This window comes from Leptodactylus fuscus, chromosome 5, assembly GCF_031893055.1.
Source record: "Leptodactylus fuscus isolate aLepFus1 chromosome 5, aLepFus1.hap2, whole genome shotgun sequence".
In the NCBI taxonomy this organism is placed as follows: Eukaryota; Metazoa; Chordata; class Amphibia; order Anura; family Leptodactylidae; genus Leptodactylus; species Leptodactylus fuscus.
In genome coordinates this window covers 182,702,813-182,824,708 of record NC_134269.1, presented here as the reverse complement: position 1 = coordinate 182,824,708, position 121,896 = coordinate 182,702,813, and the positions used below count along the sequence as shown (strand labels likewise).

The 121,896-nt window shown below is 41.1% G+C and overlaps 1 protein-coding gene across 3 annotated transcripts; it reads left to right on the top strand.

Annotated features, from left to right (window-relative positions):
- Window positions 1–972: 972 nt before the first annotated feature.
- On the top strand, window positions 973–91,456 carry SEC24A (SEC24 homolog A, COPII component). 3 transcript variants are annotated; one of them, XM_075274824.1, is made up of 23 exons: window positions 973–1,246; window positions 10,356–10,883; window positions 13,023–13,160; window positions 30,013–30,090; window positions 35,076–35,239; window positions 37,736–37,920; window positions 38,813–38,915; window positions 43,469–43,595; window positions 43,676–43,785; window positions 44,211–44,323; window positions 45,011–45,129; window positions 46,601–46,656; window positions 48,805–49,011; window positions 49,634–49,757; window positions 49,862–50,020; window positions 52,755–52,928; window positions 54,055–54,165; window positions 61,944–62,119; window positions 65,786–65,923; window positions 73,339–73,443; window positions 76,490–76,582; window positions 78,603–78,706; window positions 90,559–91,456. In XM_075274824.1, exons 1-23 carry the CDS (start codon window positions 1,189–1,191, stop codon window positions 90,671–90,673), a joined length of 3,285 nt encoding a protein of 1,094 aa, XP_075130925.1. In that variant the 5' UTR covers window positions 973–1,188; the 3' UTR covers window positions 90,674–91,456. The 3 variants fall into 3 exon arrangements, with proteins under 3 accessions (XP_075130925.1, XP_075130924.1, XP_075130926.1); XM_075274823.1 differs by having other exon boundaries at window positions 10,356–10,905; window positions 13,036–13,160; XM_075274825.1 differs by lacking the exon at window positions 13,023–13,160.
- The last annotated feature ends 30,440 nt before the right edge of the window (window positions 91,457–121,896 follow it).

Genomic DNA, 121,896 nt, shown 5'->3' with positions numbered 1-121,896 from the left:
ACACAGGCTGGCTCCCGTGCACTTACCACCTCCCTCAGAGCAGCCCTTGACTTTCGAGCAGATAAGTCAAGGGCTGTGTCAACAATGAATTGAATAAAGTAAGATAGTGGACAAACAAAGCAGTTTTGCTGAAGCAATGTATTTAGGAAAAGTCTTACATCCACATTAACCAGCAGTATAGATAGGATCCTTGTGATGGGACAACCCCTTTAAGAGCAAATGACTTTAAGTCGATGCCAAAACAGATGCTAACTCTAGTACCTAATGCTGCAGTCAATAATAATAATAAAAAAAAAGGCCTGACATAGGTAGAGGGTTCAGAGACTAGAGATCCTGTTTTAGTGACTTATGTGAATGACTAAGCAAACTACTCAACCTTCATCTGCCATGATGGTGTAAATAAAATGAAACTGCCGTACCTGACATGGGAGAGGTCACTGACAGAACTGCGTCAATCGTGAAAAAAATAGCTGAGGCTTGTGGGTAGTGAATACATGAAAAGTTCACCTGTGCCGTTAGGAATGGCTGAGTCCTAATGTGTCGCACAACTCAGTCCACACAGTAGACCCGCACACTTGTATTGCCCTACTAACCTACTGTACATGAGCATTTTCCTATACATTGTAGACACGGCCAGACGCTGAGGACACTGCTATGGGAAAGACCATTCAGTACCATGTACGCCAACCTCGTGTCCTGGCGCCATTTGGAGCACAGTGCTACATATGTCAGTCTACCGCCACAGCTGTCAGTGGCTGTTTGTACACGGGCACAGCACTGTCCCATAGACAGAGGTTTGTCACCGTCAGCATGACATACAGCAACCAGTGCTGTGATATCAGACGCCTAGGCACCCTCCCGCACAAACAGTGCCACACATTCATCGGAACAGCGCCAGCACCAAACAGTATAGTGAACTGCGAAGGGAACACGTACAGGAAGTGCCACGTGTACTAAGCGCGCATGCGTCAGGTCACCCCGGGGCTGGGACTCTGCACTTCCTGCTACCTAATACCCAGCGCTATATTCTTGCGTTATCGCCAAGAACTTAGGCCTGCTTCGTCCGGACACCGGTCCCGAAGAGCCACGATGATCGGCTAAATTCTCCATTTGCAGCTGTCTCCTATCCAGTATCTCCGAGCTGGTATATCCTCTCTAACCCTCCCTTCTTCTTAGGGCTCAACCACCATGTCCAACGCTGGGTGCAACTCCCAAAATGGGGGATCAGGGCCGCCCTACTCTAATGGTAAGCACAGGGACTGATGTTTTGGGGTCACTAACCCGGTGTGTTGCTCCTTGGGGGGGGGTCACAGTAACTGTTCCCGTAATACCGTGTGTTGCGTAAGAGGTGACTCTTGAAATTAAAGTAGGTTCAGGGGGGAGGGGGCTTCGATTGGTCTTCTAGACATATATGGCATGTATAGAGCTGGTAGCGTATCTGTGGCTGTAGCTGGACTTACTTTAGGTTGTGCTGACCAAAGGTCACAGTGTTTCTTGTGCAGCTTGTTGCTCAAGCTGTCACCTTTGGACACTGACTGTTGCATATGACAAACCAGTCACTTCATTTCCAGTAGAATAGGTATGAATGAATCCAAATGTTCTAACAAGTGAATGTGGGCCCTGTAAGAACTTGTCATCTTGGGACTATACTGTAGTTATTGCTTTGTACATAATGAACTTATTTTTGGGGGTCTAGTGCTTTACACTTTGTTCATATTTTGCTTAGAATTCTTGGTTATATAACTATGGGTAGTATTAGTCGCATGATCCAATCCATGGATTATAATTGTTGTTTTGTTTTTTTGTCTTTCTTTTTGTGCTGTCTTATTTTATTATGCCATGTTCACACAAGGGGTTGTTTTTGGTTATGGAGTGACTGTCATAGGTTCATGACACTTGTTTTATTTCTCATAAATGTGTCCCAGTAGTTGTGTGTTGATTGTGAATGGGACTGTACCTCTAATACACTGCTTTCAGGTGCTGTTCTACATAAATATATATGTGCGTATATGAGATGTTATATAGATAAGTACATATTATATACAGTGAATCCTTACCAGAAGACTAACCCTTTGAGAAGATCTTCCCCTTAGAGACAGATTTTTTTTTTTTTTTTTAGGAATCTATATTCCTCCCATTATACTCTAAGGAAACTTCCATTCTATTAGCAGTTCATTCCTTTATCCAACCAAAGACCACTTTTTCAAGCAAATTCTTCACTGGGTACCACTTTGAAATGATCTCGCAGTGGTCTTACATATACTGTACCCACCAACCCATTCTTTAACTAGAAAACACGACCTGGGCAACCCCTTTAAAGCAAACATGTCCACTACACATGTAACCTGTTACATGTTCCATTGGATAAATCCACTGAAAGCCCATCTTCGTGAAGAGAGAGAAGAAATTCTGTTGTCAATCCTCTTACCTCAGGTTACAGGTTTAGGTCCCTTGCACCCGACCGTAGGCTAGGTCAGTGTGCTATCCAGATTTGACTGGCTCTGTGAACAGAAAACTAAAAAAGTTAGGGGTTTGGAAGGCGTGGAGTCAAACACTAAAAAATGCCTATGGATGAAAGGTGTTAAAATGTTATTACAATGTTCTTCTGGCAGAGTTGAAAAGAACAGAATCACAAATCCTTAGAGATTCAGCCAAAGCATGACCATGATAGAACAGCACAGTCGGTTCAAGTGCGGCACACGGATATTATCTGTGTGAAGCCCGAGCATTGGAGTGCTTTCGCAGTCCACGGCTGCAAAACCGAACAAGGATAGGACCTGTCCCTGGTTTTGTGGCTCAAATTGTTGGCCCACACAAATGAATGGGTCAGTGTGCTATCCTGGAAAAATCTGGATAGCACACTGACCCATTAATTTGTGTTGGCTCACGCTTATGACATTATGTATTACACAGATTAGTGTGTGGGCCAACAATTTGAGCCACAAAAATCGGGACAGGTCCTATTCTTGTCCGGTTTTGCAGCCGTGGACAGCGAAAGCACTCCAATGCTCGGAAAGCACTCCACTCTGTTCAGAGCCAGTCATATGAGGGCTTAATGTTTGTGGGACAAATTGTACTTTGATACCATTTAGTATTTTGTGTGATATGCTGAGGAAAAAAAATTCAGGTTGGGTTGTAATTGGAGAAAAACTGTGTCTGTGCAATTTTCTCACAAGCTTTGTTTCTACGGAATTCACTGTGCAGCCAAAAAGATATGTCGAATGCATTCTATGGATTGGTATGATTCCATGGATGACAAACGTATTTATTTATTTTGATGTTGTTGTTTTACATTTTAACCCCTTAAAAAAAAAATCCCAAACTTTGCAAAAAAAAAAAAAAAAAAAATTGTTCCCATTTGGAGCCATATGGTGAACGCCCTAGCGGAAAAAAGTTTAAAATGGCCCTTTTGCCTCCTAAAAAGATTGAATAAAAAGTGCTTGAAATGTTGGAAATTCCCTAAAATGATATGGATAAAACTAAAAAGTTAGAGGTGTCAAATTATGGCGAATAAAATAATTTTTGAATTTTTCAAAGTTATGGATTTTTGTAAAGGTATTAAAACATTACAAAAAAGGAAATAAGTTTGGTATTCCTATGATTATGCTGACGCTAGGTTCACACTAGCGTTCTCCTGTCAGTTCTGAGCTTTCCGTCTTCTGCGTGCCAGAAGTCGGAAAGCTCAGACCGGGTGCGGCGGTGAGCGTTTTATGCTCTCCGCCGCGAAATCGGATTTTTTTTATCCGGACACAGAGTACTGCATGTCCGACTCTGTGTCCGGATTATAAAACCCGGTTTCGCGGCGGAGAGCCTAAAACGCTCACCGACGCTCACGGCCGTACATCTCTCTCACCCATTCAAATGAATGGGTGAGAGAGACTCCTGCAGGTTTCCGTCTTCTGCCTCTGTTTTAGGCAGGAAACGGAAACCTGAACTACGGAGACCCGAACGCTGATGTGAACGAGCCCTAACTCAAATATAAGGAACATGTATTTTTTTTTACCATGCCATGATTGTTGTAAAACATGAAATTCACTCTTTATACATGAAAGACAGTTATAATAATGGTTTCTGTGCTTAAATAGTGACCTCTAGCATTATTACAATAGTAACTTTCTGAACGCAAATTCAATGATCTATATCACAAGGTTAGGAGGCATATGGTAGTGAATGGTGCTATAGATAAAAACAATCACTACTGTGTATGTGGGAATGATGTTGATTGTCCCACCTCTCTCATCGCAGTCATTCATCGGTCTGTACAGCTGTACCAGTAGTGGCTGCTGTGACCAATCTAGAATAGCAGCTCGTGTCACTTCTCGTGGGATGAGCAGAATAAGTTACAGAGCTGGTCTGTGCGCTAATCCTGACAAATGTCTGCCGTTTTAGTTGTGTCTTCCTCTTTCCCTGTGTTGTCATCCTTCTCCCTGTGCCGTTTTCATTTCATATTATGTAATATGGTAGAAAGTTGGTTAAAGGGGCTCTCTCGACAAAATTATGCTGATAGAGCCCCACATATGCACGAATAGCCTTTAAAAAGGCTATTCAGGCACCGCAAATGTTATTTTAAACCCCCTGTTTTAAAATAAAACCATAAAAATATATTTGTAACTCATGCCTATTGTGCATGGTGGGCAGTCCTCCACAGTCCGACGTCATCTTGCTGTCACACCTTCCTCTTCTTTCTTCTTCCAGCGATGCCCTCCTGTCCTCACTCTTCCCCGCCTTCATCTTCTTTTCTTCCGGAATGAAGAAGTTCGCGAGCGTACTGCGCCTGAGATACCTGCCATTTTGGGGAGGATCGCCGGCGCCCGTAAGGCTGAGTTCACAACAGGGTATTTTGGACAGGATTTTGAGGCTGTATCCGCCTCAAATCCCTGACCAAAAAGACGGCTCCCATTGAAATCAATGGGAGCCGGTCAGTTCTTTTTTCCAGGAGCCGTTTGTTCCGGTTCCTGTAAAAAAGAACGGACATGCTCATTCTTCAGGCAGAGCTCCTGCCGGCGGCCGGTTGCAGTTCCTCTTTGGGTCCGGCCAGCTGAGGTTCTCATTCGGGTCCGGCCCTCAGCACTCCTGCCGGGAATTCCCTTCAGTGTTTCTGTAAAGGCTCCTTGGCCTGCAGTGCTTTTCTTTTGCAGGCTGCTCTAGAGCCTGCCTGCAAAAGAAATGACGATTTTTGCAATGTATTGCAATGCATTAGCATTGCAATGCATTGCATTAGTGATCAGATCCCCTGGGGCTCAAGACCCCTAGAGAGTCTAATAAATGAAAAAAAAAATAAAAAAAATAAAGTATTAAAAATTCAAATCCTCCCCCTTTCCCTAGAACACATATAATTAATAACCAATACTGTGAAACACATACACGTTAGGTATCCCTGTGTCCGAAAATGCCCGCTCTACAAATCTATAAAAATATTTTTCCTGTACAGTAAACGCCGTAGCTGGGAAAAAAAAAAAAAAAAAAGTTGTCTAACTGCCCCTTCCCTGAGACTGTTCCCCCCCCCCCCCCACTCGGAATTCAGCCTGACTACAGCCAGGCTGAATTCCATCAGGCTGAATTCCAAGTGGGGGGGAAAAAAACCCAGTCCTCAAGCTCGGCGTAGTGGCAGACAGACAACTAAAACACCCCCTCCCAGCACCCAGCAACTACTGCACCCAAAAACTCCGGCCATTTTAATTTTTTAAATTTTCCAGTAGCTGCTGCATTCCCCCCCCCCCCGGCTTATACACGAGTCAATAAGTTTTCCCAGTTTTTTTAGGTAAAATTAGGGGCCTCTGCTTATATTCGGGTTGGCTTATGCTCGAGTATATACGGTATGTTGTCGCATTTAGGTAGACGTTTCCTGAAAAGAGTCCATGCTTCAATAGTGATGGGTACTTTATTCACCAATAGTGCAATTTCTGAGCCGAAACCTTGCTCAAGCAACATACCAGATCGAACATAGGATGTATAGGGCTAAAAGCAATTCCAATTACTTACTCTTATCAGCTATAATTAAAGTGCACAGAGCGTACATGAATGTAATCGTCATATTAGCGCTGTAATACAGTGAGCTATATAAAAAAAAAAATATTGCAAAGTGGAAGTGTCATACTATATCTCTTGATACTGCGTAACTCTGTACATATATAAACAACCAATTACTTACATCTGTGTATGGGTGCATTCACACAGAGGAAAATGATGCTGAATTTGTAGAGGAATCCGGGTCAGATTCAGCGTTGAAAAATTAGCCTCACATTGACTTCAATGGGTTTCTTTTTCTTCTGGAAACCATTGAAACCATTGAAATCAATGGGAGGCCTTTTTTTTTCAGGGCTGAATCTGACGCGGATTCCACACCAAATTTGGCGCCATTTTCCTCAGTGTGAATGCACCCTAACAGTGCATAACTCACTCATAACTCACTCTGTTCCTGCCTATCGGCGCAATCACATGAGCTGAGGTCCACTTGGTTGTGCACTTTTATACATTATCAAACCTTTTACTATTTTACTATACTATGACACTTGCACTGCTACTGTATTTTCTATAGCTTATTACAGTGTTGATATGACCACTTTTGTACCCACTTTACTTCAGTTCTGTGCAATTGTTATTTTCTGTGATAGATAATTTTTTCAGGTTGTTTTAGTGCAGACTTCTTTTAGGGTATGTTCACCCGGAGTTTTTGATGCGGATTCCGCCTCAAATTCCGCCTGCAAAAGAGGCTCCCATTCACTTAAATGGGAGCCGCTCGCTTTTTTTCCCCGCTAGCTAGCTAGTGTAAAAAAGAAGCGACATGCCCTATCTTGCCGTGTGTTCCACGGCTGAGACACGCTCCTGTTAAGGCCCATTCATTCGGGCCTAATCAGGAGCAGGATGCTGCAACGGAATGTCGCGGCTAGCCACGGCGGAAAACTTTTCTACCTAAGGGTATGTTCACAAAGAGTTTTTTGCAGGCGGATTTTGACGTGGAATCCGCCTGCAAAAATGGCTCCCATTGACTTCACTTGGAGCCGCTTGCTTTTTTTTTTTATCCGCTAGCTCAGACTTGGGCAATGTATGGCCCGCGGGTCATATCCGGCCCTCTGACTGATTCTGTCCGGCCTGCATAGCTTGTGGGAAAAAAAGTATAGCTCCCTGCGTGTCCCACTTTTATACTCTGGTCCCGCGCAGCTCCCTGCATGTCCCGCTATGTCTCTTTAGTGTTTTACTTAAGAAACTTTGCCCCGATCACCCCCTGCTCTTATAACTGCAGTAACTGCAGGGAGTGACCGGGGAAAGCTTGTACTACTGTAGAGAGGACCTGTGTGTGATGTCAGACGTCACGTGACTAGGGAGGCGTGTCTTAGTGCCGGCAGTACAGTGCAAGAAGATGGAGACGTGGTGTGTGTTTCCTGAGATACTGAGAGGGGAGGGGAATGTGAGATGCAGTGTGGAGAGAGTGTGTGTGTCTGTCTCTCAGTAACCTAGGGGCAGAGATGGAAGGGGAATGTTATACTGGGGCAGAGATGGAGGGGGGACATGAAACTGGGGCAGCAGGAGAGGGACGTAATACTGGGGGGCAGTTGGAGGGGAACGTTATAATGTGGGGATATATAATATATGGGTGACTGTAGGAGGATTATACTGTGTGGGGGAACATGGAAAGATGATTGGGATGGGCGGAGTCAACATAGAAGTGGGTGGAGCTAAATTTTCCATAGCGCGGCCCTCTAGACTAGTTTTAATTTCTTATGTGGCCCCATGGGAAAATTAATTGCCCACCCCTGCTCTAGCTAGTAGGTAGTCTTTTGCTGTATCCTTAATGCCCGATATCAGAGAAGGCTTTCATTGAGGGCGTTACTGAATCTTCACTGTGTAAAACAAAAGCCATATTGAAATACTAAACATCTGTCGTACTATAATGAAGGATGTTAGACGTGTATTAAACTGTGCAAGCAGTTGACAAAAGAGATTTACATAGAAAATATTTCTAAAAATGCATAGAAATTAGTTTATGGGGGCCACACGGTGGCTCAGTGGTTAGCACTGCAGCCTTGCAGTGCTGGAGTCCTGGTGTTCAAATCCCGCCATGGGCAAAAAACCATCTGCAAGGAGTTTGTATGTTCTCCCCGTGTTTGCATGGATTTCCATCCCATATTCCAAAAAAAGACATACTGATAGGGAAAAATGTACATTGTGAGCTCTATGTGGGGCTCACAATCTACATTTAAAAAAAAAAAAAAAAAAGAAATTAGTTTATGATCCTTTTGATTTTATTGATGGGGAAAAGTGCCATTATATTCATTCAAATTCAGACCTACTATCAAGGAAAAAAATTGACCAGGATATATATCACCTGGCCCAAATACTGGTACTTCTAAATTCAGTTTTGTTGATTCTGCTTTTTGTACCAAATGTATCAAATATTGCACTTTGATAAATTTATTGCACCGTTCTCTCTCACAATTCTGTCTTGATATGTTACCCCACCCCTTTGCTAGAGTGGAAAAGTAGCAACTTTTTTTTTTTTTTTTTTTTTTTTTTGTCACATTAAAAAAAACCCCAAAAAACACCTTGGTGATATTGGTGGACAGAAAATGTAATTGTATCAATCAGCTCCAGACAGCTGCCGCCAAGACAAATAAAATAATGGGATTCATCAAGACTGGAATAGATGCTCATGACAAGGACATTTGCCTCTATACAAATCGCTGGTCAGACCACATATGCGATAGCTGAGCAAGAGCAGGTGCAGAGGAGGGCAACCAAGGTAATTAAGGGGAGGGATGGATTAGAGTACAAACACCTGTCATGAAACTTGGTGCTATTCCATCCTATAAAGATAGCTTGGGGCAGTGATGATGAACCTTTTAGCGTCCATTTACACGGAGGAAAATGGCGCTTTATTTGGTGCTGAATTTTTCACGCTGAAAAAAAGCCTCCCATTGATTTCAATGGGCTCAACTAGCTTTATTTTCCACGTAGAATATTTCACGCTGAAATGAAGCCTTCCATAGACTTCAATGGGTGCCGCTAGCTTTTTTTTTTTTTTTTTTTCCACTAGCAGAAAAAGTTAATTGTCTGTCTGATATTTTATTTTCCATCCATTACTCTGGACTGATAAATGACAGCAGCTAATACATGGTGAGAGGAATCTATTAAAATTTCCACCTCAATTTTCCAGCACAAAAATAGTGCATTTTTTGTGCGAGACTGTTTGCGGTAAAAATGCTCCAAAATCATTTTTTGTCTGTCCTACTTTTTTTCCTGTCCTTTCTCACATGCTTGCTGTTTTTGATTGTTTCCCTATTTACATCCTGGTATAAAGAAGAAAATGTTTGTTTTTGTACTGTGTTAGCCAGTGGGTATGAAAAATAAAAAACAAAAAACTTGAGTATTCAGTAGATGATACTTTTTTTAATGGCTAACTCATAATGATGACAGAATATAACGTTTTGAAGCTCTTTGGCTTCTTCTTCAGATAAGAAGAAGAATTTCTGAAGGCTGCATATTTATGTACAACAGGACACATAGAGATAGGATTTCAGGAGGGAGAGGGATGAGGAGAAGAGGCTTATTAGTATATACGTGTAAACAATTCACAGTGTTCAGGTTCTTATCTTTATGGCTTAGTTCAGTGATTTCTATAACATGACATGTACCGATGTGAGACATTCATTCCATTCTCCAGAGTGTTAGATAGGGTCATGCTCTTGTATTCATGAATCCGTCTCTGTTTCCTTGATTTAAAATTTCCCTCTTAAAATCAAAATTTTCATGTCATTGGTGATATTATGATCTTCATTGCAGAAATGTTTTGGAATGGGAAGGTCCATTCTCTGTTCTCTAATTGTATGGCAATGTGCGTTCATTCTCATTCTGAGCTTCTGACCGGTCTCTCCGACATACAGATTTTCAGTGGAACATTTGGTGCACATTATTAAATACACTACATTAGATGTGTTACAGGTGAACGTACCTCAGATTCCCTATTAGAGTTTGGTGTCTCTATCCTGTCAGTGGTCAGTATGTGAGGGCAGGTTTTGCACCTTTTCTGTCCACGTGGAAATGTTCCTGTGTTGGTTGGAGTTTTTATGTAGACATTAGGGGCAAAAAAAACACATCTATGATAGATGCGAGCATTTGGATCAGTTGAATAAGCAAGAAAAAAAAAACTGCCATACACCGTTTTTTTTTCCACAGCACTTAAGTAAAAGGGTCTTATTTGATAGCTGTGTGTAGGCTTCTCATAAGGAGGAGCATCTGGCTGACCCACTATCTTGTTATTTGATTCTGTTACTAGTGTAGTAAGTTGATTTATTATGATTTGCCTCTGTGTATATTATTGTCAATGACATCTTAAAAATGTGTTTTCTCTTCCCAAGGTCCTCTTCAAAACCCCATGATGTACTTACCACAGCAGCCATTGGGACAGGGCTATGGTTCTATACCTCCAGGCTCTTACTCGCAACAAATGTCATCCAAAGTTCCTCTGCAAGCAGGGTCTGGACTGTATAACTATGGTGGATCTCAGACTGTTCCACAACAAAGAACTCTTCAAGGATCTAGCCAGGGTTTGAATAGAACAACACTGGGAACATCACCAGCGCAAACATTTGCAAATACGGAATCTTTATCAAGGAATTCCTCTTCCCCTCAGAAATTGGTTGGACCACCAGCATCAGTAGGCAGCAGTCATCCTCATGGAGGCCAGCTAACCCAGTCAAGCTGGCAGTATTTTCCAACACCCTTAAGTCTTGCACAGGGTCACCTTATGACAAATCACACATCATCCACAGCAGGTGTAGCTCCTGCCCCACCATCAACACTTGGAAATTCACAGCCTCCCAATACTCAGCAGCATGGGGCTTCTTTTGGGGTTCCACCTCATCAAGACAGTGTTATTAGTCCAGGTAGTGTGTTAAGTACATCCAAGTACAGTTGCATGTTTGTTTTTTTTGTTTGTTTACAGTAGTGGAGAAAAAGTAATATTACTGATTCCCTTCTACTTCATTGCTGATTTGGGATTCTCTGACTCATCACTGGAGTTGGATGGATAGATGTGTGTAAGCAGGGGTACTACGTCTCTAGAAGTAGAGGCTGCTTCTATGATAAAAACAAGGAACAAAAGCTGACGCGTTTCGGGAATAAAATATGCTTCCCTTAGTCATAGCTATGACTAAGGGAAGCATACTTTATTCCCGAAACGCGATAAGCTTTTGTTCCTTGTTTTTATAATGACTGGATTCCATGTACATGTCATTTTTTAACTTCACTTTGGATTAAAAGTTATATTTTAAAACGGCATGCTGGAGGGAACATCTTTCCGGTTTCAGTACCCTTTGATGCCCACTGATGATGATGATACCCAGTGCCCACTGATGAGAGGCAATAACCTCGAAACATCTGTCTACTAATTGGTCTTTCTTTCTTTTGGTGAAGATATTCTGGCTTGGCTATATTCCCAGATTATGCCACTAGGTTTCAGGAAAACCTGGGAAAACCTGGGATCCCCAGTTCAGTTTACTACAATACTTCTGTGCCTTAACCCCTCAGATGTCATGATCAATAGCATCCACCTAAATGCTGTGATCGCTATTGGCCATGGCATCTGAGGGATTAAGCCACCAGAGTTGGAGTACAAAAGGCTGTACCTGAAAGTCCAGCTTCCTGTGTCTGCAACATGACAGTGCACTACTATTACAGAAATGAACGTTAACCTTACACTTGGAGTTAAAGAAGTAACAGAAGAAACTAAGCACATCAGTATCACCACATGTGTATGAGAGAACAGAAAGCTCAGGTTATCTTCCACTTGGATAGAAACAGCCAATCTAAATGCTACTAGTAAAATAGCAACATTAGTCTTGAAGTGATCATAGCACAGGATCAAATTTACTTAAAACTTAAATTAAATGTTAAGTTTTAAATATATTTGATCCTGTGCTATTGTAACTTCTTTGATTTATAATGGATCAGTGGTTAAGCTATCCTGGCTATATATCACATGGGCTATATATTACATCACCAAGAGCACCAATGCAATATTAATCGAGTGGGATGATTGTAGCTGTGACCGGTTTTAGGGGCAAAAGAGCCAGTTAATACAATATAGAGTCTAAAACTTGAAGTATGTATTAGAGAGACATTCTAAGTAATTATATAATCTCAGACAGTGAGAAGATTATGAAAAAATGTTCATGACCTGAACACAATATAATGGATAGAACATTTAAACAATTAAATATAAGAACACATACTTCAACATCCTTTTTCAAGGTGAAAACCCCTACATGTCGGGTTTTTCTGTCGGCTTGAAAAGTCGGACATCTTTACAAGCGGACAGTGAAGGAAGGGCACGGAGTGCAAAAGAACGCACCCGATCGCCATTTAAATGAATGACAAGTGTCACGGACACAGCTAGTGTCCACTCCTAATATCCGTGCGAGATTTTGAACGGACACTAGGAGCGGACACTACCTGTCGGACACTGACGGTAGTGTGAACGCCCCCTTACACTGTATCAGTGTATGTGTGTGTGTGTATAATATATATAATTTTACACATACACACAGTTTTTGTGGGATCTGTAATCAACCTGTCTGGCTGCTGAAGGTTTATTCCCATCTGATAAATATTGTGAATGGTGACTTAGGGTCTAACCTCTGGTGTCCGCTTCACAGTTTGCATGAGTTATGCTCATATTCACACAGCACCACTGTTCAGGAAAAGTAGTGAATTGATTGAAGTGGTATATCATTGCTCTATGGCCACTTAATTTGTCAGATTGGAATAACCCTTTCACTAAATATGTAGGCCGATTTTTTAAAAATATATACATTTACAAATACATCATGTTAGTGTTCAAACGTTTTTTTTTCTTTTTCCCCTTTTTTGTTGTATCTGTCTTCTCTTTCCTCCTAGGTTTCACATTTCACGACACAATCCCTGTTTCCATGTTATTTCTAGTTATATCTTGAGGACAACAGTGGTTTGCATTGTCCTATTTTGCATTGTAAATTCTCAATTTATCTCATTTGTGATATTTTTAGGTCCTCCAGTGAGCCAGCAACCTTTGGGGCCTTCTCTAATATCATCTTCGTTAACCAGGACCCCAGTACCTCCATCTGGTCCACCAGTCAGCACGGTACCTGTGCCACCTTTCGTTGGTGCTCCTCCTCGGCAAGTTGGTGAGGAAGGCTATTCTTAATAAACCTCTATATTATAACTTGCTGAAATTGCCTTAAAGGGAACATATCATATATTTAATTTTAGTTCAAGTCATTTCTCTTTGTAAAGGAAAAATAATATTTTTATAATGTAGCTGTTTTCAGTTCTGAAACCTTGATTGGGACCTGTCATGTTGGAAACCCCTGCTTCATTTCTGTATTTGTATAGGCAGCACTCTTTCAAATACATCAATGGAGTCTCTGAATGTTCAGGCATACCATTCATCCATACAATTTTAAACAACTTTACATACATGAATAGTGCAGGTGAACGTAAGACATTTTGTAAAATATCTTATTAAGGAAATCTTTTTTCCTCCACCATTTATTAAGCTGCTTTCTTGCTCTTTATCTTCAGTCAGACTGTTTCATAAAGGTCTGTCTCCATATCAAGACTCACACTTAAAATCTTATGGAAGCGGGAGGAGGCTGCTGATGGCTAGTTAATTGATTTCTTGCCTCATTCTGTCGTGTCTTATTTGGTAGACATATCAGTATCAAAAGTACTGTCCGTCATACAAAATAGCAGAGTGTAATAGCAATTATTTGACTGTCACTTTGAGTAGTCCGATTGTTCACTCTCCCCTCTTCTTAACTACACCTGAAAATGGAGGTGGAGACTTATTTGTTTAATAAGATATATTACAGAGTTTATTATATTGCAAAGATATATTACAAATTGTACCATTCATTTATACGAAATTGTTTAGAACTGACTGTACTTGTTAGATAATACACAGAACAGGACTCCAAATGGGTGTTAAGCTGAGGGAAAAACCTATATTAAAATATAAAACTTATATATTATTAAAATGCTCTTATGCGTTGCAGTTGTAGAAATATCTAACATGTGAAATAAGTAATAAGAGGACAGAATTTCTTACCCATAAAGACTAACAAATACAAGCAGTGTTTTGGTCTAAATCCCTTCTCAGAATAAGTTTGCTGAAAAATGTAACCAAAACTGAGCCATGTGTTCGGATATTTATTGCAGGAATGCATTGTAGTTTGAAGTCTATTAAACTATGGGTTGGTTTGTAGCAAAAGTATACTGTGAAGTTTGTAACATTGACACTGTGGAATTGTGTTGTCAGACAAACAGGTTTGAATAAACTGCAGTTTGGGTACACAGCAGGAGGTAGAAGGGAAGGAGCACTGTTTGGCTTTTGAAGAACAGATTTATATGTGTGAGGAGAATCAACCCCTCTCATCTGCATTCACTGCTTGAAGGCAGAACAGAAAACTCTCCTCTGCTCACTGTGAAGCCATCTTGCCTATCTAATATATCTATGGATGGACCTTGGCTAGAAAATTGAAATGAACTGCAGGAACTTTAAGGCTAAGGCCCCACAATTTTGTTGAAGATTTTGTTGCGTTTTTTTGAGTCCTAGCCAAGAGTAGATTGAGCAGAAGGGAGAAGTAAAAGTACCTAAATACTCGAGTATAAGCCGACATTTTCAGCACAGTTTTTATGCTGAGAAAGCTCCCCTCGGGTTATACTCAAGTCAGGGTCCACGGAGCACAGAGACCTGCAAGGACCTGCATAAATTATACGAAGGGGGAGGTTCTTTAGTGCTACTGCTCTGTGATTGGCTTATCATGTAGGTCCTATAGCCACTAGAATGTAACATCTGCAGATAAGTCAGTGGCCATTATGGCCAGGATTCATTGTGTCTTATAGAAAATGTCTGTTCTATCAAGGAGGGGAAGCTACAGTAAAGTAAAAGTAAAACACAGGTACTTGCTGGTGTTACTATTCCTAGTAATGTCAGGCATTTGAGATTATTAATTTAGTTTCAATAACTCCATGTGCCTCACATTAATAGCAGTTAACCCCATCATGTCCCTCATATTAACCCCTGTGTGTCCTATATAAGGATTACTAATATGTGAGACACATGGGGTTACTAATAAAGGACCTTAATTATGAAGATACCTAATTAGTACTTCCATATGTCCCACATATCAGTAATTCTTATGTGAGGCACATGGGGTTAATGTTACGGACATGAAGGGGTTAACTGCTATTACTATGAGGCACATGGAGTTACTGAGCTGTAATGCACATGACCAGACTTTTTATCTGCAATGGTGGATTTCCCCCCCTAGGCTCACAATCGGGTCAATAAGTTTTTCTAGTTTTTATGTGGTAAAATTAGGGGCCTTGGCTTATATTCAGGTCGGCTTATACTCGAGTACATATATATATATATATATAGATATATATATATATATATATATATATATATATATATATATATATATACACACAGTGTTGGCCAAAAGTATTTGAACCCCTGCAATTCTGTCAGATAATACTAATTTTCTTCCAGAAAATGATTGCAATCACAAATTCTTTGGTATTACTATCTTCATTTAATTTGTCTTCAATGAAAAACCACAAAAAGACTTGTCAAAAAGCCAAATTGAATATTATTCCACACCAAACATAAAAAAGGGGGTGGACAAAGTATTGACACTGTTTGAAAAATCATGTGATGCTTCTCTAATTCGTGTAATTAACAGCACCTGTTACTTACCTGAGGCACCTAACAGGTGGTGACAATAATTAAATCCCACTTGCAGCCAGTTGAAATGGATTAAAGTTGACTCAACCTCTGTCCTGTGTCCTTGTGTGTACCACATTGAGCATGGAGAAAAGAAAGAAGACCAAAGAACTGTCTGAGGACTTCAGAAGCAAAATTGTGAGGAAGCATGAGCAATCTCAAGGCTACAAGTGCATCTCCAAAGCCCTGAATGTTCCTGTGTCTACCGTGCGCAGTGTCATCAAGAAGTTTAAAGCCCATGGCACCGAGGCTAACCTCCCTCGATGTGGACGGAAAAGAAAAATTGACGAGAGATTTCAACGCAAGATTGTGCGGATGGTGGATAAAGAACCTCGACTAACATCCAAACAAGTTCAAGCTGCCCTGCAGTCCGAGGGTACAACAGTGTCAACCCGTACTATCCGTCGGCGTCTGAATGAAAAGGGACTGTATGGTAGGATACCCTCACTTCTTACCCAGAGACATAAAAAAGCCAGGCTGGAGTTTGCCAAAACTTACCTGAGAAAGCCAAAAATGTTTTGGAAGAATGTTCTCTGGTCAGATGAGACAAAAGTAGAGCTTTTTGGGAAAAGGCATCAACATAGAGTTTACAGGAAAAAAAAAGAGGCCTTCAAAGAAAAGAACACGGTCCCTACAGTGTTCAATGGCAGAGGTTCCCTGATGTTTTGGGGTTGCTTTGCTTCGTCTGGCCCTGGACTGCTTGACCGTGTGCATGGCATTATGAAGTCTGAAGACTACCAACAAATTTTGCAGCATAATGTAGGGCCCAGTGTGAGAAAGCTGGGTCTCCCTCAGAGGTCATGGGTCTTCTAGCAGGGCAATGACCCAAAATACACTTCAAATTGCACTAGAGAATGGTTTGAGAGAAAGCACTGGAGACTTCTAAAGTGGCCAGCAATGAGTCCAGACCTGAATCCCATAGATCACCTGTGGAGAGATCTCAAAATGGCAGTTTGGAGAAGGCCCCCTTCACATCTCAGGGACCTGGAGCAGTTTGCCAAAGAAGAATGGTCTAAAATTCCAGCAGAGCATTGTAAGAAACTCATTGCTGGTTACCGGAAGCGGTTGTTCGCAGTTATTTTGTCTAAAGGTTGTGCTACCAAGTATTAGGCGAGGGGGCCAATACTTTTGTCCGCCCATTTTTGGAGTTTTGTGTAAAATGATCAATGATTTTTTTTTTTTTCACTCTCTTTTGTGTTTTTTCATTGCAAGCAAAATAAATGAAGATATTAATACCAAAGAGTTTGTGCTTGGAATCATTTTCTGGAAGAAAATGAGTACTATCTGACAGAATTGCAGGGGTGCTAATACTATTGGCCAACACTGTGTGTGTGTGTGTATATATATATATATATATATATGTCCTCTCAAAATCTGCAACAAAAAAAATTGTGTTTCTGTAACGCGGCCTAAAGAGGTTTTTCAGGCAGAATGCAGCCACATTTTAAATAACATTACATATTAGCACAGTTACTTGCTCTTTGAAATGTAGCTAAGTTGTCTTAAAAGTTGGGAACTATTTAAATGTAATCTTAAAGGGGTTTTCCAGGAAAATTTTATTTACTTTTTTTTAAAAAAGGTCTGTCAGTGCTTGTAATGGATTAATAAGTACACCCATATACCTTAAGAGCTAGTTCACACGGGGCAAAATGGTCAGGATTTTGACGCGGAATCCAAGGAAGGTACAGAAGTATGATGGGGTTGGGGGATAGGGGGAGAGTAATAGTGAGGTTCCGTTCCGGAAAACATCACCGGATTATTAGAAAGTGTTCCTTGGTCGGTCACATGACCGGGTAATTATAGATTTTTATTTAAAAAAAAAATAAAAAAAAAATAAAATATATATATATATATATATATATATATATATATATATATATATATATGAAGTTAGATTGGAGGAGGTGGTTTAATTTAAGGGTTATTTTTTGTTTCATCCTGAAAAACCCTCTTAACTATTATTGATGACCATCTAAAATTTGTCAGGTTGCTTATACAATATCCTGCAGTACTAATGTATTGCAGTATATGGTAAAATCTATTATCTTCTGGCAGTGTGCATTTGTACTAATGACAGGCCTGGGAATTTGTCATAGTAAGTGATTTGCTTCCCTCAGGTCAGTCTCTGTGACTGTGATCTCAAGCATTGTGGCAGTGCCAGTGTACCACCACTCTTCAGATATCTCAGTTGCAATTGTGTGAAGCATATGAAGAGTAAAATGCCCACAGTCATACTTGCATTGCCACCAGGGTTCTGCTGTGTGAAACAGTGGTGGCCTAGTGGCTATGTCATCCGCTCAACTTTTTAGTGGGTGCCATATGCTGCTGTATATACCACTGCATTGAATTCAGGTTTGCCATTATCTGCCACAGATGCAGAGATATGGTTGCTGTTAGTTTCAATACCAATTTTACTGCATTGTCACAGGGGCCAGCCTTATACCTCAGCGACATCGCTGGGCAATGAGGAATGCCGCCCCTTCCCCCTTACAGTACAAGTCTATAGAAGTGAACTATCGGGGAGAAGGTTCCTCACTGCCCTGCGATAACGCTCAGCCAAAAGGCTGGCCCCTCTGACACAATATCTGTACCGAAATAATGGCATTGATATATCAGTAACTGGAGCAGATACCAGTAAAGCTGACTTATAATATGATCGATGTAAAAGGACATGAAATATCCTCTTTAAGTGATATAAATTAAGGCTAGGTTCACGTCTGCGCCGAAGTCTCCATTTCGAGACTCAGAAATCAGCAGAGAAACCCTCCTGCACAGAGGACTTTTCTCTCCCTTGGTTTCCATATAAAAATGCCAGAAACTTGACAGACACCTTCTGGACCAGTGCACATATGTAAACTTTGCCTTAGAGAGGATATAAAAATGGAAACATTTGGCAATGTTCATTTGGAGACCCAAGATTGTATAAACAATCATAGTTGGGGTTTTATCATGAAAGACACTGAGCATTATCAACACAATTCAGGAATCTTAAAATGATTTCAAATCTTGTTCTGGTCAGCGCCACGCTACATTGAAAAAAAATATAGAAAAAAAAACCATGCTCAAATAATCACAAATGTATAGCTTCTTGACCAGGCCATGACAAATAGTGTCCCAAAACAACGGCTACAGTGGCAGCTATCATTACAGTTTTAAGGTGACGTTTCAAAGCCATGCTGTAATTCTACCGCATGGTGTATGAAAACAGCTAATAGCCATGCTATACATTTATGGCCTGGTACAAAAAGACATTGAAGGGGTTGTCCAAGGTTTAGGGGGCGTTCACACTACCGTTGGTGACAGTCAGCAATGTTCGTATTTAACTTGTGTCCGTTTACACCCAATCCGTTTGAAGTGGTTTTTTTTTTCCAGCGGACAAAAAATCCTAACGTATTTTCCGGACTATAAGGCGCACATAAACTCCTAAGATTTCCTCAGAAATCGAAAGTGCGCCTTATAGTCCGGTGCGCCTTATATATGGATGGAAACGGCAGCACGCGAGGAGTTAAGCGGCGGCCGCCGGCAAAGTCTGCGTTCCGCTTCCATACATTGCAATGGGAGCGTGCTATTCGAATAGTATTCGCTCATCTTTAACTTCAATTGTAACTTCTTACAATTGAAGTTAGAGATGAGCGAATACTTTTCGAATAGCACGCTCCCATTGCAATGTATGGAAGCGGCACGCAGACTTTGCCGTCGGCCGCTGCTTATCTCCTCGCGTGCCGAGCGCTTCCATTCATTTCAATGGAAGCGTGCCATTGAAATGAATAGAAGCGGGGGGTTAAGCGGCTGCCGGCAAAGTCTGCGTGCCGCCGCTTTCAATCATATATAAGGCGCACCAGACAGCGCTGCGCCTTATATATGAACCTAGACAGGACTATAAGGCGCTCACGGGTAATGCTCCTTATAGTCCAGTGCGCCTTATAGTTCGCAAAATACGGTACATATAGGACTTTGTTGCCCATAGACTTCAATGTTTTTCTTAATGGACAGAAGACTTATAATGGACAGTAACTGATAGCCATCGTTCTTTTGTGTCCGTTTCTTTTTGCGCATGCTCAGAAAGCAGAAACAAACAAACAAAAAACGGACAGTATTAAAAAAACAAAACAAAAAAAAAAACACTGATAGTAACTGACACTAATGATGATAGTGTGTCTGTTTTTCTTTTCTTTTTTTTTTTCTATCTGGATCAGTTAAAAAAACAGACACATTAACATCAGTTAGTGTTTGTTAAAGGGATCCTATCATTGGACACCTTTTTTTTCTTGATAACACGTCGAAATAGCCTTAAGAAAGGCTATTCGTCGCCTACCTTTAGATGTCTTCTCGGCGCTGCCGTTTGGTAGAAATCTCGGGGTTTCGTCGGTAGGCAAATTAGTTCTCTTGCAGCACTGGGGGCGGGCCCCAGCGCTCAAACAGCACTGGGGGCGTCCCCAATGCTGCGAGAGAACTCTCCAGCACCGCCTCCATCTTCTTCAGGAACGGCCTCTTCACGCGTCTTCTTCCGGCGCTGGTGATCAAACTTCTAGGCCTCGAGCAGAGCCGACTGCACAAGCCACAAGAAAATGGATACTTACTTACTGTGTAATGGAGGTGGCGCTGGAGAGTTCTTTTGCAGCATTGGGGATGCCCCCAGTACTGTTTGAGCACTCGGGCCCGCCCCCAATGCAGCGAGAGAACTAATTTGCATACTGACGAAAACTGGGATTTCTACCGAATGGCAGCACAAGGAAGACATCTAAAGGTAGGAGAAGTAAAGCCTTTCTTAAGGCTATTCCTTCGTCTTCGTTACAAAAAATTGAGTTTTAATGATAGGATCCCTTTAAAAATACTACTGGTCATGCGCATCAGCATCACAACGCCTAATGGGAATATGTGCATATATCAATAACGCTATAAAGACCATATATATTAACAGAATTATGCCTAAAATGAGGAATGGGAATGGAAGGAAGAATAAAATAAAATGTGTACATAAAAATATATAAATTTAGACATTAACAATTTATCACACAAAAAACATAAAGCCAAAAAAGGTGAGAATGTGATGAACGTGTTGAAAGTAGTGAGAGAATAGTGAAATGAGTGAATCAAGCAACACAAGAGTGTGTGTGCGTGTCCGCGCACGCAAAAAAGGGTACACCTATAAAAAATGAAAAACATAAATGTAAAAAAAATACTTTGTATGTCTTATAGTATAGGAGATCACTGGAATTTTGTAGGATTACTATATTAAATAAGGAAAAGGCTAGATATAAAAAATATTTAGTTTATTTGTACATTTATTGTACTTGAATATGTTCCAGGTTACACTGACTTGATGTATCGTGAATTAATTGTAACTGACAGCTGATTTGCTGCACGTTAGCCATACACTGGCTGACATGTAAAATCCCTAGGTCCCCTCCTTAGAAGTTTGCCCTTGAGTGTTCCCTGTAGATTTGTTAAACCTCTAGAGCTGCACAATACTATTTATCTCCAGTTTAAAGCTTTCCCTCTCACAATGCTTATAGCAGTGTGTCTGCTGGCTGTCAAACATATATAGGTTTTAACCATTAATCTGGACTGCAAATTTGGACCTGCTGCACGATAATAGGTAAGATGTAACCACATTTTAGAATCTGGTTTTCTTATTTAGTAAACGTGGAAGTCTGGAGCCTGTTTAGTGTACTGTTACTGAATTGTTTTTTGGTCTTTCAATTGTCTACAGTCTTAGGCTGGGTTCACATCAGAGTTTGGCACTCAAATTGCTCAAGATAATTTTGAACGGTTTGTTTTAAAACCAATTGATTTGAATAGGTTTGCGTTTGGAGCACTTCTGTCTAGTATTTGTTCTTTTCGGTGGAGAAAAAAGTCAGACTCCGCTTCAAAATCCACCTGCCAAAATGCCTCTCATTAATTTCAATGGGAGTCACTCAGTTTTGTTTCCACTAGCAGTTTATTTTTTTCAGCTAGGGGGAAAAAAAAAAAAAAAGCAATATGCCCTATCTTCATGTGGATTCCGCAGCTCGAGACACCCACCTGATTAGGCCCATTCATCTGGAGCGGGATACCGATGAGGCATTTGCTCATATAGATTTAGGCTGGCTTACAAATGTACACCTAGCTTACATTTGACATCTCGATTTTGGTCCATTTTTCAGACCAGCCATTCCTATTATAGTCCGTGAGTTCATGCCGATCACTGACAGCACCTGAGTGAATTCCATTTTTTACGGATCCTAGACTTTGCAAATTTTAACATTGGTTAAAACAAAAAAATATGCTTACAGGTGAAATAAGAACTGCATAAACCTGCAGATCTCCCTTCCTGACAGTATATTTTACTGCATTGCGAGATTATCATCTTTGAAAGAACAGCCTGGAGAAGGGATCAGAGGGGGATGAATATGTTCTCCCCTACATATACTTCTAAGGGTCAGTTCACATCTGTGTTCAGGCCATTCCGTTCCCGTCTCCGCATGAAAAATGCGGAGAGACAAGTCCTGTAAGCATCACTTTTCTCTCTGCATTTATTGTGCTGAAACCCCACAGACCCCATTTACAGTCTATGGGGTCCGCGGGTTTTCTGAGGTAACCGCTTTTTTATGCAGATTTAGTTTTCCGTTCAGGGGTCTCCAAGCGGACTCCCCAAATGGAAACCCATGCACACATGTGAATGGGCCTAGCCTAATCCCTCTGAACCTAATCAAGCAGTAAATGGACTCCTGTGTTTAACAGTGACTTGATTGCAGAGCCAAAAGCATTGCTGATTTTTGTTTTATTAGAGGAAATTATGCTGACTGCTTCTTACAAACTACAATAATAACAATAACGATGATTGCTAGAGATGATGATTACTTTAGTTGGCAAAACTTTATTTTTACCATTATCACCTGAGTGGTCACGTCACTGCCCCAGACAAAACTTCTTAGTATCCTGTGACGCTCTATTTTGCCGCTTTTGGAGTCGAGGATCCCATCATATATCCCCCCTCCCCCTTTCTCCTCCCATCCCTTCCCCTCTAGGCCCCTCACTACATCCCTCTCTGTCATACTTGCCTTCCTTCCTGCCTCCTCCTGTCAGGTGGCGCGCACAATAATTCCTAAACTCGGGCATGTGCAATAGACTTCCCGAGCGATTTGCCGATGTCACGAAGATGGCTGGTGGTGGGCAGGCTAGCTAGGGAAAAAGGGAGGGGGAGTGTTTTGAAAGGGAGGAGGGGCAGTGAGTGTGAGAGGGAGGTGTGGCGATTGATATCTAGTATAGATGAGGTTTCTCTGTAAGCGGCCGAACACCAAGGGGTTAAGTACGTCGAATATTTGATGCGCTTAACCCTTTGGGGTTCGGCCACTTACACAGAAACCTATGACGGGGAGGTATTTGATCGAATACTACTCGCTGATCTCTAATATCCAGGATTCTAATGTTGGCTTCTGAAGGTGTAGTGGGCTGAGAACCCTAGAAATCGCTCAAAACACTTCCAGTGTTATTTGCTGGCATTTATTAACCCATTATTAGCAGACTTTTTCGAAAAATTATTTTTTTTTTTTTGCCTGGAAAACCCTTTTAATGAAAACTATCACAAATCAAACTAGGAAAGAAATCATAACCCTGTAATCACCTTGATGTAACAATATCAATTATAGAACTATCACTAGGTTCAAACCTGTGCTTGGGTTTCTGTTTTTCAGGTTAGCTTAAAAAGCAGTTTCCTGCGGACCTCATAGACTATAATGGGGTCTATTGGGTATATGCCTAAAAAAACGCAGAGAGAAAAGTCTTGCTTTCAGAACTTTTCTCTTCTGCATTTTTCAAGCAGATTCGAAAATGTAAATCCCGAACATGTAGCAGGCGCATGTGTGAACCTAGCCTACCTTATTAACATGCAAGGATGAAAATAATTTGCTTCCCTTAACCATCTTAAAGGGTTTGGCCACGTTCAGGGTCCATTCACACGGAGGAAAATGGTGTGGAATTTCAGCACTGAAAAAAAGCCTCCCATTGACTTCAATGGGTTCCAGCATAAAAAGAACCCATTGAAGTCAATGGGGGGCCTTTTTTCAGCGCTGAAATTCCACACCAAATTTCTCACCATTTTCCTCCGTGTGAATGGACCCTCAGGCCAATATTGAGAGACAAATGTTATTGTTTGTATAACAAAAAGTTGTACAATTTTTCTAATCTACTTTCTGTATCAATCTCTCTTGGTTTTCTATATCTCTGCTTGCTGGATAAAAATGTCAGCGGTCTCATTGTCATTGTCAGGTGTCATTAAAACGAGCTATTCACCTGTATGTCCATCACATGACCAAGGACTGATTTTTATCCATTGGAAGTAAGCAAAATAAATGACAGCAAGCAGAGATATCGAAAACCATGAGGAATTGATACAGAAAGTACCGTATTTTTCTTAAGACAATGGTTTTTATTAAGATTTACAAAATACAAGACAAAGAGTCAACACAGGAAACATTAAAGGCTTACAATGGCAAAGCAATACACACATCAAGGAAAATTATACGGTTCAATTAAAATAATACATATAGATGACATACAGTAAAGTATATAACATAATGTGTGGATCTAGACAGATAGACATAATGAGAAGAATGTCATGAAGAGATAATATGCAAATTGTGGCCATGAGCTAAAACACTAAGGGCCCGTTTACACGGAGTACACGAGCGTGTATTTTAGCAAAATACACGCGCTTTTACTCCGTGTGAATGGGCCCTAACACTAATAACAGGCCTAAAAAACAGAAGCAAGGGGAGGATCACTCAAAACCTGCCGAAGAGACAAAACTGTCCCAAGGAAATAGCAGACCTACTCACTGCCAGATCCAGATGCCAAATACCATGAATTAGAAATTGTTAATATGTGTTGCAGGGGCGTTAGAAATTGCTCAACATGAGGTCCCCTCAGTGAGCCATGGGCAGGGGGAAAGAAGCTGACCATATCTCCCAGTTCTTCCTAAACTTGTCTAAGATTCGGTACCATATTTTTCTGATTAAATAGAAAAATGGAGGTGGTGTCCAACGTCCAAGTCCGCTCATTATCCTACCTTTCCCATGAGTCCCTAACCCTGATGTACCATTATATATTATAGCGGAGACCCGAACCTAATTCCAGTGGACTCTGATGGCGGGCATTACTACGTGTAAGCTCCCCTCCTCCAAACTGCCCCTGGGTCGGTGGGTACCTCGATTGTTGCTGGCCGACTCCTACATGGCAAGATCTTAGGAACCGTCCTGCTGCTGTGTCAGCCGGGAGTCTTATGAAGGCTCCCAGGCCAGTCATAGGAATATTACTACTGTAGCTGGTTCTTTGACCTACCTCAATTGTAGTATGTAGAATCTCAAATAGACTGTAATACAGTTGTATTGCAGTCTATGAGACTTGCAACCAAATTGATTGCAAGTTCAAGCTCCCTAGGGGGGCGAATAATTTAAAGTAAAAAAAAAAAAAGGTTTAAATCACCCCCTCTCCCTAGAATACATACAAAAATAGAAAATTACTGTGAAACACACATTAGGTATCCCTGTGTCTGAAAATGCCAGTCTGCAAGCTTATAAAACTATTTTTCCTATAGGGCGAACGTCATAGTGGGGGAAAAAACAAATCAAGTCTGACATTAATTTTTCATTCTCCTCTGATTTGAATAAAAAGTGATCAAAGCAATAGACATTCCCCAAAATGTCATAACTAAAAAGTACACCTGGCTCCGCAAAAAAGATGCCCTTTGCTTCCCAGTACAGCTGCAGGACTACCTGTCAATTAAATATTTTAAAACCTTTTTTGCGTAAACATTTTTTTCCCCGTTTTCCTCCTCTAAAACCTAGGTGTGTCTTATATTCCGAAAAATGTGGTATATTGGAAATTTGTACTTTTTATTGTATAAACAATACCATTTGTCTCTCGATATTGGTCTGAAAGCGGCCAACCCCTTTAAGGTGTTCAGGGGCAAAGGTTATTTTCATCCTTGCATTTTGGTAAGTTAGTTCTACAATTTATATTGTTACATCAAGGTAGCTACAGGGTATCATTTCTTTTCCAGTTTGAGTTGCACCAGGTTTCATTAAGCCGTATTTTTGTTGTGCTGATAATTTCTTCAGTTTATCCCTTGGGAAAGACACTTCTCTGGAGAACAGTAATATATTGCAGAATCTCCATGCATGGACTATAATTAGACTTGTACAAACTGGGTACTTGTAATTATGTGTTCTACCTGAGCACCTGAAGACCCTGCTGCTGCAGCTCTGAGACTGGGTTTCTGCGTTCAGGTTTTGTTCCTGTTTGAGCTAAAACCAGAAGTGGATTAAATAAAAGAATAACACCAGACACACAATAACACAAGAAAAATCCTGAATCTGAAAACCCAGCATTTGGTGATAGTGTGGCACGCTTATACTTCACTTTTATTTCAACGACTGTAACAATATTTAATCAGAAACAGAAATGCATCTCATGATGTAAGTATTCTTATAGGCTTGTTTATCTTTAAATATTCATGGCACTGTAATAATGATTATCTGTGACCTTATTGGTAAGTGTGATAAATTTATTATAGAGAATATTGTGCACTGCCCTTTCCACAGGAGTTGTTTGCAAACCAAATTATTGTACATCTACTTCTTTTTGACTTGCGTTTAGAAGTTGTACAGTAAAGTTTTTGTGCATATGGAATGTAATGGACCCATGCCTGTGTATTATCACAAGCCTGTGTATTGGGCCGTAAACCCCATTAAAGCGCAGAGCAGGTTTTGTACCTGTATATTTTGTGGCTTGGTCTCACTGGAGAAATGGATGGATCTGTGGTGGCATGTGGACAGCATACATGTCGTTTTATACCACGGAACCAACTCATGCAGACAGTAAAATGCATTATAGAAATTTCTGCGACCGTCACATTAATTTTTGGTTGGGTTAACGGTGCATTTCTGCTTAAAGAGGACCTTTCAGGTCCTCATGAATACATGTTATATATACTGCTATAAAGCTGACTTATTTGCTTTCCCAGTATGTGACCTGGGGCTGGAGATAACCATACCGTTAATATCAGCACCAGTATCTCCCCACTGTCAGAACGGCGTTCCTCACAGTCTAGCAGCCTTTAGCACACTGTTGGCTTTCTAGCTGTATATAAAACCACATATATTCATGATGGCATGAAAGGTCCTCTTTAAGCAGTTGCAGTAACACATGTTTAATAAGTATTTCTCCTTTAAGCTAACTGTCATTTAAATTGGAAAATCTTTTTACTGGCATAGTAATATATTGGCGATTCGTGAAAATGGTTGCCCCTCGGTTGGAAGATGGCTGTGAAAAATGGATATTTTTCATGGCCGTTTCGCATCACTTTCGTATTTATTTAGTCTTTTCAAATGGAAGGAATCCAGCTGCAGGCAATGAGTAGGGGGGGTTCAGATCCTTTTGGAATTTGATATTAACTTAAAGGGGTATTCCCGTGTACATAATCATATCTATATTTGTAGATAATTAAAAGTTAAACATTTTTGCAAATCTAAGTAATTAATTAAAAATTCTGCAAAGTTTTAAAGATTTTCTTGAACTTTCTTAGTGGTGACATCTGCTGTCTTGATCAGTTGCCAATGGTTACGACCACTAATACAGAAACTTTCTATGGTCTGGGACTTGTCAGGAACCCAGCCATGATTTTCTTATTGTAGTTGGGTTATCAGACAGGGACATTACATGTATAAGAAGATATCTCGGCCACAATAAGGACATCATGGCTGATTTTCTGACCTTAGAAAGTTTCTGCATTAGTGGTCGCATCCATGGCAACCGATCAAGATAACATGTCACCACTAAGAAAGTTAGAGAAAATGTTTAAAACTTTGCAGAATTTTTAATTACTTATATTATATTATTAAAATGTTTAACTTTTAATTATCTACAAATTTAAAAATAATTATGTAGATGGGAATACCCCTTTAACAACAGTTTTTCATGGTATTTTCTATTACCTCCAGGATTTGGTAGAAGTGGAGCTGCACCTTTGTCACTTCCTTCTGCGCTTCCTTTTTGTAACTTACCAACAGGAGAGGGTTCTAAGGCTACGCTCGCATCTGCATGAGAATCTCCACCAAAATCACAGGACTAAAAAGTCTTGCATGCATAACTTTTTTTTTTCATCCGGTGGTTTCAGTTAAAAAGAACAGGCACCCGACAGACCCCATTATAGTCAATGTCGGGCTCTGTATATATCTGCTATTTTAGTGGTCCATTGTTCTGGACCTCCTCTGGAGCAGAACAACAGACAACCCCAATGCAGATGTGAACATAGTGTTTTGAGTTAATTTCTTCCAGAAAATAATTTGACATGTTAGTAAATTTAGTATTTTTCTCCCACATTTATGTAACTGGTTAGGCGCTGCTTTGCTTCATCAAACAGCCAAACATTAACCTAATGTAAAGGCAGATTTTCAATTTGTATTGTTTTAAATATTTATAATGGACCACAAGAGTTCCAGAAGTTATACTGTGTTGAGCCCAAGTCAATTGAAGCAAAATAACACCAGCTTTTGCACATATACGTATTACTTTGGTTTAGGACATGATAGCACTGTACGTTGTGATATTCAGGTATATCATGTGAAAGCAAATATTAGATAAGGGCAGTGGCAAATCAGTATGGATAAAGGTGAACAAGTGACATTTTTATTCGCGACCTTACTTGCCAATCCCCGCTCCTGCTGACGGTCACCTCCACTTCAGAGCCCCATAAAGGGAAAGTGTTGGTGGGCATGAGCACGAACGGGGATCAGTATGTAAATAGGGCCTGTTTAAAAAAAAAAAAAAAAACCATACAAAATAAATCCCCCAAAACAGCAGTGACCCGCCAGGCTCCCTAAAGCCCCGGGCCCTGTGGCAGCCATTAAGGCTGCTACTCCGATACTTACGCCAATGTTGTCACTATTATTGCTCCTAGAAAGAAAAAAACAAAAAACGCTTCAGCTGTTTTCTCAGCACAGACTCCAGTCGTTCTGTGGCTGCAGTTATACTTCTACAACGCAGATATTCTCAGACTTATATTAGCTGCTTCTTGCCCTTCCAATAGAGTGTCCAGTGCCCCTTTCTTGCTTCCCACATTCGTTTCACCATTTACACTGAATTTGTTGCTTCTGTTTTTTCCCAAAATCTCAGACACTTTTGCATTCAGCTTATTCACCTGCCCTTTATTCCAATCACATGTGCTCCATCAGCCCAGCTCCAGTATACCGATTCATACCGAATAAAATATAAACCTGTAAATCATACACAATGCGAATCGAGGTACAAGTTTCAATAAAGAAGCCCTGCAAAGAATAAAGAAATGCAGGCAATTTGTTAATTAGGTATATTACAAAATTTATTAAAGAGGCTCTATCATTGGGAAAAGTCATTTTTAACTAATCGCATATATGCTTTAGAAATGCTATTCCACACCTACCTTTAGTATGTAAATTGCCTCAGTGGTTTCTGAATAAGTCAGTTTTTATTCATATGCTAATTAGCTTCCAACCAGCACAGGAAGTTCCCAGCAGCATTCGTCCCTGTATTATCTATGTGTGTGTGCAAACAGGAAGCTGAGTCATCATCATCATCATCATCAGCGAGTGCACATACTCCCTTAGGAAACAATAGCAAAGAGGGTGCACGATGCATCGTGCACCAGTCTAATTAGCATAGGAATAAAAACTGACTTATTCAGAAACCACTGAGGCAATTTACATACTAAAAGTAGGTGTGAAATAGCCTTTCTAAAGACTATACAAGGATGTGATTAGTTAAAAATGACTTCTCCCAGTGAGCCCCTTTAATGACAGAAATGCTGCCAGAAAATCAAAAGTTGTTCAACACCCTGCACCACCAATCATCTATAGTGGAACTATGCTGTGAATGGAGCCGTAATCACATGGCTTTGTCCAGTTCAAGTGAATGGCAGCTGAGTTGCACTAATCCAGCAGTACCACTACACAGTTTCTATTATATAGTTCTGTCTGTATCAGCTAATCAGTGGGGGTAACTGCTGTCAGACTTACACCAATGTGATAATGATGACCTATCCTGAGGATAGATCATTAGTGTCAAATGTCCAGAAAATCCCTTTAAATATTTTGCTTTCAGAGTTGCTAATACCTGATGGTTTAGTCAAAAACAACATAATTGTTATACAACTGAGTTTATTTACTTGAAGTTTACATTTCTTTTGTGAAAAAAGTGATACATTTTTGTTTCTTAATGTATTTTGTTAGGCGTGGCCCAAGTGTCAACCAGTGAAAGCAGTTCTGTTCAGAATAGCTACGACACAATAGAAGGTGGTGGATTCATGGGTATGTACATGCCAGTTCTATTGATATCTGAAAGCTAATTTAGATTTAATGTTTCTTTCTTTAAAGCACATTTATGTATTTGCATATTTGTATTGTGTCCTTTGCTGGATGTCCAGTAGCTAGCCCAGTTTTCAACTTTTGCATCACAAAGGTTGAAATCCCCAGGCAAATGCTTAGCAATACATTGACATGCTCTTTGCACAAAATCTACAGCGTGCAGGTTTGTTTCTGCAGTGTGTGGATGGGATTTGTTTAACCTCTTAAGGACTGAGACAATTATCACTTTTTACATATGTTTTTTCCTCCCTACATTCCAAGACTAACCAAGAGCCATAAATTTATTTTTTAGATTAAAGAGTCACATAATGGCTTATTTTTTACAGGACAAATTATTTGTAATGGCACCCTTTAATGTTCTGTGCAATTTACTGGAAGCTGGTAAAAATACGGAATTGAGTGAGTTGGGCAAAAAAAAAACCTCGCATTTGCAACTAATTCCTTGTGGGTTTAATTTTTAGAGCATTCGCTATATGGTACCTAAGGACAGAAACCCGAACACTAGTGTGAACCTAATATTAATTGTACTCTGTGGGTCAGTACGATCAAAGTGATTTAAAGGGGTTGGCCACCCTTAAGCTGAAAAAACCACAGTGCCCTAGGCAACTCAGAAAGATGATTATAGGACAAATGTGCTGTAAAAATGAAATTTATCTTACCTGTTCCCCATTAAAATGAGATTTTGCACTGTAAGCTCAGCCAGCTTGTGTGGGCGGGACTTCAACAAACTGATAGTGAAACTCCTGGCCTGCATTCCAGACTGAGGCACATCACAGCACTGCCCACACATAGAATGTGATCACACGGCTACATTCACCTCAGCACCTCCAGCTTGCAGAATGCACCGCTCACAATGGCTGTCACAACACAGGGCTGAATCGCTGAATCCTAGGGGGTCCTGTGCAACTAATAGCCGTGGAGGGCCGCTATGATTCATCCAATTTGAATGGAGTGCCAAAACACCTACTTTAGCACTAAATTCAAAAGGACTAATCAATAAAATGCCGACAGACACCATCGAATACTATTATACTCGGTAAGGACCTGCTCCTTATCAGTTATAGTATTTAGCCAGCTCAGTGTGATCTATTTCCCATTACTGGTCAGGACTAGAGATGAGCAAGTATATTCGATCGAATACCTCCACCGCATAGTGAACAATCCAGGGAAGGAAGGGAGGGACATCACATTTTTACTGCCCCTCCCACCTTCCCTGGTGCTTTTTTACACCAAGAACTATGCGGCGAAGGTATTCGATCGAATATATTCGGTCATCTCTAGTCAGGACTAGAGATGAACGAACACCGTTCGATCGAATTGGTATTCGATCAAATATCAGGCTGTTATAGGTATTCGAATCCAATCGAATACCACACGGCAAACACAGTAAAAATTCGTATCCCCTCCCATCTTCCCTGGCGCGTTTTTTGCACCAATAAATGTGCAGGAACTACGACAATGTAGGCATTGAAAAAAAATTTAAAAAACCCATTGGCTGCCGAAAACATGTGACCTCGAATTTATAAGAATAGCGGCCGCCATCTTTGTTTAACTTTGCGGCTTGGAGACATAGGGACAGACGTGCTTCTGAGGGCTAGATAGGGATTAGCTTCAGCTAGGCAGGGAAAAATTGAAGAACAACAGCTCTTTTCAGAGCTATACTGCAGGGAGAGGAGTCGATACACGCTCAATCCAGCTATCCATGGTGTGTGCCCCCAAATGCCAAAGTGGGATACGCTGCAATTCAGTCAGGCTATATACGCTCAATCCAGCTTTCCACGGGGTGTCCTCCCAAAAAATAACTCTGATACACATTAGTTCAGTCCGGCTATATACGTTCAACCCAGCTTTCCACTGTGTGTACCCTCAAAACCTAACAGGGATACACAGCTATTAAGTCAGGCTATTTACGCTCAACCCAGCTTTCCACGGGGTGTCCCCCAAAAAAATAACTGGGATACACAGCAATTCAGTCCAGCTATATTCGCTCATCCCAGCTTTCCACGGGGTGTCCCCCCAAAAAATAAGTGGGATACACAGCAATTTAGTCTGGCTATATATGCTCAACCCAGCTTTCCACGGGGTATCCCCCCCCAAAAAAAAATAAGTGGGATACACAGCAATTCAGTCCGGCTATATACGCTCAACCCAGTTTTCCACGTGGTGTCTCCCCAAAAAATAACTGGGATACACAGCAATTCAGTCCGGCTATATACGCTCAACCCAGCTTTCCTAGGTGTATAGACCGTAAAAATCTCATTACTATACATCTAAAAATGCGTAAGGCTAGCGCAAAGGGACAGCGACCTAAAACTTATGTTTAATCTCAGATTCAAATGCAAAATACATTTAAAATAATAGCTTAAGATGTAGACAATGTGTATATACACTATATGTACCGCAAACCTCAACTACAACAAGAGCTTGGACTCCCAAAAACACTAATACAGAAGACAGGCAGGATTTTGCTGTTATTCACTAATATGTTAAAAATCTATACTGTGACTATGATACGAAAATATAACTGTTTTTCAGAATGCACAGCACACCGTATATAAAAACACTATTTAATAATTCATATATACAACCATCTTCCTGCAACTTTGCAGCAACCAAAGACTGCAAGCAAAAAATCGCACAAACATTAAAATTTGGCACTAAAGTATGGCTCATGTAAACCCTTTATGCAAACAAAATGTACTTTTCAAAAACTGCTATATGTGAGGAGTTCATACATACCACACATATATATTTACAGGGGCGGGTGTTAAAGAAACGCCAAAATCGCAGAAATGCAGCAACCTATTTTCTGCATGCAAATTAAATAGGACATTACATAAAAATATTATTTTCCACCCCCTATAAAAATTTTAGCAACTTATACGTTCATCTCTAGTGATCATTATTACTATTATTTTAGCGTGTAACTGTTTAACGATATGTTAGAGGCATATTTTACTCTAGAAAGCTCAGGTATGGACAGGGGTTGGGTGAAATGTAAACATTATTTATGACTTTGTGTATATGTTGTGTAAGTGTTTGGTGCAACTTTTTTTGGCACTGTGACCTGGACAATGGTAAATGACTGGGTCACAGTGCCACTAAACTTCCTGATTATGTTTAGAGGGTATTACATAGGTTATGGGGATAACGTCCATCCTTAGGGAGAGACCACCTTAGGGTATTACATAAGAATACTTCTCTAGTAAGGCTCAGAGGGAAATTACATTCTCCCTCTATGTGACAATCAGAGAGCAGAAGTATAGAATGCACTCTGATTGACAGGAGAGGTGGTAACAGGGACAGAAGCCCCTGCTACTCCCCCCCTTCCCTCCTGGGGTCACATACAGGTTAGGCACAGATCATTCATCATCATTGTGCAGGCTGCAGGGCTCCTCTCTCCCCCCCCCCCCCCTTCCTAGATGCTTCCTTAGACAGGAGGGGGAACACTTATCTCAAGACTGGGTGGGGCTATCATGATGGTTTAAGATTCATTTTATAGATGAGAATCTCATCTTTAAAATTATACCAAGGTTTTATAGCGATGGAGCAATTCACTGTTGAAAACTCTGTCAGGAATTGAAATCTGCAAAGATTCTCATCTTTAAATTGAATGTTAAACCATCAAGATAGCCACATCCAGTCCTGAGATATCGGCATTACAAGGGAGGACATTCCAGGTGTATTGTACAGCAAACAAGCACCTTCTAGTTACTTAACCCTTTTTGATGCTGGTAATTTAACTTCTATAGAACTGCAATCAATTGTGACCATTGCCTCCTTTATTTTCATGAATAGCCTAGCAGTTTGGAGTAACATATCCAACTTTGGTGCTCCAGACTGCTTGTACATGTTGTGAAATAAATAAATATCTCTACATGGGAGGCACAAATTTTCATGGAGAACCTGAGTTCTATAAGGGTATATTCACACAGGGTTTTTTGCAGGCAGATTTTGACGCAAAATCTGCCTGCAAAAACATCTCCCGTTCAGTTCAATAGGACTCACTTTATTTATTTTTTTCAGCTAGCGGGAAAAAGAAGCATCATGCCCTATCTTTCCGTGGCTGAGTCAACCACGGCGTCCGAGTCTTGAGACAACTCCTGCTTAGGCCTATTCCTTCAGGCCTAATCAGGAGCAGGTTGCCGCGACGGAATGCCGATGCCGTGCATCGGCATCCCGTTGTGGCTAGCCACGCAGAAAAGTCACACGGCGGAATAAGTTTCCGCTGAGTGAACATACCCTAACTGTGTTGCTGCCCTGTTGACAGACTCCTTTTAAGAATGGCAGCACGGTGGCTCAGTGGTTAGCACTGCAGCCTTGCAGCGCTGGAGTCCTAGGTTCAAATCCTGCCAAGGGCAACATCTGCAAGGAGTTTGTATGTTCTCCCCGTGTTTGCGTGGGTTTCCTCCGGGTACTCCGGTTTCCTCCCACACACCAAAGACATACTGATATGGAATGTAGATTGTGAGCCCTATATGGGACAGTGACTGACAATATCTGTAAAGCGCTCCGGAATATGATGGCGCTATATGAGTAAGCATAATAATGGTCCATCAGTTTTAATGAACTGCGACCCGCCCCCCCCTTTTTCCATTGCAAAATCAGCAATGCAAAAACTCCCCAAAATTGGGATTTCTCTGTAGTACCCTCTGGCTAATATAAAGGTTGAAATCCATAGTTGAAACTGGCAGAAAATAATTGAAATGCAAATAAGCTTAAAACCCACAGTGCAAATAATTTCTTTATGAGAGGAGAAACTGTCTATTAATATATCTTACCTTTTCTTATCTTTAGATACCTACACTATGTTTATATGCTTATTTGTTCTGTAATGGGCGAAAGAAGAATACTTGTTTAGGTAAAAAGATTTGCTATTGTTGTAGTATTTTGATTTTCTAGTAATTTCAAGATTTTGCATACCATAGGGATGGTTCAACCTGTTCAGCCTATTCCACCACAGAATCCTAAAATAACAAGGAATGCTTACCCATCTTTACCACCTGGTTACCAGAATGTTTTTCCAGCAAGTGGCCCAGGATTAACACCCACCAGCCAACAGTATCCGAACAGAGCACCACCTTTTTCACAGGTAGAATGTATTTCTTTTGAATTAATAAACCGTAAAGTCCGTAGAAATCTCATATCAGAAACTAAAGATGTCCCTCTTGGCTGCAAAACTACCATTTTATTAATATATTAATTAACTTTAAAGGGGTATTACCAACTCACCTGTTCAGCAGCCTGTAGGCTGTATGCTCTGTTCACTTCCTGGTTTTCTCGGCACATTGGTGGGTGGGGTTTCATTTGCTCTGCTTAGATCTCTTCATAGCAGTATGTTTGCAGTCAGTAAGCTGATGTAGTAGAGCTGGACTTGATTGCAATAAACTTGTTTTAGGTCTGTGTTTACATACAGAGGAAACATACAGATTCCCTATCTCAGCCCTTATCAGCCAAATTCAATTAAACCGACTGATAACTGGAAGAGCCTAAGATAACCAGCTCAGAAATACTAGCAGGAGCCCAGGAGTCTTAAATCCACATAAGCTAGCAGTATAGATAGGATCCTTGAGATGGGCCAACCCCTTTAAAATTTTTTTTTACAGCATTTGTCATTAATAAATTTGGTAGTATACTATTTAACTGATTTTGGCTCCTTTGTGTGAATTTTTGCAGTCATTTTCTATTCCATCTCTAGTATTTTCCCTGTTTATTAGCAGCAGAAATCCTAACGACCCCTGAATGTGAGTATAGAGGTGTACAGAAATAGTATATAGAAGACTAGGGTGGATGTGCGGTTACTTCAGGCACTATAAAACAGAATCATGGTTATAGTGTGATGTGTGATGCGGTTTTATTATTGCCAGAGATATTTCCAGTTGGAAACACCATTAGCATTCGTTTTAAGCTGCATACAAATATGCAGGTTTGTGGATTGAAAGCCACAGTGTCACAGTGAGTGTGAGCCACCATGTTTGTGCCATATCGTGATTCTGCTCTGTGTTTGCAAATTGCAGTTGCCACAGTGAGAACCAAAGAATTAGTCATAAATGTATGATTTTCATCGACCTGGCTGTGGACAGATAGTCAGTATATGTCTGCAGGCAAGCAGTTGGACGATCATGTGTGACAAAACACTGAGCTTATTTCAAACTCACACAGTGCAGAGCAGAGTTATGCATATGACTCGGAATGGATGCTGAAAGTGAGAGAGGCACAGCTTCACTGCCATTTTGGATGCCATCCCCCATCAATGTAGCTTACAACTTTGCTGTAAGAGTGTGCAGGGATGGGAAGTGGAGAGATGGAGGAGAAAGAGGGAGAGGTGGACTTCTCTGGGTCACTGAAACTGACTGAAAAGCATGACTCGTAAGCAGCCGCTTCAGATCACCACCCACTCCTCCACCTGTAATGTATAAGTTTGGCACAATAGACGAATAGGGAGGCATGGGAAGGGGCTCATTCTGGAGCCTATCAGGTCTTGGAACAGAGAGAGAGGCTGCATTACATTAACAGCAGATGCTACTACAACATGCATTATCTTCCAATGATCTGCAGGTAAATATCTTGTGTGTATGGCCAGCTACATACTTGGGCCTTTTTTTTTCTTGTGGCTCTTCAAGTTCAACTTGATTCTTGAGTTTCTAAAATGGGTTGTCCTGTTTCAGACAAATATTGAGAGACAAATGTTATTGTTTGTATAATGAAAAGCTGGATAATTTTTCAATATACTTTCTGTATCAATTCCTCATTCCTAGATCCCTGTATGCTGTCGTTCATTCAGCTTACTTTCAGCGGATAAATATCAGACTTCTGCCTGGTAATAAGCTGTGCGCCTTTGTGTCCATCACATGACCAAGGACCGATATTTATCCATTGAAAGTAAGCATTGAATGACTGCAAGTGGAGATCTAGGAAACCATGGGACTTGATACAGAAAGTTTATTGGAAAATTGCATAATTTTTCATTATAGAAACAATTGCCTTTGTCTCTCAAAAGTTGTCGGAAACTGGATAATCCATTTAAGTTTAGATAAGAAACTGATGTTAGAGTTCCTGCTGATTGCTTCTGTGGTTCCCCAGTTTAATATATGCCAAGAAGATGTGTTTAAAGGGAGTCAATCATTAGAATGTGACATTTGTTACTAATGGCACGTTTGAATAGCCTTTAAAAGGCCTCTTAGTGCCTCCTGTCCACTTCCCCGCTTCTTCTCCTCTTCAGCTTTGTATAGGCATCTGACACAGCGAGAAGTTGATGATGTTCGTGTGCTCGTAGTGCAGGGGGAACGCCCTCTGTGCTCTCGGAGCATAATTTTTATATCAAAATAAACACTTTTTTTTTTTTTGTTAATAGAAATGTTGGGGACCACAAGAGATTGACAGGTAGGAGTAGACTTTTTAAAGGCTATTCTAACGTGCCATTAGTTAAAAAAAAAAAGTCACTCCTTTTAAATTTAAAAAAAAAAAAAAATGTAAAAAATAATAAATAAATAAATTATAAATATACAGCTGCAGTTTGTCTGCATTGGTGATCTTCTGTTTTATGGAAATATCTATTATAAAGTAGTGTTATCTTTTCTCCTTTCAGCCCAACATTGGAGTAAACAGTTTGGTGTCATCAGTTGGAGGTTTAAGTATTCATCAAGCTCAGCAGCTAGATGAACTTCGAGCTGTCAATCTTCTCCAAGAGAGGAGTATACTACCACCAACTTCCCTCAAGGCTCCTACACCTTGTCTGCAAGAAGATATCCAGAAATTGAATTGTAGCCCAGAGTATGTTGTTGTGTTTTTTTTTTTGTTTGTTTTTTTTCATATTTATGCTTTCATATTTCCTCTGTTAAAGGGATCCTATCATTAAAATCCCTTTTTTCTAACTAACACTTAGGAATAGCCTTAAGAAAGGCTATTCCTACCTTTAGATGTCTTCTCTGCTCCGCCGTTCAGTAGATTTTCCGTTTTCCATCTTTATGCAAATGAGTTCTCTCGCAGCACTGGGGCAGGACCCAGCGCTCAAGCCGGACCCGGCCTCTATGCGTCGTCTTCCGGCCTAGCTTTCAATCTTCCACGCATGCGCAATTGGCTCTGCCAGCGGGCAGAGCCGACTGCACCTGTCAACATCCATTTTTTTGTGGCCGCTTACTACAAGAGCTTGCGTAAGCGGCCACAAAAAAATGGCCGCGCGCAGGTGCAGTCGGCTCTGCCCACTGGTAGAGCCGATTGTGCATGCATAGAAGATTGAAAGCCAGGCTGGAAAACGATGCGGAAGACGTGTTTAAATGATAGGATCCTATTAAGCCATGATTGGGTTCCCTATACTTGTATTTCCCATGAAATAACAATTTTGGAGCACTTTTCCTTAGAATTCCTCGAGGTTGATTTATTAAGGCATCTTAATGCTAGTCTTCATACTGTATTTCCTGCCCCATCAAAGTTTGTGGCTAATCTATGCCAGTTCCTTATGATAAATAAACTCCATTCTTGTCTCTGAATAAATTTATGACTTGGCATTGCAATTGTTAGACTATAAGGGACACAAAGTTAACACTGATTGGATACTCGCAGAGTGTGTAGTAAACTGTCTTGCAGTAATCTGCAAGATGCTTAAGATAATATAATGGTGTTATTTAACCTGCTTATCTTTACTTTGCTTTATTAATTGTTGCAGGCTGTTCCGCTGTACTTTAACCAACATCCCACAAACACAGGCTCTGCTGAATAAAGCCAAACTTCCCCTTGGGCTCCTGTTGCATCCATTTAAAGATCTGTCGGTAAGAGGGAATTAAATACATTAAGGAATTAAGCTCTGATTTATTTTATGCCAAGAAACATGCATTAAATTAAACCTTTCTCTTTATAAAAAGCTTTTTTTGATTTGAAAATTCATTATTAACAACTTTTAATCAGCTGTCATACCCAAACATACAATGTATTATGAATCAGCGCATGATAAATAATAATCGCCACACATAATGTGACACCATGCTACACAGTTTACTATAAAATTCTACTATAGAGTAGAATTTATACATCAATATACATCACACAACATGATACGCTAGCATTTAAAAATAAACATTCCTTCTAATACGCATTACAGAAACTGAATGAGGGAAGGAAAGATGTGAAAAACGAGAGGGGCTAGAATCCGACTGTTGCTTTTTTAAGTCGAGCCCCAGGTAGCATAAACACAGCGGCAAAAAGTGCAGCATTTTACAGTCCCTGAAAAGTAGATGAGATTCTAAGCTAATGTCATCCACACATTGCAGAAAAATGTCCGCAGCAGGTATCCTGCGAATTCAAAAACCATTGCGTTTTTGTAAAGCGCAGTATGTAAATTATACCTATGGAAAAACCGGCGGTTTAGGCATAATTGAAGCCGGAGGTGTGCAGAGGAAAATTCTGTGTACTTTCTTTGTAAAGCGCACTGCAAAAAAAAAAAAAAACAATGCGTTTTTGCTGCAGGTTTTTCAACCCAACTTTTTGGCTGTGGCCTTAGCAAAATTATGCTGATAGATCCTCACATATGCGTTTAACCCCTTCCCGCCGATGGCATTTTTTTATTTTTAGTTTTTTACTCCCCTCCTAAACCCCATAACCCGTACAGCATATGTAAAGCAGATTTTTCTGGAATCATTTTAAAATGCAATGTCTCATTACCTTTAGCCAAAAAATCCACCTCACAGTTCTCCTGAACATGGCAATGAATTTAATCTGCTATAGGAGTAAATGGTGGAGTTATTTGGCTTTTGGAGGGCAGATTTTACTGGAATAGTTTTCAGGTGCTGATAAGGTCAGAGTCGCGTTTATGACTAATTAACCAATAATCCTGGGTAACTGTCATCGTCCCAATTTATTAGACTGAGTGCCAGGCGCTAAAGAACTCGCACCACTCTGTGGTGGTATTCATTCTTCTCTCAACTTAAGAATGTATGCTGACGCACTTTTTATTAAGAACACAGGGTTAAATAGTAGCAGAGAAAGGAAATGATATAACAACAACGTAAGTTTTCATATTCATTCCTGATTAGTATGGTACATCTCAATCAAACAGAAAAGTTTAAGCAGTGCCATAGCCTGCTGCTCCCGGTCCTGCATGGTAACCTTGGGAGCAAGCCAAGCATTTGTTTCTCTTGCACCCATCTTGGATACAGGTGCCATCTTATCATATAACATTATACCAGTTTCAAGCATAAGCAACTATATCTAGCATTCAACTTTTAAGGGTAACAATGTTTTTTCATACATTACATAATTATAAACTTCACAGTGCCATGTCTCATTTGCAGAGCCCTTAGACTACCAATACAGTAGAAACCCCCAAAAAGTGACCACATTTTGGAACATACACCCCTCATTATGGTCTTTTCATTTTGAGCTCAAGACTGCTTCCTAAAAATTAATGTGCAAATTGAAAATTTAAATTTTTAAATAAATATGCTAATATGTTGTGCTCACTTTGTGTCAACAGCGACGCACACTTCTAAAAAAAAAAAAGTTAGTCATGTGGGCATAAACTGTTGTTTGGGCACACAACAGGGCCCAAAAGTGAAGGAGCTGCGCTTTTTAGCCTTTGGAGTAAAGATTTAGAGAGACTGGGTTTTGGATGTCGTATTGTTTTTGCAGAGCCATGGAGATTCCAATAAAGTGCAATTGTCCAGAAAGTGACCCCATTTTGTAAGTGCCAGTTTAGTGGGACATAATACTGTGTGCAGGTGCCACTATTGGGATTAATACTGTGTGCAGGGGGCACTATTGGGGTTAATACTGTGTGTGCAGGGGACAATATTGGGGTTAATACTGTGTGTGCAGCGGACACTATTGGGGATAATACTGTGTGTGCAGAGGACACTATTAGGGTTAATACTGTGTGTGCAGGGGACACTATTGGGGTTAATACTGTGTGTGCAGGGGACACTATTGGGGTTAATACTGTGTGCGCAGGGGACACTATTGGGGATAATACTGTGTGTGCAGGGGACACTGTTGGGGATAATACTGTGTGTGCAGGGGACACTATGGGGGATAATACTGTGTGTGCAGGGGACACTATGGGGGATAATACTGTGTGTGCAGGGGACACTATGGGGGATAATACTGTGTGTGCAGGGGACACTATTGGGGATAATACTGTGTGCAGGGGACACTATTGGGGATAATACTGTGTGCAGGGGACACTATGGGGGATAATACTGTGTGTGCAGGGGACACTATTGGGGATAATACTGTGTGTGCAGGGGACACTATGGGGGATAATACTATGTGCAGGGGCCTCTAAGGGACATAATACTGTGTGCAGGGGCCACTAATGGACATAATACTGATCGCAGGGCTTACTAAGGCAGATAATGGAGTGCGGAGGAAAGGGTCGGTCGAGGTCTTGGGGGGGGGGGGGGCATGTCAAAAGTTCGCCACGGGGCCCCGCCATCCCTAGTTACGCCACTGTTCCCAGTACATTGTTCAGAACAATAAATTATACAATTTTGAAGAACAATTTGTCCCACAAACATTAAGCCCTCATATGGCTCTGTGAACAGAAAAATAAAAATGTTATGGGGTTTGGAAGGCAGGGAGTCAAAAATGAATATCAAAAATTTAAAAATGCTTCCAGCGGGAATGGGTTAAAAATAGAGATGAGTGAGTAGTATTCGATCGAGTAGGTATTCGATCAAATACTACGGTATTCGAAATACTTGTACTCGGTCGAATACCAGGTGGTAAACGCAATAAAAATTCGATTCCCCTTCCACCTTCATTGGTGCTTTATTTTCACACCAATAACTATGCAGGGGAGGTGGGACAGGATCTAGGAAAACGAAGGCATTGAAAAAAAAACGTATGCATTCATTGGCTGGCTAAATCAGGTGACCTCCACTCTATAAGAATAGTGGGTGTCAGTTTCCGTTCAGATGCGACTGAAGTAGAGAATTGTTTAGGCAGTAATCTTATACCAACAGCTCTTTTAAGAGCTAAATTTAGATCTACCACTGCTTGAAGATTGTATATACACCATCTGTATATACAATTTTTTTGCAACTAATTTTCCCAAAAGCCCTTGTCAGGGCTCCAATTCCGTACAACCTTTTCCCCCAATCTACCTTTCTCATCTCCTGTCCTATGCCTGTCCACCCCTGACGACACCATGCAAAATAAAAATTACCGTAACGGAGAGGAAAAAGTCAATTCTACATCTTCATTTTCACAATCTTTGGAGAGTGCAGTAGCCAGCTATCAGCGCCAATCATATTCACAGGTCACAGAACTAGTTATGTCATCCATTGCCCATCTTGTGCTTCCTTCTACCACTTCATGGACTTGACTGTCATTGCTGAATGAAAAAATCCTTGTTTTTATTTCTGTTTCACTACATGGAATGAGTCCCTTTTGATTGGTTCTGCTTCCTGTAACCGATGTTTTAACAAACTCTCCTCCTCTTCGTAGTAAGGACATGAAAGTTCTGAAGCTCTGTCTTACTTCCTGACTCTGCGTTGGGCAGATTCTTCACATGACTGACAGAGTTGCTGTCCTGTTATCTACTCTGCATTCATTGTCTATCCCTGTTCATTCTCAGGTTGAGCCCCAACAAAGCTTTCTCCTCTGTCCTCTCCTGCTTCTAGGGTTCACATTGCCGTTGGTGTCTGTTAAAAAACGGACACCTATCATAATGGACACAAACGGACAATAACTGATGGCTATCAGTTACTGTCCGTTGCCAATAGACCTCAATGGTAAAAAGAAAAAACAAAAAAAAATAAAAATGGACACTTACTGTCCGTTTTTTTGAACGGACAGAAAAGTCCTGCATGTAGGATTTGGACATGGTTGTAAAGGGACACTAAAGGACACAAACGGACACTAAAGGACACAAGATAAAATCCCATTGAAATGAATGGAAATTGCAAATGGCCCAGCTAGTGTCTGTTGCTACAATCTTGTACGAACAATAACCATGGAAACTGCTTTCTAGAATTTTTTTTTCTTCGTATTTGGAATTCTCTGACACACTATTACCAAATAACAAAATCTTAAAAGAATTAAAAATATAGTGGTAAAATTCTTTGGTTCACTTGACATGGAATGACCCAGGTGTTGTGATCACAACTTGGTCAAGTAGTGCACTTGCCAGTCAGCAGCAAATGGCCTAAGCATTATTAAATTGATGAAAAAATTAGATTCTATTCCAGAACTGAACAAATGTAAATATGGTATTACTCACCAGCTTACTGGTGGTTAAAATTCATAGTAAATCTCCCCTCATTCACTTTTAACCTTGTTCTGTTGTACTACATGTAATATAAGTGTTTGTTTTATTTTGCTTTACCAGCAACTACCTGTTGTAACATCCAGTACTATTGTCAGATGTCGCACTTGTCGGACATACATCAATCCCTTTGTCAGTTTTCTGGACCAAAGAAGATGGAAATGCAACTTGTGCTACAGAGTAAATGATGGTAAAAGTAGATTTATACTTCTTTGTAATGTAGTTTTTGATAAATCTAGATAATGGAATTTATTTATTTTTTATTCATAGTCCCAGAAGAATTCATGTACAACCCTGTAACAAGAGTCTATGGTGAACCCCACAAAAGACCAGAAGTCCAGAATGCTACTATAGAATTTATGGCACCTTCTGAATATATGGTAATGTAAAGTTACATGAGTTCTCCTATAGTATTAGCACAGCTTATATCGTATCATATAGTTTTGCTTCTTACCTCTGTTTTTGCTTTGTGAACTAAATTTTGAATCTAACATATTCAAAATACCATTAAAAAGTATTTAATTTAATTTTCTGTTAAATATTAATCCAGCTTCAATGTAGCTTTTTGGAAAGGTGCACTAATATTTGTAAATCCAGGAAATCAGCGTACTAGTGACCACCAATACATGTTCTGTATTTGTATGATGAGAAGTGCATGAATACAGTTTTTTTTTTTTTTTAAATTTATATATTTTTTTTAAATCCTACTGTTAAATACATGATGTCAATTTCTGTTTTACAACTGAATGCAATTGGCAAAATCTAATTTACTCCCCCCCCCCCCCATCCCCTCCTTTTTTTCCAGCTGCGACCTCCTCAGCCTCCTGTGTATTTGTTTATGTTTGATGTGTCCCATAATGCCGTAGAAACAGGTTATCTGAACACGGTTTGCCAGACCTTACTTGACAATCTTGAATGGTAAGTAGGAAAGAGAAATATCTAAAGGTAATCTAAAGATATATAGGTATAAACTGTACAAACTATGAACTGGTCATTTAACCCTTTCCTGACATCCGCTATGTAGCTAATCTCCCGTATATAGTTATATTGCACTGCAGTCTATGGTTCTTGCAATTAAAGTATTGCAGGGGATTAAAAATTTTGATCAACTACAGGTACATTTGACCTTTCAAAAAAGACGCTATATGCCTCCCCCGTACATGGAAATGTAAAAAGGTTACTTGTATATATAGTGACTCCAAAATTTGTTTTTGCTTGCATAGACAGTGGCATGATGTGGATTGTGCCCTCAATTTATTATCATTATTGCCAGTTTCCTGGCCAGAAATCGGCATAGAACGCAGGGAAAAAAAATTAAAAATTCTTTTGAAAACAATGGACCAGATTTATTAACACCTTTGTGTTACAGTTGAGTATTTTCTCTGCACAATCCTTTTGTTACTACTATCACAGACATCAGGTATGGCCTAGGGACACTAGGGAATCTCTGTAATAGCAGTATTTTATTAATGTTTGGCCATGTAGCACTCCAATCTTTGCCTTTTTAGTTTTTGTCTGAAAGGACTCCTTAAGCTTTTGAAGGCAGAAATTGTTGTGGAACAGTCCACCACTGGGCCTTACAGATCCTATTTTTTTTACATGCAGGCTTCCTGGCAACACAAGGACGAAAATAGGTTTTATCACGTTTGACAGGACAATTCATTTCTACAGTTTACAAGAAGGATTGTCACAACCTCAAATGTTAGTGGTGTCAGATATAGATGGTAAGTATTTTAATATTAATTAAATATCAAACATAATGTGTGTTAATGTGTATTTTTTATAATTTAGATTTTATTAAGATTTTTGCAATAAGGGGTGAAACAAACACACTATAACTCAGAACTGGCAAAAATTGTGAATATAAAACTCAACCTTTATTAGAAATATTAAAAACTTTGACATATATATAGTGATGAGATGTCCACTCCCATATTGATGAGACCCCAGTTTATAGTGTTGAAGATGTATTACATCTTGCTGAGGAAATAAGGAGTTAACTAGAAAACACCATTCCAGATACAATTCACCGAATGGGGAAAGATGAGAAAACACTCTGATAAAAATATTGTGTATCAGCGTGATTTGAATGTCAGTGCTTAGGCAGAGTAAGAGGAATAATTCCCTCACACCTGATTCTTTCGTAATGAAATCAGAGTTAGTAGCCCTAAAGATGGAGTATAGGACCACTCCCTAACATAGGAGCCTGAGTATTAATACATGTTTAAAGTGAACAAAGTCACAGTAAATGACTCCCAGTTCTAATTGAGTTGACTCTCAGTGAGTGCTGCTGCCCACCTATTCTCAGTCTAAACACTAGATAGTAGGTAACAGAGACGGTTTTTCACTGTGATATATTTCCTAAAGCACCTATTGTTCATTCATTCACTCATAAAGCTAATACACAGCTCTGGGTTAAATAAGGAAACCTTGATTTCGTATCCCTATTTCAAAATAGCATTCGGCATAGTACCCGATATAACTCTGGCTAGATTAATTAAAGCCTAGTTTAGTCCATGCCCATTACTCACTAAAGCAGCTACAGCGTGGCGTTAGTAGACCAATTGACTACAGATAACAGGGAGCCCCCAGGTCACAGAGCACCACGCTATGCCTAACATCAGTCTCTCTACGCGTTTCCCCCAGTGAGATTCCCTACACTGGGTTCATCAGGAGAGTTTTAAATATTAAGTGAGATGCACCAAGACCCCGATAATCTAAATCGTTGTGGTTAAAACCGCATTTCTCGGCGCCCTGATGGTGGACGCCGATACTTATGTTGAAGCCCAAGCCCACCTTTAAGTGAAATATACAAATAAACTCTTTGGAGCAATGAGGGTGTTAACACTTTAATTCTTTTGAGAAATGGCAATACACTGGGTGCTCCAAGGAGCTAATTTACATACTGAGAAAAACGGTAATATCTCAACAATGGAGACTCCGATTCACAAGGGGAAAGCATCATTTCATTCAAGTGACCCTGTCTGAGGTGCTGGCTGTTATGCTGGATTCTGCTGACAGACTTCCTTTAACATAGTATAATGCTTTTTGAATGAATAAGTGTAATAAAACAATAATTGTGATATACCTGCTGCAACTGTTATCTCTATGTACAATTTCTGCTTGATAAACTGTATAACTATTAAAAAAAAGTATGAACGTAACACTCAACTTGAATATTTTGTCCATTTGCAGATGTGTTTATTCCAATGCCTGAGAACCTGTTGGTTAATTTAAATGAATGCAAAGAGGTATGGAACTTCACACAAATTTTAAGATTGATACATACCGTATTTTTCGGACTATAAGACGCACCCAGGTTTTAGAGGAGAAAAATAGGGAATAAAATATTTAATGTATGGGAGTTGTAGTTTTGGAACAGCTGCAAGGCCACATTGACAGGTGACCCTGCAGCTGTACGGGGATGTATAGGGCGTTTTTTTTGTGGGGCCAGGTGTACTTTTTAGTTATACCATTTTGGGAAATGTTTATTGCTTAGATCACCTTTTATTTAATTCAGAGGCAAAACAGAGAGAAAAACCCGGCGGTTTAGCACTTTTGATTTTGACGTTCACTGTACATAAAACTATTAGTAGACCGGGCATTTTCAGACACAGGGATACCTAATGTGTATGTTTCACAGTAATGTTATACTTTTATATGTATTCTAGAGAAAGGAGGTGAACTTTTATTTATTTTATTTTTTTATTATATTTTTTTTTTAAGTGTTTTTTTTTTTATTTTTTTACTATTTTATTATCCCCCGCCTAGGGGGCTTGAACCTGCAATCATTTGATTGCAAGTCCCATAGACGGCAATACAAGTGTATTGCCGTCTATGGGAGATTCTATACATTACTATCGCGGAGTGTCATAGACCAGCCGCGATAGTAATATATATCTATGACAAGCCTCGGAGCCTTCATTAGGCTCCCAGCTGTCATCGGAACAGGTCGGCTCCTGCGGCCTCGGCGTGCAGGAGCCGGCCTGCATCACTAAAGGTATGGGGCCGGTGGGGACCGGCCCCAGGGCTAACTAACTGCCGGGACCTGCGGAGGAGGAGCGGATTTACAGCATGGCCGCGCTACTGCCACCGCTGGTTTTCTTCAGCGGCAGGAGCGTGGCAATCTGCAGGCCTTGGCAGCTAAGACAGTCCCCGGCATCTGCTGTAATAGACCGGCGGATGCCGGGGAGTGTCTTAGCTGCCGGGGCCTGCAGATTGTCACGCTCCTGCGCTGAAGAAAACCAGCGGTGGTAGTAGCGCGGCCATGCTGTAAATCCGCTCCTCCCCCCACATTCAGACTATAAGACGCACCCTCATTTTCCTCCGAAATTTGGGGGGAAAAAAGTGCGTCTTATAGTCCGAAAAATACGGTACATTAAAAATTTCTCTGAGATTATTAGAAAAAGATTTGCTTCCATTTGTTTCAGGACTGTTTAGGCTATTGTTTCAACTGTACCAATAAAATATCTAAATGTGAACAAAAAAAGCTGGAATTAGTGAAATTGTTGAATATTTTTCTTCAAATAACAATATTTGATGGAAAATCAGAAAATATTCTAAACTTATTTGGAAGTCTATGTATGTAATAAAAAAAACAAACAATGTTAATCGAAGCTTTTTCACACGGAAAAACTGTTTATTGAAATCTATACATGATTTCAAATTCACTATTTTAGTATTCACCCATAGAAACAAATAGTTACATGTTTGTCAGTTAAAAGGATGTTCTCATCTCAGATATATATGGCTGGAATGAGAATAAGCAGCTCATTCTACAAACCACCATGACTGTTCTACATTGTTTCACATACCGTGTGTTGCTCTCTTCTACGCTGTTCTTCTATGAAAGTTACAGAAACAATTGTGTATGGCTGTAACTCCTGACCATCTCTGGGAGTAGATGACCAGGCTATTCCCAGCTTACCTGTCAAAGGCTGAGGTGGGAATAAACTTTAGTGTTGGACATTTCCAAAACCGTTCTTCTAATTTAAAAATTACGTCAAAGGAGCTTTGCTGGACTCTGATATGATTTTTGCAGATTCCTGGCACCTCCACCAACCAGCTCTTTGAAGTTGGGGACTTTGTGGTCATATAACCAGTAAAGAGGCCCCAGCAGTTACCATTTACAGCGCTATACATTGTGTAGCTGTTATGTTTGGCATTGCAGTTTGGTCCTATTTATTTGAATGCGGCTGACCTGCAAACAGGCCACGTAACCAATGAACATGACATCACTGGTGTTTTGAAGGAATGGGCTTTTTGGAAGGAAATACTTCTGCCTCAGACAAGTGTTCGGTGGTGTTTTTGACTCTTAATGGTTGATCTGACTGGTGTCCTCTTCTGAGGATAGCCCTGGAAAATCCCTTTAATGTTTGTTATAATGTTTCTATACCTAGTTGGTCCAGGACTTATTAAAGAACCTTCCACAAATGTTTGCAAAGTCATCAGAGACACAAAGTGCTCTTGGGCCAGCACTACAGGCTGCATACAAACTGATATCGCCCACTGGAGGACGAATATCTGTTTTCCAAACACAGCTGCCAACAATAGGTGCAGGAGCCTTGAAAACCAGAGAGGAACCCAACTCAAAGTCCTCTGCAAAGGTGAGGTCTTAAGTGAAATCTATAATGCGAAAAATACAGTGCATTCTGTAGGCAGCATATTATTGAGCAGGGGACGGTGGGGAGATTGAGATATAGTTTTGTTGGAATAGATCTAGTATATCTATATTCTTTTTATGCTAAAAAAAATCAAGGGAGTGGTCCTATCTGTTATTGAGAGCCTTGCTTGTATGTGCATACACAGATTTGCCACACTTTTGTGCATGTCACAGCACAGTTTAGTCAAACCTACAGTAGTAAATCTGCGTATTGTGTCTGCCTTCTGGATGTGGGGATGGTCTGTTTAAACGGAAGAGGCATAGTGATGTTTTTGGTCACATGCCTCCTCCAGCCACTTTATTCATGGGAGCTGTATCTGAAGGAGACAAGAGGCTGGCCAAAGCTGTTCAGTAACTTCTGTAGCAAACCGGGAGAGGGGAAGGGGCACCACTGCAAAAGTAATATTTAGTAAGTGGCATAAATAGACATTTTTACAAATGAACTGTAGCCACAGCTTCTTAATTGTAGCATAATAGCCAATATTTCTGAATACTTATGCCACTTTAGCCTTGCATACACTGAAAATACTTTTCATGTGATTAATACAGTATATGTATTTTTACAGGATATTCACAATTTGACACCAGCAACTGACTTTTACAAGAAACTTGCTTTGGATTGTTCAGGACAACAAGTAGCGGTTGATCTGTTTCTCCTAAGTGGCAGATACTCTGATTTGGCTTCTTTAGGTATAGTAGCACTCTCAGATTTCTTGATCTTATTCAGCATCAAAGGCACCTGAAATCCCTTTGTTTTGTGTCAAGATTGCTTCTTAGATTTAATTTTTTTTCAGGTTGTGTTTCCAGATATTCAGCGGGTAGTATTTACTATTATCGTGCTTACCATCATCAGCACAATCCAGTACAAGTAGAGAAGCTGCAGAAAGAACTAAAGCGATATGTTACCCGGAAGATTGGGTTTGAGGCTGTCATGAGAATAAGATGCACCAAAGGTCTGTATGAAGTCAGAGTGATCTTAACTGCCTTATTGCCTATGATGGCTATCTATGTTTTTGATAAGTATTTATTTTTTATTAATGTCAAAATCCAGTTGCAATCCAGTGACGTTATAAATGTTCGAAAGTATAAAAAAAAAATCAGATGTAAATTAACCTAAGTAGTTTGATAGAAATCCCGTTTTTCTTCTGTATGCAAATGAGTTCTCACGCAGCACTGGAGGCGGTCCCCATCGCTAAAGCAGCACCTGGGGGCGTCCCCAATGCTGCAAAGAGAACTCTCCAGCGACACCTCTATCTTCTTCTGGAACGCCTCTCTCCGCTTCTTCTTCTGGTGCTGGGCTTCAAACATCTAAGCATGCGCAGTCGGTTCTACCGTCGGGCCTCGGGCAGAGTCAACTGCGCGTGCCCGCGTCAGTTTTCCTGTGGCCGCTTACACCATTTTACCATTTTCTTGTGGCTTCTTGCACAGTAAGCTGGGGTAAGCGGCCACAAGAAAATGTTCGCGGGCTTGCACAGTCGGCTCTGCTGTCGGGCCTTGGGCAGAGCCGACTGTGCATGCCCGCGAACATTTTCTTGTGGCCGCTTACCCCAGCTTACTGTGCAAGAAGCCACAAGAAGAGCCAACAGCATATGCCTAGAAGTTTAAAGCCAGTGCCGGAAGAAAATGCAGGGAGAAGCCATTCCAGGCGAAGATAGAGGCAGCACTGGAGATTTCTCTTGCAGCATTGGGGACACCCCCAGTGCTGTTTGAGCGCTGGGGACCGTCCCCAATGCTGTTAGAAAACTCATTTACATACAGAAGAAAACCAGGATTTCTACTGAACGTTGGTGTGGAGAGGATATCTAAAGGTAGGGTAAGAATAGCCTTTCTTAAGGCTTTTCCTACGTGTTAGGGAGAAAAAAATTGCAATATAATGATTGAATCCCTTCAAAACCAGTTACACTGTCCATTTGCTAATCACACCACCTGGTCATTATTATTATTATTTTTTATTGATTTATATAGCACCATTAATTCCATGCTGTACATTTGAGGGTTTGCATGCTGTACACAAAATACACAAAACAAATATATTACTAACAATGATCGACTGGCACAGTAGGATAGAGGGCTCTGCCCACAAGTGCTTGCAATTTATGAGGGAAGAGGGATAGAGACAGAAGGTGAGAGGAGAGACTCTTCAGATGGTGGTGTGGTGGCATTAATGTTATTGGAGGTTGTAGGCCTTCCTAAATAGGTGAGTCTTCAGGGCCTTCTTGAAGCTTGTGATTGTGGGGGTCAGTCTTATGTGTATTGGTAAGGAGTTCTAGAGTATGGGGGATGCATGGGAGAAATCTTGGAGAAGGTTGTGTGAAGAAAGCGGAGTAGGAGGTATTTGGTGGATCAGAGATTACGTGTGGGCAGGTAGCAAGAGATTAGGTCAGAGATATATGGAGATATATTAAAGTCAATACAGCACAAACCGAAACATAAAGGTGCTATCATACTGCGCTCCCAGCCACATATTTTTATCGCTATTTGCCTGGGTTCTTTTCCATTAGAAGTAATGTAAGTACGGGGGCAACATGGTGGCTCAGTGGTTAGCACTGCAGCCTTGCGGTGCTGGAGTCCTGTGTTCGAATCCGAAAAGACCCCCGAGTATAACAGTGCTTGTGGGTCTCACGGCGTCACTTTACGATCCCAGCCCCTGCCAGGATTGGTAAGTAAGTAGGGCCCGTTACCATCTGGAGTAACTCCAGCCGGTAACGGCCCATTTAAAAAAAAACAAAACGCAGCGGTGTCCCGGGCCCTGTTGCAGCTGCTACAGCTGCTACGCCGGTAGTTACGCCACTGCCTCCATATGTCTCACATATTTGTAACCCTTATATGAGGCAGACAGGGGTTAATGTGAGGGACATGATGGAGGTTAATTGCTATTAATGTGAGGCACATGGAGTTACTAAAACTAAATTAATAACTCCAAATGCCTGACATTAATAGGCATGTACCTGGTATTTTCTTTTTTTACTTTCATTTTGCTCGGAGCTTCTCTTTCACTCTCCTCTTCTCTGTCTCATGTGTGCAGGATACACGGCAGGAGCTCTCGCTGCCGACAGGGTCCCGGAGCTGTGTAGTAATAAGCTCCGCCCCCTGAGCTCACCTCTCTCCTCTCATTGGTGGGCAGAGAGCAGCCAGAGAAAGGGGAGCGTCCTGAGGGAACTGAAGGGATGCTCCGCTGCTGCAGCTCCTGTGTGCTGTGCCAGGGAGATATGGCATGTGTGCTGTGGGTTGCCGATTCCTGCTCTAGTAGATGCACCGTTTCCATGAAAAGTTCAGTGGTGATGAAGTGCAATGCACCCAAGGCTCTAAATTCAGATTTGAATCCTTTGCACTCATGGCACTTGAACATAATTTGCATGTGTTTGAAAACTTCTTATTCAAGGAAATGATGCGTATACCTAAAGGCATGCAGGTGCGTAGTATAATATTCCCTGGAATGCTCCTTAGCTTACCTGATATCAAGTTTCCTTTTAAAGATTGGCTTGTTCAGTGTTGTAATTGTCTCATAGACATATGCTACTCTTGTAGGTTTGGTTATTCGTATTCTCTACTTTTTGAACTCCCCTAAGTATAAGATTGAAAACAGAGCTCTTCAAGTTATTTAATGTGTATCCAGCTTGACTCATATTATACTAGTTTGTGAAGAAAGATTCATCACTTGAAATCTTTTTGTGCACCCTTCTTTAGGCCTTTCTATCCATACATTTCATGGAAACTTTTTTGTTCGGTCTACGGATCTCTTGTCACTTCCCAATGTAAATCCCGATGCAGGGTATGCAGTACAGATGTCTGTGGAAGAAAACTTGACCGATACACCTGTGGTCTCCTTTCAGTCTGCTCTTTTATATACCTCTAGCAAAGGTAAGTGCTTTGCATGTACAGAATATAACTGGAGGCCCGGGAAGGTGATCGAACATAAAAAAAAACAGTGTTACTCACTTCTCATGGGCTCCAGTGCGACTCCATGTTGTCCTTGGTGCTTCTGACTGACTGCAAATGTCGCAACACTATGCCCCCTGACTACAGGCAAAAGTATAGAAGAAAGCAGGGGGCCTTGCTGGAGACCAGGCGAGGTGATTATCACTGTTTTTCATGTTTAATCACCTCCCATGGGCCGGAAGAGACCTCATAATATAATAGTAGCTTTGGTTTGGAGGTGTTCAGTCTAAACCAGGGGTGGGAAATTAATTTTCCCATGGGGCCGCATAAGAAATGAAAACTATTCTAGACGGCTTTGCGCGCCGCTGCAAATTTAGCTCCACCCACTTCTATGCTGACTCCGCCCATTCCCAATCATCTTTCCATGTGCCCCCACAAAGTATAATCCTCTTACAGTCACCCGTACATTATATGTTCCCACATTATAATGTTCCCTTCCAACTGCCTCACAGTATTAAGTTCCTCGACTGGTGCCCCAGTTTAAACTGGGGGAAACTAGAGGGGACTTGAAACTGGAGCAGCTGGAGGGGGACGGTAGCAGTGGGGGAAGTTGGAGGGGAACAATAAATTAATGGCAGATAAAGTGGGACATTAAACTGGGGGCAACTAGAGGGGGACATTAAACTCGGGCAGCTGAAAGCAGAAATTTAACTATAGGGGTAGCTCGAAGGTGACATTAAATTGGGGCAACTAGAGGCAGACAGATCCACCTCCAGCTACCTCCACGGTTTAATGCCCCCAAATACTAATATAGGTGAGCATGTCATAGCACCTTTGGCTTTTTTTTTTTTTGTCACTTCTTAGACATCTCCAGTCACAACATGGTTATTTCTAGACCACCTGATCATTCTTCTCTCCAAAATTTTAAAAATTGCATATTATTTTACATTTGTTTCATGAATTCAGCAGTACATTTAGCTCTACAAGGAGTCTGTTTGTTATACTAACATAAAATTGGATAATGACCAGTATATCCAATTCAGCATAACATTTGTACTGTAACTTTTGAGTACCTTTTACAATTTCACCCTTATGCTTTTTCCAACAGGAGAACGACGAATCCGTGTGCACACAATGTGCCTTCCTGTTGTTTCAGCGTTATCAGATATATATGCTGGAGCTGATGTACAGGCAGTGATTGGACTGTTAGCAAATTTAGGTAGGTATATGAATTCTATTAATGTTTTTGTCCAGTGACGGAACCAGTGTTTTAAAATCCTGTATGGTATGGGCACTTTTGCAATGGTTATTAAGTCTTATTCAGCTTTTGCCTCTCCACTGCATTGCAAACTATGCAAGCGGAATATCTAAAATTTTGAAAGCATTGTTCCACGTAAGTGCTAAAATACGTTACATATGTCAGGAGAAATATGTTGCCAACTCAGGAGGTGAGCCCACTATATATGTAAGAGGTATCAGCTGTGTTATACAGCAGTCAAACTCAGATATAGCGGCAAGGGGCTCCATCTGTCCCCAGGGTTGCCCAAAGATAGGGTGTAATAGTGTTGATACACTGCAATATTGTACTTGGGGATAATTTGAAGATCAGTGAGTGTCCAAACACTTAGACCTCCACTGATCAGAAGAACCAGTGATTTTTGTATGTGTGACTTCTTACTGGTCACACAAATAAAACAAACCACAACAAAATAGCACAGTTGGGTCTCACCAGACTATTAGTATTCCTGGAGAGACCCAGACGCCTCCTCTCGCTTCCAGGATCTGCCCTGAAGTGCAGGCTCTGCAGCCTTTTATGGCCCAGTTACGGGCCCAGGACCCACACCTGGGCTGAAGCCTTCTCAAGACCCGCACTGGACCACACAAAAGTCAAATCTGGTGGAGATATACTGTGACTCCAGCACCCTGCCTGTCACCTTCTCATAGTACCAATTACTTAATAGTTGTGTTGTAATTGGAAATACTCTTTCATTTATTTGAGAAATATGAAAATGGTTTATTTTTGAGCTATAAATTAGTGTTATATATTACCAGATGCCTTTTAGGTCCTGTCTCTGGTTGGACCTAAAAAGCATCCTTACCTTGCTATGACAACCCCTTGGCATGTTACTTAAGCTCTATTCAGATCATGTCTCTTACATCTGTTTAACTGATGCAAAAAAGAAAATGGATGCAAATGGAGGGCCATCTGTTTACATAGCTATGAATGATTTAACCCCTTCCCGCCAAAGCCAGTTTTTGAATTTCCTGACAGAGCTTGATTTTTCAAATCTGACTTGTCACTTTATGCAGTAATAACTTTGGAATGCTTTAACTCACCAAATTTATTTTGATATTGTTTTTTTCGTGACACATTGTACTTCGTCTTAGTGGTAAATTTTGGTTGATATAAAAAAATAGGAAATTTGGTAGAAATTTTTTAAAGCTTGAAATGATGTGCATTGAATACAAATAGTCATACCACCAAAATTATACCATAAATCTAATGCACCAGATCTCTGCTTTATGTTGGCATCAAACTTTAGTCACCCTTTTATTTTTTATGGACATTATAAGGTTTACAAGTCAAACAGCAATATTCAAAATTTTCAAGAACATTTCCAAAACCCATTTTTTTAAGGGACTAATTCAGTTATGAAGGGGTTTTGAAAGACCACTGTATTAGAAACCCCCATAAATCACCCCATTTCCAAAACTGCACCCATTAAATAAGCCAAAACAACATATACCTAGTATTTCAACCCTATAAGTGGTTAACCGGAATTAAGACAAAATGGAGGTGAAATTTACACATTTCATTTTCTTTTACTAATATTTTCGTTTAAATCCCTTGTTAAGTTACACATTCACAAGGGATTTAAAGAAGAAAATACATTGCAAGATTTGTTATGCAAGTTCTCCCGACTACCATAGCACCCCATAGGTGGGTGTAAACTGATATATGGGCACACAGCAAGACGTAGAAGGGAAGGAGCACCAAGGAGCTGTTGGAGGGCAGATCTTGCTGTGATCAGTTTCAGGCACCATGTCGCATTTACAAAGCCCTTGAGATGCCAAAACAGTGGAAACCTCTAGAAAGTGACCCCATTTTTGAAAATAGACCCCTCAAGGAGTTTATCAAGGGGTATAGTGAGCATTGTGACCTTACAGATTTTTCACTGAATTTATTACCATAGGGATGTGAATATGAAATATTACCCTTTTTCTGATCAAATGTCACTTTAGCTTCACATTTTTCATCTTCACAAAGGGTTAAAGGAGAATAACCAACTAACTTTTTTCTCGTGAACACGTCAATACCCCATATGTGCTGGTACACTGATGTGTGGGCACATGGTAGGGCTTGAAACAGAGCGCGATTTTACTTTTGGAAGACCGATTTGCCTGGAATATTTTTCAGTTACCACGTCCCACTTCAAGAGCGCTGAGGTGCCAAAACAGTGGAACCCCCCCAAAAGTGGCCCTATTTTGTAAACTAGACCCATCAAGGAATTTATCAAGGGGTATAGTGAGTTTTTTTTACTTTACAGGTATTTCACAGAATTGGCCCATAAAAATGGAAAATTACATTTTCATCTATAAAATGTAGCTTTAACCCAAAATGTTTAATTTTTACAAGGGGTTAAAGGAGAAATGCGCCCTACAATTAAAGCAATTTCTCCTGACTATAGAAATGACCCACATGTGGATATAAATTTCTGTATTGGCAAACAGGAGGTAAGTAGAACCATTGAGGTTTTCAGAGGGCAGATTCTGCTGGAATTGGTTTCAGACCCCATGTCACATTGGCAGAGCCCCTGAGGTACCAGCATAGTGGAAAGCCCCAATAAATGACCTAATTTTGGAAGCTAGACCACTCAAGGAATTTATCGAGGGGTATAGTCAGCATTTGGAACCCACAGCTGTTTCCCCAATTTTACTACCAATGGGATGTGAAAATTATAAATAATTTTTTTTTCCAGTAAAATGTTGTATTAGAACTAAATTTATCATTTTCACAAATGGTTAAAGGAGATAAATCACCCCACAGTTTGTTACACAATTTCTTCTGAACACGGCAATACCCCATATGTGATTATAATTATATATTTCAGTGGCCAATATTTCCCGCCCATATCACGGCACTGTAAAACCTCAGCTCTTCAGTTATTAGGCCCTGTCTCCTGATTTCAGAAACCCCCTATATGTGGCCCTACTATTTTGGCTACAAATATGGCAAGTAGAGATGAGCGAATAGTGAAATATTCGATTCGAATAGTCACTCAATATTCAACTATTCGATCGAATATCGAATGCCATTATAGGTATGATAGAAATCGCCTCCTGACGCCACTAAAACGCATCCAATGTGAACAAAGTCTTAAACATATAAGAAATATAAAAAATAACTGAAACAAGGAATCATTCCAAAGATGAGATTTATTTTGCATAAATATAAACTTATTATTCAAAATACAACTATAAGAAATATGAGAAATAAATCCTATAGACATTTAGATACAACTCCCAACGGCTGCTAAGAAATCAAAATTGCTAGGGCAAGCTTCAGGTGAAAAGATTTACATTAATTGAAAAGCTGAACTCAATAAGAAAACGGAAATTATGAAAGAAATGGGGACAAATATAAACTCGGCTTAGTTCAGTGACAACACTCTCTGGGGAAGGAACAAGAGGGTTCCGAAACACGTCTGCGTTTTTTAGGGGGATTATTTTTTTATTTTCTATTTTTCTTCTTTTTACTGATTATTTTGTCATTTTATGCTAAATTAAAAGTAAAATTTTTATTAATCAGAGCTGCTGGATGATCTTTTTTCTTCATTTGAATACTTATTTGAGGCCTAATTTGGTTATTTACACTGCATTGGCTAGCCACTGCAGAGGGGCTTAGGCAAAAATAAAAAATGCATCCCCTATTTTGAAAACTACTACCTCTCAAGGAATGTATGAAGGAGCTTAGCAAGCATTTTTAACCTTTGAGTAATGCATTATTTTAATTTCAAGACATACCGTATATACTCGAGAATAAGCCGACCCGGATATAAGCCGACGCCCCTAATTTTACCACAAAAAACTGGGAAAACGTATTGACTCGAGTATAAGCTGAGAGGGGTCCCCCACCCCTCTCAGCTTATACTCGAGTCAATACGTTTTCCCAGTTTTTTGTGGTAAAATTAGGGGCGTCGGCTTATATCCGGGTCAGCTTATTCTCGAGTATATACGGTATGTCTTGAAATTATGGGGGGGGGGGGGGAATGCAGCAGCTACTGGAAAATTTCAAAAATTAAAATGGTTGGACTTTTTGGGTGCAGTAGTTGCTGGGTGGTGGGGAAGGGGAGGGGGTGTTTTGGTTGTCTGTCTGCCCCTTCCCTGAGCTTGAGGAGTTCAGCCTGGCTGAATATAGGGTATCTGCAGTATCTACCTATTATCCCCTTTCCGACGGAACAGGAGCACTGCAGATACCCTATCCTATATTCAGTAGACCGGGCACTTTCAGTCACAGGGATACCTAATGTGTATGTGTTTCAAAGTAATTTTCTACTTTTATATGTATTCTAGGGAAAGGAGTGATTTAAAACTTTTATTTACTTTTTTTTATTATTATATTTTTTTTAAAGCTTCTTTTTTTTTTTTTTTCTCACTATTTTATGGGAGATTATATACATTACTATTGCGGCTGGTCATAGATTCCTGGAAAAATTATCATTTTCACTCTGCTCAGCTGATGGTGCATTCATTTTTAGAGAATACACTAATTCAACACTTGAGGGGTAAAAATACTCCGTTTAACCCAGGATAAATTCTTTGAGGGGTGTAGTTTCCAAATGGGGTCATATGTTACAGGAGTCCACTTTACTGGCATTTCAGGAACTCTGCAAAAGTGGCATGACATCCAAAAACCAAACCATTCCAAAACCGAAATATCCCTGCTTCTTTTCTGCACCCTACTGTGTGACCAGCAGTTTGTACCCCAGTACAGTGGTTAAGTGGGAGGTTCGGCTACAACAATGTGAAATACATGGCATAAAACTGCTGCTGAGGCGACAGTAGGTCACAGAAGGGACGTAGCGCTGTTAAGCCTTCAGAGCACAGATTTAGATGGTTTGGTTTTTGACGCTATGTTATGTTTGCCGAGTCCCTGAGGTGCCAGTAAATTGGAATCCGCCAGAAAGTGACCCCATTTTGAAAACTGCACCCCTCAAAGAATTTATCAAGTGATATAGTGAGCATTAGTACGCCAGAAGTGAATATGTAAGTTGTGTGGAGTAAATTGGCTACACCATACCCCATGCTATTTTCCCACTAGCTCCTATGATACGGAGAGGGGCATTCTGGGGGATCAGTACTGGTATATTCTCTCTAATAAGTTGTAAATATGGGGTGTCCCCTGAAATCCGCTCGCACAGCTTATATATTTCCTTCTTGCCGCAGCCAGTTATGTCCTAATGATTTGGCGATTTCGGGTTTTTTTGTCTTCACATTGTATAAGCTATTTTATTTTGTTTTTTTCTAGTTCTGTGGCCATATGAGGGTTTGTTGTTTACGGTATGAGATATACTTTTAAATGTCACCATTTTGGGGTTCCTGTAAGTTATTTACTAAGTTTTATTGACTGTTTCTGATTGGGATGTAAAAGAAAACATCAATTCTGGCATTGATTTTTAGCATTTTTTTTTTCCCCGTGCAGTGTACAGCCTAAGTAAGATGTTAACATTATTCTGTAGGTCGGTACAATTACAGCGATACCTCATTTATATTATTTTTAATGTGTTGCTATTTCTACAGAATAAAATTCAATTCATGGAAAAAAAAAATCAATGATTTTTGCAACACCATCTTTTGAAAGGCATAACATTTTTATTTTGTAACTCTGTTGACAGAGTTGGTTGAGGACTTATTCTTGCGGGATAACCTTTGCTTTTTTTTGGTACTGTTTTGGTTTTCATCTGACCATTTGATTACTTTTTATTGAACATTTTGTGAGGCAAAGGCTAGGTTTTTTTTTTGTTTGTTTTTTATGTCATTCATCGAGCGGGTTAAATAAAGTTTTAGTTTTATTGTTTGGGCTTTTACAGACGCGGTGATACCAAATATGTAATGTTTTTCTCTATTTTTCTGTAATTTACATAATAAAATATTTTATATGGGATTTTTGGGGCTTTATTTATTTTTTCAAAACGTCTAAATTTTTTTTATTTTTTTTTTACTTTTTTAAAAAAAATGTCTGCCCCTGCGGGGGATTGAAGCAGTGATCTGCTAATCGCTGCTTCAATAATTATATGCTGCAATACACATTGTGTATTGTATTGTGGTGTATAGGAGGCTGTCAACCCGTGCAGACGCAGGGGCTAGCAGCCTTCATCTTGGCAGGATCAACCAGGTACATGGAGGCACACATGGAGGGCAGATTTGGCGTCACTGATCAGACCCCGGGCTTGCCCATTAGAAACACTGGCACCCCCGAAAACGTCGTGGGTATTGCCAATCGGGCCCAAAAACATACCGAAACCCCTGAGATGCCGCGGTCATGTTTGACGGTGGCATCTCAGTGGTTAACACCCGTGATCAGATCCGGTTCCGACCACGGGTGTTACAGGACAGTGTCAGTTGTAACATATGGCTGACACCCGCAGGGAACAGTACGCACACAGTTTCGGGTTTGCAGCAGAGATCTGCTGCTGTTGAGTTTTTTTTTTGACAGAAACAAAAATATAGTATATTATGTTTTTATGTTCTTCCAAAAAAAAAAAAAAAAAAACAACACAAAAACATAGTATACCATACATTTGTTTCCGTCCAAGAAAAGGGACAGCAACGGATCTGTATTTTGTTTTTTTAACATTGATGTCTGTTAGAGATGAGTGAATTTTTCAAAAATTCGATTCGGCAGCTTTGCCAAATTTTTTAATACTATTTATTCTGAACTAATACATGATGAATTGGGTTAAAAAAAACCCTGCTGTTTCCTGGCTGCAGAAATCTTGTATAGCGGTGTATAACACTGTGCCTTGCAGTGGTTTTTAGTGAGGTCCCACTAGGGGATTTGAACCAGCGATGCACTGATCCTCTGATTTAGCAATATATACTGCAATATATGCAGATGCATAGGCTGGCTTCCTCACTTCTTGGCAGGATCAACCAGGTACTGGGTGCTACTAGCAGCTTGGGGGTCACTGGCCAGACCCCGGGCTGCAGAAGATTCATATTAGCACCCTCTGATCTCGCCAGGGGGGGGGGGGGGGGGGGAAGGGGGGGGGGATGGGGGGGGGGATGGGGGGGGGGATGGGGGGGGGGTGCCCAGGGGGACATGTAGCATGGTAGAACCTTTTGGATGCTGTGGTCATGTTTGGGGTTAAAACCCGCAATTGGAGCTGTGTTCCGACCAAAGGGTTATGGAGGAGGGTGTTAGCTGTCAGTTACATTTAACACCTGCTTCCGATGCTGTGGGCAGTCACAAAGAGGCTAAAGGTCTGTGACATCTCAGGGCTGGCTGCTGATTGGCTGCACGCATGACATTGAGGGTGATCCGTGTTCCCAGAGTTCCTTGCCCTAACATGCATCCATTTTTAGAAAAAATTTGATCCGCTACCAAGCATGAATTGAATATTTCCTAAAATTTTGATCGAATTCTACTTCGGCAGCTTTGATTTGTTCATCTCTATGTCTATGTAAACAGATGGCTATCAGTTTGTGTCCATTTTTTGCATCCTTTTTTATCTTTTTTTTTTTTTTTTTTTTGCATCAGTTAAATGGATGTAAAAATCTTGATCTGAATAGAGTCTTAGATGTAACAGTCAGATTTAGTCTCCCAAAATCAGAGATAACTCGGCCTCCAGCAGTTAGTTTCTTCGGTTGCTTTGGAGGTTTCTGGATACCTTTATTTATTTGGGATAGATCATAATTCTGTAAATGTACTGATGAAAACTAATGCTAGAAAATGTTTTAACTATTAATAATGTAACTATTGCTACATTCCTCTAGCTGTTGACCGATCAATTTCATCAAGTTTAAGTGATGCACGGGATGCCCTGGTTAATGCAGCAATTGATTCCCTGTCTGCGTACCGTACATCGGTACTAACTATACAACAGCCTGGTCTTCTTGCACCAAACTCATTGCGTTTGTTCCCTTTGTTTGTACTGGCTCTTTTAAAACAGGTTAGTAGTTTTGCATTTGTAATTTGAAGGCACAGATTATGTTCTGAGTTTGGTTTGCTGGAACTCTCTTCATATCTGTCTTGAATAGTAATAAATTACTTGACCATTAATGCTGGATAAACTTTTGCATAATATATTTTAATTACAGATTATATAAGTCAAAATTTGCATTTTTCGTGATTCAACAATCATGGAGTTATGTTTTTCATATTTTACAATGGATACTGAAATGTTAGATCAGGGTTCAGCAAACTTTTTTGCCTTTTGGGCCGAATTTCAAAGATGAAATAGTCCGTGTGCCATGCAATAATTGTAATGGTGTTGACTCCCCTATATGAAAGTGTGTGTGTGTGTGTGTGTATACACACTAGCGATAAAGTTATATATACCCTGGCAACTTTCTTGTTTTGTTCTTTTTAAATGATAACACAAAAACATTTTCTCTACTCCTGGTTAGTGGTTGGTTGAAGCCATTTATTGTCAAAAGTCTGTGTTTTCTCTTTTTAATCATAATGATAACCAAAAACTTCAAAATGACCCTGTTCAAAAGTTCACATACCCTGTTGATTTTGTCCTGATAACATGCCCAGAAGTTAACACAGTTGTACATGGATCTATGGGAAAAGATAGTTGAACTGTATAAAACAGGAAAGGGATACAAAAAGATATCCAAGGAATTGATAATGCCAGTCAGCAGTGTTCAAACTGTGATTAATAAATAGAAACTTAGGGGCTCTGTAAAAACCAAACCTGCTGGGGTATGTAAACTCTTTAGCGCAACTGTAACACAAACTGATTAGCAACCGATTAGTTAGTGAATTAAAATTTACATTTCAATTTGATCCTTGTATTTTTATCAAAACGATTCCTATTTATTGGATATTAATTTTAGCTGAACATGGGGCAGAGTAGTCTATACAGTAGTAAGCCTGCTTTGCTGAAGGGGGCAAAGGATGCCCCTCACACACCCTAGTCTTTTTCTTGTTTAAATCCAAACATATCTTACCAGCCTTATTGAAATCAATGAAGCCAAGTTTAGCTGACATGTATTTGCACAGGCAGTTGCTGTTCTCTGACCAGGGTACTGGTCCGAACACTAGGGCATCATGCCATATGCTCGACCCAGTGCACCCTCTTTACTATTTCAGTGGTCCATGAGAGAGAGAGAGTGCCACCTGGAGCAACAGATAGTCCTGTGCCTAACTATCTTGGGTGCCTTCTTGGGTTGCTGACCCCTGTGTTAGATCATGGAATTAGAATACTCCATCCAATTAGAACAAGAAGAACCTGTAGGGATGCTTTTTTTTTTTTGAGCCGGATCAGATGGATGGAGCTAAATACAGGGAAATCCTGGAAGAAAACCTACTTGAGACTGAGAAGAAGATTCACCTTCCAGAACGACAATGACCCTAAATGTACTGCTAGAGCTACAGTGAAATAGGTTTAAATTAAAGAATATTATGTGTTAGAATGGCCCGGTCACAGTCCAGACTTAAATCCCATTGAGCATCTGTGGAAGACATAAAAATTACTGTTCAGTTGCTCTCCATCCAGTGTGGCTTAGCTTGAGCTATTTTGCAAGGGAGAATGGGCAAAATTCTCAAAGCTGGTAGAGACAAGCCACAAAAGACCTACAGTTGTAATTGCAGCAAAAGGTGCCTTTACAAAGTATTTATATAGGGAGCTGAGTACTTTTGCACATCACACTATTCAGATTTTTATTTGATTTAAAATTTTTAAAACCAAGTATAATTTCCGCTCCACTTCACAATTATCTGCTACTTTGTGTTGGTCTACACTTAAAATCTCAATAAAATACATTTTAGTCTGTGGTTGTAAGGTGATAAAATGTAAAATTGATCTGAATACCTTTGTAAGCCACTGTGTACATACAGATAGATATAGTCTCTCTCTCTTTCTCTCTTCTCTTCTCTCTCTCTCCTCTCTCTCCTCTTCAGACATACCACGAAGACTGCTAATTTTACTATGTTGTGCTACTCTATTTACTCTGTTAGAAAAGTTAGTGACCACTTAATTTTGGGGTTATGTTTACTGGGGACCAGTGAAATTACCACTTGTGTCAATACGGTAATTGACTCGACCGTATTAACTCGCTGCAGTGGGCCTCCGCTCCAGTTCCAGCCCCTCCCCCGGCTACAACACACGTCAGGTGACATGGCCACGTTAGCTCAGGCCTGCACCCAGCGTATGTCGATGACGTCTTACTGCATCTCAGCACAGGCGTCATCATCACGCCCCCTATGCTGAGACGCAGGAGCAGCCGCGGGAGAATATGAGCAGTGGCAGCAGCAGGAGCAGCAGCGCGAGGTCGTTAAGTATGAGAACTTAATGTTTGTTTGTCCCCGGGCCTGCTCACTGCCGACCCGCGCGACACCTTATACTATAGGCCGCGGAGTCCGGCAGTGAGTAGGCCCGAGCCCCAGCCGCGATCCCACTGCCACTATTATTATACTCGGGAGTCTTTTCAGACCCCCGAATATAATAATCGGCGCTCCAGGGGAGGTGAGAGAAAATAATAAACAGTTTTACTCACCTCTCCAGGATCCCATGTTAATCCTAGCCGGCTTCAGGCCTATATGGTAAAATCCCAGATGTAACGTGGTCTGGGATATTACCATATAGGCCCAAAGCCTGTGGTAGTAGTAATAGCCTGTTACTTCTAGCACAGGCTTTGGGCCTTTACAGCAACAGGCTGCTACTGCTACCACAACCATACCTCCCAACCGTCCCGATTTCCACAGGGCATTCACGATTTTGGTGTCCTGTCCCGGTTGGCAGGAGGTATGTCCCGATTTCAATTCAGATCTGCGTCCTGAGGAAAATGAAGGAATGGGTGGAGTCAACATAAAAGTGGGTGGAGCTAAATATGCGCCACACACTTTGTCCCTCTTTCCGTTCTTGAAAAGTTGGGAGGTATGCATAAGGTTTTGGGCCTGTGTGATAATGCCCCAGATGTCTGGGGCATTATCATACAGGCCCAAAAGCCTTATGGTAGCAGTAGCAGCCTGTTGCCATACAGGCCCAAAAGCCTGTGCTAGCAGTAACAGGCTATTACTACTACCACAGGCTTTGGGCCTATATGGTAATATCCCAGACCATGTGACATGTGACATGCCTGAAGCCGGCTAGGATGAACATGAGCACAAACAGAATGTCATGCATTTTCCCCCCTCGGCTTATACTCGAGTCAATACGTTTTTCCCATTTTTTTTGTGGTAAAATTAGGGGGGTTGACTTATACTCGAGTATGTACGGTAATTCTTATTTGCCAGGGGGGATCAAATACTTATTTTTCTATACAAAACAGGAATACATTTATAAAATTTATACAATGTGATTTTCTCTATTTTATTTTTGATATTCTATCTCTCTCACTGTTAAAATGAACCTACCCTTAAAATTATTTTATCAAATCAAAAAAGGAAAAAAGTTTTACAAACACAAAAAACTGAACGTCTTCTGACATTTGATGGCACGGACGATGCAATGCCTGAACGAAGAACCTTCCGTACCCTTGTCTTCTCATGGATTTTCAGAAATCCTGGAAAACGCCTTTTAACATTAGTATTTAATCTAGTATTACACTAGTATTAGTAAACAGGTTGCAGTATGAAATTTACAAGTTTGTTCTTATTTTCCCTACAGAAAGCTTTTCAAACTGGGACAAATGCAAGTTTGGATGAGCGAGTATATTCCATGTGTCAGATTAAGAATCAACCACTAGCGTACCTGATGCTCATGATACATCCTAACCTGTACAGGGTGGACAATCTATCAGATGAGGTGAGTGTTTACATTTAAAAGTTTTATGTAATGAGTTGGTGAATCATAATTTACATTATGAGAATATTTATTAAAGGGTTTTGCCCAAGTTTTATTGTTATCCTTTATCTACAGATTGGTGGATAACATGACAATTGGTGGGGGTCCTATCACGGATCATAAAAATAGGGGTCCTATTTGAGCATGCGCACTGCTGCTGCATTCATAGTGTAAGGAGCTACTGGTTGTACTGGTCATTTATCACCAACAGTGCTAGTGAATGAATAAAGCCTTCCATCTATTAGGCCGACTTATGGCTGGATCTAATGTGGTACTAGCAGGGTGGATCTTCCATGAGGTGACCTGAGGCGAAGGCAGTGCCTCATGGAAGCAGGGGTGAACCTGCCCCTTTCGCCGCCCGAGGCGAACGACAGAAAGCCGCTGCTCCAGTGGCCTCCCCAATCCACTGCTCGGTGCTAAGCCAGTCCAGGACAGCTTTTCCTGGATTGGCTTAGGTAAGCAAAAATGACGCCCTCCCTGGGGCCCTGGCACAGCACCACCTGAAGCGGTCGCTTCAGGTCGCCTCATGGGAGGTGCGGCGCTGCATGGAAGAATAAACTGGGTTGTTTTTTTTTTTTTTTTAAATCAGCCGCTACCTAGTGTAATAGCAATAGGTTGCAGCTGATAATTTTATTCACCTGTCCACGTTACTGTCCAGGCCGTTCTCCGCTGTCGCCTTTAGGTGGCACTTCACTTAAATCACAACACTGAAGAGCACCATGATGCTATGTACATTCTTTAGCATCTGCTAGAGCTCTCCCTAGAGAATCATACAATCCTCATAGGGTAATCAAAAATAAAGGATAGCAAAGTATAAAACTTGACTTTTATTACATTCTTTAAAACCAGTCCCAATGGACCATAGACATGTAAAGTGCTGAATAAACCCACTATATCAAAAGATCAGACCCCTAATGAAGGAAGAGAGGAAAAGGAATTTAGATAATGTAATAATGTAAGAAACTGATCCTAACTCCCTGATACTCATGTTATGCCTAAATGCATAGATTAAACTTGCCTCCCATAAATAAAACCAGCAGATGGACAAAGGCATCCTGTGAGGTTACTGGCCTAATGCCACTCCAACACAGGAGAAACAAATGCCAGACTGCCAGGCTAAGAATAAGGAGGAGACAAGAAAATGGCTATGAGAGTAGGGCGGCAGCCTCAGCTAGTTTCGTCCTACATGGACTCTTCAGGGGCTAGATATGAAAATAATTGTAGCAGTAATAACTGCTTTTGATCGCACTGTGGTATAGTCTGACCGCTAGCAGGTCCGCCAAATTGTCAGCGGCAGCGTCTACCCGCCGAGCACGCCTTAAATAGGTCCACAATGCACCTCCCCACTGAACTCTGGACCAATCTCCAAGTGTACACCATACACACCTCCCCAGCCTAGTCACAGCGTCCTAGACAACAGTAGCACCAGCCGAACACACCCAGTGAACCAATAGATAATATCGGCAGGCTACGATGATCACCACCCCCTTGTAACCAGATTGGTCAATGTTTACAGTTGTACACGGCCGAACCTCTCTCCATTACGAACACGCGTTAGTTGAACAGCCAGAGGACACCACACCACACTCCACTAGTAACTGTCCCCTCACTCGGATAGGCCACTAGAACTGTCCAATAGCAAATGGTGTAAGCTGCCGAGCCCCTTGTCTCACGCATGCGCGTCAACTTAGATAACGCTGCTTGACTTCCTTTTCTGCCCGCTTTGATCATACTGGTCTTATCTGCCTACGATCGTCGGATGGCTAGATTATAGTTGAAGGAGCGCTTATGCCATGGTACAGAGAAGTAGGGTAAGTATATACGGAAAGAACACCCGGGGAGCACAATAAACATTGTGGCACAAAATACAAACAAAGGGAATGAGGGGCAAGTATGTTGCCCACATACAGGAAAGTAACAAAACAGATGAACCTACTGACGGCTATAGCATCGTAACATGTAAATCCAGTTCGAGGATTTCATCGGATGTTTAAACAGAACACAAGACACGGGTGCTAAAATAACAACACCCCAAGAGGTAATCAAAGAATTCTCATGAATGTCACTTCGTTTAAAAGAGAAGAAGAAAGGGGGAAAGGAAACTCCCATTACATTACACCAGGAAACATGTAAAATACAATATTTCATTTAACCCCTTAGGGGCCATGGTGTCCAACCTATAAATCTATTGACATTCTTTTTGTTGGATCATAGAATCCCAATCGCCCCCTCTTCTTGGAGGCCAAATCACCTCCACCACTTGGAATTTCAGACCACCAGTTTCACCTCTGTCAGAAATCAAAAAGTGTCTAGCCACTGGAGTATCTCTTTTAATCTCAATGTCGCATACATGGTCTTGTATTCTCCTCCTGAGCTGCCTTCTCATCTTCCCCACATATTGCAGTGGACAAGGACAGCTTAGGAGGTATACCACAACCATAGTGAGGCAATTGGCAAAATCACGACATTGGAAACTCTGGCAGTGGTATGACTCACAAAAGATTTTTCCTGATCAATGAACGGACACGCCGTGCATTTCCCACAGCTGTAAGTTCCCTTCAGAACACCCCTAGACAACCAAGTAGTGTCTGTTGGAATTTAGGGTAAATAACTGTACCAAGCGATCCCGGAGGTTTCTTCCTCGCCTAAAGGTAATATTCGGCCCTTCTCCAATAACATCCTCCATGTCAAAAACCCACCCTCTAGAGTGCTCTGCTCTGGACCCAATCCAGTTTGCGTATCGGCCGGGCATTGAGGTAGATGATGCCATCATCCACATTCTTCACAGAGCTCTATCTCACCTGGAGAAACCAGAGAACACTGTGAGAATAATGTCCAACTGGATACTAGACTATCTCACAAACCGACCTCAATATGTGAGAGCCCGGGACTGTGTGTCTCACACAATCTGTAGAAATCTGTAGTACGGGGCACCACGAGGTACAGTTCTTGCCCCATTTCTCTTCACACTGTACACTCCTTACTTTAGGCGAATCTCATCTAGCTGTTACTTACAGAAGTACTCCGATGACTCTGCAATAGTAGGCCTCATTACTGATGGTGACGATAGGGAATACAGAGACTTAAACCGGGATTTTGTTGAATGGTGCCAGCAGAACCACCTCAGGATTCATGCTAGGAAGACCAAGGAGATAGTGGTGGACTTTAGTAAACGGAGAGGTTTTCAGAACCCGGTGGAGATCCAAGGGACATGCATTGAGATAGTCAAGACCTGGGTGTGCTCCTCAATAGAGATGAACGAATATGCTCGATCGAATAACTCTGCCGCATAGCTCCTGCTGCAAAAACACTTCCGGGGCTTCGAATTTTTACTGCCCCACTCACCTTCCCTGGCGCTGGGAGCTATGCACCGGAGGTATTTGATCGAGCATATTCGCTCATCTCTACTCCTCAATAATAAACTGCACTGGGCTGATCACCTGGAGGCGCTGCACAGAAAGGGTCACAGCAGACTCTACTTGCTCAGGAGGCTGAGGGCCTTTGGAGTCCAGGGGCTACTTCTTAGGGCCTTTTTCAACTTTGTGTTTGCTTCAGCAATCTTTTTCGGTGTGGCCTGCTGGGGGAGCAGTATTTCAACCAGGGATAGAAATAGACTTGACAGGCTGATCAGAAGGGCCAGCTCTGTCCTGGGGAGCCCCCTGGATCCAGTACAGGTGGTGGGTGACAGAAGGATACTGTCTGTGGTGAGCTCCATGCGGGAGAACAAATCCTACCCCATGTATGAGACCTTGATGGCACTTGGCAGCACTGTAAGTGACCGTCTGCTTAACCCCAAATGTGAGAAGGAGCGCTATTGAAAGTCCTTCCTTCCAACCGCGATCAGGCTACATAATCTACATCACACCAAGTGAAGATCACTCCGCACAGAAAACTAAATGATTCTGAAGTCTTCCTTCTTTCTTCTCTTCCTTAGCTACTATGGACTCCTATTATATCTTCTCAGCATATGTGTGTCTACTTCCGTATTATCCTGTAACTGTATTACTATGCTGCTGTAACATACTGAAATTTCCCCACTATGGGACTATTAAAGGATTATCTTATCTAGCTGCTACTTACAGAAGTATTCTGATAACTTAGTAGGCCTCATCACAGGCGGAGATGACAGGGAGTACAGAGAATGAAACCGGGATTTTGGGCCTTTTTCAACTCTGTGGTAGCAGCCACCATCTTCATTGGTGTGGCCTGCTGGGGGAATAGCATACCAACCAGGGATAGGTATAGACTTGACAGGCTGATTAGAAGGGCCAGCTCTGTCCTAGGGAGCCCCCTGAACCCAGTGCTGGAATACTGTCCGTGGTGAGTTCTATGCTGAAGAGTAATTCCCATCCGAAGCATAAGACCGTGACAGCACTGACAGTGACCGACTGCTTCACCCTAAGAGAGTGCTCCACCCTAAGGAGCGCCATCGGAAATCTTTCCTCCAACTTTGTTTGCAATCTGGCTCCTACAAAGGCCTGCAGCTGTTAAAAAGGAACTTTTAACACCTTTGCCATGTCCATAATTTAAGAAGAGCTGTTTCACTGAGTAAAGAGAGGGGACAGGAGAAGTATAACGGTTTTTAATTTTACTCACCTTCCCTGGGCCTCCACTATTGTGGGGTCTGAGGAAATCTCAGAGTATAATAGCATTGCCTGGGGTTCACCCATCTCTACTAATAAAGCTTGAGGAAGTTTACAGATACTCTAAGGAATATGATTGACTTTTTATGGCCCCCAATACAAAAAATGACCCCTTTTTATGCCACCCCCACAATTTATGACACCTTAATAGCCTACGCACGTTTAGGAACCTCAACACCACATAGAGTAGCAGCAGACAATTTTTACTCACCTGCCACAATCTTGTCCCGGCTGCCCTCCGCTGACGCCTCTAAGGAGAGCTATTCACTGACAAAAATAGATACACGATTCCCATATAAACTCAATTCACTGTGGAGAATCATACAATCCTCATAGGGTAATCAAAAATAAAGGATAGAAAAGTATAAAACTTGACTTTTATTACATTCTTTAAAACCAGTCCCAATGGACCATAAACATGTAAAGTGGTGAATAAATCCACTATACCAAAAGATCAGACCCCTAATGAAGGGAGAGAAGAAAAGGGATTTAAATAATGTGAAGAAACTGATCCTAACTACCTGATACTCAATAAAGAGACTGCAGACTCAAACTCTCATGCCTAAATGCACATGTCAAACTTGCCTCCCATAAATAAAACCAGCAGTTTGACCCAACACAGGAGAAACAAATGCCAGACTGCCGCTGAGAGGCAGGCCCATTGTTTCACAAATCGGCAGTTTAACACAAAACATCAGCATATATCTAGATCAAATATTACGGCCGTTTGTTTTAGGGCTTGCCTCCTACACTAGAGACAGCATGGATGTGCATAATAGGTTTGAAGGGATAATAATGGATGAGAGGGTGTCATTCGCAAGTCTTGATGTAGAGGCACTCTATTCCTCTATCCCTCATCAGAAGCGATATGAGGCGATTACCTGCTACCTTAGATCAAGAAGGATTCAGTTGGGAGCCCATATCAACTTCATACTGAAACTTCTTTCATTTGTACTTGAAAGAAATGTGTTTTCTCTTGAGGGGCGGTCCTTCCACCACCTGAGGGGCACAGCGATGGGGAGCTCTGTGGCTCCCACATACGCTAATTTGTTCCTCGGCTGGTGGGAGGAGACCGTAGTTTTTGCCAATGAGACCTCTTTGTGTACTGGGCACATAGATTTATGGACCCAGTACATTGATGATATTCTGATTTTATGGAGGGGTACTGAGGAGCAATTTAATCATTTTGTGAGGGATCTCAATATGAATGAGCTGGGATTGAGGTAAACCTCAGAGTTCAATCCTGAATCATTGGCATTTCAAGATCTAAAATTAACCAAAACGGTTGGTGGTATGATTGCCTCCACAATCTTTAGAAAGCCAACTGCAACCAACAGTTTCCTCGAATGGGGAAGCTGGCACCCGGCCTCTTTGAAGCTAGGTATCCCGGTGCGACAGCTCCTCAGAGTGAGGAGAAAGTGCTTGTCCCACAAAGAATTTCTTGGACAATCTCAGGAGCTGTCTCAACAGTTTAGGGATAGGGGTTATCCCAGGCATGTCATACATGGAGCATTTGGCAGGGCACAACATACCATACGTAGCTCTCTACTTACCCACAAATGGAAGAAGGCACATGATGAGCACGTTCGAATCATAGGGACTTTCGATTCTCAACATAATGAAGTCAGGGATGTGTTGCAGAGGCACTGGAGTATTCTTAAAGCGGATTTTGACATGGAGGATGTTATTGGAGAAGGGCCGAATATTACCTTTAGGCGAGGAAGAAACCTCCGGGATCGCTTGGTACAGTTATTTACCCTAAATTCCAACAGACACTACTTGGTTGTCTAGGGGTGTTCTGAAGGGAACTTACAGCTGTGGGAAATGCACGGCGTGTCCGTTCATTGATCAGGAAAAATCTTTTGTGAGTCATACCACTGCCAGAGTTTCCAATGTCATAATTTTGCCAATTGCCTCACTATGGTTGTGGTATACCTCCTAAGCTGTCCTTGTCCACTGCAATATGTGGGGAAGATGAGTGTTTCTGACACTCAGTCAGAGACGTCCTTCTTCACAGCACAGCCAATGTGTGAGAGCCGGGAGGAACGCCCCCTCCATCTGCTCTCAGTACTCGTCCATAGACGAGCATTATCAGGGAGGGAGGGGGGAGTTACTCCCGGCTCTCACAGCACAGCGCGATTGGCTGTGAAGAAGGATGTCTCTGACTGAGTGGCAGAAACTCCCTTCTGACCATAGAAGAGCTACGGTACCGGACCGTAAGCTCTTCAAACTGGGCCCACATCGGGAAAGCCGACAGTGCGCTGAACTCAGCGCACTGTCAGCTTTCCGGCAGTATATAGAACTGCCTGTGTGCAAAATGGTGAAAGGTCCTCTTTAACACACAAAAAACCACTTATACTCACCATCCAATGCTCCCCTGCCGCGCTCTGCAGTTTCACTAATAGACCTGTAGGCGCGATGTGATGATGTGACGTCATCACACCGCGCCTAGATGTCCACTAGCCAGAACATAGCGGCTAGTGTATTTAACTCGGATCCGGCGTCCCTAGGCTTGTGCGGGCCGCACAAAATTGTTCGGGGGGCTGCATGCGGCCCGTGGGCCGCGAGTTTGAGACCCCTGCTCTATGGGAACTACTGGCAACCACTGTTTTAGCTGTCCAGCTCCCTGTCTTTTTAGTTCAAGAGCCATGCGCAGATATGATCCTAGTTTAATAAATGTACACATATTGCTGGTTTATGCACGATATGAGTAACACTGTAATTCTCTTGTAGGGGGCTCTTAACATTAATGACAAAACAATACCTCAGCCATCGATTCTTCAACTGTCTGTTGAAAAGCTAAGCAGAGATGGAGCCTATCTAATGGATGCTGGCACGGTATGTTAAAAGAAGATAAGAACAAAAACATTTGAGCAATTAGTGCAGTTATACTGACTGTATGTGATCGTTATGTTATGATTCATATGTAGTAGTCCTTTGTGGTCCACAAAAAGAAGCGTTTAAGCAGCCTATCAAGTCCATGACAATGGTGTTTATTCACCAAAATTATAACAGTAGCCTTTCATCTAATCCTTGGATGCATTATAAAGCAATATGTTTCGATGCGGACAACATATGATAGGGAGTTAAGATCAACAAAACGTGCACAGATAATTCACAGTTAATTAATTGCATCTATCAGAGGAAATATAAAAAGGCCAATATCTATAATCTGTGTATGTTATGCCTTGTGTTCTATATTTTGTTTTCTAGTATCAAGTTGTATTATACACTGATTTATTACATCTGTGTGTTAATTACATATCAAGATTTCATAAAAACTGGCCTAAACTCACCCATGGTGTCGTTCTATCATTCATAAAGTCCATATGCGAGCTCAATATTTCTTTAGTGGAGTTCTAATAAGAATTGTAGTGGGTAGGGTGGTCATATAGATGGTATGTCAAAAGAAAAAAAAATCACAGAGAAAAAAAGAATCTTGCAGACAAATATGCCTTATAAGTGATCTGATTTACATCTATAATATAAATAGTTCAAACAATTCAAACAACTAGTCAAAGAAAGGTATGCCCTAACCCAAGAGACAATAATGGCAGATATTATGTCAGGACTGAAGGTTATAATCAATCTAGCAATTAATGATATGTAGTTAATTGTGTAATTCTTTTCTTTACAGACTATGTAACCTATATAACTTTATTCAGAGAATACCCCCTCTAAATCAGTCTTTCTCAAAGTGGGCGATAACGCCCCCTTGTGGGCGCTGGAGGCCTATAGGGGGGCAGTAAAGGGCACAGAGAAGATTGGGGGCGTTGAAGCAGTTTAGGGGGGCGATAGCTAATTTAAAGGGGTGGTATCATAACAATGATCCTATCTATACTGCTTGTTAATGTGGATTTAAGACTTTTCCTAAATACATTGCTTCAACAAAACTGCTTTGTTTGTCCACTATCCTACTTTATTCACTTCATTATGGACACTAGCACCTGGCCCCCTGCTCATTGCTGAGGGAGCCACATGACGTAGCTCCCTGCTGTGTGGGGGCTGAGTGTACGGAGCCAGCCTGTGTCTGCACCACACATACACATCACATACACATCACCTAGCTCCCTGCTGTGAGATAGAGGGGTGTGGAATAAGTGCTGCTTTCTTATATAAAGCAGTCCAAATCCTACTGGGCTAAAGGACCTGGTCTCTCTGTTCACTAGGATAAAGCTTTATTATATAGAACAGGCTGCTAGTGGGCAGAGGAGCCAGGTCCTTTAGGAAACTCCGTACAAGGTAAATCCAAGTCTACAGGACCTTTAGATGACATCACAGGCCCTTCAGTCATCCCATAGGATCACGCTATGTGGTGGGCGGAGCTACACACTAATTTGGGGGCGGGGCTAATTGACGCGAGCAAACAGGAAGAAAATTACATTAAAATTGAAATGATTGTTTTAATAACATGAATAAAAGTTTTCCTAATATTACAAAATGGTGTTTTACATTACCCTCATCAGAAAGTCTTATTTTCACATGACGCACATAATTTAATTATTAACATAATGACTGCGATTGTGATTCTTAAGATGTAGTAAAGTAAAAAAAAAAAAGAAAATAATTCTCGAAGTGGGCGGTAGACAAAATAAGTTTGAGAACCTCTGCTCTAAATAAACCAACTCTTACTCCTGCTGGATATAATAAAAAAAAAAAAAAAAAAAAAAAACAAAACATCAACTTGAGAGTCTTCAGTAGTTGATACCCTTTTTAATGGCTAACTAATAATGATGGTAGATTACAACTAGAGATGAGCGAACACTGTTCGGATCAGCCGATCCGAACAGCACGCTCCCATAGAAATGAATGGAAGCAACTGTGACGCCAGCCGCCGGCAAAGTCAGCGTCACAGGTGCTTTCATTCATTTCCATGGGAGCGTGCTGTTCGGATCGGCTGATCCGAACAGTGTTCGCTCATCTCTAATTACAACGTTTCGAAGCTCCCGGCTTCTTCTTCAGGTATATCTAAAAACAATTTCTGAAGGATGCTTATTTATGTACAAGAGGGACACAGGGGCACCATGCCAGTCGCTGTTAGTATTATATCTACCTGTATATTTTGTGTATTGTATGTAAACCCCCAAATGTAAAGCACCATGGGATTAATGTTGGAAGCTTAGACTGCGGATGAATTCACACCGTCACACAATTAGAGAACAAAGAATGGACCTTCCGGTGTCAAAACATTTCTGCAATGAAGATCATAATATCACCAATAACATGAAAATTTTGGTTTTAAGAGGGAATTTTAAATCAAGGAAAGAGAGACGGATTTATGAGTACAAATTTATGACCTTGTTTAACACTTGAGAGAGGGATGAATCTCTCACATGGGTTCATGGCATCCTACAGAAATCACTGAACTGAGACAGCCAGCCATAAAAGATACTCTGTAAACTGATAAGAACGTCACAAACTGATGAATTGTTTAGTTGTATAACCAATAACCACCCCTTACCCTCCCTCCTAGAATTCTATTCCTATGTGTCCCTCTTGTACATAAATATGCATCCTTCAGAAATTGTTTTTAGATATACCTGAAGAAGAAGCCAGGAGCTTTGAAACGTTGTAATCTACCATCATTATTAGTTAGCCATAAAAAAAAAGGTATCAACTACTGAAGATTGTTTTTTTTTTTTTGTTTTTTTTTTTTAAATTTATATTTCCTACCCACTGGCTAACACAAAAACAAACATTTTCCTTATCCTGCTGGATAATAAATTTTGATCTCTTGAACAATGTCCCTCAAACGGTCAAGCATATTGACATGTAGCTATACTGACATTATAGTTGTACAAAGAGATTGATTCAAACAAAATATTCATTATTGACTTTTTAATGGATGAAATGTTTTTATTGTAAGTTTCTTTCTCGGTTTCAGATTATGCTGCTCTATGTGGGACGCAACTGTGGACAGAACTTCTTGACTCAAGTTTTTGGAATAGCTAACTACTCAGCATTATCTCAAGACATGGTAAGTTCCCAGGTTTCCAATTTTATATTTACAGAATATCTTTATGTACTAGTATGGTGGATGCCAGGTGTTTTTTTGTTTTGTTTTTTTTTCCAATTCAAAGTTTTATTGCAAATTTTAAATACAACAAGAAGCTCCAACTAAGTATCAATGTATGAATAACACCAAAAAAAAAATCTGTATAAAATCTAAATAATTTATTGTTACAAAGTTTTTAATATTAAATATGATGGTATCAGGATGGAATTTTTCAAAAAGGTGCCCTGGTTTTGTAATACTGTGGGCAATAGGAGCCTCTTTATATTTATATATACAGAATACAGAGCCTTTCTATATACATATTAATTGTGGCTTCTTTTTTTTTTTTTTTTTTTTTTTTTTTAAATCTCCTACACCACTATTGAGACTTCTCTATTCCAGCAGATTATACACACTATTGTTGTTTGACGTGTTGTTTTTAAATGTTTTCATGTGTTTGTGTTTTCCTGATACCATCATGTTTAATATTAAAAACTTTGTAACAATAAATTATTTAGAATTAATACTGATTTTATTTGGTGTTATTCTTATATTGATTCTTATATTGATACCTAGTTGGAGCTTTGAGTGTTGGGTATCTATGTGTATTATCTAGTTGGAGCTGGAATGTGGGTATCTATGTGTATTATCTAATATTGAGATTGCTTTGGGTTTGATTTAAGTACAACAAGGCCTAAAACAGACCAATAAACACAAAGAAACATAGAAAGTAAAAACACAAGTACGAACAGTACCGTATTTTTAGAACTTTAACAAGTGTATTGCCGTCTATGGGAGAGTCTGTACATTCCTATGACAGACCTGAGAGCCTTCATTAGGCTGTCACCAACAGGTCAGCTCCTGTGACCTTGCCGTGCAGGAGCTGGCCTGCAACTATAAACGTATGGGGCTGGTGGGGAAGCCAGCAGCGGCAGGAGCTTGGCGATGCTGCAACTCCGCCCCCCTTAAGTCCACATTCGGACTATAAGACTATATTCCTCCCAAATTTGAGGGGAAAAAATCTTATATTCCGAAAATTATGGTACATTCAAATAAAAAGATAATAGTAGAAGCAAGAACAACCCGGACCCCCAGGGGAGAATTCCAGTCAAAATAGGAGCAAAGGGGACGGGGAGGAAGGAAAAAGAAAGGAGAGGCACCAGGAAGAGAGGGAGAGAGAAGTAGAAGTAAAAAAAAAAAAAAAAAAAAAGAGGGGGGGGGGGGGGGGAGGCCGATACCAAAGAGCAGAAAGCAACAAAACCTCTCACAAGACTAGGAGGGAGGTCCAGAGTCCAGGAGCGTCCAATACTCCCAAGAGTCTTGGAAATCAAACCAATAGAACCAGGTCTTAGTGTAGGCTTCAGTCATGCAATGCAGGAAAGAGGTGAGATTCTCCATGCGCATGATCTCATTGACCTTCAAAATCCAGAGGGACAGAGGAGGCCACCTGCAGTGGGACTGAGGAGAATGCCTGCTCAATGTATACCCAGGGCTTGGTCACTCTATGTCTACACCAGTCCGCCACACGGGCCAACTGGACCATCTGGAACAATCAGCACGGATGGAGGCCAAGATGGGAAGAAAGTTAAGACGAAAGAGGTCTTTCGGATCAGGTGAAAGATGGACCCCCAGATATTTTAGGGATTATCGCGCCCAGAGAAAAGGGAAGGATTGACTGAGGGAGGTAACCTAAGAGGCAGGGAATGTCATATTAAGGGCCTCCGACTTTGAAAAATTGATCTTAAAATTGGAGAGCAATGAGTAGTCCTGAAAGGAGGATATCAGAATAGGGAGCGAGACAATACCGGTTGTTCAAATATGGTTTTTAGTTTTGTTTTGTTTTTTTCATTATGAATTTTTGTTAGCTCTCTGGCTTGAGATGCATGATGCACATATTACAGCAGCACTGCATTTGTGCATCAGGCATTGGTAAAGCAGTGGAAAATATTATTGGCAAAGTTTAATCAGTAATTGTATTGCATGGTTTTCTATTACGAAACAGACTTTGCTTCCTGAACTTGATACAGTTGAATCTGCTAGACTGAATTCTTTTATCACTTGGCTTCGGGAGCAAAGACCTTTCTTCCCAACGTTACATATAATCCAGTAAGTGACATGTACATTGTGTTGTAGTTGTTTTATTTCTGACTTTCCAATCATTCCTCTCTTCTATAGAAAAGTACAACTTCACTTGATATTCTTTCTTGTCAGTATTATTTTAAATGTTAATGTTTGAGAGTAATGATGTAAAATGCAGCAATTGGGGAAAAAAAACAGATAGAAATGGCAGATTGCTTAAAAAAGCAGGTATGCAGTTATATCTCGGTCAGATACAGCGAAATAAGTACAACACCGGAAAAATAAGTATAACACAAATTTTCTAAGGTGCTATTGACATGAAATTCTCAAAAGATGTCCGTAACAATCTATCTAATCTAGCTAGGCAAAGAAAATCAAAACCATAGATGTCCATAAATTAAGTTATGTGTAATAATGAGAAATGACACAAGGAATTTTTTCTAAATTACTGAAGGTTCCAGTGACCACTGCTGGGCCATAATCTGGAAGTAGAAAGAATATCATTTCACCATAAACTGGCCACGACCAGGTACTCCTGCCAGATTTCAGATTGAAAAGAATTGGGCATACATGGTGGCTCAGTGGTTAGCAGTGACTGACACTGTCTGAAAAGCGCTGTGGAATATGATGGCGCTATACAAGTAAGCAAAATAAATTTATCAGAAGAGTTGTAGAAAGCCAAGGACCACCTGTGGAGAGCAACAGAAAGACCTGGAATCAACAGGTACAAAGAAAACCTCTTTGGAATGAGAGAAAGAGACTGGTTGCCTACCATCGATTCTAACCTAGATGTTAGGATGTGTTGGGGGCAGTGGTGAAGTGATACAGGCACAAACAGCAAACAGGTTCTAGAAGGCACAGACAGACCTTCAGTAGAAAGAATCATTTGGTTTTCCAACAAGCAGTTCCCACAGACACTCACCATCCAGACACAAGTGGCTCACCCCTTTTCTCCAATCGGACCATTTTCATGCATTAAGCAGTAGGGAATTTAAGTGACATAGCACCTATTGCATATCTTGCCGTTAGATAGCCAGCCATCTCAATCACCCTCATTTGCTATTGTGTCATGAACAAGAAATCTGGACTGCTATGGACTGGATCTGTATAGTTTTAAATAACTAATTCAGGCTTTATTTTTGATTTGATTGGTGAAGGTTGGATTCAAGTACAGACCTCATGTTTAACCCTATAATCATGCTCCAACTTCTGGTGGGATGGTCTGGGGAGCCATCACATACAACAGTTAACCGTCCCTAGTAGCGATACAAGCAACACTACTAGCTCAGCTATATGTGCAGGACATCCTGCGGCCTTTCATTAACCCCTTCTCAGGTGTTTAAATATGGCAGTCACTTGGGAGCCAAGCAGACACCTGCCATAGACGCATGTGTCTGCTGTTTTATATGCCGACCGTGGGCATTAACCCTTCTGGCATCTCGGTTAAAGCTGACTGACGCACCATTTTCCCGGTGATTGCCAGTACCCCGGCCAGCGTCATGTTTCTATGACACCTGGGAGCCTTGTGACAGCTCTCCGGCCCGTCATTCTGTTTGTTCTATTGCAGGCTACTCTATGTAGCCTGCAATAGAGGCCCCTGTATTTTGCAGTGCATTAGCATTGTAATGCATTGCATTAGTGATCAAAGCCCCTGGAATTTAAGATCCCTAACAAATACAAAAAAAAGTTTTAAAAAAGTAATAAAAAATATAAATAATATTAAAAGTTCAAATACCCCCCTTCACTACCACATCTTCCCTAGAATACATATAAAAGTACTTACTGTATTTTTCGGACTATAAGACGCACTTTTTTTCCTCCAAATAGGGGAGGAAAATGGGGGTGCTTCTTATAGTCCGAATGCAGCGTCTGTGTCCCGTCCCTGTCCCGTCTGTGCGAAGCAAAGAAAGGCTACAGATAGAGGGTACTTGCGCAGGCAATTTAGAAAACAATCCTGCGGCGCCTGTACTTATGCCCCTACAATGAAGCCTCTTCCTGACAGCTGTCGTTTCATTACGGTAGATGTCGCATCTTAAAGATGGCGGCCGCTCCTGCAGAGCGGTTGCCATAGCTACCGAGTTTCCACTGTTCAGGAGACCCGATAGCAATGGCAATCACTTTGCAAGAGCGGCCACAAGTCTTAAGAGCTAATGCCCGTGATCAGGCGTTACTACTGCATTGTTAAACACTCTCCCTTCCCCCAGAAAGTTTAGAAACCGTCCCTGGTACCTGTACTGCTGCAGGCCAGCTACCGCAGGGTGAGATTGCAGATGCAGTTCAAACCCCCTAGGAAGGGGCAAATGAAATCTTAAAAAAAAGTAAATCTATATATATATAATGTTCAAATCACCCCCATATCCCTAGAATACATATAAAACAAAAACATTACTGTGAAACACATACACATTAGGTATTTCTGTGTCCGAAAACCCCCGGTTCTATTTACATTGGTGAAATATTATATTATTATGTTATTAAATATTTTACAAATTTTTTTTTTTGCTTAAAAATTTCTTTCCTTTTTTCCTCTTCTAAAACCTTAGTGTGTCTTATGGTCCGGTCCGTCTTATAGACCGAAAAAAACGGTAACCCCTTCAGAACCGTGCCTAATTTTTCAAAACTGATGTGTCACTTTATATGGCAATAACTTTGAGACACTTTAACTTGTGATTTGACAAGTGATTTTGAGATTGTTTTTTCATGACACATTATACTTCATGTTAGTGGGAAACACGAATGAATATTTTTGTGTTTATTTATAAAAAAAAATAAAAATAGGAAATTTGGGGAAAAAAAAAAATCACAATTTTCAAAATGTGAAATGTTCTGGCTTTCAAACAGATAGTCATATTAACCAAATACATTGATAAATATTATCTACCATATCTCTGCTTTATACTGGCATATAGAGATGAGCGAACACTATTCGAAACAGCCGTTTCGAATAGCACGCTCCCATAGAAATGAATGGACGTAGTTGGCACGTGGGGGGTTAAGCGGCCAGCCGCTGGCAAAGTCTACGTGCCGGCCGATTCCATTCATTTCTATGGGAATGTGCTATTCAAAACGACTGTTTTTGAATAGTGTTTGCTCATCTCTACTGGCATCATCACTGGCGTTCTTTAATTTATTTCGGACGTTACAAGGCTTACAAATGTAACACCAATTTTCCAGATTTACAAGAAAATTCGCTAAACTAATTTTTTAGGGACCCCTTCTAACGGAGATTATAAAGACCTATATATTACAACACCCCCCCCACCCCCCCCAAATCACCCCATTTTCAAAACTGAACTCAAATAATTCAAAACAGCATTTGGGAAGTTTATGAACCCTTTAAGCATTTCACAGGAATTTACCAAAAAAATGGAGATGAAACTTAGACATTAGAATTTTTTTCACTAACACATTCATTTAGCCCTAAAATTTCACATTCACAAGGGGGTAAAGGAGAAAATGCATCCAACAGTTTATCATGCAATTTCTCCCGGGCACACAAATATCCTACATGTGGGTGTAAACTGATGCTTGGGCACACGGCAGTGCACGGAAGAGAAGTAGCAACACTGGACATTTGAAAAGCAGATTGTACTGGAATAGTTTTCAGGTGCCATGTCTCATTTGCAGAGCTCCTAGAGTACCAAAATAATAGGAATCCCCCAAAAGTGACCCCGTTTTGGAAACTACACCCCTCACAGAATTCATCAAGGGGTTGTGGGGAATCGCTCAGGTAGATGCTTGTAGCAGTGCATGAAACAGGGACACTGGATTGCACACAAGTTCGGGCTTTATTCACTTGCAGTGCATTAATTGCCTTTGCAAAAGCTCAAATAAACAGTTCAGTTGAGAAATAAACTAAACACTCTCTGTCTTTGCACACCTTTAGCAGCTTTACATGATAAACCTGTTCAGGTTTTCTCCTACCTGGCTGACAAACCTTGTAGTTCACTTCCCCTATCTTTTCCATTACCTCATAGGGGCCCTGCCATTTAGCCAGAAACTTACTCTCCACTGTGGGAATGAGTACAAGTACTCGGTCACCGGGTTTAAAGGTCCTTACCCTCGCCAACGTATTGTAAACACGGCTTTGAGCCTTTTGGGCCTCCTACAGATGCTCTCTAACCATGGGCATGACTGCCGCTATCCTGTCCTGCATACTAGCAATATGTTCAATGATACTTTTGTGGGGTGTGGGTTCGTGCTCCCACGTCTCTTTGGAAATGTCCAACAGACCCTTAGGATGTCTGCAATAGACCAACTCAAAAGGAGAAAACCCAGTGGAAGCCTGTGGTACCTCACGGATAGCAGACATCAAATAGGGTAACAGAACATCCCAGTCTTTTCCATCCTTGCTCACCACTTTTTCAGCATACTTTTTAAAGTTTTGTTAAACCATTCTACTAACCCGTCTGTCTGGGTATGGTAAACAGATGTACACAATTGTTTGATATTAAAGAGTTTACACAATTCCCTGGTGACTTTAGACATGAGCAGGGTACCCTGATCTGTGAGGATTTCTTTGGGTAGACCCTCTCGGCAATACATGGCGAGCAACTCTTTGGCTATCAACTTTGCCGACGTGTGCCATAGAGATGGCTTCAGGATATCGGGTAGCATAGTCCATGACTACCAAAATATGCTGATGCCCTCGAGCGGACTTAACTAAAGGACCTACCAAGTCCATGGCAATCCTTTCAAAGGGCACCTCAATAATGGGCAGAGGTACCAGGGGGCTTCGAAAATGTGCCATGGGCGCATGCAACTGACAGTCTGGACATGTTTCACAAAACACTTACCTCACAAGATACCCCCGGCTAATAAAAACGCTGCAGTGTGCGGTCCAGCGTTTTTGTGGCACCTAGGTGACCCCCTAGCACATGTTTATGTGCCAACTCCAGCACCGTCCGGCGATAAGGCTGGGGTACCAGTAACTGCTCTAAGGTCTCACCTCGCACCCTGTCAACTCGGTATAACAACTTCTGGTTGACAACCATGCGGGGGAACACCTCATCAGCGTCTGGGCGCTGAGACACACCATTGATAACAATAACATTTTCCCAGGCCCTTTGCAAAGTAGGATCCTGGTGTTGTGCGGTACCAAAGTTATCATGAGACACTTTCAAATCTGACATCTGAAGTTCGGTACCAGCCTCCTCGGCTTCACCTGCCATTACCTCTTCAACTGCCAGAATCCAGTAGTGCCACCACTGGACACCCAGCCACTGCCACTTTGCACAGGTGCCGCTCATCAGCAATGTCTGGGGTGGCGGCAGTGTAGACAGGGACAGCATAGAGGGAAACCCTCTGGCCCAGGCTGAATTCCATGGGCTCAGAGGCACGGGGACAATTAGCCGCAATATGGCCCAGCTCATGGCACTCCCAGCAGATGACAGTCCTTCTCCCCAGGGTCAGTACCTTATCCTGGGGAGCCCGAGATAACTTGGCCCTCTGGGCCTTGAGAGTTTGTGTGATTTGGGGGCGCCCTTTCCCAAGGGACTGTGTAGCGCAGTATCGCTCCACCAACCCCACCAATGCATTGGCGTTTCTTGGGTCACCATGCCCCACCCACCTCTGGATCTTTCCCGGTAAAGACCTCAGGTACCGGTCTACGACAACCCGCTCCACAATCTGCGCTGGGGTCAATGTGTCTGGCTGGAGCCACTTCCAGACAAGTTGTACAAGGTGGTGCATTTGTGACCTTGGTGGTAACGCCTCCTGGTATTTCCAATCATGAACTCTTTGAGGCCGGACATTCTGGTCCACAGCCAGTCGGGCCAGGATCTCTGCCTTCACGCGCTGGTAATCACCTGCATCCTGTTCACTCAGGTCAAAATAAGCTTGCTGGAGCTCAGCAACTAAGAAAGGAGCCAACACCTCTGTCCAGAGCTGCGGTGGAAGTGTCTCACAGATGGCCACTCTTTCAAACCCAGGCCTCTACGTCGTCCTCTGACGTCATCTTGGTCAGCGCTTTACAGACCTCTTTCCTGGCATCCCACTCTGGCTTTGCTGGGTCGGCCTTTTGCTGAGCAGCCAGCAACATGGACATCTGCTTGGCCAAAAGACGGTTGGTCTCCTGTTGCGCTGCATTAGCTTGCTGCTACTGCTGACAGGCCTCTGCATGTCTCTGCTGCAACAGCCTGTTAGCCTCTTGTTGCACTGCAGTAGCCTCTGCATGTCTTTGCTGCAACAGCTTGTCTCTTGCTGCTGCTGATTAGCCAGTATCAGCTGATTCACAATCTCCTCCATATCTGTGGCTTTCTATCTCAGCTTGTGTATGTCTCACTGCACTTATGCCCACATCCGAAGCACCATATGTGGGGAATTGCTGAGGTAGATGATTGTAGCAGTGCAGGAAACAGGGACACAGACACTGGATTGCACACAAGTTCGGGCTTTATTCACTTGCAGTGCATTAATTGCCTTTGCAAAGGCACAAATAAGCAAAACAAAACTCTTCTTGGCTGAGAACTAAACTAAACACAAACAAACTTTTCCCTGCCTATACAAAAGCCTGGCTACCAGACTCCCACCTTGGCAACAACAATGGGTGGCACAGTACCTGCTTTGTATGTTCAGTCTGAACAGGTCAGCTCTGTCAGTGTGGTGCCATACTTCACAGTCTACACACACAGACTATTATCAGGCCTTGACCTCCCGGTGTGAGTCTTTACCAAACACCCTTTAGCTGCCTGGCTGGGACATACCTGTCTTCCCAGACCACACCCTTCACTCTCTCACAGGGTATAGTAAGCATTTTGACCCTATAGCCGTTTCACAAATTTTATCAACCTTGGGATGTGTAAGCGAAAAATTACTGAAATGTCACATTATCCCCAAAGTTTTCATTTTCACAAAGGGTTAAAGGAGAAAATACACCCCGCAGTTTGTTAAAGGGGCTCTATCAGCAAAATCATGCTGATAGAGCCCCACATATGCGTGAATAGCCTTTAAAAAGGCTATTCAGGTACCGTAAATGTTATATTAAACAACCCAATTAAAATAAAACCCTAAAAAAGAATATTATCTACTGACGGATCGTGCACGCTGGGCGGGCATTCAGGGTGCGCTGTCTTCTTCCTCCACGCCTCTTCTTCCTCTGGTCCCGTCCTCCGGTGCTCGCGAGCGGACACTGATATAAAAAAAAAAATGGCTTGGGCGCCTGCGCAGTAGCCATAGTAGCAGCCGCATGCTACTGCGCATGCGCCCAGGTCGTTTTTTTTTATATAAGTGTCCGCTCATGAGCGCCGGAGGAGGACGGGACCGGAGGACATCGGAGGAAGAAGAGGCGGGATGAAGATGAAGACACACCCTGAATGCCCGCCCAGCGTGCACAATCCGTAAGTAGATAACATTCTTTCTTAGGGTTTGATTTTAAAACGGGGGGGTGGGGTGTGTAAGATTAATATAACATTTACGGTGCTTGAATAGCCTTTTTAAATTCACGCATATGTGGGGCTCTATCAGCATGATTTTGCTGATAGAGCCCCTTTAAACAATTGCCTATGAACGTGGCAATACCCCATATGTGGTCGTAATCTGCTGTAGGGGTACATGAGGGGGCTTGTAATGGAAAGAGCGCTATTTGGTTTTGAAAGGCAGATTTTGCTGTAATAGTTTTCAGACGCCATCTCGCATTTGCAGAGCCCCTAAAGTAGGTGTACAATGGAAAAGGGGGTGTAGTGAGTATTTCCCAGACGTGAATGCACAGCGGATGGTGAGTAGTGAATATATAAGCTGTGCGGAGTACATTGCAAACACCAAATTCCTTAACATATCCCCAGTAGCTCCTATGAACAGGGGAGGGGGGGGGGGGGGGGGGGGGGGTCACACTGGGGGTTACTTCTGGTGTCTTTTATCCCCTGATATTCACACAGCTTATACATTTGTTCTTGACGCAGCCAGTTGTGTTCTAATGATTTGGTGTTTTTAGGGGGTTTTGGCTTCACATTGCTAGATGTTATATTTTTTCTTATTTTTCTGGTGATGTGGCCATATGAGGGCTTGTTTTTTGCGAGATGAGATGTATTTTGTAATGACACCATTTTTGGAGCCTATAACTTATAGAATACATTTTAATAACTCTTGGTGGATTTAAAAAAAACAAGCAATTCAGGCATAGCTTTTTACCTTTTCAATTTTATGCCATGCAGAATATAGTATAAGTAACATGTTATTCTGCAGGTCGGTACGATTACGGCGATACCTCATTTATATTATTTTTTTATGCGTTACTAATTCTGCAGAACAAAAACCCCATTTGGGGAGGTGACAGTGATGTCTGGCAGCAACAATACACAACCCTTTGGATGCCGCCATTTGACGGTGGCACCCAATGGGTTAACCCCACCCCCTGGGTTTCCTGCACCCCTCTCAAAGGGGAGTGTCCTTATGCCTCTAGCAGAGCACTGAAGAAACTCGGACTTCATTTAACTCTTGCAGGTCCTGTGCTGCTGGCGTGCCAGTGAAATATGGCAGGAGTGCCACTCTTGGCATGTGTGCCAGGGGTTGCTGACCTCTGCTGTAGAGGGTAGTATGAATTTTGTGGCTTGCTATGGTCCAAAGTGTGTGAGATTGCAGAGATAGTGATGTGAGTTTGGGGTTTGTGGGGGTCCTGGGAAAAACATATGTGCGCTATTGTGACGAAAAGTAGCCTATTGCACAATCGAGTGTAGTGACTATGTTTGTGGAAAATTTCTGCCAAATCGGTGGAGCGGTTTTTGCGTGATTGACCGCCGAACATCCAAAGTCACAAACTCACAAACATTCCACATTTATAATATTAATAGGATAAAAATATTTTTCCGTATGGTAAAACGCGGTAGAGGAGAAAAAAAAGTCTAAAAGTGCCAAACCGCCCTTTTTTCACGGTTTTGCCTTTGATAAAAAATTGAATAAAAAGTGATGAAAGCAATAGCAATTCCCCAAAATGTTATAACTAAAAAGTACACCTGACCCCGCAAAAAGAGACGCCCTTTACATCCTCGTACATAAAAGTATAAAAACGTTACGGGTGTCAGAATATGGCGATTTTTAGGAAACAAATTTTTTTTTGCACAGGTTTGAATTTTTGTTAAGGGGTTAAAATGTAAATAAAAACCATATAAATTTAGTATCCCTGGAATCATACCAAAACATAGAATACAGATGATATGTCATTTTGATAACTCAGTGAAGGCTGTAAAAACAAAGCCTGTAAGCAAACTGCACATTGCACTTTTTCTTCAAATCCATCCCTTTCTGAATTATTTTCCCAGCTTTCCAGTACTACATACATTGTACTGAATAATTAATGGTAGCATCATGAAGAAAAATTTGTTACGCAAACATTAAGACCTCTGAGAGTGGAAAAATAAAAAAGCTTGTGGGGTTTTGAAGGGGGGGGGGGTGTCAAAAACGAAATACCGAAATCGAAAAATGCCTGTAGCGTGAAAGGGTTAAAGAGCTTCCAACTGGGATTTTTCAAGAGGATAATGCTCACCAACACACAGCAAGGCTTTTCTCAGGAATGTCTCCACCAGATTGTAACACATCCTTAACCTGCGTGGCCACCAGATTCATCGTCAATTGAGCATTCATGAGAGCAGATTGAACACTAGCTTCATCAACCTAGCAGTGTGCAGAATCTACAGATCCAGTTGCACAATTTGTGTCCATACGGAACCTGTATGCCTTATAACCATTTAACAATCTCATCTTGTACCCAGACTAGAGGCATTAGCTTCTTTTCAGTTGTACAGGTTACCCCAATAAACCTTTTCTTTCACTCCTGAAATTATAATTGCTTATATATCACTTCAGTCAGGCTTCAGACCCCGGCACTCCACTGAAACTGCCCTAACAAAAGTCACCAATGACCTTCTAACCGCCAAAGCCAAGCGCCATTACTCTGTCCTCCTCCTCCTTGACCTCTCCTCTGCCTTTGACACAGTTGACCACTCCCTCTTGTTAGAAATTCTCTCATCCCTTGGTATCTCAGACCTGGCCCTTTCCTGGATCTCCTCATACCTCACCGACCGCACATTCAGCGTCTCCCACTCGCACACCACCTCCTCACCACGCCCTCTCTGTAGGTGTCCCCCAGAGCTCCGTCCTAGGACCCCTCCTGTTCTCCATCTACACCCTTGGCCTGGGCCAACTCATAGAATCTCATGGTTTTCCATTCCATTGCTATGCCGATGACACCCAAATATACATCTCTGTACCAGACATTACCTCCCTGCTGGCCAGAGTTCCAGATTGCTTAGCGGCTGTAGCCTCCTTCCTCTCCTCCCGCTTTCTCAAATTGAACATGGAGAAAACGAAGTTCATCATTTTCACCCCACCCCATGTGGCCCCTCTACCTGACCCATCTATCAAAGTTAACAGAACCACAATTACCGCTGTCTCAAATTTGGGGGGAAAAGAAGGGTGCGTCTTATAGTCCGAATGTGGCCGCCAATACAGACCCGGCATCCGCTGTAATAGAGATGCGGATGCCGGGGAGGGTTAGACTTCGGCACAGGCAGGAGCGATGCTGCTATTCCGCTCCTCCGTTCCCTCATCAGTATAAACATAAGGCAGCAGCGAAGTCAGCAGGGAGAAGAGAGTGGCAGCATAAACATGCTTAGTCACCCGGCTCCCAATTGCGAGCGGCTACGTCATCATCCACTAATGTCTGTAGATCACAGATGTCCTTCTGCAGAATCGATTCGCTCATCCCTAGTTAAAATAGCGAAAATAAACTCCGATTTTAGATATGGACTCAAGTGGGTTATTGCAATCTCTGTCAACACTGTGAATATGATTGTGCTATACAAGCAAAAGTAAATTGTAACTTAACCACTTCAGTACCGGGCCAATTTGTGGTCCAGGACCAGACACATTTTAGGTTTATTTTGTATGTGCGGTTTTGAGGTCTGTAAAATTTTTCTCGTATGTCTTAGTCAACTAATTTTTGCGTCTTTTTTTCGGAGACACATAGGGCTTTATTTTTATGTTATTTTTATTTTCAAATGTGTTTTAATTTTTTTTTATATCCAGGAAAATATAAACAAAATAGGAGGGAAATTGTGTCTGGTTTTCAATTTATAATTTTTTTTAAATTTAATAACACAAAGTGTCGCTGAAAAACTTTATAAATTACTGTTACGGTAATTTTTATTTTGTATGGTGTCGTCGGGGGCGGGGCTATAACCTTTAATAACGGTGTTTTATTAGCGTATTATTTATTTATTTTTATTTTATTTACATTTTTTTAAAACTTTTTTTTATTATATTTTTATTTTATTTTTTTTTCAGATTGTGTCCCCATAAGGTGATAAGAGACCTTTGGGGACATCTGATCACTTTTTTTTTTGTACTTGAGGCTGATTTCTCCTATAACTGGGGCTGCTACATTTAATCTCAGTTACAGGAGGAATACAGACTCCTGCACACTGTATACACAGTATGCAGAGCTGATCTGAGTCCTGTAGGACCCAGAAGCTCTGGCAGGACACTGCTCCCAGCGGATCACGTGTCTACCGGGTTAGAGGGCAGCTGATTTATGGCTGCGTCCATAGCCGTGTATACAGCGCTCATTGAGCGCTGTATACACAGCGATCGAGAAGGCAGGGGAGGTAATAAATCTGCCCTGTCTTCTCTCTAGGAGCTCCGGCTGAAGTTACAGCCGGCTCCTAGTGAAAGCAGCTGCACGATCTCCGTGCAGCTGCTGTGTTCTGCTGGACGTACAGGTACGTCCTGGCAGAACTAGGCAACCACTTCCCGGACGCATATAGTCTATGGGCGGTCCGGAAGTGGTTAAGAAAAAAAAAGGATGTGTCACTGTGTTATCATGCTCTGCTATGCAATAAAGGTCTCTCTTATATTTTTATACAATATGTTTTTTTTTTTCTTTTAAGGGATGATAGTCCTCTAAAGTCTACTTTCCTTCAAAACTTGATTGAAGACCGAACAGAATCAGCCTTATCATACTATGAGTTTCTCCTTCATCTCCAGCAACAAGTGAACAAGTAAAAATAAATGAATAAAACTGAAACTTTTGCACAGAAAAAGTGTGCATGAGAATAAATCTATCCCAACAATATCACATAGAGTGGCCCGGGACTGCATCACTAAGGCTTTGGCTTTTTGAAATAAGATATGCATACACTGTGATTTCAGAAAAAATAATGTAGACACCATGTATGGGTACAGATATTTGCAAGCACACTAGCTATTTTCAATGGCGGATAAGGAAAACACTTAAAAATGCAGACATACCTTTGTACAAGGTGTGTGCCAGAACTGCTGAAAATGTGCATTATTTTCAAATAAGTGGTTGCAGGCCTTATGCAGAAGACCAGATTCGCTCCATATGGTTTCAGCAATATTCAGGAAGTGAAAAGACACTAGCCCTCAATTAAAAAAATAAATACATAAATATATATCTCTCATTTTCCCTTTTTTTTTTTTTTGCTTTATTATTTTGCTGCTTGATTTTGAAAATTGACTAGCTGAAATACAAGTTAATGCTATGACAAACTGCTTTGTACTCACATGTGTATGTGTAAATGTTTTCAAAAGTTGAAGATTATGTATTTACAGCAGGCCATAAAAAATTTTTTTTGTCTTTACTCTTGTATTTGGTTTCCATTTCCATCAAAACATTAAGGAATTGAAATGTAGTTGATGCCTTCACGCAAAGATTAAGGCAAGCTCTGTCTACTATGCTGAAAATTTATTTTTTGGAGGGAATGGGTTTTTTCACCCCAAAATTCGAGCCAGTCCTTTACTTTGTGTAGTGTTTTCTCTCATGTTGTCCATAAAGAAAGCCACAAGGTTGTGTTTCACAGCTCATTCTGTTACTACTTGCTAAGGCTGGGTTCACACTACCGTAGGTGTCCGACAGCTTGTTTCCATAGCTAACATCCGTTCAAGATTTTAGCAACGGACACTAGCTTGTCCGTTTACAATTTCCATTAATTTAAATGGGATTTTATCATGTGTCCTTAAATGTCCATTTACAACCATGTCTGTTTTTTCAAGCGGACAGAAAAGCCCTGCATGTAGGATTTTTTTTGTCCGCTTGAAAAAATGGACATGGTTGTAAATGGACACTTAAGGACACAAACGGACACTAAAGGACACTACATGATATCCCATTTAAATGACTGGAAATTGGACACAGCTAATGTCCGTTGCTAAAATCTTGAACGGACATTAGCTACGGACACTAGCTGTCGGACACCTACGGTAGTGTGAACCCAGCCTAACAACTTAAAATATCTACAGATTTAAACACACCCCTGCATCTATTGCACATAAGTAAATACTTTTCAGAAAATCTGGACAGTATATTACCTACATTTCCCAGGCTGAATGTGGTGCAAAGACTTGACTTCCTGCGTCATTGTGACTTGTGATGCTAGGTGTCTCTGCTTCCATACACCTCTACTGTCGTGTTCTGTATATAATATGGTATAGGAACTAATTAATGATTCGTGGAGTCTTGGTCTCCGGCTAGGGAAGCACCTACCAATGTACAGACTAAATTTTCTGGTCTGTATTCCCTCATGTACTACAAAGGCCTTAAAGGAGAAGTGATTGAGGTTTTCTCAAAATTGCACCAGGAGCCGCTGAATAGTAAATGTTATTTAATAGATGAAAACTACTAAAATACAAATTATTTCAAAGTTTTACAATATAGGCAACTATTAGAAAAGAATGAATATGTTTATTAAACAATGGCCAAAGTTAGTGCTAACAGTTAACAAAATATATGCAAGTGCATGTCCTTTGCTACAATTTTGTTCCTCTAGGACCAAAGTAAGTAATTTTCTTCAGTATAATGACCTTGGTTTTCATGGTAGTCCATAACATTGCATATACATGTGTGGGTTTTTTTTTTTTTTTTTTTTTTTGTTTTTTTCAGAAGTGCTGAAAAAAGCATGTATTTTTCTTGATGAAAATAACAGCTTATATTTGCTATGATTTGTGGCATTCAGCAACAATACATTTGAAACACTAAATCATACACCCATTAATTCTTTAGTTACCCATTAGTAAACTAATGGCACTCACTGTAGTTTTTTTCTGCAACGGCACAACATGTTGAAGAGGCTGTTGAACTGTTTTCTATACTATTCTATCAATTTTAACTTGTTAAGGAATACGAAGCCATGTTGTTGCCCTTACCAATGCCCATGTTTATACATAGGGAGTATGGTACTAAATATTTGATGAAGAAAACACAATGCTGTAAAAATGTTAATAAAATATCAAATGCTTCTTCTCACTTGTGAAGATGATGAAATATTACAGCCACATTAGAATTAGGAGACTAGAGATCAACTTGAAAATTATCAGAACAGAGACTACTTAGTTTAACAAGGAGTCTTTCTTCCGTCCTTGTTGCATTTAATAATTTGGCAAACCTTGCTGTGTTATTGGTTAATTTATTCTAATGTGGAAAAGTAGAACAAAGATATGTGATAAACAGATTTTGATTTTCATTGTTTTAATAAACTGCACATTTTATTCTAAATTTCATGTTAATAAAGTTTTTAAAGATCACGTAACTTTTTTATAATTGTATGTAAAAGTCAGAATCTAACATCAAGACAAAGCAAAATGGTTTATTTTAATGCCTAGGAAGTTTCATAGTCAGGGCAGGTTCACATCTGCGCCCCGGTCTCCGCTTTGAGGTTTCTGTCTTCTGCCGACAGGAGACGGAAACCCGGCAGACAGTGTCCACCCATGAGCGTTTTGTAGTCTCCGCGGCAAAAGATTTTTGTAACTGGACACAAAGTCCTGCATGTTTGACTTTGTGTCCCGTTTTAAAAAAAAAAAAAAAAAAAAACTTTCGCCACAGAGACCACAAAATGCTCACGGGCGGACACTTTGCAAACCCATTCAAATGAATGGTTTTGAAAAGTGACTTACGGTGTCAGTCTCCTGTCCAGTTTCTTGGGCAGAAGACTGAAACCTGAAAGCATGAGCCCTTTCAAGTAAATTCCCACAATTCTATTGCTGCATGAATGTATTATTTTGTCCAAGAACGTGTGTCCCTGAAAAAAAAAACAAAAAAAACAACTGATTTGTCTTTTATGTAATAGGAAGTTATAATAGGGACTGCTGATTGTACCTAAATATATTCCCATTCTTGTTTAAAAAAATTGTGCCAAAGGCACCAGATTTGCCTTTCAGGTTTATGGGAAAGCTGGGTAGCACAGTATATGGAACTGTAATAGGGAAATACTAAATATTATACCTGTGTTTTCATTATACACAGTAGGACTCCATCATAAACATTACAGTCAGCAGGTGTCAAGCCCCGCTCCCTCACAAACTTACTGTGATGTCATACTGGTTCCCCTGGCCATTCTGAAGCTCAGTGTAGCAGTTCAACTATAGACCTGTCTTTAAGATTAAAGAGGTTGTCGGGATAAATTAATTTAACAAAGAGCTCCCCATACTCCCTCTTCCAATATCGTTTATTATACATTATTTTGAGTTTTACTGTAATCTACTTATGTCCCGGGGTGCGGATATTCCTGATTCCTGATAGAAGCCTGCCCCCCGCTTTCTCACTGCAACTGTAATCATGATATACCGAGGTAATTACAATATTATAGCCAAAGGAGAAGGTTATTGAGTGAGCGAGGGCTTCTGATGCAGCAGTGGGTGGGCTAGTTAGGGAAACGGGGAGAGGGTGTGAGTCAACTTGTGCAATGCATCATGGAAGTTGTAGGCTCAGGCCCTGTTCAAATCTCCATTTGGGATTCTGTTCAGGGACACCACTTGGGGACCACCCAAATGGAAAATTATGCGCATAGAAAAGAGAAACCCATGGATCCTATAGACCCCGTTGGTTCCGTGTGGTTTCCATTCAGTTTTCACACAAAACGTGGAGAGAAAAATGCTGCTTGCAGTACTTTTCTATCCGCATACTTCATGTGGACACCATTAATGTCTATGGGGTTCGTGGGTTTCTCAGGTAACCACTTTTTAATGCGTATAGGTTTCCAATCGGAGGAGTCCCCAAGCAGACTTCCTGAATGGAAACCCAAACCCTGCCTAAGACACCAGAAAGCTACCATTTCAACAAATGCAGAAGATGCCAGGAGCTCACAGAGAACCCCAGAAGTCGCTCAAAACACTGCTTAAGGTATTTGAGTACACTTATTAACCTAGTAATAGCACTACCAGACTTTATTGAAAAATGACATTTATTTTGCCTGGAAAACTCCTTTAGCTCCCAGAGTTTAGTGTCCTTTTTTTTTTTTAAAAAAAAAATGTAGATTGTTAGCCCCATATAGGGCTCACAATGTACATTTTTTCTCCTATCAGTGTGTCTTCTGTAGAAAGGGAGGAAATCCACGCAAACACAGGGAGAGCATACAAACTCCTTGCAGATGTTGTTCCTGGCAGTATTCGAACCCAAGACCCCAGTGCTGCAAGGCTAAACTGGTGTGTGTGTGTGGGGGGGGGGGGCGCAACAAGGACCCCCCCCCCCAGTTTAGTGTCCCTTTTCACCCCTTCCTTCCACGGCCAATTTAGACTTCATGTGGAAAAAAATGTGTCATTTTGCAGTTACATCTGAGTGGATGGGATTCCCATCCCTACTTTGCGGTAAAATACACTTAGCAGATACACTGCGATTTACAAAAGTAGGGCCTTAGCCTTAAGCAGTTATCCCGGTTATAACAACTTTTGCAGTGTTTACAAGCTGGACACAACATATTGAGAACTGATATTGCGTGTTTTAGGAGAAATTGCAATTTTCACTTGATGGTGAATGTCTGGAAAATACATTAATACATTAATTAATACATTAATCTGTGCTCCAAAAACCTAATAGAACTGCTTCCCTTCTATAACCAACTATATGCCCGAATAGCATTTTAAACCTATATATGACATTGTTGTATCTGGGATATCTCATCTAAAGTCATATGTGGGCATGAACTGCTGTTTGGGCACAAAGCAGGGTGCAGAAGACAAGAAGCGCTATTTGGCTTTCACAGGATAGATTTTGATGATCTGGTTTTGGGATGCCATGTCATATTTTCCAATCTCCTAATGTGCAAGTAAAGTGAAATACCACAAAAAGACTACCCTTTTTTTTTTGGGAGGGGGGGGGGGGTCTTTTTTTTTTTTTTATCAAGCTGAAGTAAGGTTTTCTCCTTCTGGCTTGCATAAATATCCACCTTACACACAATCTCTTACATTTCACCAGAACATGTACATCTCAGTTGTGCTTCTTAGGTACTATCAGGGCCGGTTTTAGACGAACTGTGGCCCCAATACCCTATGACAATACCGTCATAGTCTGTCACTTCTCTAGTCGGTTCTGCACTTCTAGCGGCACTGGTATAGTATTAAAAGATCAGGAGAATACAAAAATTTTTTAAAACATATAGTGAAACCACTATGTATGTACCGCTATGTGTATACTGCTATTATGAGAATTATCACCATACAGACAATTACCAATCAAAACACACAATATGAAGACCATTAATACCAATAATACCTCGATACTAGGCCAAGATAGTACACTACCTTCACGCTGTGACTACCTCCATTACACTGCTGACCCTTATAAATAATAATCCCTGCTTGTGAATAATAGTTCCCCCTTATGTCAATCTTTACTAATAATAGTTCCTTCTAATAAATACTACCCCCTTAAAAAAAAAAAAGTTTCCACAGTCTCTTTTTTGCAAAGACAATAGCTAATACTGTATCCTAATAAACATCAGATCAATTAAAGAGGACCTTTCATGTCCTCATACACATGCAGTTTTATTTACTGTTAGAAAGCCAACAGTGCACTTTTCCTTTATGTGCTGGGGATATCGGTGCCTTTAGTTTCTGCACCGATCTCTGACCACTGTCAGAAGGGCGTTCCTGACAGTCTAGCTGCGCTGTGAGGAACATCTTCCTTGACAGTACAGGCCTATGAATGTGTACTGTCAGAGGGGACGTCCTTACCTTCCATCGATGACGATAGACTGTCAAGACCGTGGAGAGAGATCGGGGCACATAACGCTGAATTCAGCACAATGTCAGCTTTCTAGCGGTATATGAAACTGCAGGTGTATGAAAGGGCCTATTTAAAGGGTTTTTCTGGCCCCAAATTGATTTTTATTAATATATACTGACAACCTATGCACACGGCTTTGCACACGGAGGCTGCTAGAACATTTGGCCCCCGACAAATTACATAATGATATACGATTTTGTGGATAGGTTGTCAGAATCAAAAACAGTTTGCGGCTGGAAAGCTCCTTTAAAATAGTGATTTAATTATACACTTTTCTGCCCCCAGTAATAACAACGCCCTATGTGTAGCCTTATGAAGTTTTAGGGTCAGTTCACACGTGAAAACCGCCTAGCTTATTTGTGCGAGGTAAAAAACCTCGAGGAGTTTTTTTGATGCTGTTTTTTGCATTCCACGCGGTTTTTGACGAGGTTTTTGACGCGGTTTTCGCTAGCGGTTTTCGCTAGGGTTTTTTTTTCCTATATGTGCTATAGAAACTGCAGGCGAAAACCGCGCGTTTTTTTGCAAAAAACCGCGCGGTTTTGTGTGCAAAAAACCGCGCGGTTTTTTACCGCGCGGTTTTCGCCTCCCATTCACTTCTATGCAATTCTTCAGGCGTTTTCCGCCTGAAGAAAGGTCATGTCGCTTCTTCAGGCGGAAAACGCTAGGAGGAAAAAAAAAGCTAGTGGTCTACATAGACCACCATGTTAAAGGAGAGGTTTTTGAAGCGAATTCCGCTGTCAAAAACCTCCCCTTTGCCCACGTGTGAACTAGCCCTTATAGTGCACCCTTATGCTATTAATATTATAAATGTGAAAGTTTGTGTGTTTGGATCCTCAATCACGTAAAAACCGCTAACAGATTTGAATGAAATTTAGTTTGTAACCTCGAATAAAACTGGCTACTTTTTATCCCGGTAAATGAAGGCTTCATGACTGTTATGAATTACATATGTTTACGTACTATATTACACTGCTCTTAGCAGCAGCTTATCTCAGCCTCTGATCAAGCCAGGTCTGTTATTTCTCTATCTAAACACTCAGCTAACACTCAGTCAATTCTGTACATGCATTTGCATATTATCTGATCTGCTCCAGGCAACATGCTGACACACTGGATGGGAAAACACCTTTAATCCAAATTGGTAGTTTGCTACTTTTAAACATGCCGGGGGGAAAAGAAAATCTTAATTTGTTGTAAAATTCTAAAACAATGACAGCTATGAAGGTAGCCAAAAGTCACTCCTCAAGTGGAGCTGAGGGACAATCATCGGCGCCAACAACACGTTTATATGGTGTCCCAGCGAGTTGCTGAGATGCCAGAACAATCACGGGCATAGCGTGAGGAACAAGTTCAACAGCAATGAATGCGTTCAGCAGCAAACCAGCTTGAGAGGTGCGGAAACGCTGGAGCAGGTACATTATCAACGCCAACAACATGCTAATTATATAGCTTCTAAGCTGCTGAGATGCCAAAACAATCGCGGGCACTTCACGAGGAGCGAGTTTAGCGGCAGGCCAGCTTGACAGCTGCCAAAATGTCGGAGCAGGTGGATTATCAATGCCAACAACTCGCTAATTACATACCGTATATACTCGAGTATAAGCCGAATTTTTCAGCCCAATTTTTGTGCTGAAAAAGCCTCCCTCGGCTTATACTCGAGTCAGCAAAAAAAAAAAAAAAAATATTTTTTTTTATTTTTTTTTAGGAGGGTGGGTCTATGACCAGCCACAATATTAATGTATATAATCTCCCATAAAATAGTGCAAAAAAAAAATTTAAAAAGTAAATAAATAAAAGTTCTGAATCACTCCTTTCCCTAGAATACATACAAAAGTAGAAAATGACTGTGAAACACATACACATTAGGTATCCCTGTGTCTGACAGTGCCCGGTCTACTGAATATAGAGGATCTGCAGTGCTCCTGTTCTATCAGGAAGGGGTTAATAGGAGCACTGCAGATACCCTATGTTCAGCCAGGCTGAATTCTCCGTGGGGGGAAATAAAGGAAGGGAAGGGGCAGACAGACAACCAAAACACCCCCTCCCCTTCCCCAGCATCTACTGCACCCAAAAACTCTGACCATTTTAATTTTTGAAATTTTCCAGTAGCTGCTGCATTTCCCCTCTAGGCTTATACTTGAGTCAATAAGTTTTCCCAGTTTTTTGTGGTAAAATTAGGGGGGTCGGCTTATACTCGAGTATATACGATAGCTTCTAAGTGAGCTGCTGAGATGCAAGAACAATCAGCACAGCACGAGGAATGAGTTCATGAGCAAACCATCGGCAGCAATTTACTAAATATAGGTGGATCATCGATGCCAACAACACGCGGACAAAGTCACGTGCAGAGGCTAGTAAATAATAATCCCTGCTTGTCAATAATAGTTCCCCCTTATAAATCAATCTTTTTTTCTAATAATAGTTCCTTCTTATAAATAATACTACCCCCTTATAAATAATAGTTTCCAAAGCCTCATTACTAATAGTCCCTCCTTATTAACAATAAATCTGCAGCTGGCCTTATTATTTCTTCTTTATGAATAGCCCTCAGCATTATTATTTATAATTATTCCTTCTGAATCGCTCTCCCATATTACCGATGGCTCCCATAGATTTATGAATAACAGTTACTGCTTATAAATAAATATATATTGGAAGGGGGTATTTATAAGGAGTAACATAATAAGGCTGGATAAACTATTATTAATGAGGGCGCTAATAGTATCCTTAGCTTTATTAAGAATAGATCCTTATAATTAATAGATCCTTATAATGTATGAGCTGGACTTATTAAAACTAAATATGTTCCTCTCCTTATCAGTAATAATGTCCCCTTATTTCACAGAAAATAATAAAAACGTTTACTCACCTTAACACAATCCGCTGCTTAAAAGGAGATCCCGGACAGGGGCGCAGTGCAATGACTTAATCGCGCCTGTCTTCGATTCAGCCATTGTTTGACAGAGCAGGGACTTTAAATCTCTCTGCTTTATCAGAGATATCCACAGTATATGGATGAATGATGTGGTAGAGTACTATAGTGGTTACTATGGTTGGAAATCAACTGGTATATCCTCCTTTGATCACTGGCTCCAACTATTCTATTTTAATTACTGCAAGTGCACTCAAATTTGAAAAAATATGCGCATGTACATGGAAATATGTTAGACATTGCTCCTAATAGGGATTGGGTGGGAGAGTGGTAGGTAAGTGGAGTGGTGTCAATAGTGAATGACTGACTGTTCAATTGATGTGCAATGAGGCGGATGGATTTATTTACTTATTTGAATTTCATCATAAACTATGTTTTTGTACTGATTTCTGAATTTATGTCCAATATACTTTGATTTCCTACTTTTTATGACACTTCAGTAGTTGTTGTTACCTTATTTTAGAATTGCAAACAGAAAAACTGCTCAAGTCTGCAGAATATAAATGATATAATGTGCAGAAATAGTGCTACTTCTCATGTACATACAGCAGATTATCCTGAAAGGTCCAACATATATAGCATACAGGCTAGCTACGCCTAATTAAATAACTGCCTAATCATTGCTTTTTTTTTTCTGTAAACTTTACAATGTCCTGACTTTTTGGGGGTTGGGTTTTTTGGGGTTTCATAGCTAAGAGATAAATTATGAACTATGTATAGTTATACGTAGTTCATAATTTATCTCATAGCTATGAGACAACTAGATACATTAATTGGGAAACAAAAAAAATGCATAAAGAGTTGCAATCAGAGTTCGAATTTTATATTAATATAATGATGATATATAATAATAATACATTTTGTTTATATACATTTTTGTCTATACAGCACTTTACAGTTTCATGTACAGACAAAAAGATACATTATAGAGAAATAGTCAATACATACAATGGGACTGAGGGTCCTACTCGCAAAAGCTTACAATCTATGAGGTAGAGGGGGTGATGAGGTAGCAGGGTTGGCATAGCAGGTGGTATTGCTTATACAGTGGTCCAGCCATTTTTGTGATGGAGGTTAAATAACCTCATTACACAAGATAAAAAAAAGGGGTAAAGTGTAAAGTTTGCTATAGTTTTTGCTAGTTATGCCTTTGGTTATATCTATCTGTGGGGCTCTACTGAGTTTCTACTCCCTCTCCATTAGTACAGATGAAAACATTCATTGCACTCTGAACATTATCAGGTTCTGCCTCCCATTGAAAACAATTGCAGCAGAATGATGGAAAGGGGGGGGGGGAGTGTCTTACTAAGGTTGAAAATTGACATATATCCATCAAGTTTATTTTGCTCTAAAAAGGCATCTAATTCTTTTTTTTAAGCTGTTGGCTGTGACCAGCTACTGGGGTAGGCTATTTCACAGATGGCAGATGGCCACCTCAAATTTCTCTTTACTTAACAGAACCTGGATGATATGGTTCCAGTATCTAGCAATCCTGGTGTCTGTTGTGAGGTGACAGGTAATGTTCTGGAAGGTTGCTATGTCTCCCCCAGATTCCTCACTTATACACAATACAGGTAACTGTAACAACATCACAGCTGTGAGAAGTCTTTTTCTGTTAACCACTTCTTGTTCTACCTAGGGAGGGGCTTTCAAGCACAGGTGGGAACATGGCCCAATTTAAGGCCTATAAAAAGTGGAAAGGGAAAGTGACGATCCCTTTCCGGAAATGGGGAAATTGATAGTCACCAAATTATCAGAAAATGTCTATGGGCAGTCATGTGACTGACCATGGGATATGGGTAAATATACATTGTTTTTTAAATTAATAATGTTATTTAGAAAGTAGGAGTGGGGAGGGTGTTTAGATTAGTGTAGGGATTTCATATTATCCCAGATAGATAGTCATCCGTACAGTTAGGGTCTTTCCTGTGTTTAGTTAGTAGCTCAATAAGTCAAAAGCTAAGGCCTATTTTGTTTTTGCCAGTTTTGTAAATATAAACGCACAGGGTAAAACCTGTTGGAACCCAATTTTTGTGTCCATCTCTGGTCCGCTGCTGCCACTGAGCCAATCTTCCCACAGTGTGTCCCTATAAAAGTACTACACCAAAGGTAATTACTGACAAAATAAATTGTCACCTTTCTTGGATTCCCAATTTATTTCTGGATAGTTGTAACCCACAAAATAATAATGATTAATTATGTTTTGCGAACTCATCTATTTGTCTTGTTAGTAAATTTCTCGCTTCTCCCATTATATTTCGGGTCTTTTAACAACCCCTATCAATATTTTATTATTCTTTATCCCTCCCCTAATTTCCATACAGACCCACATATTAAGTTTCCTACTATTTGTCATCCTGTAGAATGAGCTATGGGTATTCCCATGAACATAGGTTTCCCCCAGATCCAAACAGCAGCACAACAGACGGGGTATTCCTGCTCTTGTGTACAGTTTTAGGACAGGTGGAACTTTTAATAACATTAGATCACAAATTAACCCTCCTATAAGAGGTAAAGCCCCGTTCCCATGGAGTAATGCGCCACTCATTCTGACACGTAAACACGTGTCAGAGTGAGCGCTTCAAAACAGAATCCCATTGACTTCAATGGGTGCCGTCTTACGCGTACTACACATTGAAATCAATGGGTTAAAAGCCTCCCATTGATTTCAATGTGTAGTGCGTGTACCAGGTCAAGGTGGCCACCAAGGGCATGGCCTTATCTACTGCTGCTAGGAGGTCTTTGTGGCTAAAGCTGTGGAGGGCTGACAACGCCTTCAAGTACAATCTATGCAACCTCCTTTTTGGGCCTGGAAGGCTCTTTGGGAAAGATTTGGATGACATAATTGAAGGCCTAGCGATAAGAAGGAGAAGTCCACCCAATTTTACAGAGGCAAACCTGGACCATCATCCCGTGACAGGGGATTTCAGCATCAGCCTTACTCTAGACCTCAATCCCAGCAAAGATCTGGGTTCCAAGCCCGAGGCTCTGGCCATTGTTTCTCTAGGGAGGACCCCAAGAAGCCCTCATTCTGACGGTGTTTGTACTCCCTCTCTGGAGGGCTCTCCAGCAGTCAGAGGTTGTCTAAATCTTTTCTGTCCTGCCTGGCTTCAATCCATCCAGGACCCTTGGGTCCTCCAACTAATTGAACATGGATATCGGATAGACTTTGTGTCTCCTCCTGACAGATCTATCGCAATCCGCTCCAAAGCAGACCTGCTTGGAAAGGTCAGTCCAGAAATATTTGGGCAAGAGGCCTCAGGCATTTATTCTCTGGGTCTAGTGCAAAGGCATCAGAAGATTGGTGCATGATAATAGATCTCAGATACTTAAACTGTTTCATCTGCAAGGTACATTTCCGGATTGAGACCATAAAATCGGTGGTCGCTTTCCTTCAACTTGGCGACATTCTCACCACCCTGGACCTGAAAGATGCCTACCTTCACGTCCCGATATCTCCTTCTCACAGAAGGTATTTCAGAATAGTTACACGCCCGTGTCACCTTCAGTTTACAGCTCTGCCGTTTGGGATCTTGTCAGCTCCCTATATCTTTTACAAGGTGGTGGATCCCGTGGCTGCGGTCCTCAGACTCCAGGGGCTATTGATAGTCCCTTACCTGGATGACTGGTTACTTAAGGCCCACTCAGAAGAGGTCCTGCACTGTCATCTTCATATGACCATCTCCTTCCTCCAGTATTTCGGATGGATGATCAATTGGGATAAGTCAGATATTGTTCCCTCCACAAGGAAGGTTACTTCCTAGACTCTGTCCAGATGACAGTCTCCCTCCTTTGAGAAGGAGAAAATCAGATTGGCAACCAGATATCTCTACCTTACCAGTCAAGTCTCAATCGGAACGCTATGAAAGTCCTCAGCCTCATGTCAGCGTCTGCAGATGCAGTTCCTTGGGCCCTATGGCATATGTGCCCTCTCTAGAGGAAGGTCCTTAGAGTTTGGAACCGCAACCCTCTAGGTCTGGATATGCCAACTCAGTTCACATCTATCACTCAGGTGGTGCTTCCATCTCAAAGACGGAAGGTCCACGGTCCAGCCCGTCTGGACCCTGTTGACTACAGATGCATCTCTTACCGTTGGGGAGCCCATCTAGGCGAGATGCATGCTAGAGGAACATAGAACTGATTGGAGAAAACCAGGACATCCAACTGGTGCAAGATCAGAGTCATCTAAATGGCACTACTAAATTTTGCCCCTCTACTTCGCGGCAAGGCAGTAAAAATCCGCTCAGACAATCTGACCGCAGTCCTCTACCTAAACAAACAGGGAGGCACCGGTATTCTGCTCTCCTAAAAGAAACAAGTTAATCTTCTCCTGGATAAAAAGAAACTTAACACATCTCATGGCAGTCCATATTAAAGGGTCCCTAAATGTGCTAGCGGATCAGCTGAGTCGAGGCCGGACGGTCTCAGGAGAATGGTCCCTCAAATCACAGAGATATGGGGACTACTAGAAGTGGACCTGATGGCCACGAAATACAACACCAAGGTGAAGAGATTTTGTTCCCTCTACCAGGAGGACGATCCCTTGGCAATAGATGCCCTGTCGATTCCATGGAGGTTCAAGCTGGCTTACATCTTCCTTCAACTTTCCATGATACCAAGGGTACCACCACCAAGCATGGCTAAGCCACATAACTCGAAAAAAACTAGACACCCCCCAACCAAACCACAGCAAACTACCAAACCAAAAACACCAACAGATGACGACTAAGGCCCAAATAAAGGCAACCATAGAGGCAAACAAAGAGCAGTACATCGAAACAAAATAAATAACTCCAAGAAACTCACCATGTATCAATCCCTACAAAGGGACTACATCATGGCCACCTACTTGGAGAAAATACGCCACCCCAAATACAGACAAGCCCTGAGCCGGTACAGACTGAGCGCCCACAACCTAGAGATCGAAACAGGGCGGCACAGGCAGACATACAAGCCACGGGAGAACAGACTGTGCCAGCACTGCGACTAAGGGGCCCTAGAAGACGAGACCCACTTCTTGCTATACTGCACCAAATACTCAGCTGTGAGGGCCGTCTACTACCAAAGACTCTCTGCCCACATCCCAGACTTCACATCTGCAGACGAGAAGAGGAAACTCTACATCCTACTGGGAGAAGAGGAGGCCACTGTGGAGATCGCTGCTCAATATGTGTTGTAAGCCGATGGCTGGTCAGGTAATGGAGGGGGTGTACATCTCACCCAGACTACTCAGGTGGGTGAGATGACAAAACTCCAGGAATTTTTGTAAATTTTGGTAAATGCTCAGTACTGATGGGTTGCCAATGGAGATGACCCAAAATGGCGATACTTTCTATGGTCTGGGATTTGTCAGGAATCCAGCAAGGATTTTCTTATTGTAGCTGAGTTATTAAGCATGGCCACTACATGACTACATCAGAAAATATCCCGGCCATTATTATGGAAATAATAGCTGATTTTCTGAACTTAGAAAGCTCCTGCATTAATGATCATATCCATTGGCAACCGGTGAAGACAACAACTTGTGACTAGAAAATATTTAAAAACAATCTTTAACCCCTTAGAGACACAGCCCAAAAGTGCGTTAAGGACCAGGCCTCTTTTTTCAAAACTGATGTGTCACTTTAAATGGCAATTTTGAGACGCTTTAACTTACACAAGTGATTTTGAGATTGTTTTCTTGTACACATTATACTTCATGTTATTGGTAAACACTAATCAATATTTTTGTATTTACTTATAAAAAAAATAGGAAATTTGATGGAAATTTGGAAAAAAATCGCAATTTTCAAAATGTGAAATTCTCTGCTACCACTCAAATACATGAATAAATATCCACCATATATGCTTTATATCGGCATCATCTTTTGATTGTCTTTTAATTTATTTTGGACGTTACAAGGCTTACAAGTGTAACAGCGATTTTCCAGATTTACAAGAAAATTCCCTAAACTAATTTTTTAGGGACCACTTCAGTTCTGAAGATGATTATAAAGGCCTATATAATAGAAACCCCCATAAATCACCCCATTTTCAAAACTGCACCCCTCAAATAATTCAAAACAGCATTTGGGATGTTTGTTAACCCTTTAAGCATTTCATAAGAATAAAAATAATATGGAGGTGAAATTTAGACATTTTTTTTTTTTTTCACTAATACATTCGTTTAGATCTGAAATTAACACATTTACAAAGGGATATAGTAGAAAATGCATCTGACAGTTTATCATGCAATTTCTCCCGAGCACAGAAATATCACACATGTGGGTGTAAACTGATTTTTGGGCAGACGGCAATGCATGGAAGGGAAGGAGCGACAAAGGGTGTTTGAACAGCAGATTTTGCTAGAATAGTTTTAATGCACCATGTCTCATTTGCAGAGCCCTTAGAGTACCAAAACAATGGAAACCTCCCAAAAGTTCCCCCATTTTAGAAACTACACCCCTCACAGAATTCATTAAGGGGCATTGACACAGCAGCTGTTTCACAGATTTTATTAACATTGGAATGTGTAAATGAAAAATGTCACTTTATCCCCAAAGTTTTCATTTTCACAAGGGGTTAAAGGAGAAAAAGTCCCCCACAGTTTGTTAAACAATTTCTCCTGAACACAGCAATACCCCATATCTGGTCATAATCTGTTGTATGGGAACATGGCGGGGCTTGGAATGGAAGGAGCGCTATTTGGCTTTTGGAGGGCAGATTTTGCTGGTATATTTTTCAGGTGCCATGTCACATTTGCAGAGCCCCAAGAGTACCAATATTGTGGAAACAGCCTAAAAATGACCCCATTTTGGAAACTACACCCCTCATAGAATTTATCTAAAGGTAGAGTGAGCATTTTGACCTCACAGCTGTTTCACAGATTTTATTAACATTGGGACATAGAAATGAAAAATTACTTTTTTTTCAATAAATCGTCCATTTAGCGCCTTATTTTAAATTTTTGCAAGTAGTTAAAGAATTAAAAGCCCCCACAGTTTATTACACAATTTCTCCTGAACACGGCAACACCCTAAATGTGGTCATAATCTGCTGTATGGGTACATGGGGGAGCTCAGAATGGAAAGAGCGCTATTTGGATTTTGGAGGGCAGATTTTGCTGGAATAGTTTTGAGGTTCCATGTTACATTTGCTGAGCCCCTAAAGTATCGGTACAATGAAAACCCCATTTTAGAAACTATACCCATCAAGGAATGTATCAAGGGGTATTATGATTTTGAGACTAAAAATTGAAAATGGAAATTTTTAAAGAAATATGCCATTTCGGTGTCCAAAACATTGCACCCACTTTGTGTTGTGAGAGACCTGCACTCCTAAAACTAACAAGGGGCCATCCCAAGGGGCCAAAAATTATATATGTGGGTGTAAACTGCTGCTTGGGAACACAGCAGGGCTCAGAAGCGAAGGAGCACTGCGCTTTTTAAGTTTTTGAGGTACAGATTTAGAGGGACTTTCTGGGCGCCATGTTGTTTTTGCAGAGCCCTGGAGGTGCCAGTAAACTGGAATTCACCAAGAAGTGACCCCATTTTGTAAGGGCAATTTTAGGGTCTCTGCAAATGTGACATGGCATCCAAAAACCAAACCATCTAAGTCTGTGCTCCAAAAACCAAATAACCCTTCGTCCCCTCTGTCCGGCTGTGCAGTTTATACCCACATATGACATTACATACGTTATCCTGGGTACACCAGTGTCATACATGTTCCCTAATATCAGTTTATACCACATATGACATTACGTCCGTTATCTGGGGTACACCAGTGTCATACATGTGGTATAAACTGCAGTTTGGGCAGACAGCAGTACACAGAAGGGAAGGAGCGCTATGCGGCTTTTGGAGTACAGATTCAGATGTTTGGTATCTGGACGCCATGTCATGTTTGTAGAGCCTGTAAGATACCAGAAAAGTGGATTCCCCAAAAGAGTAAACTCATTTTGAAAACTGCACCCCTCAAAGAATTTATCTGGGGGTGTAGTGAGTATTAGTATCTCGGACGTGACTGCACAGCGGATGGCGAAGAGGGAATATATAAGCGGTGCGGACATTGCAAACACCTATTCCCTACTATGTCCCAGTAGCTCCTATGATTGGGGGGGTCACTTTGGGGTTCACTTCTGGTATATTTTCCCTCATAAGCTCTAAATCTGGGGTGTCCACTGATATACACTCACACAGCTTATATATTCCCTTCCTGATGCAGCCAAATGTGTTGTAATTATTTGGCGATTTTGGGGGGGGGGGGGGGGGGTTGTCTTCACATTGCTAGATGTCTTTTTTTTTTTGGTGACGTGGCCATATAAGGGTTTGTTGTTTGTGGGATGAGATGTATTTTGTGATGACACCATATAATTTTTAGGTTTTTTTTATATAATTCATTTTCCATAGAAAAAAGGGATTTTTGGGGCTTTATAACTTTATTAATTGTTTTAAAACACTGTTTTTTTTTCTTTTTTACTTTTTCACATGTCACTTGGATCAGTAATGATTTCATCACTAATCCTGTATTATGCAGTGTGAGACACAGCATGCATGTGTCTCACACTGCATAACAGGAAGTGACCCCAGGCTACATAGAAACGCCGCGCAACCGCTTGTTTGCCATGATCATGTTTGATCACGGCAATCAAGGGGTTAAAACCTCCGATCGGTAAAAGCACCGACCGGAGGTTATGGAAAAGGGTGAGAGCTGTCGGGCGAGCGCTCCATGACGTATTATTACATCATGGTGCGCGAGGTACCTAGCGCCCATGAAGTAATAGTACGTCATGGCTCGCTAAGGGGTTAAGATTATGCAAAATATTTAATTACTTATTTTTGTAAAAATGTTTAATTTGTAATTGTCTACAACTTAAAAATAATGGCTATGTTCAGGGGAATACCCCCTTTTTAAGGCATCATTTTACATCCTCCTTTTTTTTCCCCTATTTATATACATAGAAACAAAAGGCAAAAAAAAACCCCATAAGGCTGATGCCAATTGCCCCATTCCCCAACTCCAAATCTGGCAATCTGTAATATTTCTCGGTTTAAGAAAGGTATCCAGGTCCTGTTTTAACCCCTTCCCGACATGCGCCGTAATAGTACGGCGCATGTCGGATGTGTAACTATGGCGACCACCCTGCCATAGCCGCCGGGTGTCTACTGCTTTAAGCAGTAGACAACCAGCTCTAATGCCTCCGATCGGTCCCCTCCGGCGTCATGGTCAAAGGCGCCGGAGGCACCATTTTCCCGTTGGCGCATGGGCGTCGCCATTTTGCCAGTGATCGCCGGCTCCTGGAGCATGCACCAGGGCCGATGTCACGTTGGCATGACAGCCGGGAGCCTTTACAAGGCTCCCAGGCTTGTCTGCAATCTCTTTCTTTTGCAGGCTGGTCTATGCAGCCTGCAAAAGAAATGATGATTTTTTACAATGCATTACCATTGTAATGCATTGCATTAGTGATCAGACCCCTAGGAGTTCAACACCCCTAGAGGGTCTAATAAATGCAAAAAAATAAAAATAAAAAAAGTATTAAAAATTCAAATCATCCCCCTTTCCCTAGAACACATATAAAAGTAGTTAAAAACTGTGAAACACATACATGTTAGTATCCCCGTGTCCAAAATCGCCCGCTCTACAAATCTATAAAAATATTTTTCCTGTTTGGTAAACGCCGTAGCAGGAAAAATAGTCAAAAGTGCCAAAACGCCGTTTTTTCACTGTTTTGATTCTGATAAAAATTTGAATAAAAAGTGATCAAAGCAATAGCATTTCCCGAAAATGGTAGAACTAAAAAGTACACCCGGCCCCGCAAAAAAGGACGCCCTATGCATCCCCGTACACTGACGTATAAAAAAGTTACGGCTGTCGGAATATGGTGACTTTTAGAAAAAACATTTTTTAACACAGTTTTGGATTTTTTTTTTAAGGGGTCAAAATGTAAATAAAACCATATAAATTTGGTATCCCTGGAATCATACCGAAACACAGAATACAGGGGACGTCATTTTGGCTGCACAGTGAACGCCATAAAACCAAAGCCTGTAAAAAAGTCACAAAATGCATTTTTTCTTCAAGGAATTTTTTTCCTGCTTCCCAGTACATTATATAGAATAATTAATGGTGGCAACATGAAGAAAAATTTGTCCCGCAAAAATTAAGACCTCATATGGCTCTGGGAGGGGAGAAATAAAAAAGTTATGGGGTTTAGAAGGAGGGGAGTCAAAAATGAAAAACGAAAATCAAAAAATGCCATCGGCGAGAAAGGGTTAAAGGGATTCAATCGTTGGCTATAGTGATTTTGAACTAAGCATATATTTACATAGCCTTTAGAAAGGCTATTCCAGACATACCTTTTATTTCGTAATTCTCCCAGCCGGTTTTCAATTAGCCCGCTTTTATTGACATGTAATTAGCCTCCACAGTGCACTCAGGAAGTTCACTGAGTACTGTGTGATGTGTGAAAACGGGGATTATGAGGTCATAATTAACAGCAGCAGCCTTTCCTGCCCTCACCTCCCTCTGTTTACTCACATCATACAAGTGCTCAGAGAGCATCACAGAGACTTTTGGGTGCACCGTCGTATCAATAAAAGTGAGCTAATTTCAAAAATGGCTGGGAGGATTACTGAATAAAAGGTATGTCTGGAATAGCCTTTCTAAAGGCTATGCAAATATATGTTTAGTTAAAAATCACTAGAGCCAATAATAAATAACTTAAAGGGGCTCTATCAGCAAAATTTTGCGTGGATAGCCTTTAAAAAGGCTATTCAGGCACCAGTAATCTTATTTTAAACCCCGCTCCCATTTTAAAATAAAACTATGAAAACATACATGTAAATCATACCTTTGCATGCACAAGGGGCGGATGTGCACGATCCGACGTCATCTTCGGTCCCGCCTTCCTCTTCCTTCTTCTTCCAGCGACGTCCTCCTGTCCTGGCTCATGTCCGCCTTCATCTTCTGTTCTTCCAGTGGGTTGCATTCAAATACTGCGCGTGCGCAGTAGCGCTTCCTCCGGAGCGCTACTGCGCATGCGCCGGCGCCATTTTTGTTGTAGTTCTAAGTATCCCTTAGAACTACGAGAGCATGCGCAGTACACTTGCAAACGTCTTCACTCCAGAAGATGAAGGCGGAGAAGAGCCAGGACAGGAGGACGTCGCTGGAAGAAGAAAGAAGAGGAAGGCGGGACCGAAGATGACAACGGATCGTGCACGACCGCTCCCTGTGCATGCAAAGGTATGATTTACATATGTTTTTATAGTATTATGTTAAAACGGGAATGGGGTTTAAAATAAGATTAGCGGTGCCAAAATTTTGCTGATAGAGCCCCTTTAACAATTAATCACAATCACAACAGTAAAGAATCCCTGTCTATTATGCTGGTGAAATGTTCTTTCCTCCAGGTGTAGAAGATGTCATCTTGTCAATGCCAAGGTGTAAAAAGATCATTAGAAAGGTCTTTGTACTGTTCAGTTATTTACTATTAAGTGCAGTTCCTTCTGGGTGACATTTAACGGAGAATTTACATTCTTTCTAGTCATTGCATTTTCTTTTTTTGAATACACTAAATTTGCTTTTCCTCAACCTCCTCTACCATTACTCCCACCTTTTTTTTTTTTTTTTTTTTTTTTTTAAAGAACCACGGTCTCAGTTTTAAGTTTCATATTATATATGTAAGGGCTCGTTCACATCTGCGGCCCGGTCTCCGTACTTAGGTTTCCGTTTCCTGCCTAAAACACAGGCAGGATACGGAAACCTGCAGGAGACTTTCTCACCCATTCATTTGAATGGGTGAGAAAGCTGTCCGGCCATGCGCGGCGGTGAGCGTTTTGCGCTCTCCGCCGCGAAACCGGGTTTTATAATCCGGACACAGAGTCGGACATGCAGTACTCTGTGTCCGGATAAAAAAATCCGGTTTCGCGGCGGAGAGTGCAAAACGCTCACCGCCGCGCACGGCCGGACCCGGTCTATGGTTTGCGTCTTCTGGCATGCAGAAGACGGAAACCATAGAACGGAGACCCCAAACGCAGGTGTGAACCCAGCGTTACTAGTAATATATTATATATGTAACTAATCCTGCGGCTTCGCTCGCGGAAAATATGTTGAATTGTTATTGAATGCTAGCTAACGTAAAATTTTCAGTGTCACACATAAATTGACATTTTCAGAGCGCTACAGTAAATCTTTTTTTCCACTTTAAATTTATTATTTTGGCATTTTACTAATTTGTCGTAAGTGAGCTAACGTGGTGGCTTTCCAGGAGGCTCCAAAGAATTCAGGAACTCCAATGGATATGTTACGCCTTGTTCACTCTCCATGACTGACTCAATGGACATGTATGTGGTTGCTAGACCAGGCAGCCTTCTCTGAATTAGTACATTGATGGAGCTGACACTATCATTTTTAGGCGCTAGGATTGCATGTTCACAAAGCAACTGATGGTTGTTAAAATTGTTACAAATATCATGGAAAACTTGGTCAATAAGCTCCATTACCGAAGAAGTCATTTCACAAAAATCTTCTGGAAAGGAAATTAGACCAGTAGTGGAATCAGTAGGGAACCTGTCATTTCCAAGACATAGTAGCTGATGTGTAAATTTGTCTCCAATTGCATTTCCCATCAAATGAACCTGCATATTAGTACTGTGTTTCCCCGAAAATAAGTCAAGTCACGAAAGTAAGACATAGCAGGGGTTCTGTTGAATTGCCTAATATAAAGCACCCCTGAAAGTAAGACATCCCCCAATAATAATAATCTTTTTGCGCAAAGATTGTATGAAGGAAAACATTGACGCCGCTGCAATACGTTGTATCCATTGTTCCTGCTGCTGTACCGGAAGGATGAGTTGGGAGATGCCCACTGTGCATACACTAAGCCTTGTATGCAGCGGGGGGTCTACTCTCCCAGCTCATCCCATAGCACCTGGAACAGTGGATACAACGTACGGTATCACAGCAGGGGCAGCAGCCAGCTTTCTTCTGCACATGGAGCACTGCACACAGCGTTCAGCCGGCTGCAATGTTTTTCTTCATACAGTCTTTGCGCAGCAAGCAGATCTCAGCGTAGCGAAGTGGTGGCAGCAGCACACGAAAATAAAATTGTCATCCCACAAAAATAAGACATAACATATCTTTAGGACCAACATTTAATATAAGACACTGTCTTATTTTCAGGGAATTCACACAGAGTAAACGTGCGTGTATTTTGGCAAAATACACGTGTAAAAAATATACGTGTAAAAACAAGACTCCCATTGACTTCAATGACATTTTTCATGTGTATTTTAATGCATATTTTGATGTGGTTTTTTTTACACGTGTAAAAAAATGTCATTGAATTCAATGGGAGCCTTATTTTTACACGCTTATTTTGCCAAAATACACGCACGTTTACTCAGTGTGAATTTCCTGAAAATAAGACAGTGTCTTATTTTGCTAAAATACACGTGCGTTTACTCCGTGTGAACGGGACCTAAGAGATATCCACAGATTTTAGGCATTCAGCTCATCCGCAGGTGTTGCTCACTTAAGAACAGGTAACGTCTGTCAGAAGTCACCTGCAAAAATTACAACAATTCCCCCATTAAACAATTGGTTCCCTGCAGATCTTTCAAGGTGCGATCAAGGGCCTCGACTGCTTTCTTGTGCGCCATGGTACATTCATCCCAAACAATTACTTTGCAAGTTTGTAATACGGTAGCTTTCCCAGAGCCCTTAGGCTGGGTTCAGACTGGGTTTTTTTGGACCGGATTATGACGCGGAGGCTACCGCTGAGTCTGGTCCAAAAAATGGCTAGCTGCGATTGTATGTCGGTGCAGTACATCGAAATCCAGTTGCAGCATTCCACTCCAGATTAGGCCCAAATGAATGGGCCTAGTTGGGAAGGAGTGTCGTGCCGCTGAATCCACGTCAAGAAAGGGCATGTCGCTTCTTTTTTCCATGTCAAAATCTGGACCAAAAAACCCCCTCTGAACCCAGCCTAAGTGATATTACAGACAGGAGTTTCTGACAGCGCTAGATTAAAGGGCAATCCTAGTGCTGAATAAGCTGTGCATCCTCCATCTAAAAGAGTGGCCGCAATCCCAGATGATACATCAGTCAAGGAAATGTCATTGTTTAACCGGTTAAGGACCAGGCCCAGAAGTACATTAAGGACCGGGCCTCTTTTTTCAAAACTGACATGTGTCACTTTAAATGGCAATAACTTTGAGACGCTTTAACTTACACAAGTGATTTTGAAATTGTTTTTTCGTAACACATTATACTTCATGTTAGTGGTAAACACTAATCAATATTTTTGTATTTATTTATAAAAAAACTAGCAAATTTGATGGAAATTTGGAAAAAATTGCAATTTTCAAAATGTGAAATTCTCTGCTTTTCAGGCAGATAGTCATACCATCCAAATACATGAATAAATATTATCTCCCATATCTCTGCTTTATATCGGCATCATCTTTTGATCGTCTTTTAATTCATTTTGGATGTTACAAGGCTTACAAGTGTAACAGCAATTTTCCAGATTTACAAGAAAATTCCTCAAACTAATTTTTTAGGGACCACTTCAGTTCTGAAAGGAATTATAAAGGCCTATATAATAGAAACCCCCATAAATCACCCCATTTTCAAAACTACACCCCTCAAATTATTCAAAACAGCATTTGGGATGTTTGTTAACCCTTTAAGCATTTCATAAGAATAAAAATAATATGGAGGTCAAATTTAGACATTTCATTTTTTTTCACTAATACATTCATTTAGACCTAAAATTAACACATTCACAAAGGGTTAAAGGAGAAAATGCATCTCAAATTTTGTTATGCAATTTCTCCCGTGCACAGAAATACCCCACATGTGGGTGTAAACTGATTTTTGGGCACACGGCAGTGCACGAAAGGGAAGGAGTGACACTGGGTGTTTGAACAGCATATTTTGCTGGAATAATTTTCAGGCACCATGTCACATTTGCAGAGCCCTTAGCGTACCAAAACAATGGAAACCCCCCAAAAGTGACCCCATTTTAGAATCTACACCCCTCACGGAATTCATCAAGGGGTATAGTGAGCATTTAGACCGTACAGTTGTTTCACAGATTTTACTAACATTGGAATGTGTAAAAGAAAAATTACTAAAATGTCACTTTATCCCCAAAGTTTTCATTTTCACAAGGGGTTAAAGGAGTAAAAGCCCCCCAAAGTTTGTTAAACAATTTATCCTGAACACGGCAATACCCCATATGTGGCCATATTCTGCTGTATGGGAACATGGCGGGGCTCAGAATGGAAGGAGCGCTATTTTGCTTTTGGATGGCAGATTTTGCTGGAATAATTTTTAGGTGCCATGTCGCATTTGCAGAGTCCCTACAGTACCAATACAGTGGAAACCCCCTAAAAGTGACCCCATTTTGGAAACTACACCCCCCACAAAACATATCAAAGGGTAGAGTGAGCATTTTGACCCTACAGCTGTTTCACAGATTTTATTAACATTGGGACATGAAAATGAAAATTTACTTTTTTTCCAACAAACTGTCAATTTAGCCCCAAATTTTTCATTTTCACAAGAGGATAAAGGAAAAAAAGCTCCCTAAAGTTCGTTACACAATTTCTCCTGAACACAGAAATGCCCCATATGTGGTAATAATCTACTGTATGGGAACATGGCGGGGCTCAGAATGGAAAGAGCGCTATTTGGCTTTTGAAGGGCAGATTCTGCTGGAATATTTTTCAGGTGCCATGTCGCATTTGCAGAGCCCCTAGTGTACCAATAAAGTGGAAACCCCCTAAAAGTGACCCCATTTTGGAAACTACACCCCTCATAGAATTTATCTAGGGGTTTGGTGAGCATTTTGGCCTCACAGCTGATTCACAGATTTTATTAACAATGGGACGTAAAAATGAAAAATTACTTTTTTTTCCAATTAATCGTCCATTTAGCGCCATATTTTTAATTTTGCAAGTAGCTGAAGAATTAAAAGCCCCCCAGAGTTTGTTACACAATTTCTTCTTAACACGGCAATACCCCATATGTGGCCATAATCTGCTGTATGGGTATACGGTGGGGCTCAGAATGGAAAGAGCGTTATTTGGCTTTTAGAAAGCAGATGTGGCTGGAATAGTTCTCAGGTGCCATGTCGCATTAGCTGAGCCCCTAAAGTATCAATACAATGGAAACCCCCCATTGTGACCCCATTTTAGAAACTACACAGGTGACAGTAAACTGGAATTCACCAAGAAGTGACCCCATTTTGTAGGGACAATTTTAGGGCCTCTGCAAATGTGATGTGGTGTCCAAAAACAAAGAATATAAATCTGCACTCCAAAAGCACATATCGCTCCTTCACATCTGCGCCCTGCTGGGTACCCAAATAGCGGTGTATGCCCACATGTATGACACTGGTGTACCCCGGATAACGTACTTAATGCCATATGTGGGTATAAATGGCTGTTTGGGCACAGCCGGGCACAGAAGGGAAGGAGCGCTATTTTGGTTTTTGGAGCACAGTTTGGTTTTAGGACACCATGCCACTTTTGCAAAGCCCCTGAATTGCCAATAAAGTGGAATCCGCAGACATGTCACCCCATTTTGGACACTAGCCCACTCATGGGATTTATCAAGTGGTGTAGCGAGCATTTTTAACCCCTGAGTGTTGCATTTATTTAGTTTCCAGAAATGAAATCACAGCTGATAATGAGAAGTTAAAAATGAAAAATTTCCAGAGATTCGCCATTTTAGTGCCCGATATGTTGTGCCCAACTTATGTCAGCAGAGACACTCCAAAAACTGGTAAGCGGGTATCCTGGGCACAACAGCTTTTAGAGCGTTCATCTCTGATACAAGGCGGGCACAACATATTACACACTGAAATGACGTATTCCTGGAAAAATGGTCATTTTCACCTTTCACAATCAGCTTCGTATTCATTTATGGATAATAAGTTATAGCAACACTTGGGGGTTAAAAATGCTCTCTGTGCCCCTGGATAAATCCTTCAGGGGTGTAGTTTCCAAAATAAGGTCTCATATCAGGGGATTCCACTTTACTGGCGTTTCAGATCTACAAAAGTGTCATGGCATCCAAAAACCAAACCGTCTGTGCTCCAAAAACCCAATAACCCTTCTTCCCTTTTGCGTCCAGCTGTGCCCTAATATCAGTTTATACTCACATATGACATTACGTCCGATATAACGGGTACACCAGTGTCATACATGTGTCATAAACTGCAGTTTGGGCGCACAGCAGGGCGCAGAAGCAAAGGAGCGCGATGCGGCTTTTGGAGTACAGATTTTGATGTTTGGTATCTGGATGCCATGTCATGTTTGTAGAGCCTGTAAGGTACCAGAAAAGTGGATTCCCCAAAGGAGTGACCCCATTTTGAAAACTGCACCCCTCAAAGAATTTATCAGGGGGTGTAGTGAGTATTAGTATCCGGACGTGACTGCACAGCGGATGGCGAAGAGGGAATATATAAGCTGTGCGGAGAACATTGCAGACACCAAATTCCCTACTATGTCCCAGTAGTTCCTATGATTGGGGGAGTCACTCTGGGGGTCACTTTGGGGGTCACTTCTGGTGTTTTTTCGCTCATAAGCTGTAAATCTGAGGTGTCCCCTGATATTCGCTCGCACAGCTTATATATTCCCTATCTGCCGCAGCCAGTTGTGTTCTAATAATTTGGCGATTTTTGGGGGGTTTTGCCTTGACATTGCTAGATGCTATATTTTCTTTATTTTTCTGGTGACATGGCCATATAAGGGCTTGTTGTTTGCAGGATGAGATGCATTTTGTAATGGCACCATCTTTGGGTGCCTACAACTTACTGATTACATTTTATTAACTCTTTCTTGCTGGATTAAAAAAAAAAAAAATCAATCCTGCATTGAGTTTTACATTTTAAATTTTTCGCCATGCAGCGTACAGCATAAGTAACATGTGTCCTTTATTCTGCGGGTCGGTACGGTTACGGCGATACCTCATTTATGTTATTTTTTTATGCGATACTAAGTCTGCAGAACAAAAACACATTTGGGGACATAAATCAGTGATTTTTGCATCGCCATCTTCTGAGAGGCGTAACATTTTTATTTTTCGGTTGACAGTGTTGGTTGAGGGCTTATTTTTTGCGGGAAAATGTGTGCTTTTTATTGGCACTGTTGTGGGGTGAATATGACTTTTTGATCACTTTTTATAGCATATTTTGTAGGATGAGATGGCAAAAAATCATTATTTCCGGCGAGTTTTTTCCGTTTTTTTTTTCCGACGTTCACCGTGTACATTAAATATTATTTCAGTTTTATTGTACAGGTTGTTACGGACGCGGCGGTACCAAATATGCATTGCTTTTTTTAATTTTTAGTGCTTTTTTTTATATAATTCATTTTGTATAGAAAAAAGGGATTTTTGGACTTTAGAACTTTATTACTTTTTTCATACACTTTATTTATTTTTTTTTAACTTTTTTTAACTTTTTCATGTGTCCCTTTAGGACACTTGAATCAGTTGATGCTTTGATGAAAGCATCAGCTGATTCTACACAGTAGCAGACAGGACACGAGCAGGACATGAGCCTGCTCGTGTCCTGTAAGCTGCAGAGGAAGTGAGACACATCGCTCACTTCCTCCACCGCCTGGCAGGATCACCAGGTATGTGGGGGCTCCGGTAGTCTGGGGTCACTGGCCAGACCCCAGACTACCTTCTACTGACATCGGCACCCCCCGATCTCGCCGCGGGGGGTGCCGATCTGGTTAACCTGTCGGCGGATCCCTTTCGATCGCGCCGCGATGTTTGACGGCGCGATCGAAAGGGTTAACACGTCCAGTCGGACTCAGTTCCGACTGGACGTTATGGAGGAAGGGGTTAGGTGTTAGTAACACCTAACCCCTGTCCCCCCCGCACCCCTCCCCCCGCCAGAAAGGTACCTAAAGGCCGGACGTATTTCGGCAATAGTCCGGTCTTTAGGTACCAGCACATGAGGCCGTAAATTTACGTACGGCGGTCCTCATGTGGTTAAGCGAATTTCTGCAAGTAGCAAATTCATTAAAAATGTTTTACCAGTACCTCCTGGTACATCTAGGAAAAATAGTCCCCCATTTCCACTTGAAATCTAAGCCATAATTGCCAAAATTCACAGCTTTGTGCACAGAGAAATCTATGGAACCGCCAAATCCATGGCCCGGATTTTGACGTGGATTCCACGTCAAAATCCGGACTAAAAAACCCTGTATGAACCCAGCCTAAGTGATATTACAGACAGTAGTGCATTTAGGAAAAATAGTCCCCCATTTCCCGTGAAAAATACTGTGGTGTGCAAACAGCCACTAAGGATACCAGACGTGTTTTGTCAGTGTGTGTATACACGCATGTGATCCAAGTGTGTGCATGCATGTATGTGTGTCCGTGTTATATGTATGCATGCATGTGATCCATGTGTTTGTGCGTGTGCAGTGCAAGTGTCCATGAGTACACATGTGCTCTGTTCAACTGTGTTTGTAGTGTGCATTCATCAGAGTGTGTTTGCATGTGTTTGTGGTCCTTGTGTGTGTGTGCACGTGGTATTAATGGGGTGGTGTTGTGGTTTGTTTTGTGTGTGTCTAGAGTGGTCTGGTGTTTGTGTGGTGTGTTGTGGCATTTGTGTGGTCTTGTGCTTGTGGGTTGGTGTATGTGTGCTGTCTGTGTGATGTTTATATGGTGTTTGTGTGTGGTGGTGCGGCCCCTTTAGCAGCAACTCTTGGGCACCGTCACTGTAATCCGTCGCTGTCAGTCACAACTGTTGTTTTCCTCTCAGCACTTTCACTTTTCCCCATTATATGTATAGGGCCTAACTTCAGGGGCCCCAATCTCATGACGGGGGAAAGCTAGCAAGATGCAACGTGCACAGTATTCTGCTCCTGTGGGTGGAGAGGAGGCGTGCCAAATTTCACGCAAATCGGGCGAGAACTGTGGATTTGTATAGAGCAGACTACTACAGACTTTCAGTTTTATATATATAGACTGTGGGAGGTATCTGCTGTGTTGCTGAGCATAGCAGTGAGGATACTCCATGTGCACATCTTTGACATGGCTACAAGGGCAGGACCAAAAGGACGGCGCACACTTTTCCACTGGAGGACAAGTATTTTTTTTTGTCAGATGGCTGACATCAATGCTATGATAGGGATGCTATTTGTCACAAAGGTTATGATGAAACTGTTGCTATATTTCAGTAGAAACGCACTCATCAGGAAATTTTGAATAGAGATGCTAAACTTCTCAAGTTCTCCATCTCTATTCAAAATTTCCTGATGTGGTGACTATATTTTAAGAGCAGCATATATGCACATGTATATGATGAAGCTAAAGAGTGTGTGAACTAAAGCATTGCAGCATTGTATTAATTCAGTCCCTCTGTCTGATGAATAAGGAAATTTGTATATATGTTACTTTGATAAATGTGGGTAGTATGCATAATCACCTGGTATTATACATAAAGGTAGTTAATGTAATAAATAATTTAGATTTTACAAAATTAATCACATTAACGTGTTATTATGAATAATATCCAGCACCCTTTGGTTAGTATGATAAATGTCCCACTTATGCAGGTTTGAAGCAGTCTGTTCCTGATGTCCAGAGGGGTAGAAGTGACTCCAGGAACATTCTTGGGGTTATTCTGCAGATGGATGCTGATGGCAAGATGTTTGAGATTGGCACTAAGAAAGGACGATTGGCTCAAAAGTATTCTAGGTACCAGTAAGAAGAATTTCATGTCACAAGAGGAAGTTCGAGATGTAATTGTGACTCTTCATGAGTGTGCTAGGAAACCTTCAATTACAGGTGGTCAAGGTTTCAAAAGATGTAACTGCAGGGAAAAATTGCTTTCAGGAAAATGTAGCTACAGGAGGCCTGAGTTACTGTGTAATTCCACATGCCATTACAGTTTGCCAAGTAGAAGGTTGTTTGTTTACAAATGGTGAGAATAAAACAGTTTTTCATTGAATAAAACATTGTCCTGTTTTATTTCAAAAGCACTCATGAAAATTCCTGTATCTCCTAAATATTGAAATTTATCACTTCAGCCAAGAGGATTTGGGTTGTATGTAAAATAACCAATTAAATTAATAAATTAACTACATATCATTACATTAACCACCCTTATTGGTTATGATACTAACACATTTATGAAAGTAACAGTATACACTGTTGCACTGGGAGCTGTACACACATATGATGGAATAAAATAGAGTGTGAATTGGGGCCAAGCATTGTATTAACCCCTTAAGGACACAGCCCAAAAGTATGTTAAGGACCAGGCCTATTTTTTCAAAATTGACACGTGTCACTTTAAATACCAATAACTTTGAGACGCTTCAACTTACACAAGTGATTTTGAGATTGTTTTCTCGTAACACATTATACTTCATGTTAGTGGTAAACACTAATCAATATTTTTGTATTTACTTATTAAAAAAATAGGAAATTTGATGGAAATTTGGAAAAAATTGCAATTTTCAAAATGTGAAATTCTCTGCTTTTCAGGCAGATAACCATAGCACCCAAATACATGAATAAATATTATCTACCATATCTCTGCTTTATATCGGCATCATCTTTTGATTGTCTTTTAATTTATTTTGGACGTTACAAGGCTTACAAGTGTAACAGCGATTTTCCAGATCTACAAGAAATGTAACTATGTTTGTTTTGTTTGTTTGTTTTACACACTTTTTTTTTTTTTTTTTAAAAAAACCTTTATTACATTTGTGCTGTAAGCACACTAGAACCAGCGATCAGAGAGGATCACTGGTTCTATACTAACTATAGACTTGCAATACACGTGTATTGCAGTCTATAGAGGAAGCTAGCTATGCAGATGCATAGACTAGCTTCCTCTCGTCCCGGCATCCAAGGGGTTAACCCTCCCCCCATCGGAGCTTGCTCCGATGGGGGGAGGGATTAAGGAGCAGCGTGTAGCTGTAAATTACAGCTAACACAGACTCCTTATGCAGCCGGCAGCATGCTTTATAGCCGGCCAAACCCCTAGGGTGCCATGATCACTATGGATCATGGCACCTTAAGGGTTAAACAGGGGGGGGGGGGGGTCGGTGCAATCACTGTCCCTGCTGCTACAGGGGAAGCCTGGCTGTCAGATACAGCCGGCCTCCCGTGGAGATCGCACGGGCTCTGCTTCTGAGCCCGTGCGATCTCCATCACGTACAGGTACATGGGAATGCGGGAACTAACCACATTCCCTGACGTACAGGTACGTGATTTAGCGTTAAGGGGTTAATTTATGCCCTGTGGTATTGAAACATTGAA

Excerpts from the sequence above, each read along its gene's own strand:
- SEC24A (XM_075274823.1), top strand. The coding sequence starts at position 1,189 with ATGTCCAACGCTGGGTGCAACTCCCAAAATGGGGGATCAGGGCCGCCC. Across the intron at positions 1,247-10,355 it reads AGGGCCGCCCTACTCTAATG|GTCCTCTTCAAAACCCCATG; the intron begins GTAAGCACAGGG and ends TCTCTTCCCAAG. Across the intron at positions 44,324-45,010 it reads TTACTTGACAATCTTGAATG|GCTTCCTGGCAACACAAGGA; the intron begins GTAAGTAGGAAA and ends TTTTACATGCAG.